This window comes from Triturus cristatus, chromosome 8, assembly GCF_964204655.1.
Source record: "Triturus cristatus chromosome 8, aTriCri1.1, whole genome shotgun sequence".
NCBI lineage: Eukaryota > Metazoa > Chordata > Amphibia > Caudata > Salamandridae > Triturus > Triturus cristatus.
The window spans coordinates 1111098129-1111242307 of NC_140591.1; positions in this window are offsets into that span (position 1 = coordinate 1111098129).

Consider the following 144179-nt stretch of genomic DNA (forward strand, 5'->3'; position numbering starts at 1 on the left):
GCGTTCAATGGCGTAGAGTGCAGTCTTGCAGAGTAGAGTGTTGTAGAGTGTAGTGTCGTAGACTGCAATGGCATAGTGCAGGGTTGTAGAGTGCTGTGATGTAGAGTAGAGTGGTGCAGAGAGGAGTAGCAGAGAGTACAGTGGTGAAGAGTAGAAAAGAGTGGCGTAGAATGCTGTGACAGAGCGCTATGGTGTACAGTGGTGTAGCATTTAGTGGGGTAGAGTGCAGTGGAATAGAGTGTTCCAGAGTAGAGTTTAGTGGCATAGAGTGCAGTCCTGCAGCGTAGTTGGCGCAGAGTGCAGTGCCGTACACTGCATTCGTTTTGATTAATGTGATGTTGAGTGCATTGGCGTAGAGTGCCGTGGTTTAGAGTACAGCGGCGTTGAGTAGAGTGGTGCAGAGTTGAGTAGAGTAGAGTGGCGCAGCATAGAGTGCAGTGGCATTGAGTGCAGTGGCGTAGAGTGGAGTGGCACAGAGTAGAGTGGAGTAGAGTACAATGGCATACAGTGCAGTGGCGTAGAGTAGAAGAATAGAGTGAAATGGTGTGGAGTGGTGCAGGGTAGAGTGCAGTAGAGTAGAGGCTTAGAGCAGAGTGGCATAAAGTAGAGTGGTGCAGAGTGGAGTAGAGTGGTGAAGCGTTGCAGTGGCATAGAGTAGATTGTTTCAGAGGAGTGAAGTGGCGTGGGGTATTGCAGCGTAGAGTAAAGTGGTATAGAGAGGAGTATCATAGAGTGGAGTGGTGCAGAGTAGAGTGGAGTATCCCATACTGGAGTGGTGTAGAGTGCAGATGTGCATAGTAGAGTGGGGTAGAGTGCACTGGCATAGAGTAGAGTGGTTCAGATTAGAGTAGAGAGACGTAGAGAAACATAGAGTGAAGTGGGGTAGAGTGCAGTGTCATAGAGTGCAGTGGGGCACAGTAGATTAGAGTGGCGTAGAGTGTAAAGGTATAGATTGCATTGGCGTAGATTGCATTAGTGTGGCGTAGAGTAGAGTGGTGAATAGAAGAGTGTAGTGGCATAGAGTGCAGTGGCACAGAGTAGACTGATCCAGAGTAGAGTGGTGGAGAATTTAGTGGAGGAGAGTGCAGTGATGTAGAGTAAACTGGCATAGAGTGCAATGGTGTAGAGTAGAGTGCCATAGAGTGCAGTGGCATAAAGTAAAGTGTTGCAGAGTAGAATATAGTGGAGTACAGTGCAGTGGTGCAGAGTAGATTGGCTTAGAATGCAGTGGTGTAGAGTGTATTGGTTTTGAGTAAAGTGGTGTACAGTGCACTGGCATTGAGTGTAGTGGTGTAGAGTGCAGTAGCATAGAGTGGAGTGGTGCAGGGTAGAATGTAGTGGCATAGTGTGGAGTGGCGTAGAGTGGAATCTTGCAGAGTGGAATAGAATGGCATAGAGCGTAGTGCCTTAGAGTAGATTGTTTCAGAGTAGAGTTCAGTTATGTAGAGTGCAGTGTCATAGAGTGCAGTGTTGTAGAAGTGCAGCAGTGCAGAGTAGATTAAGTGGTTTAGAGTGGATTGGGGCAGAGTGCAGTGGCGTAGGGTGGAGCGATGTAGAGTAGCGTGGCGTAGACTGTAGTGGTGTTCAGTGCAGTAGAGTGGCATAGAGTAGAGTGGTGCTGAGTGGAATACAGTGGCATAGAGTGCAGTGCTAGATTTCTGGGTGGTAGGGCAAAGTGGTAGATGGTGGGCCGCGCCACCGGGGGAGGGGCGACCCCCTCCATGTGGTTTGCAGGGGGGCCCCTCAAGTTTCGTTACGCCACTGCCCGATAGATACCCGTTTTGAGGCCCCCTTTAAATAAACTGCCTGTGCTCAGCACCGTGAGACCAGGCCCACTTAAAGCCCTGCCATCTACTTGGTTAGTGGCACGCAACAACAGGGCAAGAAGAATGACACTCATTTTTCCTGGCAAACCCATGGTAAACTTTTTATAAGTTTAACACATTTGAATTAATGTTGTTATATAACGTGTAAATTAGTGAACAAAAAGAAAACATTAACATTTTTGCCATTAAATACAAGTTATTGGTAAAGTTTGGGGAAATCACAAAAGAAGTCAAACAAATGTATAGAAGTTGTTCATAGCAACATTTTGAAGTAGAGGGAAGGAAAAGAGGAGGACGTAGATAGCAATGAATCATATTTGAATAATTCTAGATAAAAAGATGGACCAAAGAACTAGTTGCTTCACTTAGCTGGTGAGGAAAAATTGGGTTAGAAGCAGGGTACTGATGAAAATATGTGGTCTCCTGAAATATTAATTCAACAAAGACATGCACAGGAATGGAGTTTAGGGAGCAATGTTTATTGTCAGAGGAAGCAAAGCCTTGGGGATTCTGTTTTTTTTCTTGTCCAGTGAATGTCCAAGCTGGTTTATTTTGGAAACTATGTAAAAGGGAAGGGAAGGGATCCTTTTTGGAGAGAACTCGGTGTCCATCTTCTTTCCTGCTGTTAGCTCAAGTTGATGAGAAAGACACAGAACGTTCACCATTGATCAGTATACAATTCAGATTAGTGATCTTCTAGTCTTAACATTTTGTTTTAATTGACCTCTTCTGAGGTCTCTTCGGTCCATTATAACTGTGACCTTGGCAGCCAAGAGACCATAATGCATTTCATTCTGCTCCAAACCGATGAGACCAAGGAAGCAGTTTCTCCACCACATATTTTGGTCACACAACATAAGATCATGTAAGGCGGTCTTGGATCTATGCCTGAGGAGCAACTCGCAAAATGTATTCCTATCAGTTGCATCTTCCATCTTGTCTGTGTGGAAATTCACATAATAAAATTGTGGCGATTTTACTGACTTAAATAATGGAATTTGTTTTTAATAGTTGTTTAATTGAAATGGCTATTTTAATTTAAAAACTTATTTTATCTTTTGTATATATTGCTTAATGGCAAAACAATTACATTAGGATTTGATTTGATTGACCATACCTAGGGGATGCCTCTCTTTCCATGTGATCATAATTCGTTGGAGAACACTGGCTTCTTGGATTAGAGACTTGTTTGTTAAAGAAGAGAGTTGTACTTATTGTTTGACTATTGAGGGTATCCAGGACACGTTATTTTATTGATGGTGTCTTCGACATAGACCAATTGTTTGCTAAGGAGAGCCACTGGAAAAGCATCTATTCAAAGAATGTGTTTTAGATTTGCATTTCCAGCACTGATTTGCTTTTTAAAGCTGGCATTGTGAATGTTTGCTGGATGCTAAGAGCAGAGTGTGCAAAGAAGTACAGAGACTGAGTCAGGACAGCTGCTTTTTCTTATCCACGTTATTTAAATTTACTCCTCCTGAAGAACACTTTTCTTGCAGGCATTTCGTAGCAGGCTAATGCTTGGATCCTGAATCTCTCATCCTCTTTCCTAATATGTTTAGTGTCCTCCCCAACCCGGGACATAGAACTCAGTATAACACATCTTTATTCTTCTGTGTCTAACCAGGAACTCAACATTCTAAACCTGCATTCACTTCACTACGCTCTAGTGCTTACATCACAGTTCTGTGGAGTCCATCAGGAGCTGCAAGAGGTCTGTCATTACAAGCTCACCAAACACTACAATATGGAAGAGGAACAGAAGGATCTAAGAGCCTATTTATGAGAACGTCACACAGCGCAGCAAGTCACCTTGCTGCGCTGCACTTCGTTACAAGGAAAGGGCAGGAATGTGCTGTATTTAAGGCAATATGGTGCAATCCTGCCTTTTCCTCTGCGCTTGCTGTCTTTTGTCAGCTTAGCACCAACGCAGTCACCCTTGCCCCATGGTGCAATGGTGCCTGCGTTGCATTCAGGACTGGTTTTGTGCAGGAAGGTATCCTGAGAGGTATATTCCTCTATGTGTGCTAAAGAATGCTGCACACATAGAAAGAGGAAGTAACACGGATAAATATTTCTCATCATTACGCCTCTCCTTGGAAGGTGTATTTTTTTGGGCACATTCCGAGGTTTACCATTTCTGGGAATGCGTCAAAATCCATGGGGGTTGCGTGGGAACACGCTAAGACTTGAAGAAGTCCCATGTGGGACGAAACGTGCCGCGTCGGCTGTCAATTGTGTGCTGTGGTTTTATGAAAGAACATTTGAATGAAAGAATAAAGAATAAAAGGAGAATATTTTTCCAGTAATACGACTAGCAACGTGATTCATTTAGGAGACGCAATGTTATTTTCATCTGTGCTTAATTGTTGACATTTATTCTCAATGTTCTATATTCTGCCTATTTGTGATGGACATTGGACACTAATTTCCATTGTTTAATAACCTAATGTCACATATTACATCACTCATGACATGGTCAGTGACATCACTGATGACATCATTGATGACATCTCAAATGACTTCACTGATGACATCATCCACATAATCTCTGATGCACCTACTCACACCCCAATATAACCTTTCATACACCCACTCCAATTTTCAGACTATCATTTTCGAAACCATCGAAACACCAACACCATTTAGTACATCCCCCGGGTGAAGGAAGTGACACAATTAGGGCCACCCAGGTCACTCACGGCCACCTCTCAGCCTTCCAAACAAATGAAGAGTCTGTCAGACAGTAGAGAATACAAACCAAGTATATTTATTCAGATACACTAGAGCGGAGTCCAGTCTGACCAACCTCCTGGGATTGCTGCAGAGGGACTGACTTCAGCAAGCATGGCGATACATTATGTACAATTTAGAATCAATGGCGACACCCCCTAAACTGGAAATTTCCAGCTCAAACCAGCTACACAAAGAAGGTACAGAAGGATGAGTTTCGATCCTGAGACCGGGCACACACTATCTCTGCACCAAGGTCGTTCTACCTGCACCTATCGCTGGGCCAGCGGGGGCAGGCCTCTATCTAGTGGGAAAGGTATGCATAACAGGACAGTGTATACATTAGTACAGCGAGGCCCAACCTTGAAGAAAACAGAATTCACCTTGGCTGTTTCTGAGCAGAGACGAGAAAAGTTAGTTTCGATTATGGCTCAAAATGGCAGCTGAACATAAAATGGTGCAGCAGATGCTACCTTAGCAAAGCAACATGTAGCAACACAACAGAGGCATTTTTATTTTAGTCCAACAGACCCTCCTTTTAGCAGTTGCTAAACCACTTTCACAGTGGGTGAGGAGGACCTATTCTTTCATATAGGCAAGAGGACTTCAACACTCGAAGCAATTCACATACTCAGTATCCGGGATAGAAACTGCAAGGGAAAATGTTGACTCAAAGATACCCTTGTCAATCCCCATCATTTCTTGAACTACCTTCTGCAATATAATTACTGCACTGGCGTCCTGAACTGGTATCTTTGGCTTGGGGGTAAGAGCTTGTACACAATAGGAACAACACGTTGGGAGACAATGTAAACAGAGGCAACATGTAAAAATGATACCAGCAATTGCAACTAGGAAAATGAGCATCTTCCAACCCCACATCACCACTATATTCCAGAACCACCCAAGAGTGTCCAGGTGCCTGTCTCTTGGTGTATTTCAGCTTATAACTTATGCAATTTCCGTATGGTGGAATAAACATTGGGCGCGTAATCAGGTATGTACACACAACAGCTACTGCCAATGATGCAGCAGGCCCCTCCCCTATCTGCGAGGATGACGTCTAACACCATCCGGTTTTGCAAAGTGACTAATCTCATAGTTGGAGCGCAGCTGTAATGTTTGTGGTTATCCCAGCCATCGTATTGATAACTGCATCACAAACTCTGGTGAGCTGACGAATTTAGAGACTATTGACTATGGGGCCCCAAAAAGGAAAAAGGCCTTTTGCAACATCTTCAAATTGCTGTGCCGCTGTATCTGTCTGATCTACATCCTTTGGATCAATGACCCTTTTTACCCGGGCCAGGCACGTCCTCCAATGCAGCAACTGCTGATTTCTATGATAATTGGATGGAGCAACATACACATGGGGAAGGAGGAAAGAGAGATAACATCTACCTGACCATCCCTTTTGGAAGCCATACATAAGCGTGGGCTCCACAGACAAAATAAACATTAGGGGGCGGTACCGAGTGCGTACTATCGGTCATTCTCAATTCATATGTGGAATTGCATCCACTCTCCCCCACTTTTATCATCCCTGTCCCCTGAACACAGAAACTAGCTGTTTTGTTGACCACAGACACTGGTATTGGCTGGTCCTCTGTAACATTACGAGCCTGGAAAGATTGGAAATACTCAGACGTGTTAAACCCCTGGAAGTCAGCCATTTCCATTTGGAGCCATGTTTCATTTTTTACACTTTTGTATACGTTCATACAGGACCTTAAAAACAATTTACCGAGTATCTCTTGTCCCGCCTGTCCCACAGAAGGGACCCTGTGCTGGAAATGTACATTCTGTACCATAGTGCGAGAACCAGTGTGTGTCCTATCAAGAGTAGGGAACTGGGGATGATGAGGAGGAGTTACCATACTGAGCAATTCAAACCAACCCTCACAACTGCTGATATATGACAGTGGCATGGACAACAAATTATAAACTATATGAGCCACTGAGGGAAGCAAGGCACAAACCCAGCAATTAGTGGTGTTGAACACATTAGGAGCTTGGTGTAACATTTGTATGAAAGCATTCTAGGTGTAGGACAACCGATGCGTTGCCTTATGTGGAGCCAGAGTAACGAAAACATATTCAGGGGAAGGGGATGTTGTACAAACCAAAGAATGTACAGGATACTTCTCATCCAGAAACCAGGATATTCCCAATACAAATATTAGTGCAATTGCAACTATTGACACAAAACCTACTTTACTTTTTGTGAACCCCGCACTGGGCACAGAGGTGCAAATTTCTGTTCTTCCTCAGTAATGGGCCGACCAAACGGATACATTATGAAGCAACGAAAAGGGAATGCAATGAAACTGATGGCAAAAAGAGGAGCCAAATGTTCCCAGTGTCCGTCTGAGCCTCACTGGTAGACTCCTATTGTTCATCAACGTCAACTTGAGCACCGGTGGTGGAGCTGCTCAGTACTAGCTTGAGATGAATCTCACATCATCCAGGATAATGTACCCCGCTCCAGGGGAGCACGTTCAATCTATCCTGTCCAATGTCAGAACAATGCACCAATCTTGCCTCTCCCTAAACTAACAATGCTCGTATTATTGACAAAGCACACCCTGACTTGCGCTGTCCATCCCTAACTAATCTGACTTCTCCTTTGTTGCACTGTTCTTCCATCAGGGGCACAAATTGTACCTAGTGATTCCAGGCTCAGAGGGGTCAGTGGAAAGGGGCTCTAGCACAGAGGGGTCAGCGGCCGTGGAAAGTGAGAGGAGTGGATCCAGTTCTTTCGGCCAGAGACCTTCACTGCAGTATGAGTAGAGAGGAGGACCAGGCCTGGCCCCCTCCACAGAGGCTCCAGGCTCCTTTTCCGCTGACAATCCTTGATGAGGACCCGGTCCACAGGCCGAATATCATGTCCACGCACCTCAGGTACTGCGGGGAATGAGTCTCTGATCTGTTGCTGAATAGAACGCAGATCTTTAGTTAACTGATACAAGTAATCAAATAATAAAGGATACTCAATTTCAGAAAACCTACGAGGTTTCGGGACACCCCAAACATTCACCGGACGTCTGAACACAACCTCGTAGGGTGACAATCCTGCCCTAGAATGTGCTGTTGTTCTTGTGGACTAAAGAGCTAATGGTAAAACATCTGGCCACTGCAACCCATTGGCCTCCTGAATATTTGCCAATTTCAGTTTGAGAGTACCATTGTACTTCTCAACCAAACCAGCGGACTGGGGGTGATTTGCAGCATGAAACTTCTATCTGATGTATAGTCCCTCGCAAACTAGCTGGATAACCTTGGCATTGAAATGACTTATCACTCCAGATCAAGCAGGGCAAGCCGTAGCGAGGATAGAACTCCTTCAGGTGTATCTTCGAAGTCGCAATGGCTGTATTTTCCTTAGTGGGGTAAGCCTCAACCCATTTACTGAACACACAAACAACCACTAACACATACTTCAAATTATTGACCCTGTCCATTTCAATAAAATCCATCCGGAGGACCTCAAACAGGAAAGTGGAGGGTGCGAAATTACCGGGTAGTACGGGGTACCCTTGCCAGGATTGTGCATCATGCACACCATGTAATATTTTACTAAGTGTGTAGCTGTCTTGGGGATGTTGTTATTTTGCCATACAGGGTCTAACAGTTTGCAAATACCCTTAGCACTGATATGGCCCGGGCCGTGGGCAATTGTTACTACAGGAAGAACATATGTATCTGGCAACATCCCTCTTTGCTTCCCTGACTTATCAATTCAACTGCCCTCCTCATTTATGTCCACTGTACTTTCTTGCCACACTGTTAATTCCTCTACCGTGGCCTCACTCTGTATCTCCTTGACATTTTTTAGTGTATCCTCAAACATGGAGAATGCGGGCACCCACCTAGCTGGTCCTGCTACAAACATTCTTTTCATTTTAGTGTAGGCTGTCTCCTTAGCTGTTTGATCTGCAAAAGCGTTCCCCTCACCCAATTTGTCAGTTGTCAGGAATCACAGGAGGTTTCCTCCTCCTATTTCTTCCGTAGCTACTATTCTCTCTTCACAAACTCAAAGAGTAGCTAATCCTTTTAGGTGGAGCGCTAGTTGGCACCGTAGAAACTCCAACATGGCTGCCAACATCCTGACATTGCAACAGCATAACGCTGTTTAGCAGTCTAGTCTTTCTGCAAATGACAGTTGGTGAGGTGTGCTCCAACATTCTACTGTGCACTTCACTGACGATTCTTCTGGAGCAGCACCTGTTGTTCATGCGTCACGAAAGTTAGTCAGGGTAGTGGCGGAATATGCGGGGTTAGCTTCGTCGGTTACTACCAATATTCAAGATTAAAGGTTAGTGTCAACTTCAAAGTATTATTTCTGTTCCCATCCAAGTTTTCAGGCAATAAGCTGTTGAAACATAATTCTGACTGAAGCCTTGCTTGCGCTAACGATTGAAATAAATCTGTGCAGAAGATTAATTCAACTTTAACCAATTAAATATATTTAGTATTGTATTTCCTGAGAGAATGACGAGGAAGAGAATGTTGACAAGCTCAGTTAACTCTTCATGTCCTGTAAAATTGCACTAGGGAAAAACGCTAGCATTGTTTCTCTGAGCTGCGTTATTCTAGATCGAATTTCTCATTCTGGATTTGAAGTTTACTCGCGGGCACTGTTCCTTTTGTGCCTCGCGGTACCTAAAGGCTGCAGGAATTAAACTTGTGCGCACGTTTCAGTTCGTGTGCACTACCGGCAAGGTTACAGAAATTCCTCTGCAATATTTAAACGCGCCTCTCTTTTGAGCTGCGTAATTCAAAAAGCGAACAAGTGCGAACACTGAGAGATTTCCGTTCGCGCTTCATTACATTTTTTCCCTGAGAAGGAAAATATTAAATTGCACACGTCTTGGCAGCCGCCATAAGAGCTGTGATATATAGTCATACCAAACTGATGATAAGCACCTTCTCTAATTGGCTGGGAAGCATAAATCTGCAAATCTTCCATTTAGAAAAAATCTTAGACAGGTGCAATAGTCCTCATGTCTCTATTTAATTGAAGTTCTCATACTTCAGGCAACAAATTATAAACATCTCAATCACTTGTCCAGTAAGTTCATAGGTAGGAAGGGAACATCGAACTACATTACATACTTACAGAACAGAAAGATAACTTACCTTGTTTTTTCCTTTATCAAGACAGAGAACCTTAGAATAGAACGGCCTGAATGGAAAAGAACAAGTGATTAGAGAGAAGGCTTCTCTGGGTAAACACACACAACGCTCAAGAGAAGTAAGAAGAGTGGCAAGCCCAAAACTACTTACTGGTGAGATTAGTTATTAAATGTATATGTATCTATATTAAGGAAAGCAGTCTGTCAAGGTAACCGATATATCTGACTATTTAATGTTTCTAGCCTAACAACCTGAAGAAGAAGATTAAGCAGGACCAGCAGTGTTTTGGAGCTGTCTCTTCTCTGTCCAATCCCCTTTCCCCCCTCAGAACTTACCTGCGATGGATTAAAACAAACCTAGCAGGGGGGGTCCTGAGAAGGGCATTGGGAGTTAGCGTCATTCTGCTCCTGTGTGATTCTTTAAGTTCCCCTGACATCAGTAACCTTCTTATGAGCACTGCACTTCACAATCGCCAACTTCTTAGGGAGCGTCAGGGCAGACAAAAGCCTATGTATGAGAGGACCATGCTTAATGCGTGTCCCATGGGACAGAGCCGTCCAAAATTATGGGCGACCCCGAAGGCGTACTGGCTGTCAGTATAAATATTAACAACCAGTCCCTCACTCAACTCGCAAGCTTGAGTTAGGGCAACTAACTCAGCTGCTTGGGCGGACTGATAGGGAAATCATGAAGTTCTCAACTACTATGCGCAGATTAGTTATTGCATATGCTGCAGTGGTGGTGCCATCTGGTAATTTGAAACAAGAGCCATTGATGTATAGTTCCCCTTAGGGGTCAGATAAGGGAACATCAGTCAGGTCTACCCGTCCTTTTGTCTCCTCTTCCGTTCGGAAGATACAATCATGTACGTCTATCTCCTCATCCTCACAAGGGAGGGGAAGTAATGTGTCTGGATTCAGAGTGGCACAGCGTGTGATCGTAATGTGCTTTTGAAAGAGCGTTAGCTCACAACCGGTCAGACGTGCACTGGTGAGGTGCTGGTCTTCGTCTTATTCAAAAGTGTATCCACAGCAAGGGGTACCATAACTGTGAGGTCAGTATCAAGTGCGAGTCCTGCCGATTGTCGTATTGAGACAGCCACAGCTGCGACTGATCTTAGACAGCTCGGAAAGGCTTGCGTGACAGCGTCAAGCACAGCAGAGAAAGGAGCACACGGCCCTTATTTATCTCCAAATTTTTGGGTTAGAACAGAAAGCACACATCCAGCCGTTTCGTGTACATACAGCACGAACAGCTTGGTATAGTTAGGAGCACCAAGCACAGGAGCCGAGCAAAGCGCAACCTTTAATTGCTCAAAAGACTGCTGACATTCAGGCGTCCAAGGCAGAAGTTCATGCACATCTTTAGTGGTTAGTGCAAGCAGGGGTTTAGTTACTAAGGAATAGTTCGGGATCCATTGACGGCAATAAGAGGTAATGCCAATAAAAGCGCGCACATCTTTCTGAGTTCACGGAGTAGGCATTTTAACTATGGTACTGATGCGCTCAGGCGTCAATCTCCTACCCTCCTTCGATAGTAGGTGACCTAAATAGGTGACCTCCTGTCGACAATACTGACATTTGGAAAGGGATACCTTGTGACCATGGTCAGCTAAGTGGAGCAACAATTTAACCGTTCTGTCTCTGCAACCCTGTTCTGTGTCCGAGGTGATAAGCAAGTCATCAACATATTGGAGAAATACATTACCTGAGGGGAGTGACAAGGAATCCAGCTGACCTTTCAGTGCTTGACTATAAATACTCAGACTTTCTGTATAGCCTTGGGGAGCATGACAGAATCTAAAATTTCTGCCAGCTAGGGTGAACCCGAACAGATACCTGCTGTCAGGATGAATGGGGATACTGAAGAATGCATTTTTCAAGACCATGACTGAAAATAATTTAGCTGAAGAAGGAATCATTGTCAAAAGTGTTGTGATGTCAGGGACCACCGGAAATTGGGGAATCACTATCTTGTTAACTTCCCGCAGGTCAATCACAAAACGCTAAACATCCGGTTGGTCACCGAAGGAACCGGAAGGTGCCCTTTTGAGGATAGGAAGAATGGGGCTATTACAAATATTAGCAGTCATCTCCTCAACCACTCCCTTCTCAAACAGATCCTGCACAATTTGCATCAACACATGCTCACCTGTCTGTGGTATTTTATACTGGGGAATACGGGGTAGAATAGCACCTTCCTTGACACGTATCGAAACAGCCGATATCTGCAACAGACCCACATCCGTGTCTCCCGCTTCCCACAGTGTGTTTGGCAAATCCGTAAACTTCGCAGGAAGGGGCGCATCTTTAGACAGACACTGTGTAGCGCATGCAACATTAGGCCCCATTGTCATGTAGACACCCTCCAGGGAGCAGTATATTGTGGTGTGCAATGTCTTCAATAAATCCAAACCCATCATATTTTCTCTACAATTAGATGTCAACAAAAATGGCGAATCCATCATAAAACAACCAATCGTCAGCACAAGGGGTTTGGAAATGCGGCTTACAACCGGTACAACGGAAAAACCTACCGATACATTATTATGGCCAGACAGAGCTGCCCCAGGGGCCAAAGAACGAGAAATAAAACTATTAGTTGCACCTGTATCCATCAAAAACTCTTTAGCCAAATCATGCACGTCCGCACTAACATACGGGCCATGCTGATCTGCAGGTATGTGGACTGGTCTCTCACTCTGTCCCTGGCTGTCCTATCTGTAAGACATTCCTGTCATCTCATCCGTGTCATAGTCATCATTGTAATACTGCCCACCCGAGTGTGATCAAAATAGTTCTGATCAGAACGACCCTGCCACATCACAGCATTCTGAGCCCTGTCCTGGCCACCTGTCCCATGACCCCATGCATGAGAACCTCGTCCTCTAGGGGCCGCCAACTTTTGCAAAGGCACCAGACACTCGCTACGCCAGTGTCCCTCCTCTTTACAGTATGCACACTGATTCAGCACTAAAGGCATGGAGCTCATGGGCCTACTAGTGCGTGGAAGCTGTCATGTCGGGCCACCACACCCTCTACCATTCCCCATAGATGCCTACTGTAACAACACTTGTCTTCAAATCTTTATGCTTCTTTTTTGTCTTCTCTTTCTCTTCATTTTCCCTGTGCTCATAATACTGTGCCATATTCAAAATAACGCCTGGGGGAGAGGTGGACCAAGTGCTCTCAGAAGCCTGCAATGTAGTCGAAATCTCAGGAAGCAAATTGGAATCAAATCTGTTGACAAACAGTCGCACACCACCTTCAATCAACAAATTCTGTCCACTATAATCCAAGACCACACCTTTAAATCGAGTAAACAAATCCGACACACTTTCATCCTTCTTCTGGCGGCAAGCCCGACCGCTTGTCCCAATCAACCTTCCTCGGAGGGATAATAGAATGCATATACGTGATAATGTGGCCAGGCAAAGCGATTATCTCCACCCTAGGCGAGTTTCATTAAAAACAGTGCTTGAACTGATGTGGACTATAGTGTGACTATAGGAAGCTGTTCTCGCTCCCTCGCCAGTTCAAGCACTGTTTTTAATGAAACCCGGAATCTCACTGGGAGTAAGTTACTCTACCACTAGACCTGAGCATTCACTCAGATTGAGACTACGCTCTACTCCACAAGTAAGGAGGTAGGGTGAGTGTCTAAGGGATCTATTTTTCATAGTCCCGATGAAAGCCGTGGACTTTGCATAAGCCGTCTGAAACATGTCGACGGTTTGCAGATTGTAGAGGTAGGTGGTTCATTAAAGCCTACCATACCACCATCCACTGGTCGTTGAATGACTTTCTTAATCTGACCAGAAAGTCCATCATTAAAGGGGTAGCTCGGGGATCCCTCGGTCAGTTTTAATTATTTTCTCCGCACCCTTCTTTTTGATCCTGCACTGATTCTTTATTTGTTTGTTGTGTCTCCCCCTCCCTATTGCTCCACCTCCAGCGTTGGCTTGTGCGGAGGTGTGTTAGCAGCCCTATGATGGAGCATGCCACAGATTTCTGTGGGTGAGGGCAGTATGAAAAACGTGTGTGTTTTTCCTCCACATCATAGCAACATAGCTTGCGCAGTCCCAGTTCTATGCGTGTGTAAAGTAGACAATACAAACCAAGTATTTTTATTCAGATACACTCGAGCGGAGTCCAGTCTGACCAGCCTTCTGGGATTGCTGCAGTGGGACTGACTTCAGCAAGCATGGCAATACATTATGTACAGTTTAGAATCCATAGCGACAACCCCCAAACTGGAAATTTCCAGCTCGAACCAGCTACACAAAGAAGGTACAGAAGGATGAGTTTTGATCCTGAGACCGGCCACACACTATCTCTGCACCAAGGGTGTTCTGCCTGCACCCATCACTGGGCCAGTAGGGGCAGGCCTCTATTTAGTGGGAAAGGTATGCATAACAGGAAAGTGTATTCATTAGTACAGCAAGGTCCACCCTTGAAGAAAACAGAATTCACCATGGCTGTTTCTGAGCAGAGATGAGAAAAGGTAGTTTTGATTATGGCTCAAAACGGCGGCTGAACATAAAATGGTGCCCCAAATGCTAAATTAGCAAAGCAACACAACAGAGGCATTTTTGTTTTCGTACAACACGGGGACCGGCCATTTTCTTTTTTTAAATAAAAAAAGGGAGATGGCCCGAGCGCCCCCCCTCCAGTGCCATTTTTGACCCCGAGGACCCCATCCCCCGGGGCATGGCCAGCTGGTTGGGGACTGCGGGGCAAGCCTGAAGGCCCTCTGCCTCCTGCGGGAGCCAGCATTGCTTTTTAACCCCAGGGAGCTGCTAAGATACAGCTCCCTGGGGGAGAATCCGAAATGCATAAGGGATAAATGCATGGATTTCAACAAAATATACTTTGCTTTTATTTTAAAGGAAAACCTCATGAGTAGTATACAAATATATATAAAAGCATTTTAAGCAATTATATATGTGCCACAAGTTTTTATCTATGGTCCAAGGTGTTCCCCCTTAACTTCTAGAGAAGTCACTGCAATTAACTGCCCTTAGAAACATATTGGAAGCAAAAAAAGCACAATGGATTATGGGTAAATCACCAATGGCATTTTCAACAGAGGTCATACCAGTTGTCATCCAATGTGTGAAGAATGGTCTGTAGATCTGGTGGCTGCAGGTTTCATGTTAAGTTTCACATCAGCAAACGGGGATAGTGGGAACAGGTTTGCTAAAGCTGCTTTTACCAAGGCCTATTGTGGCATTTGAGATTAATCTTAATTTTGTGACCTGAGGGATACTTGTTGAATTGTGTTGGATTTGCAATATAATTGAAAGTTGGGGTGTTGATTCCCTCCATGCATGTCTTTTGCGCCATTTAATTTCAACAATGCAATATGTGGTTGTTGCAAATGGGTTCCACCCATTCAATATGCCTGAATCTTTTGCTTTTTGGATAAATCAATCAATCAATCAGGGGTTTATAAAGCGCGGCTACTCACCCCGGAAGTTCTCAAGGTGCTGATCACCCGGTTTTGGACTTTTTACTGTGGGTGAGTCTCACCACATGTCTCACTCACGGTAATCACATGGCAAATGGACTGCATGTGTTTACTGCCAGTGTACACCTATTAAGATAAGGCAACTGTGATGCAGGGTAAGGGACACATAGCTGGTTACACGGTAATGCATGTGCACACCGTGTACACGTTTGCGGGCTGTGCGTGGGAGACTACTGTCGAGCGCAGCCTGCTAACTGTGCACCGGTAGCCTGGTGCAGTGGGGACTCTGCATGATTAGATATTGACCCAGGGTAGGCCTTATATTGTGAGTGTACACTAATAGGTAAAGCCAGTGTGATATACTGTTTTGTCTGTAGTGACACTTTATTAAACACAATAGGTGAAAACTGCCTTAGAGTGCAGTTTCGCTTCCCCTTGGCGTACAGAGACCAGTAAAGTATTAAATTGGGGTGTAACCTGTGCGGTAAAATCAATTCTGCAAGTTCCACAAAGATATTTGTACAAATTATGGGTCATCCAGAATTGTCATATTTCTCTAATTCAACTCAGGATCAGAGCCCAGCCCTTTTGTCAGGAAACAGCGTTTACAACGCTGCTATTACCACGCAGGTAGGTAACAACGCGGTCGTTACAATGACCGCGTTGTTACCACATGTGGCTTTACATCGCAAGTCGTTTCTACGACTTGCGCTAGGTGGCGTGCAACACCAGGGAATGTGTTGGATTTTAAATCCAACACATTCCCTGCTGTTGCGCTAACTGGAGTAGGAATAGTAATTTATACTATTCCTAAATCCAGCGCGCCACCTAGCGCAAGTCGTAACGACTTGCGATGTAATGCCACGCGTGGTAACAACACGGTCGTCGTAACGACCACCTTGTAACCTACTGCGTGGTAATAGCACACGTAGTAACGTGCTACATTCCTTTTGTCACCCTGCTGTGCCTAATTAATTCATTTCTCTCCACCAGTCGGAACAAAGGCCTCCCCACACAAAGGAAGCAACTAACAGTGTTTTATTCAGCTCCTGAGAAGAAAGGGGTGGGTTGGAATGATCTGCATCAATCAATAAGCTGTCATATTGTACCCGGGATGGGCCTGCCCAAGCCCATTAAACAAAGGAGGGAGCCCAGACCAGTGATTCCAACACAGAAAGGGGCTAACCTTTGAAAATCTAATGAGAAAGGCTCTGGCAGTGATGTTAGGGAGAGGTAGAGCTGAGGTCCCCTGAGGAGATGTGACTAGTGACTCCCGGATGACACCATTTTGAACAGTTGACTGTGTAGAAGGGTTGCAACAGGGGTGGAGAGACGTGGCACCCTAGGAATGGCCATGGGTGCTTGGCTTCTGGAACCTCCCGCTCCCCTTTAAAAACTCTTGCACAAGGGGAAGGCTCTCTCTTGCCCGGTGATTTCTCTGCACTTCCCTGCTGGAACCTGGGACCACCATGGAGAACTTGAAGGAACGCCTTGATGCTCAGAAAGGACTAAGGACTCTGCCTAGTTGACCCCAGGACCTATAGGTGTCCCTTAGGAATAGTGAGGCCAGCCCCATACATTCCCTGAGGACCAGTGGGGGGAAATTCCAGGATTTCTGTGTCCTGTGACAGAGACCAGGAGGAAGGCGGGTGAAGGGAGCCAGGAGTACCAGCTTTCTGAGGACTACACCACTTTGGAGGTAATGAGGTCGGCTGCAACTGCCTCTGGTAGCTGGAGCTCACCACCAGGAGTAAAATGAGTCCAATATCATCAAATGTGGCCCAACAAGGCCCCAGTTTTGGCATTTAAAGTTTGGTAAGCTTTTAGCCGACGAAGCCCATGGCACTCCGTCACCGTTTCTTAATTTACCTCCGGGGTGGGCCAGGGCCTGGGAGTCAGCACAGGATTTATTTAATGTTTTCCTCAAGGAGGCACTCGCTACTGGCCCGGGGACCCGATCCCCTGGGCCGTTTCTACTGAAAGGGGGGATTGGGACCCCATCCCTGCACCCTGAAGCAAAGGGAGGCTAGGGAAGCGCTCTTGCGCTCCCCAATGGCAGTGGCCTTGTGCCCGCTCCCCATGCTCATGTCTGAGGGAGCAAGGTGGCCACTGCAGAAGGCTGAACCCTGCTCGTAGGAGCGGGCAGGGAGAGAAACACTGCCAGCGGGAAATCGAGGGCTGGGCTCCCTAATCCGCCGCTAACGAATGGAGGCATGGGGTGACCGGGTAGGGTCGGTCACCTCCCCCAAAAAAAGGCAATATGTAATAAAAATAAAGAGCACGTGGGCTCTCGGCACAGGGGGACACCCGCTGTTACAATATACACTGCTCCGGCAGGAGCACACCATAATGCCCTGCGGGGCTATTTAATGTTTGCATGTTTTTCCACTTGTGGTGGCCCCATTATGGGAAGGGGACACCGCCAAAGAAATAAAGGAAGCATGGGGGGGGGGGCTACAGGAGCTAGCAGCTCCTCCCTTATGAGTTTTTAAAAAGTACTGACCCTATGTTTACAGTGTCAAAAGATCCAGAACCCTTTCAAGATTTTCCAACATTTTCCAAGCACTTCCCAGGCTGGAGCTTGTGTTTTACAGCTGAGAGTGCTGTGCTCTCTCGGGGCTGACTTTATGGTTGCAATATTTGACTTTAGGATTGCAAAAATTGTGGCCTAAACATGTAAAAAAATATATTCATGTACTGAAGTGCTCTCTGGGGGCTAAGTCTATGGGTTCATGTTAAGGTAGTCAAAATGTGATGTTCTCTAGGGGCTGCTGTTATGATTGCATTTTCATGGTTGGAAAGTTTATAAAAAAAATACACAGATGCTTGTTTTGCTCATTTTAAATGCTTTATTGATTCTCATTTTAAATGCTTTATTGATTTAATAATGTTGACAATGATTATTGATCAGAGTGAATACTCTTTACCAACATTAACAAGTGCATTTACACCTGATGATTATTATTGATGATTGCATTTATCTACACAATATGTCTTTAATATGAGGTTTGTAGATCCTGAACCTCTGAACCAAGGCAGTAGACTTGCCTTATATGTTTGTATGACCCCTTTAGGGAGTCAAAGGTGATTATGGAATGTCATCTGTGATATTTTCCATCTACCAATGTATATACTTGTAAATTGCTTAGTAGTAGATGTGTAATAATTGATCCCGAGGGATCCAAGTAATCAGATCAAAGTGCCCTCACAAACGTGGTGGGGTGTCATGCTTCATCACCGGGCGCTCCACGTCAGGCCTGCACTGCAATGCCATGATGGGCCCCTCAAGGGGGCTCTTTAGCGGAGATCTTCTGATTGTTATGCCATATGATGAATGCAAGTGAGGGGGTGAAAAAGGGTGGTGGGAAAGTAGTTAAAAGAGTCTAAGGGAACCGGTAATTTTAATAAGGTAATGGTCCCTTGACGCAGTAAAAATCAAGGGGTTATTTAGGGTTATAATGGACTCTAATAGCTAGCTATCGAGGTCCATTATCACCCTAGATAGCCCTACTAACTATTAGGGTCCATTATCACCCTAGATAGTCCCTTTGTTTTTAGTGTGTCAAGGGACTATCGCCTTATTAAAATTCTCAGTTCCCTTAAACTCCTTTAACCACTCTCTTAGTTCCAAGCAGTGTCTGTGTCGTTCATTCATTAGCATGAAGGCCTAAGGCCGAGGACACAACATTGACGACGAGGGTGAGATGGTGGCCCCCAAGCTGTGCCTCCTTGCTGCTCACTACAATGCCTGGGGAGGTCTACATCAGTTCTGCCGCTATCGCCTACCCTGAGGAAGTAGGCAAGTAGCTCCAAGAAGAGGATGAACCCTTTCCTCGCTGTGAAGTTGGAGAGAACGGAGACTATTCATCTTCAACTGCTACCATCCGCCCACTGAGAGACTGTCAGGCGGGCAGCGCAGGGAAGTGAAAGCAGAGCTGTTGGCTGGTCACCGATGAAAAACACGCCTTGACCCCTCCAGATGGGATAGGGCTTGCGACATGTAATGTTCCAACCTGATGAGAGGCCCGTAACCTGCCCAAGCTGGCCGCCATCTGTCCTGGCAAGAGGTGAAAGGAGCAGCTCACTCCCAACAAAGCGGGTGCCATGGATGCCAAAACCCTAGCGATGCCCATCTACAAGCCCCCTAGCAGAGTGGCTGCCACCCCCCACCAACAAACCTCAGAACTCCCCTACCCTATGCCTCACCTACCTGCTGCATATGCACAGTGCGTGGAAGAGATGCGACGTCTGGTGAGTGGCGCTCTGCGACATTATCTGCTGACTGTCGTTTGCAGCACCCCACCAGCAGGGGAGAAGACCAAGGTTGCATCTCCACTGAGTGAACCCACACCTGTTTTTTCCAGCACCCGCATGGTCTGCAAGGCTAGAGGCTCAAGGCTCATGCCTCCGCCCGAACGGCTGGCACTGGAAGAGTGTCATTGCAAACATAAACAACACAAACTAGTTGTGCCGCCACATTCTCCCACACAGACTGTCTCCCATGCTGTAGAGGAGACTGTAGCTGAGATGGACAGGGCGAGTGTTGCATGCCCCCTAGTGGTGAATGACCACCACCACATGCTGCCTCTGCAAGAAAGGAGAAACTGACTGTCTCCCTCCAAAAAGGGGAAGGAGAGCAATGCGCACCCCTTGGTAGCAAACTACTGCAAGAGCGAAGACACACCAGTAACTAGCAGAGAGCACCCTTGAAGAGACTATGCATGTGTCAAGGAACGAGCTGAACTGCCTACCAGATACCCGCAGAAGAGCCTCTATGTTGATGCCTGGAGGAGGAAAACTGGTGCTACTCCCCACTAAGGAAAAGTCATGGGCTGTCTGCATCTACCCACCATTACACTATAGCAGCACCATCAGCACTCCTCATAGACAAAAGGGGAGGAAAGGCCCAATGTGGCTCGAATGCACGAATGCACCCCAACTGCAGGAGCACCAACTCGCAGAGGGCCAGAGACTTTTCAGGGAGTGCCGCCCCCCACTCGGCCTAAAGGTTGAGTCACTCATTGGCCCCTTACAAGCATAAGGAGAGTCGCACACCCCCTAGTGGCACGCTGCTACCTCCATAAACCAAATGGCCTCTGAGCTCTCCGCCTGCCTATCCGCGCTCCAAATTAAGCAGATAGGCTTTGCCCCTACCCACGATAAAGGTCATCTCCTTGACCCAGTCTTCAGTAACGATCAGAAGCTCGCGGTCGGGGCCCCCATCCCTCTTCCATGGACAGACCACTTGTTAGTCCCCCTCTTTTTGGAGACCTGGGATCCTAAACCCCTAACCAAGTCTTCCCTGACCCTAGAGAGGAAATGGTCAAACCTATCGGTCAGTCAATGGTCAGAAACTCTCAGCACAACCAGACCCCTGGTCGCTTCTAACCCAGAAGCGGCTAACAGCAATTTTAACTCTTGGATCACTAACTCCCTGGATGCGCTGCTTCCAATAACACCCTCACTAAAAAAAGCCAGGACAAAAACCTCCCCTTGGTTCACCCCTCAATTAAGGATTCTTAAACAGACCTGTCGTCAGCGGGAAAGGAGATGGAGACAAAACTATGACGTAGCTAGAAAAATTGAATATAGAGACTCAATGCGGACCTATAAGGCCAAGATCAAACTGGCACAATTAAAATTTTACGAGGGAAAAATCACAGCAGCCGCCAATGCCCCTAAAGAGATCTTCCGTATTGCCAAATCTCTAACTTCCTTACCACAGGAACTCCCCATAGAGGAGGAAGCCCCACAACGCTGCGACGACCTAGCAGAATATTTCTATAACAAAATTCGTCGGATCTGTTCGCCGTTCACTCCCTACAAATTTGACCCCACGGCTTCCCGTACACTGGCTAATATCAAGTACTCGCTTGAAGAATTCCCTCTACTCAATGCTAAATCTTTGGACACTCTTATGTCCACAGTAATCTCTGGCTCTCCCACTGACCCCACTCCCCCTCAACATCTCTCACATGTTTTCAACATAATTGGCCCAGTCATTCAAGACACACTGAACTCCTCTATCATGTCAGGCACTGTACCCATGGCATGGAAATGTGCCCAAGTCAGAGCCCTTTTGAAGAAACCCAATTTGGATTATTCTAACTTGGCTAACTACCGCCCCATCTCTCTTCTCCCTTGGTTGAGTAAGTTAATTGAAAAACATATCAACTCCACTTTTACTAACTATCTGGAAACCAACGGTCTGCTTCACGTGTCTCAAACTGGGTTTCGTCCCCAGCTGGGAACTGAGACGGCCATGCTTGCAGTGACCGAAGAAGCCAGAATACTTCTGGACCTGGGTGGCTCGGCAGCCATCATCCTATTAGACCTCAGTGCCACCTTCGACACTGTCAATCACAACATCCTGCTGGAGCGTTTGGCGAACCTGGGCGTAAGAAATGGGGCCCTCACCTGGTTCCAGTCTTTTCTCAAAGACCGTTCGTTCCAAGTATTCGAAGGGTCCACGTCATCCAACCGTTGGCCTCTCAGCTGTGGGGTCCCGCAGGGCTCCTCCTTAAGCCCTACACTTTTCAATGCGTATATGGCCCCGCTCGCTGAGATTGTCGTCCCTTATGGCATAAAAATCATTACCTATGCGGACGGCACCCAATTGGTGGTGGCACTAAATCACCCTGAAGGCTCCTCCAGCACGCTGGGTGTTTGTTTACAGGAGGTCGCCCACTGGATGAACCACTCCCATCTTAAACTAATCGGAGACAAGACGGAACTTATGTTCCTGGGCAAAAATTCTTCACCCCCCTCATCTTTCACTTGGCCACCTTGTCTTGGCCCCATGCCCACCCCCAAACCACAGATTAAAAGTCTCGGTATGTGACTGGACAACACTCTCTGCTTCAACCATCAAGCCACTAAGCTTTCTGCCACCTGCTTTGGACTAATGCGGATGCTTAGGAAGATTCTCCCCTTGCTGCCTTTCCCAGCCAGGAGAATCATGGTGCAGGCCTTGATTCTATCTCGCCTGGACTATGGGAATGCTCTTTATCTAGGTGCCCCCCAGTCCACTCTTCACAAACTCCAAGTGATCCAAAACTGTGCGGCGTGCCAACTGCTTCAGATTCCCCGTAGACACACAGCTAGACCCGCCCTGAGACTCCTCCACTGGCTGCCCATACAAGCCAGGATTCACTTTAAGGCCTTATGCCTGGCTCACAAAGCTCTGTGGAAATCAGGACCCCCCATTCTTCAAGCCTTGATTACCCCCTATCAACCCGCCAGAACTCTCCGCTCCAGTTCCGCCTTCCTTGCTACCTCCAGAAAGGTCCGAAGATCTATATGGGGCGGGCGTTCGTTCTCTCTAAATGCCTCCAACCTTTGGAACTCTCTACCTCCCATTCTTCGGGGAGAACCCGATCTGCTGACATTCCGGAAATTACTCAAAACCCATCTTTTCCTCTCAGCACACTAGTGTAAGCCCCTCGCTCATAGCTCTCGGATCTGCAAAGCACTAGGAGGCCTCAGGGTAGCTACGCGCTATACAAATCTAATTTCATTCATTCATAAACAAAAGGAGACCCTCATCCCCTACGGCGTTACCGTGTTGCACCCAGGATACTTTGGCCAGGTGAAGAAAAGTATGGAATAGGTTGCCGACCGGATCAAATCAAGCAAACCTATCTCCACCACCATCCAAAAATGACTGAGACACCTGTGAGAGGTGATGCAAGGAGCGAGTAGCCATTCGTCCTGAAAGACTTCCCAACAAGAAGAAGAAAAAGCACACACATGACACGTGGCCGGATGGCACATTCGCAAGGGAGAACCTGATCACCAATTACCCGGATCATCACGAAACCAGAGCACAACACCCGATACCAGTGGCCAGACTACGGAGACTGTGGACCACAGCAAGGCCCTTTTGGCTGGCCATGGAGAAGGTCAATGCTGCTGCACCCGAGAGGAAGGAATCAAATGTGAGAAGTCTCAGCTCCATGGTCCCAAGACCATTGACCACTTAGAGGCCTTGGTGGCCTGCCCAGAAGATGGTGCATGTCGCTGCACCTAGAAGAAGAGAAGAGTTAAGTCCCTCAGACAGGACCGAACCTGCGAGAGGTGCATGGCAGGAGAAGACACACGGTCCTACAAACAGGGCAGGACGTGAGAGAGGTCCATGACAGGAGAAGATGCACATCCCTATGAACAGGACAGGACCGGCAAGACGTCAATGAGAAGTGAACCGTGTGATATCCCCGCTAATAAATGAATTCTGCGGTGTGCAGTTGGGTCTAGGGTCCTCCAGTTGATTTACAAATGTTTGTGGTCGGGTTTCCATACGTCTCCGTGAAACTTTGCAGAGCATGCATACACCCACCCCCTCCTAGATGACTCTTATGTAGTGCAAAAAACCCTTTTAAATCTAAGACTATTGTCATCCACTTTGCCATTACAATGACAGTGATGGTTCGGAAATCTCTGTTCCACACCCTCCCCCCCCCCACCCCCCCTCCCCGCCCCCCCGAATTTCACTGACGAAGCTACGCCCGTAGTCACATCACAATTGAAGAAGAAAGGAACACATGCAATGTGTGGCCGGACACCACATCACAATGAGAGAACCGAGAAAGGAGAAGAGAGATGAGTGTGTGACCAGACCCGTCACATTCAAGAGCCTGACACTACCCAGCACCAGAAGAAGAGAGCGTGGCATGACACCACAGTGAAAATGAGAACTGAAAAAGAAGAGGAGAGAAAGGTGTGACCAGGCATGTCACACTGAAGAACCTGACGATCACAGATGTGCAGGACAAATTATCAAAGGTGACAAGACCGAGGGCTCGTGCTACTATTTACGAGTGTACCCACGAACACAAGCAAGCCACTGAGGGGCTGAGATATCACTGGTGACAGCCCAGCAGGAGAACTGAAAGTAAGCTGTCTGCAGACATGAACTGTGTATCTAATCATGCTTACCAGCCCAGCCATTGAGCTACCTTCACCTTCTCCTTGAAAACGGCATCCCTGCTAGTAACCGCACATGCCGATGGAGAAGAACAGCCCCAGCAAACACACCAAGCTACGTGGATGCGAGATCCTTCCTGTCACCCTCACTAGCTGCAAGCCCTAGCCACCTGTCGTAAAGGTTGTCTAATGGTAACAGCACCATCATACAATGTGCATCGCCCTAACCACCGAATGAGCATCTCACCACCAGGGTGCAGCCTTAAAAACATGAAACATCAAGAGACCAGAGAGGCCCTCCTAGCACTGTGAGTGAGCAATTGTCCAGAGACTATCTGCTAGTCGCACCTGGGTCCTGCAGGCCAGCACACCGACCATATGTTATCTACCCTTGTGGTTGCACAAACGACTTGGCCGTGGCTCTGTTGGAGAGGCTGCAGGGACCAGCACGGCCCACACAGAGCCCAGCCCAGTCCAAGAAGTCCCATGGCGACCCATGGGAAAGGGAATCCCCACACGAGCTGCTCCACACAAGCTGCTCCACTGAGAGGCATTGGAGCCTCATGGGAAGTCGTCAAAACATCTTCAGTGTTGTCCCAGTCCTAACAAGGTTGTCCTTCACGGAGTCAAGACACCACAAGAGAAAGCTCTGTAGCAGACCTCCACCGTTGCTCCAGATACACCTCAGTTTGGATTTTTGACACCAACCACACCACCGCAACAGGAAGCAGAACCGACCAACATTGCGTGGGTGGACTTTAACCAAACCAACATGCTGTTGAACGATCCGGACTCCATCTACACCCTTGTTCGTGTCCAGAGTTATCTGGTTAAACCATGGATTCGAGCAGTGACATCCAGGTGCTCCCAGCTGCACCTGCCTCCATTGCTGTCCTGCAGACTGCCACGCAAGGCTGAGAGACTCAGTGGTGTCTAATTTGTTTTATTCTCATAGTTTGGACTAATTTTGGTTTGCAGTAAAGTTTGGGAGGAATGTAGTTTTCTGCTGGACACATACTGGTGTTAACTTCTAGTCACTCCCAGAGGGCTGGCTTTACACCCCACCCACCCCACACCCATCCAACATAGGCATCACCGGTCAAGTGACCCTGTCAATAAAAAGGCAGTTCCAAGCAGTGGCTGTATCTTTCATTCATTAGCATGAGGAGCTAGGGCCCAGTGCACAACAGTACAGACAGTGTGTTGCTGCCTTTTAGCAAAATACATCTTGTGGACTGTACCAAAAGTTACAATGTGTTAATGGTTTGCCCATTGCTTGCCATAGGTTTGCTTTCTTGTCACTTCCATTTGCTGACTTCATATTCAAGGGCTTTCCTTCCTCTTATTGGGTTTGTATCTCTTCTGGAGCATAGGTTCTTTACCATGGTTCTCATTGAATGAAGTGTATCCTTCCACTTCATGTTCTATTAACTATTTTTTCTTTTTCTTGCAGCACTCCATAGTGTTTGTGTTTTCTTGATCTCTCCCTCTCTTGTGCAGCTTCCTCCACTCAAACACCCACTACCCTTGACTCCCACCCGCACTCGGCGGTGCTCCCAACTGCCCTTCCATAGCTGGTCCATTGCTTTCCTTAAAATTTCCAGGTTTTTAATATTTGTTTCTCCCCTTGAAGTTCATCTGTTTTTTTTACTGTTCTAAGATTGGTGTCTGCCATCTTGGAATGCTAAATCAAAAAACTAAAACAGAAGCCTGTCATCTTCAAACTAGAATACCCCAAAGCTGCCATGAGAAAGGCAACAATTGGCCCCTCTGTAAACAGGTTAATGAGGAAGCGATATGACCCAGCTGGGAAGAACGAGTTGTCACGGGTCGTTGCTTCGCCAGAACCACCCTTCTAAACGCATCTCTCCAAAATGTGACTTTGTTTTCACCCTGCCTGCAGATTTAATGTAAACTCCCGGAGACTGCGAACAACAGACTGGAGTGTATCAATATATACCTATCAGACCTGCACTAGATCTCCCCTCAAACAGTGGTGGTTTCTTCGTGAGCACGGGGGAGCGTTGCCCCAACCCCTGCTGAGTGCTGCACTAAAGCAATGTGAACAATAAAATGGCAATTACATGATTTAATTGCCATTTTATTATTCACAAAGCCCACCACAGCCGTCCACCTGCCCAGGAGCCGGGATGAAGGAGGGGCGTGTCCTCTGCTGCAGGGAGGACTGGTGATATGGCTGGCCTGACACTACAAAGTGCACAAGTCAGTTTGGCCGGCTGTCTTGATCAGGTCAAAGTGACAACTAGCACAGGCCTACAGGGCCTAAAGGAGACTCCAGCCAGGAAGCTCCATCCAATCCAGGAGCTGCTCTCATGCAGCATGAGAACAGCATCTGGATTGGTTAGGGAAGTTTCCACTTCCACTTTGAGCCTGTCGGACACATGGACTGCAAGGACACCGAAGACTCAGGTCAGGTGAGTGCATTTATTTTATTTTTTATGTAATTTTAATGCATACAAGTGTTTTTATTTTGTTTTCTTTTTCAATGTAAATGTGTTTTGGGATGTGGTGTGGCACTTCGCTCGCCCTACCACTTTTATGTTTACCAGCTGCTCCTGCCCTCACATTTCCTTGTGTTATTGGCCCTTATTCTGTGAAAGGTACAGAAGCAATGTCTGCATCCTCCCTGCAGCCCACACCAAAGTGACAAATCCAGAAACACAACAACACATTACTGCAACGTGGCCACAATAAATTGCAATTTGTGCTCATAATCAACTGCATTCTGTGCAAAAAAGCATGCACAACAGTGCTTAATCTGAGACCGCGGTTTCCAGTGGGGCCCACCGGCACACATTTTTGGATACTTATTTTTCCAACTCAGACATTTACTGAGAAAAAGAGAGGTGTGCAGTGTGGAAAATTCACTGCATGATATGATATACTAAGCGGTAGGACGAGGGGGCAATTGCACAAGTAACAACGAACATTGAGTCACTGAATGTCACAGCATCTTTAGTAAAGAGGCACGCCGAGAAGTGGCGTTAGACATTTTCAAAAGGAATTCAGGAGTGGAACAATCTCGCAGCGTAAATGATCCGAGAGCTGCTCACAGTTTAATTTCTAGATTCACAAAGTTGGCGAGACTGTATGAATTAGAAATGCGAAAATGGTGGGAAGCAACCTCCCTCCAAAATTACATTGATGTCAATCGGGTCCCGACAGGACTACGCATATACACCATACCAGCGTACAAAAATCTTGACCCGCTCTTATTGGAAGAATGAGCAGAACACACGGCGCAATCAAGCAAAGGAATGTTAATCATTATGGTCGAATTCGCCTGGAGTGATCGAGACAAGGCTCTCAAAGAAATACAAGAAGTGGAGGAGGAAATAGCAAAGGATGAGGATAAAAATAAAGAAGGACAGAAGGAACAAATGAAAAAACGGTTGATAAAATATGAGCTGAAGATTAAACAAAGAAAGCAAGAAAAGTTTGAAAGAGACGAAAGGGATTATGTGCAAGGTGTGGAAATATGGATTTTTCTGGTCAGTTATGTCCCCTATCTTGGACCCCAACGGTTCTATGTGCATGTCACAAGTACATGTATGTTCCCTCCAGTTCCAGTTATGAAGACGCAAATACATGTGCGTCCACCGTCAACATGTCCTCTGTCAGATCCGCCATGAATAGGCCGGATATTCCATTCCCAAATATGAAAGGCCACCGGCTTTGTATGGTTCACTTATGCCATTTTACAGTCCAGGCAAGTAGGCCCTGATTCTGTCATCAAACTCCTCTTGCCTTCTGCCTCTGAAAACTCGAGTCTGAGCCTGCATCTGTGACCATGAACTTTGTCTCATTCTCTGCGCGGCTCACGAAGCCTGACATCAGCCTATTCTCTGCCAAGAACTGTATTTCACCTTCGAATTATCTGCTTCACTCCTTAGCCGATGCATTCCTGTCTAGCAGTTTAAGTAAACATTCTTCCAGCTACTGAGCAAAGGCTCGGCTTCTCTGTCCTCATGCAAGTAATTCATAGCCCCGTTACCATGGAATATTCCTACCCCCTCGCATTCAGTGTAGACACTTAGACGCTTGTACACGCACGCACAGTCAGTATAGAATAGATTCTGTCCGAGAGTCCTTCTTTTGTGGATAACGTAGTTCTCTAAACATAGGATGTTAAATATGGTTTGGGATTAGATTGACTTGACCCCCCAGACTTTTTGTCTCCACATGTAGAGCTAAATGTCAAGTCCCCTTCACCCCCTAGTCGCACGTCAATTACACGTCATGCTGCTGCGCGCGCATCTATGCCAAGTATTATCTTATAGATCCACCTATATGTGACATCATAACCAATTATGTTCCTTTTTACTCCTTATTACACCCATTTTCGGTTACGCATGTAAATCGTCATTTTCCTTATCAATTGTTACGCCTACTGCATTTGCTTCATTGTAATGAATGTTCTATAAAAATCATTTCTTGTCAATAAAGTATGTACTTCACTTCCTGAACCCCCGTGGTGATGGAACTTGGAGCAACCGATTATAATCGATCATTGGAATAAAGCCCATTCCGAACCTCTAATACCACGGATTCTGCCTCTTATTTTACTGAGCTATTTTATTATGTTTCTGTATCAAATTAAGTCCCGGTAAAGGAATTTTATTTACCACATGAATGGCGCCCGAACAGGGACACTTTCTCATCTCACGCGCCGGCGGTGAGTTGCAGGCCCGGTCTCCTGCCACAGCTGGACGGACAATAACGCGTACCAGCAGGATTTCCTGTATCTCCCTCCGGTCAAGCGGGGGCGACTGAGGCTGCGATCAACACCCAGACGAGGCGGTGAGAAGTGCGAAGTATCCCGACCAAGAGCCTAGCTGAGAGAGCAAGATCCGAGGTATACAGAGACCCACCAGTTCGAAGTCGAGTCCAGTTTCCGACGAGTCGAGTCGAGTCCAGTCCGGTCCAAGTTCAGTTGCCGAGGCCTTCCGTTTCCGAAGCTACCCGGTGAGTACCATTACTGGGGAGGCATTTCTGACGTGCACATAGGTTGTGCCGGTCAAGACGGGTTTGGGTACACAAATCCGGTCTGCACTGTTTTAGCAGTGTATATGTACTGTTTAGCAGTATATCAAGTATTCCGAAGTATCTAGTTATTGTCAAGAATTATGCTTGGTGATTAGTTATGCAGACGATCATCATTGTTGTTTATTTTAAAGGTTAAAAAAAATGTTTAATGTTTAATGTTTAATGTGTTAAACGTCCTGCATATTGTGGTATGAATGGTTGTTCATTATTGTGCTTTTGTATTAAGTGTGTTCAAGATTAAGTATCGGATCAGTTGTCAATATGCCGCTCTTTTCGAAATTAAGACAGATCACTACTAGAAAAGGGGTACTCGAAGAAGCCGTCCCTATTCCTCCTAGGGATACTCCAGGGCACTTCATGTATCACAAACATGGCTTAGACGCTATATTATTTCTTGATTTATGGGTAGACTACACCAAGGAATTACCAGAAAGTCAGAGGTGGCCCGCAGCGGGGACCTGGGATGCAGAGTGCATCATGAAAGTCGAGGAAGAGTTATGGAAAAGGAAAGTCAGACAGTCACAGAAAGACGCCGTTGAGTTATGGCGTAAAGAATCTCATAGACGCACAGAAAAGGCACTCCGACAGGAAGAAAAGAATAAAGAGAGTTCAAATAAAGTTCGAGAAAATCTATTAATTGAGGAAGGTATCCGAGTGAAATCAGAACAAGTAGATAGACAAAGAAATGCCCTTATGAATGGTATGTATCCCCTTCTAGCCGAAGGATTACCTAAGGCTACTCCAGAGATACCGAAAGACTTGCCACCCCCATTATTCCCAATAAAGGTACATCCTAAGGGGCATCCTAGAACCGCAGAAGATGTTTTTCTTTCCTCATATTTAGATGACGCAGCTCCCGAGTATGCTAATTCCGCCCCACATAGACCGCATACCAGGGAGGTCCAACGCCAAGATCCAGCACCCGTATCCCTACAGCAACAGATCGAGTCACAAGTTCCGGCAAGCACATCTGTTTCTGCATCTGTCCCTACAGCTACTTCTATAGCTGTGTCCACACCTATAGTTGCTGTGTCACGTTCAACGAATCCTTTCACACCCGACACCCCAGATGGGGCTACGGGAGGTGCTACCAATATTTTTTCTACGCCACCCAGAATAAATAAACTTACTTTTCAAGAGTCAGCACATTCACGTACACCCAAACTCATAAGTGCCCGTACGCTTAAGGAACTTCTTATAGATTGTAGATATGATCCTGTGCCCGGTAAAGAGGACGAAATGACCCTGGCATCATTGCGTATCAGACGAGCCGCAGTGTATTTAGGGAAGTTACCAGGAATGACTGCGCATCTAGATAAAATATATCATTTTGTCCAAACAGGGCGAGATCCAGAATGTATTAACAGAGCTATGGAATACCAGAAAGTAGAGATACAGGGGGAACTGTTACGTTTCCTCATAAATTGTGTGATCAGAAATCAAGACCGACCGGGGGTAGACCCGGAAGCAATGCAAATTCTTACCAGATGGAGCCAGAATATATCAGAAGGGAGACATGACAAGCAAAATTGTATAATAGCCATGTGCCGAAAGATCCGTAAAGAAATAGAACGCCTACACGAAGAAAGATTAGAGGTAGACGAGTTCGAACAAAGCGAGGAAGAAGGGTCAGGACTGCCCGCGAGACAGTCGGACACCATAGCCTATGTAGGTAGAGGAAGATCCTGTAATAGTAATAGATGTCTTACTGACTCGATACGTTCGATATGTCCAGATAATAACAGGAATTTCCAAATACCTATAATTAATATAAGGTCTAACGAGCATTCGTTCCAAACCGCCGACAAACTACTACGAGAACGAAGGGGTTATCATTTTCTCGATTCTATGGATGAACAAGATTTAGCCAGGGCAGCTGTCCATTGGGTGGACAGTCCCGGAAAATATAGTGATGATACAGTAGCACGCACATTTTTGAATCTCACCCCAGATGAACAGAGGTTAGCTGGGATTTATATGATTCAACAACTCATTATACTATATCGGAGTCAGCATTCGGACCCTGGTCCCTTACCTGACATATTGACTGAATTGCTTATGAATAAATGGAGAGGTTCAGGTACTAAATTAATTAAAGAAATTCTAGAATCAAGAAAGCAGTATATTCTTTTTGTATGCTCAGAGCATGTCTCATTGCCCGTCAAGGAAAGAACCACGTATTACATGGATAGACAGAATCCCTTACGAGAAGTGCACCCAATAAAAGGCGAGGACAACGAGTTTAAGCGCGTATTTGTATATACGCCCATATCGAAAATAGAATTGTTACAAATGAAGAAAGTGGTACCCAGTCATGACAAAGATCCAGCGGGTTTTCACCGAGAAATTAAAGACATGTTACTCATGGGAGAGTATACCTATCCCGACATTATGACAATATTAAAGGTATTGATGCCTGCTGGTATTTATGAGAAACTCAAGGAAAAAGAGTGGGAGGTAGGAGACCAAAAGATAGAATGGTCAGTGTTAGAAGCGGAAGAAAAGGCCCGAACTGCAGGAGCAGGACTTGGGGATAAAACTAAAGCACTACCAGGTTTACTAGTACAGGTACTGCCACGTTTATTAACTACGAAAAAGGAAGATTGGGGTACAATTTCAGCCTGTAAGCAGAAGCAAGATGAAGACACTAGTGATTACTATGCCCGATTTGAAAAATGTTTTGGTATAAATAGTGGCATAAAAGCAAGTAGCGAATCATACCCGCATCTGTTTGTAACAAAATTAGTAGAAAATGCCCTGCCCCCAGTAAAGAATAGAGTATTAAAATTCGAGAGTACCTGGCAAGGTAACACTCCATCACAAATGTTACAAATGTTACAGTACCATCACAATAGAATTAGAGAGGAACAAGAACATGAACACAGACGCATGAAAGACACGAAAATGAAAATGCTAGTTTCCCAGACAGTTCCAGCTGAAGGACATAAAAAGGGTATGACACATTCCGATTCAGCAGGACCTGTAAAAGGGACATGCAATTATTGTAAAAAGCCAGGTCATTACGTACACGATTGTCCAGTTTTAAAACATAATATCGCCATAGGTAAAACACAAGAAAGATCATGGCCACTCAGACAAGATCAGAATGAACAAGGAGCTCCGCAGCATGCACAGGCCATGCCAGCCGCACAACAGCCAATACAGTTTGTGCCAGCTGCACCACCGTTGCCTGTTGCTGCCACACAGACAACAACACGACAAATGTATCAGACCGCACAGTATGAATATCCTGAGTATCAGCGTTACGCATGAACTAGCCTAGAGAGGGAAGTTGACTTACCCCTTATCGAGATTCCTGTAGATCAAGAAGGACCTTATGTACATAGTGAATTATTAGGCCAAGATAGAAAATTTTTACTCGATACAGGGGCAAGTCGAACAACTATAAAACGTAGTGAAGTTCCAGGGGCACCCCTCTCAGCCTCTCAGAATATTTGCCTTGGTTTTTCAGGAAAACCTATTGTTAATGAAGTATCACAGCCTCTTCCACTTACGATAGGACCTCTGACCCGAACTACAGATTTATTGCTTACTAAATCATGTCCAGAAAACTTGTTAGGAATAAAAACACTGAAAGCTCTAGGAGCCATAATATGTTGTTCTCCGGAAGGAGTAAGGTTGTTTTTACGTGATTTTAAAGGTCACTATGTGTCTAGAGACATGGATCCCCGACTGCAGACTTTACCTACACATCTATGGGCACAAGGCCCTACTGATGTTGGTTGCATGAATATTACACCATATCGAGTCACATTAAAGGCAGGAGTGGTGCTACCACGAATGCGACAATACAAGTTACCACCAGATGCTGTAGTGGCTTTACTACAAATCATTGACGAGCTCATTGCCCAAGGAGTAGTTGTGGAAACAGACTCCAATGTATGTAATTCACCGATAATTCCGATTCTTAAACGAACAGATCCAACGGCCCCGCCAGTATATCGATTGGTTATTGATCTGCGCGAGTTAAACAAATGCATTGTGCCACAATTTCCTGTGGTCCCAGATATCTCGTCATTACTGACAGCTATTGATTCCGAAGCAAAATTCTTTACTGTAATTGATCTCAAGAATGCCTTTTTCAGCGTCCCAATAGATCCGGAAAGCCAATATTTGTTCGGATTTAGTTTAAATGGGCGTAGCTTTAAATTCTCTCGCGCACCTCAAGGATTTACAGAAAGCCCCAGCATCTATAGCCAAGCACTGAAACGAGAACTAGACAGTATCCACATGCCAGTTAACACTGCTCTGCTTCAATATGTCGATGATCTGCTGATCACCGCGAGAAGCGAACCGGAATGTGAAAAAGCGTCACTGACAGTTTTACAATTTCTAGCCGAAAAGGGGCACAAGGTGTCCCCTTCTAAGCTGCAATTCTGTGTCCAGCGAGTTATTTATCTTGGACACTCGCTGTCCAAGGAGGGAAGGCAGCTTACACCCGACCGCATTCAGTTAATAGCTAACATGCCAATACCCAAGACACAAAAGGAGGTGCGGGCTTTCATAGGCCTCACGTCATATTGCAGGCAGTGGATCCCTCAGTACGCATTTCTAGCAAAACCACTCATTCAGTTAACAACACAGGAGGCAGCCACATCGACTGTTCTCCCTTGGACTCAGGAACATACACAAGCTTTTGAAAGCCTAAAGAAAGCTTTATGTCAAGCACCTGTTTTAGCAACGCCATGTTACAGAAAACAGTTTACACTCTTTGTTACAGAACGCGAAGGTACTGCCTTGTCAGTACTCACACAGGAACAAGCAGGAGCACACAAACCATGTGCTTATTTTTCTAGTACATTAGATCCCGTAGCCCAGGCTTTGCCTGCATGCCTAAAATCAGTAGCAGCGACAGCTTTAGCAATCAGACAAAGCGATGCCATAGTGTTAGGACATCCATTGACAGTTCAAGTACCCCACGCAGTAGAGGTTCTTGTAAATAGAACGCAAACACAACACTTGACTATAGCGCGACTTACAGGATACGAACTTACATTGTTTCAGCCACATATAGAAATCAGACGCTGTAACACATTGAATCCTGCCACACTGTTGCCAGTAACCGGAACAGACCCACTAGCTCATGACTGTATTGAAGTTATTACAATAACGACAAAACCCAGACAAGACTTAACCGATGTCCCATTGTCAGATCCAGACCTGACATTGTATGTAGATGGTTCATGTATGAGAACAAGTACAGGAGAGTTAGTGGCCGCTTACGCAGTCACAACAGATACTGAAGTCATTGAAACTAATCGTATAAATACTTTGTCAGCTCAAGCCGCAGAGCTTATCGCTCTGACACAAGCCTGTATTCAAGCCACGAATAAAAAAGTCAACATATACACTGATTCACGTTATGCATTCGGAGTTGTACATGACTTCGGCGTGCTGTGGCGAGAGAGAGGTTATTTAACTTCCCACGGTGCCCACATTCAGCACGGACCCCTCATTCATGCCTTATTAGATGCTATACATCTACCCACTGCAATATCAATTATGAAATGTAAGGCTCATACGAAGGTTACTGATATCATTTCCCAAGGCAATGATCTAGCCGACAGAACAGCTAAACAGACTGCTCAAACTCAAACCCCCGACATGACAAAGACAATAGTCCCGACACCGACACATTGTATGACAGTTAAAGATCCTACTCTTGACGTAATTGACATACAGACACATGCTACACCAGACGAAATAAAGAAATGGACTGAATTAGGAGGGATCCAAACGGACCAAGGATGGATGATGAAGGAAAAGTCTGTATGGTTCCTTCCTGATTCAATGGTCCAAGTTATAATTAACACTATACATAGTCCAGCACATCTAGGAGAAAAAGCTATGCTAGACAGCATCCAACACATTTGGTTCAATAAACATTTACGAGCAGCAGCCAAACAAAAGGTCCGTACCTGTATGATCTGTTGTCAGTTTAACCCAGGAAAAAGCGTTCCCGTAGAACAGGGTGGATTTCATCCTCCTAATCACCCTTTTGAAGCCCTCCAGATGGACTATATCCAGATGGAACGATGTCGAGGATTCAAATATGTTCTCGTAGTTGTCTGCGCTCTGTCCCGTTGGACAGAGGCATACCCGGTTTCAGATTACACTGCCCCGACTACTTCCAAACAGTTGGTTCGAGAATTCTTCCCACGGTACGGTTTACCACGTGTTGTTCACTCAGATAACGGCCAGCCGTTCTCATCCGAATTAATGAAACATGTTTCACTTCTGTTAGGATATCAGTGGAAATTCCACTGTGTCCGACACCCCGAGGCAGCAGGTCTCGTAGAAAGACATAACCAGATACTGAAAATCAGATTGTCCAAAATATGCAGAGAGAAAGGTGTCGACTGGGTAGTAGCGTTACCCGTTGCACTCTTTTACATGAGAATGGTAGCACACTCTCGAACAGGGCTATCCCCGTATGAGGTGATCTTCGGCAGACCACCAAATATGTGGGGGACGCCTATACCACGCAAAATAACTGATATTGACTGTAATATGCTGACAGATTACTTGGCTTCCTTGATGTCTGCACTACAATCTTGTCGTTCACAGGTAGCTGCAGCCTTTCCCGACAACACTGAGGTGAAACCCCATGACGTAGTTCCGGGGGACCTCGCACTTGTGAGGAATTTCGACCGAAAGACTCAGCTGGAGCCCAGGTGGAAGTCACCCAAGTTGGTCCTGCTGACCACAAGAACAGCCGTGAAGATTGAAGGCAGGAAATGCTGGATTCATTCAAGTCATATCAAGAAATTTCATGGACTTCCTGCAGATGTAAACAGCCCACCTCGTGTGTCTTCACCCATTGACTCAAAACTTCCTTTTGTTGAACAGAGTAACTCTGAACACTATAAACTAAAGCTTAGGCCCAACCAGTCGAGCAATTTGATTGTTTAAGTCCTCTCCAAGGTGAAGCGGTTGAATTGTCTCTGACATGTATCCCTTGGACCTGAGTAGAGAAAACACCCGGAAAATGTTGAAACGACAGGCGTATTGTAAATCACTGCGTAGCCACTGCATAGTGACATTATTAATCTTGTTTTTCTTGAGTCTTTTAATAATTACTGCAAGTATATTGTTGCACATATATTACCCTATTTCTAGACATGTTTATAATGTTACTGCTGAACATTCTTTTAGTGACTTACCTCCGCATGAATTGTCTTATAGACTTGCGCTGCGCAATAACACTTTCATTAGTATGTTACATCATTCCCATCAGACTAGTAATGCCACTAATTGTTGGGTGTGTGGCCGGCTCCCTCCCTATCAGAATTATGAAGGAGTCCTGCCTTTCTTTCCACATCCATTTACACATAATGGCTCCTGTGGAGCATGGTTTAGTTTAATCAATTCCATAGACTCAGACACAGCAGTTTACCAAGATCATTGGGTATGGGGAAACCTGAACCTAGTTTTACTCAAGGTCTGCTACCCTGACAAGGAGGGTCGCCCCAAAAGAACAGGAACTGATCTAGAAAATGAAGTATATGGATTAGGTAATTTTACACCTAATCTCATGATTCTAAATGTCGTATCCGAAGTTGAACTAGTCTTACCCACCATGTCAGTATTCCCAGCGAAGGGTGAATTGTGTGTAAGAAAGGTTGGTTCCATACATATGGGCCATAGTAAATGCACTACTATAGTAGAATTCAGTGATCAAGGCAAATCTTCATTTAGAGCTTATCGCCACTCCTACTTTATATGTGGTCAGACTGCATATATGCGTCTACCTCTAGATTGGGATGGTACCTGCTACATTGCATTCCTTTTGCCACCTGTTTTCCTAGCTCCTCCTGATTATTATAGAAATATTCATTTAGTACACAACAGAGAGCGGAGAGATCTCCCCATTGTCGATTACACTGAGACGGCATGGGACAAGTATGTAGATTTTAATAAAGGCATCTTTCCCTATATAGGTACTGTTACTAATAGTAAGCTGATACGTAGATTAACTAGAACCCTTGAAGCAGTAGTGAATGAGACTATTTCCGCCTTAGGCAATTTAACAGAAGAGCAGTCTGCTATGCGGATTGTTGTGCTTCAAAATCGTCTTGTCCTTGACGTCATCCTAGCTGATAGGGGCGGAGCTTGTAGGGTCATCGGATCAAGCTGCTGCGTATTCATACCAGAAAATTCGCCATCTGTATATAAAGCCATCACTCGCCTTCATAAGATTGTAAACCAGATACACCAGAACCCAGGCACTTGGACTTGGTCCAGTTGGTTTTGGAGTGTGATATCAGCCTGGGGATGGAGAGTTTTATCCTTCCTAGGTATTGGCCTTCTCATACTATTCAGTTGCTGTCTATGTCTACAATGTGGACCAGCGATTTGTGGTCTGTGTACCACATCGTGTATTCCACCACCAAGATTTCATTCGTCACGGAAGAAGAAAGAAGAACAAATGATGCTATATGAACAGATCAATGGATTGATGAAGATTGATATCTCTTAACGGGCAAGTAGGGGACAAGGAGGGAATGTGGAAATATGGATTTTTCTGGTCAGTTATGTCCCCTATCTTGGACCCCAACCGTTCTATGTGCATGTCACAAGTACATGTATGTTCCCTCCAGTTCCAGTTATGAAGACGCAAATACATGTGCGTCCACCGTCAACATGTCCTCTGTCAGATCCGCCATGAATAGGCCGGATATTCCATTCCCAAATATGAAAGGCCACCGGCTTTGTATGGTTCACTTATGCCATTTTACAGTCCAGGCAAGTAGGCCCTGATTCTGTCATCAAACTCCTCTTGCCTTCTGCCTCTGAAAACTCGAGTCTGAGCCTGCATCTGTGACCATGAACTTTGTCTCATTCTCTGCGCGGCTCACGAAGCCTGACATCAGCCTATTCTCTGCCAAGAACTGTATTTCACCTTCGAATTATCTGCTTCACTCCTTAGCCGATGCATTCCTGTCTAGCAGTTTAAGTAAACATTCTTCCAGCTACTGAGCAAAGGCTCGGCTTCTCTGTCCTCATGCAAGTAATTCATAGCCCCGTTACCATGGAATATTCCTACCCCCTCGCATTCAGTGTAGACACTTAGACGCTTGTACACGCACGCACAGTCAGTATAGAATAGATTCTGTCCGAGAGTCCTTCTTTTGTGGATAACGTAGTTCTCTAAACATAGGATGTTAGATATGGTTTGGGATTAGGTTGACTTGACCCCCCAGACTTTTTGTCTCCACATGTAGAGCTAAATGTCAAGTCCCCTTCACCCCCTAGTCGCACGTCAATTACACGTCATGCTGCTGCGCGCGCATCTATGCCAAGTATTATCTTATAGATCCACCTATATGTGACATCATAACCAATTATGTTCCTTTTTACTCCTTATTACACCCATTTTCGGTTACGCATGTAAATCGTCATTTTCCTTATCAATTGTTACGCCTACTGCATTTGCTTCATTGTAATGAATGTTCTATAAAAATCATTTCTTGTCAATAAAGTATGTACTTCACTTCCTGAACCCCCGTGGTGATGGAACTTGGAGCAACCGATTATAATCGATCATTGGAATAAAGCCCATTCCGAACCTCTAATACCACGGATTCTGCCTCTTATTTTACTGAGCTATTTTATTATGTTTCTGTATCAAATTAAGTCCCGGTAAAGGAATTTTATTTACCACAAAGGAAGAGTGCTAACTTTTGCCAAGAAATTTGATGGACCAAGAAAAGAACTATCCATCAAAAAAGGAGCACTGACATCTGAAAGAGTGGAAACATCAGAATCAGATGTGACGGAGAACAAATTGTCAGGAAATGACAATGCAAGTACTTCAGGCGACCAACATAGGAAAACCCCTTTTCACGAGGAATTTTGTCTGATACGCCAGTCCTGGTTGAGGGGGGGCAAAAGCAAGCCACCAGAATGCACCACCGCAAAACAAGAAGGGGGGGGCTAGTGCAGGAAGAGGCAATATGTCCCCACGAGTAACACACAGCAAGAGGGGGAGCAAATGGAAATAGACACAGAGCCTAACCATTGTTAATGTCACACCAAAAAACCTCACACCCATCAAGGAGTCGGTGTTAAGATTGGAATTAACACTTTGCCCACAAAACCAAATGGAGTATACCCAAACGAGAATCGATCTTTTCAAATATACCTGTAAGCTCAAATTACATAGGTATTTTAAATTGAAACCAACCATTAAAGAATCAAGGAGGATACAACAGAAATCTACAACAACCGATATTCTGACAGTGGATGATCTGGCAGCTCTGGAAACCTTAGAAGGACTGCGTATGGAAGAAGAGGGAGAGACAAATGACATTCCTGACATTGCCCATAGAACAATGAAGTTGGGCATTGAACAAGAGAATGCCACAAGTCCTTTCAAACCGACGTTGCAGTTCGTACCCCACATGCCGATTGACGCCATAGACATCTTTTCAGAAGCTATCAATAAAGACCTTCTCCGATTAAGAACAAAGAGGAACAATCGGAAAAGGGGGAACATAACGAAGGAACAATAACGAGCATTGGAAAACTTACTGAAGGACACATCCATAGTATGTAAAACCTCCAATAAGGGTGGAAATATTGTACTACAAACAAGGGAACAATATTGCGCTGAGGCACATAGACAGCTGTCGGATAAAAGATATTATGAGAAAACAACCAAGGAAGGCTACAATGATAGCATAAGAAAATATCACTCTTTGATAAGGAAATGGTATGAAAAATCAATGTTGGAAACGGATGAATACTTATTCCTTTGTAGCATGAATCCTATAACACCTACCTTCTACCACATACCGAAAATTCACAAAGACCGTGAACATCCTCCGGGCAGACCAATTGTCTCATCACAAGGCAGTTTGACTGAACACCTCTCAATATTCATTGATCATTTTTTTTTCCAATCTGTGATAGAGGTAACATCATATATAAAGGACACAAAGGACTTCATATCAATTGATTGTATCGGACATTACAAGTCAATATACATGTATAGCTCATAAAGTTGGACTCAATGCGGTGACATTTTTCTTAAACAAAAGACCATTGAAATTTGCAGAGCACAATTCTATGCTATTGGAATTTACTGAATTCTGTTTAACAAATAACAAATAACAACTTCTTGTTTCAGGAAGACTATTACAGGCAGATCTCTGGTACGGCCATGGGCACCTGCTTTGCCCGAGCTATGCAAATTTATTTGTGGGCTGGTGGGAGGAGCAGGTGGCATGGTCATCCGAGAACACTGCATGGATGGGAAATGTGGTATCTTGGTATAGATACATAGATTACTTGTTTTTGGTTTGGAAGGGGACCTCTGACTCAGCATGGGATTTAATTAAACACCTAATTAAAAACAAAGTGAACTTACAGTTCACGGGTGAAGTAAGTTCACTGGCAGTGAACTTCTTGGATTTAAGGGTTTCCATATTTGAAGGTAAACTCAGTACATCATTATACAGAAAGCCAATGGCAGGAAATTCTACACTTCATGCCACAAGCAGTCATCCACCCAGATTAATCCAAAGCATACCCTATGGCGAATTCTTGAGACTGAAGAAAAATAGCACAAGGGATTGTGATTTTCAGGTAGCAGCCAAAGAAAGCATCACTAAATTGATTGATAGAGGGTTCAATACACAACTGCTGGACATGACTTGTAGCCACTATTCCTATTGAAAGAAAAAAGCAACACTAAAAACAAGTAAGAAGGCAAATTCAGGATGGTCACGACCGATTCAGAAGATGCCAATTGTCTAAAAAGTATATTACGGAAGAATTGGCATGTCCTGTAAACAGATATGATCATTGGCACAGACATACCATTAGTCCCTTTAGTGACTTTTAAAAAAGCAAGGTCATTGAGAGACATGTTACTTAATAGCCACTTGGGAAAAAGAACACAGAAGACGGGTACCCTTAAAGAAATTAAGTTTTTTTTTCCCCTGTGGAAAATGTAAAGCCTGTGTGAATAGTAGAAAGATACTAACATACCAAATTCCAGGGGTAAAGAGAAGTAGAGCTATAACTAAATTCATAACCTGTAACACTGCCTACTCAGTATATTGCCTAATCTGCCCTTGTGGATTAAAATATATAGGAAGTACGATTCATCCTATAAAGATTCGCATATTAGAGCATATGAGGGCCATTGTTAAAAAAAATACCTCATATCCAGTGGCCAGGCGTTTTGCAAATAAGCATCAGAGTAACAGGTACCTGTTACAATATTTAGGTATTGACCAATGTACCCAATAACATCAGGGAAGGAGACCGAATTTTGAAACTTCGCAGACTCTAATCTCGCTATATTATTGATTTACAAACGAGAGCACCAAAAGGAGTCTGCCCCCACGAGTGCTTTTTCTTTGCAATTGGAGGAACGGAGCTTTAATTGATATCGCGGGCACACCCCCACGACACAAGCACCCGTACGTGAGTGCTCCGTTCAAGGTGTTTTGGATATATATATATATATATATATATATATATATATATATATATCCACCTCTCTTCTTTCGCTGCAAAGACCTGAGCCACTTGTAATGGCGGGCCACGGCGGGACAGCGACTCCCAAAATTCCAACAATATCGTTACGGCGTTTTTCACAAGAACGATGCCATGGCCACACAATTCATCTCAGCGTGTTTTTATTTTCACGATCTATGTCACTCTACGCGTTTCGGAGACCACCTCCTTGTTCACGAGTCTCGTGAACAAGGAGGTGGTCTCCGAAACGCGTAGAGTGACATAGATCGAATTGTGTGGCCATGGCATCGTTCTTGTGAAAAACGCCCGAACGGCTGAACAGAATTACGTGAAATGTGGCAGAGAGGTAGCCATAAGGTCAAGGAAGTGCCTTTTGCAGGTCTGGTGTAAATCTGTTCAGTATTTCCTGAGAAAATAGCATTTAAATGCATATCAATATCTATATGCGCGCAACGTGCGCGCACTGTGCGCGCACCCTGCCGTGCGCAAGCGCAATTCTAATTGGTTGTTAGATGTCGGTAAACATTCGAATCGGTCGAAACCAGGAAGTGTCGACCGCCATTTTGTCTCTCGCAGTCTGAGGAGGTGAAAAAAAAAGGTGGAGAACGTAAAAAGGGAGCAGAGTGGACAGTTCCTGACCCCCTAGCATTGGTCAGGGGGTCACAGAAGGACCCCCAAGGGAGAAAAAAACATTTTTTTTTTTTTTTTTAAATCGCGAGGTGCGCGCACCGTGCGCGCACGGCACGCACTGCGAACCGTGGGTGTTCGGTGCACGAAGCGCACCGAGTGCCCACAGCGCGCGCATGGTGCGCGCACGGTGAAAAATCTGATTTTTTTTTTTATAAATACATAACTTAGCATTTAAAAAAACGTACAAATTCACTGAAAAACCATAGGTTTCACACACGTTATAGTTACGAATTAGCATTTAAAAAACCATGCAAATTCACTTAAAAAACCATAGGTTTCACACATGTTATAGTTAGCTGGACATTTCACTCGTAAAAAACCAATGAAATTCCCCCGTTATAGTCCACTTGCAGGGTCCATACAGGACAAGATTTGTGTGCTATCCAAACCACATTTCCCACAATGCACAGTCTCATTTGAGCTCCCTATTGGTGGGTATGTAATATAAAAATGGCGAAGTGGGTTCAGCGTTTGCACACACCATCTCCGTTCAAGCCTCTGAAGAGAAGCATATGGAGCTTCGAAACGCGTCAGGCAATTCCATTACGGAGCGGCTTCTACAAGCGGATCCTCGTCCCTGCCTATCAGAAAGAAAGCTGCTGATTGAGTGCTACTCACCTGGTGGACAACCTTTGAAGTAGAGAATATATATATGCACATTGTCCTGCCCTTGATAGTTTTGCACTTGTTTGCTTATAGTTGTCCTTTTTTTTTTTTATCGATTATGATTTAATATTCGATTTCTTATTGCATTCGTGTATTTTATTTATTTACAGTGCTTTATCTTGTTGGCTGAATATGTTTGACCTTCATTTATTTTCAGGTCTACATTGGAATATCCTTTATTATTCACTATCGGCAGTCTATGGGCACTTGCCCATCATCTTCTTCTTATTATTATATATTTTTCTACTTCCTTGAAAATGTTTCAGAATTAGCGTGATATATTTATATATTTATACGCTGATATTTTTTATAGTAGTTACAATCTTAACAACTTTCAATCCTGTTGTGTAATATAAGATTGCCTTTTTTATGATATTCGGACTTGCATTGTAGGCTCTAGCTATTTGCGCTAGTATTTTCTCTATTTCCACTATTGAGTGGGAGGTGTTTTGGTGACCAACTGCACTGTATTTAAACTCTATGGTCTTTGCTCATGTCATGTGATCAAGACCGGGTTTCCCGGTTGAAACGCGTCATGCTGCTGTCTCTTCGAGGAATAAAAGCACCTATTTATTCGTCAGGAGTGGTCTGTTCTTGTTCTATTCATTCCTTGCATATTTCTTAGGCTGTGGAAATTATATATATATATATATATATATATATATATATATATATATATATATATATATTCACAGAAAAAACCATAGGTTTCAGGCACGTTATAGTTAGGAATTAGCATTTAAAAAACCTCAGAAATTCACTGAAAAAACCATAGGTTTCAGGGGTGTTATAGTTAGCTGGACTTTTCACTTGTACAAAACCATTGAAATTCCCCCGTTATAGTTAGTTCAGCTAACTATAACTCGCGCGCCCGCAATGCACTGCTGATGACGTCACATATTACATCACTCATGACATGGTCAGTGACATCACTCATGACATCACTGATGACATCTCAAATGACATCACTGATGACATCATCCAGTGAATGTGTGTTTTTCTGAAAATTAAATATGTTTTATATATGTATATCTCAAGGTCGATGGAAGAATAAATGGGTATATAAGTGTCTAAATGGATGATTTGTTTTTGAAAAATTGATTGTGTAACTGACTGATTAAGTGTATCATAGTGAATACATGGCTTAGTGAGTAATGTTTAAATATGTAAATATCTGTATCAGTCTCTCACTTTGTGTATAAGTGGCTGCATGGGTTGGTGAGTAGCTACATGGGTGTCTATATAGGTTATTAGTTGGTTTTTTGAGTATCAGTCTGAGTGTCTGCATGGTTCGGTGGGGGGTATTACGTAGTGCATAGGTGCATGAATGAGTGACTCACTGTTTGTATGTGTTGAACACAGCATGTGTGCAGGACTGTATGGGTGGATGAGTGTGTGTATGGGTGTGTTAGTGAGTGAATGACTGTCTCAATAGTGTCTTTATGAGTAACTACATATGTTTTAAACTAGTATATGTGACTATTGGTGTATATATGTGAGTATATGTGAGAGTGAGAGATTGAAAGAGTTCCTGTATGAATAAGTATGTGTTTCTATAAGTGATTGTTTAAAAGACTAAGTATGTGTAAGTTTCCGTAGAAGTAAGTATGGTGGTGTGTGTATAACTGTATATGCAAGTAAATGTATGTTTGATTCTTTATTAGCATGAGTGACTATGTGTGTGAGTAACTCTATGGATGAGTGGCATTGTGTAACAGGATGTATAGGTGTATGAGTACATATGATGAGTGAGTACATGTATGAGTGACTGTATAGGACTGTTGGTGAATGAGTGGATGTGTATGTGGATCTTAGAATTACTGAAGAGGTTGTTGTAACTGGTATTGGTATGTCCATTGTTTTGAAAATGTTAGTCTCTATTTTTGAATGTGTGTATCAAAGGTTATATTAGGGTGAGAGGAGGTCTGCCACTCTATCACAAGGATGATGTCATCAGTGATGTCATCAGTGATGTCATTTGAGATGTCATCAGTGATGTCATGAGTGATGTCACTGACTATGTCATGAGTGATGTAATATGTGACGTCATCAGCAGTGCATTGCGGGCGCGCGAGTTATAGTTAGCTGAACTAACTATAACGGGGGAATTTCAATGGTTTTGTACAAGTGAAAAGTCCAGCTAACTATAACACCCCTGAAACCTATGGTTTTTTCAGTGAATTTCTGAGGTTTTTTAAATGCTAATTCCTAACTATAACGTGCCTGAAACCTATGGTTTTTTCTGTGAATTTCAAAGGTTTTTTAAATGCTAATTTCTAACTATGCCTACAGAGATAGGACATGTGAAGAAAGAAGAAAAAATGCACAGAAAGAAACAAAAGAAGTGCAGAAAGAAGCAACAGAAGTCCTCAAATACGAAGATAAGTGCAGGAAGAAGGATAACGTGCAGAAAGAACAAAAAGAAGAGCAGAAAGAAGCCTTGTTGCAAAATCATCCTGTACCCTCAACTTTTTCAGACGGATACTGGTGGTAACTGAGTCTGACTAACCAGTCCTAGAGCCAGTGCTGTGTTAAAAGACACTTAGAATACAGTGAAAACACCTACATACACTAGGGAACATTATGCGTTGGGGTCCCCCTGTGATTAGCATGACCTCCTCTGTAAGCCCCTAGTGTATAATAGGGCAGGGGGATTAAAACTACCTCTTAAAACAGGCCACAGGGCGTTTTTGCACACGTTAACTCAGGCCCCGTCCCCTCCCTTCACCACTGTGTAAACACGCCCTGTGTCCATTTTTAGTTGGGAGATTAAGTTCATTTGAATCCTGAGGGTCCCTAGGGTCCAACTAGCCCACTAGGTACCTCCAGTAAGTGCCACAGAGCTGCGTTGCAGAGAGGTGTAAAAAGGGGCATGGCCTGGACCACCTCTCTGCAATGCAGCTCAGTGGCGCTTACTGGAAGCACTTGGTGGGCTAGTTAGCCCCCAGGGGCCCTCAGTATTGAAGGGAAATTATATCCCCAATTTAAAACGTGCCATAGTGCGTGTTTGCACACGTCACCTCAGGCCCCGTCCCCTCCCTTCACCACTGTGTAAACGCGCCCTGTGGCTGTTCTAAGTTGAGAGATTAAGTCCCCTTGAATCCTAAGGGTCCCTAGGGTCAAACTAGACCACTAGGTACCTCCAGTAAGCGCCACAGAGCTGCGTTGCAGAGAGGTGTAAAAAGGGGCTTGGCCTCAGAACACCTGGCTGCAGCGCAGCTCCCTGGCGCATACTGGAGATGCCTGTTGGGGGCGCGTTTGCAGAGTGCTGCATGGAGGGGGCATGGCCTCCGGCACGATGCCAGTCTTTTATTTATTTTAGTTTTTTAAGAAGGGGGGCTGTTTGGTTCCCCTTCTTATTCTAATTTATTGGCCCTCATGACCCCATCCCCCAGGGCCAGTCTCCTAATTATATTTTTTTGACCCCAATCCCCAGGGCCGGCCACTGTTTTTTATTATTTTTAAAAAATATATATTTATAGACACACCTAGGACATGCTGGACAAACCGTACGTACCTATCACCATGACGATTTGCGTGATATTCATTAAAAGGCGACTATGCATGCAATGAATCCACGTGGAATGTATTTACACCACTAGTGAAGCTCTGACATGTCTGATGCCCTACCGTGCCTAATCCTGGTAGACACCCTTGTCGTTTATTTATACAAACATGGGTAGCTATTGACGGGCACATTTAATACACATGCACACCAAGCCATGTGGAGAGGTGTGGCTCACTGGTTAGAGGCGGCAGATCCGTAAGCAGAGAATCGGCCAGGGACCAGGGTTCAATTCCCGACGCGGCAGGGTTGTGGACCAGGGTCAAAACGGACTCGATAATTCTCGCCTCGGTACCTACTCTAACCAGGAACACACTCGGCAACTCTGGGCATTAGCTTGCCTCATCTCCACAACGGCCCCCCACATTCGCTGGGGATGCCTGGTTTCACCTTGGAGATACCCTGGAGGGACCATCTCACAGGGATAGCCAGGACAGGTTCCCCAGCGGTCTACAGCGCCAGGACGCCTCAGGGCAGCAGTGTGCTTTACAAGACACATTTACATTACATTCAAAGGGGATTCGACAAAAATTCGACCAAAACTATGCAAGAAACCCCCCTCACGGTTAATAAAACACACATCCACTGCCGGATGTGTAATACTTTTTATTTTACTCTCTGGAAAGGGGACGAACATCACTTGAGAGTCACAGCGTGCTCCTGACAGAGCCCAATGCTGTGTTACACCCACCATTGCCTGCCGAGTGCCACACACCTCTGTGTTGTATTCCACTAGTTAGTGCATATGCTATGACACTCTCTAGCCCATGTGCACTGTAACACCACCCCGTGAATATGTCATGCCACACTTGTCTTCGCACGGGTTATATTGCCCCATCTAACGTGCCTTTCTCAATGCCTATGTTATAACGCACAGTGCTATGCCATACATATTACAATCTGGGATCCATATCTTTGTCACAGTGCATATGCAACGTTACACTCCCCAGCATATATGTCACTACATTCTCCAGAATCCTATGGGGCTATTTGCTAGTATGACGAGCGGTGTGCGACCCACTTCGCATTTTGTATTTAAAGCTCCCTGAGCTATGGGTTGACGAGCCCGGATCCCGCACCCGCGCGCCGTGAGAGGTACTATACCTGATAATTTTTGGCAGTCTACAGCACCCCGCATACGTACCTGCTCCCTGCTGACGAGAGGCAATTACCTCGAAACACGTGTCCAGGGATGGCATTTTAAACGTTTTACTCGTGGCATAGGTGTACCCGCCGCTGTCACTACATTCTCCAGAATCCTATGGGGCTATTTGCTAGTATGACGAGCAGTGTGCGACCCACTTCGCATTTTGTATTTAAAGCTCCCTGAGCTATGGGTTGACGAGCCCGGATCCCGCACCCGCGCGCCGTGAGAGGTACTATACCTGATAATTTTTGGCAGTCTACAGCACCCCGCATACGTACCTGCTCCCTGCTGACGAGAGGCAATTACCTCGAAACACGTGTCCAGGGATGGCATTTTAAACGTTTTACTCGTGGCATAGGTGTACCCGCCGCTGTCACTACATTCTCCAGAATCCTATGGGGCTATTTGCTAGTATGACGAGCGGTGTGCGACCCACTTCGCATTTTGTATTTAAAGCTCCCTGAGCTATGGGTTGACGAGCCCGGATCCCGCACCCGCGCGCCGTGAGAGGTACTATACCTGATAATTTTTGGCAGTCTACAGCACCCCGCATACGTACCTGCTCCCTGCTGACGAGAGGCAATTACCTCGAAACACGTGTCCAGGGATGGCATTTTAAACGTTTTACTCGTGGCATAGGTGTACCCGCCGCTGTCACTACATTCTCCAGAATCCTATGGGGCTATTTGCTAGTATGACGAGCGGTGTGCGACCCACTTCGCATTTTGTATTTAAAGCTCCCTGAGCTATGGGTTGACGAGCCCGGATCCCGCACCCGCGCGCCGTGAGAGGTACTATACCTGATAATTTTTGGCAGTCTACAGCACCCCGCATACGTACCTGCTCCCTGCTGACGAGAGGCAATTACCTCGAAACACGTGTCCAGGGATGGCATTTTAAACGTTTTACTCGTGGCATAGGTGTACCCGCCGCTGTCACTACATTCTCCAGAATCCTATGGGGCTATTTGCTAGTATGACGAGCGGTGTGCGACCCACTTCGCATTTTGTATTTAAAGCTCCCTGAGCTATGGGTTGACGAGCCCGGATCCCGCACCCGCGCGCCGTGAGAGGTACTATACCTGATAATTTTTGGCAGTCTACAGCACCCCGCATACGTACCTGCTCCCTGCTGACGAGAGGCAATTACCTCGAAACACGTGTCCAGGGATGGCATTTTAAACGTTTTACTCGTGGCATAGGTGTACCCGCCGCTGTCACTACATTCTCCAGAATCCTATGGGGCTATTTGCTAGTATGACGAGCGGTGTGCGACCCACTTCGCATTTTGTATTTAAAGCTCCCTGAGCTATGGGTTGACGAGCCCGGATCCCGCACCCGCGCGCCGTGAGAGGTACTATACCTGATAATTTTTGGCAGTCTACAGCACCCCGCATACGTACCTGCTCCCTGCTGACGAGAGGCAATTACCTCGAAACACGTGTCCAGGGATGGCATTTTAAACGTTTTACTCGTGGCATAGGTGTACCCGCCGCTGTCACTACATTCTCCAGAATCCTATGGGGCTATTTGCTAGTATGACGAGCGGTGTGCGACCCACTTCGCATTTTGTATTTAAAGCTCCCTGAGCTATGGGTTGACGAGCCCGGATCCCGCACCCGCGCGCCGTGAGAGGTACTATACCTGATAATTTTTGGCAGTCTACAGCACCCCGCATACGTACCTGCTCCCTGCTGACGAGAGGCAATTACCTCGAAACACGTGTCCAGGGATGGCATTTTAAACGTTTTACTCGTGGCATAGGTGTACCCGCCGCTGTCACTACATTCTCCAGAATCCTATGGGGCTATTTGCTAGTATGACGAGCGGTGTGCGACCCACTTCGCATTTTGTATTTAAAGCTCCCTGAGCTATGGGTTGACGAGCCCGGATCCCGCACCCGCGCGCCGTGAGAGGTACTATACCTGATAATTTTTGGCAGTCTACAGCACCCCGCATACGTACCTGCTCCCTGCTGACGAGAGGCAATTACCTCGAAACACGTGTCCAGGGATGGCATTTTAAACGTTTTACTCGTGGCATAGGTGTACCCGCCGCTGTCACTACATTCTCCAGAATCCTATGGGGCTATTTGCTAGTATGACGAGCGGTGTGCGACCCACTTCGCATTTTGTATTTAAAGCTCCCTGAGCTATGGGTTGACGAGCCCGGATCCCGCACCCGCGCGCCGTGAGAGGTACTATACCTGATAATTTTTGGCAGTCTACAGCACCCCGCATACGTACCTGCTCCCTGCTGACGAGAGGCAATTACCTCGAAACACGTGTCCAGGGATGGCATTTTAAACGTTTTACTCGTGGCATAGGTGTACCCGCCGCTGTCACTACATTCTCCAGAATCCTATGGGGCTATTTGCTAGTATGACGAGCGGTGTGCGACCCACTTCGCATTTTGTATTTAAAGCTCCCTGAGCTATGGGTTGACGAGCCCGGATCCCGCACCCGCGCGCCGTGAGAGGTACTATACCTGATAATTTTTGGCAGTCTACAGCACCCCGCATACGTACCTGCTCCCTGCTGACGAGAGGCAATTACCTCGAAACACGTGTCCAGGGATGGCATTTTAAACGTTTTACTCGTGGCATAGGTGTACCCGCCGCTGTCACTACATTCTCCAGAATCCTATGGGGCTATTTGCTAGTATGACGAGCGGTGTGCGACCCACTTCGCATTTTGTATTTAAAGCTCCCTGAGCTATGGGTTGACGAGCCCGGATCCCGCACCCGCGCGCCGTGAGAGGTACTATACCTGATAATTTTTGGCAGTCTACAGCACCCCGCATACGTACCTGCTCCCTGCTGACGAGAGGCAATTACCTCGAAACACGTGTCCAGGGATGGCATTTTAAACGTTTTACTCGTGGCATAGGTGTACCCGCCGCTGTCACTACATTCTCCAGAATCCTATGGGGCTATTTGCTAGTATGACGAGCGGTGTACGACCCACTTCGCATTTTGTATTTAAAGCTCCCTGAGCTATGGGTTGACGAGCCCGGATCCCGCACCCGCGCGCCGTGAGAGGTACTATACCTGATAATTTTTGGCAGTCTACAGCACCCCGCATACGTACCTGCTCCCTGCTGACGAGAGGCAATTACCTCGAAACACGTGTCCAGGGATGGCATTTTAAACGTTTTACTCGTGGCATAGGTGTACCCGCCGCTGTCACTACATTCTCCAGAATCCTATGGGGCTATTTGCTAGTATGACGAGCGGTGTGCGACCCACTTCGCATTTTGTATTTAAAGCTCCCTGAGCTATGGGTTGACGAGCCCGGATCCCGCACCCGCGCGCCGTGAGAGGTACTATACCTGATAATTTTTGGCAGTCTACAGCACCCCGCATACGTACCTGCTCCCTGCTGACGAGAGGCAATTACCTCGAAACACGTGTCCAGGGATGGCATTTTAAACGTTTTACTCGTGGCATAGGTGTACCCGCCGCTGTCACTACATTCTCCAGAATCCTATGGGGCTATTTGCTAGTATGACGAGCGGTGTGCGACCCACTTCGCATTTTATATATTTTATATTACAACTTTAGAGACTAGTTAGGTTACACAACACTGCCCTGTGCATATTACACTCCAAGGCGCATATCGCATAGCACGCGCTAGTGCCTGTGCTATCTCGCGCTCTCCAATGAATCTGTCATTGCGCACAATGTATTGCATATTATATTTCACGCCCGGTTCATCTTATATCACACTTTTTGGTGCATAGTTTATACCATACACTATATCTAGTTTTCATTTTCAATCGTGCTCTCAGGACTATGTTCTATATAACACTGTGTTCACCTACCCTTTTCACGGGCATTACATTTTGCGATAGGGGGTGGAGGGTCAGGGGGTGTTTCTGCCAAGTGAGCCCGGAGTCACAGTCACAAACGTCCTCTTCTTCCTTAATAAAAGTGAGATTATGCTGCATACTTGTTCATATTTTAAGTAGTTCGCACAGACACAATGTTTTAAAAACAATAAAGTTCCTAATACCCGCCTTCTCTGAACAGTTAGCTTGCTGCCCCATCCCCTTCCTCCCTATCCTCTGTTGTGTGAATCCATGGACTAGCCTCCTCCCTCCTGCCATGCATGGTCTGATGTGCTGCCACTGCCCTCAATTTAGTATGATGTACCAGTCCACTCCTCCTGCCCTCCATTGCTCAATTCTATGCCCCATCATTGACCTCCTGCTTAAACTCTGTGCTTAGCTTGCTGCCCCTATTCTCCTTCCCCCTGCCCTCCGATGTCTTTGTGCATGCCCCTGCTCCATCCTTTTTGCCCACCATGTCCCATGGACCTGCCACTCCTATCTACTCTGAGTGTTCTGTTGAGCTGCCACTCCCCTCCCACCTGCCTAGCATTGTCAGATGACTGTAACCTGTCCCTGCCACCTCCACCCTGCCTGTCCACATGCCATGCCCCTATCCTCTTCCTCCTGTCCTACATGGTCCATTGTACTGCCACACCCTTCTGCCCTCTCTGGTCTGTTGTGCTGCAACTGCTCCTCCTGCCTGCCCCGTGTGGTCTGTTGTGAGGTCCCTTCCCCTGAACTTTCTTGTCTGTGCACAGGTCCTGACCCTCCCTTCTATCCTCCATCGTCCTTTGTGCATGCCCCTCCACCCTCCTTCTTGCCCATCATAGCCATTGTGCTGCCACTAACCCTCCCACTTGCCATGCATGGTCTTCTGTGCTGCCATGGCCCCTCCCACCTTCCCTGTGTGGTCAGTTAGCTGCCCCTGACCCCCTCCCACCTTCCCTCCATGGTCTGTGTGTATGCCATCACAGTCTCACTGTTGCTCTTCATGGTGTGTCTTGCTTCTAGTGCCCATCCTGCCTGACCTCCATGGCTATCTTGCTGCTCCTGCCCTGCCCCCTTGCCCCCAGCCCTACTCCCTCCCTCCTGGCTTGTCTGTTCCATTGTAATGCCCCTGATCCGTCCCTCCTGCCCTTTATGGTCTGTTATGCTGCAGCTTTCTCTCCTGTCTGTCCATTATGGTCAGCTAGCTACCATTGCCTCTTGCCCCTCTGTTCTCTGTTGTCCATGTGCATGGTCCTGTCCCCTCCCTCTTGCTTTCTATGGATTGTTGTGCTGCACTCCCGTCCTGCATGCCCTGTGTGGTGTATTGTGCTGCTGCAAACCCTGATGCCTGCCCTGCAGGGTCAGTTTGGTGCACCTCTCCATGTCCCTCCTGTCCTCTGTTATCCAAGTCCATGTCCCTATCCCATTTCCTTCCATGATCCAATGTACCATACTTGCGAACATTTTGAACTTGGTAAGAGGGAGATTTTGAAAAAAAACTGGGGTATTGATTTTCCCCTTTGAGTTACATTGAAAAAGAGGATATTGTAGACAGGAGACAGATCAAATAAAGCCCATTTGAGCTTAAAAACATTGGACGTTTCCTGGCTGAATCGGGTCTGTTGGCATGTATGGTTGTACTACCATTGCCTCTTCCTTCTGCCCACAATGGTCTATTACATTGCCACAGCCTTGAAGGAGGGTAGATTTTGTATCACAGGGGGCCCCTGGCCCGTTCTGTCCACACCTGAAGTATGAGACCCTTGTCCTTGCCCTGCCAGCTGCATTTGTAGGCCGTATTAAATTGACCAGCGGGTCCTGTGTTGCTATATAATTATCCTGAGACATCCTTACCACTCAGCCAGCATAAAACCCCTGTGTAGGCCCTTCTGTTCAATATGTAGGCCTCTTTGTTAAATTGACCATAGCTCTGCAATTTTAGTGTATAGCAGTCTGAAGGCAGGTCTGCGAGGCCTTCTGATCCAAACTAGTAGCCCCCACCCTACCCGAGTGCTCCGTGCTCGGTATCAAAGTTCAACATCCCCCTGAAGCTGTCGACATACAGTAGGCTGCATCCTGGACTGGTACTTGCTTCCTGGGCAGGTTTCCCGCTTTTAAGGAAGTGGCAACCGCAGAGCGTCAAGTTAGGAGAACTGAGGAGATTTTATACATGAATATATTGAATTCCCGTACAATACCCATTATTTTCTGCCTGCTCTATGGAACTTACGATAAGCGATTGGCCTGAGAGACTGACCTTTTCACCCAGTCCATTGTCAGCATTAAGTGGGTAAATGACGAAATGTCTGGTAAAATCTGCAGACGAAGCTTTTGGGTAGCATACGTAGGTAGATGTAGCGTGCAAAGGAGCCCACAAAATGATATAAAAAGGGAGCACCCACAGATATCGACGGACTACCTCGCCGTCTGTATGTAGGTTAACAGGCAGTGCAGGTTTTCCCCAAGAGCTGGGAGCTCTTGTCTTCCTTTGCTTAAAATGTCTTGCTCTGCTTTGCTTGAAGTATCTTATTCTATTTTACCTATATGAAATGTCATGTTATGTTTAACCATTGTTCTCTTTACTTTTGCATTTAAAAGATTTTTTATTGTAATTGCAGGAATGCTTGCTCTAAGAGTAAACGTGAGTGTTCCTAGGTAACATTTTCCTTGGTGTAACTTGTTTCTCATGATGCATTTATAGATGTGTTTTCTCTCTCTCTCTGTCAGTACATTAATTGAGATACAGAGAATATTATGACAGCTGTATGATTATCTGGATTCTGTATTTTGTACTTTATGTCTCTATTCTGCGGTTTCTTTGAAGTTGCATCTTCTCATTAAACTGCCATTGTATTCTGCCTCCAATTCCATGTCTCATATGTCTGTTTTCTTCATTTTTGGAGCAAGCGTTCCTAGGCACCCCGGCTCAAATTAAGGTGCCCCTTTTGTCCCTGACTCACTCTCCTGCTCAGTTCTGTGGTGGCTCCCGGGGATCTGGGGACCGCCCCTAGCTTCCTTGACCCGTAATAGATCTTCCCTCCAACAGCCTCTCTTGCAAGTCCTGTATTGTTGGTTTGTTGCCCCTGCCCCCCTTTCCACTGCCCTCCATAGTCTGTTGTGCTTCCACGGCCCTTCCTGCCTGCTCAGTGTGGTTAAATTGTTGCCTTTGCACCCTCCTACCTGCCTTCAATTTTCAGAGTCCGTGCCCCTGGCCTCTGCCTCTCAACAGTATCCTAATGAACAACTAGATTGCTAACATTCTATATTTATTACAAAAGTGTGGCACGCCTGACATCATCTTGATGTAATCAAAACTGTAATACCTAGAGCATTTCCTTTAGAAATTACATATATGAGAGGGTCTTATTGGCATCAAAATTATGGTTAGTGCTCTAAAAGACTAAAATAAGGACATATTTTCTGAGTTTTCAAATAGCGACAAAGCACTTTTAAATTATTTGTTATCTTTATGTTTTTTTATCCAGTTGACCACTTGATTAAATGTTGCACTTAGGGGAGAGGATGTGGTGTTACTTCCAGAACTGCAGACTTTGCAACTGGGGAACCAGGTTGAAGTTTCTGCTTCAGCTCGACATTCTGTGATTCTGGTCAAATCACTTAGTCTCCCCATGTCTACAACCAAAATGAATTTGTTCTTGTGTGATGTAACCAATGCTCATGTAAAGCACTCCAATACCTGACAAGTCTGCACTATATAACACTGCAAAAACACAAAATAATAAGTGTTTTGCACACTTCTGTCATTGGGCTATATTTGGGCTACATCTGGGTGATTTTGGGCTACATTTGGGCTCTTTTGTCTCCGGTGGCCATCTTGGGAGATTTATTTGTTATGAAGTTTCCTAATTTCCTCATGTACTGCATTCTCCTCAGTAGGAAATGCTTTCAGTTTTTTACTTTGATTCCATCATGAAGGTATTCAGATATGTCACACATTTGCCATAAATTCTGAATGTTAGCACTCTAGTTGCTCATTAGATCACTGTAGTAAAACTACTGCACCATGGAAGTCTGCTCCTGGTATTAAAAGTGCATGTTTCAGTCTGCATGTCAGAATTTTTTAATGAAATAGAAGAGGATTTGAGAAGTCACTCAAAATGTGCCCTCATTTTCTTTCTTCCGCATTAATCATAATCTCTATGGCAAAATGAACCTCCTCATTGTGTTCCTTTTTAAATTAAATGTTTTAAGTGTTACCAGTTTATTCCAATCAAGATGGCTTCAGGTGTGCCATACTTTTGTCATAATGAAGACAGTAAGCGCTCTAGTTGTTTTTAAGAACATTCTGGGACATTCTGTCATTGGGCTATACTTGGGCTACATCTGGGTGACATTTGGGCTACATTTGGGCTCTTTTGTCTCTGGTGGCCATCTTGGGAGACTTATTTGTTATGAAGTTCCCTAATTTCCTCATTTACTGCAGTCTCCTCAGTAGGAAATACTTTCAGTTTTTTACTTTGATTCCATCAAGAAGGCATTCAGATGTGTCACACATTTGCCATAAATTCAGAATGTTAGCACTCTTTTTGCTCATTAGATCACTGTAGTAAAGCTACTGCTCACCAGGGAAAACTGCTGCTGGTATTGAAAGTGCATGTTTCAGTCTGCATGTCAGAATTTTTTAATGAAATAGAAGAGGATTTGAGAAGTCACTCAAAATGTGCCCTAATTTTTCTTTCTGCAGCACTAATCATACTTTTTATGGAAAAATGAACCCCCTCATTTTGTTCCTTTTTAAATTAAATGTTTTAAGAGTTACCACTTTAATCCAAGCAAGATGGCTTCAGGTGTGCCATACGTTTATCATAAGTAGGACTGTTAGCGCTCTAGTAGTTCTTTGGAACACTCTGGGAAGCTGCAGTAGAACACAAAGGAATCAACTGACAGTCGCTGCCCTTGTTGGATGTACATGTTTTACTGAGAATGTCAGACTTCATTCTCACATGACTGAGAAAGATAATGTAAATTTACAGAAAATAAGCTCTCAGTTTAGCCTATAGATCACCTTCCAAACCTCTGTGGTAAAAGCATGAGAAAATATTTTTCTCTCAATCATGATATCCCAGCAGAAGGCTTTTTCCAATGGTGAAATCACCTTAGAACATACCACAATTCCTAAAATGAGTATGGTACCATCAACAAATGATTTATAATGTAACTAAAGTCTTAAAACCTTCTATTAACTGCAATGCTTTTTAATGAGGTGCTATCATGTATATTGGTCCCAAGATGGCTGCCAACACTTCTTGGATGAAGTGCTGACAGCCAATCAGATCTCAGGATGAGATGTGTGGTTAGGCTCCGCCCACATATATATATGCTTTTAAATGCTATTTTCTCAGGAAATACTGAACAGATTTACACCAGACCTGCAAAAGGCACTTCCTCGACCTTATGGCTACCTCTCTGCCAAATTTCAAGTAATTCTGTTCAGCCGTTCGGGCTGTAGCTGTGTCTAAAGGTCCTATGGAAAAATGCATGGGGAAAACGTGTTTTGGGACCCCCCTTTTTTCTCGGCCCCTGCTTGACGAATCCCCCCGAGACTTTCAGGGTAGGAGCGGAGCGTAGCGCCCCACCTATTTTAAAAATTTTGCGAGGATTCGTCGACCGGCGCCAAAGTTATTCCAAATAGAATGTTGCGGATTTCCTATGGAAACAGGGTCCTAACTATAACTACCTACTGGCGACCGCCAGTAGGTAATATATATATATATATATATATATACACTGAAAAAACCATAGGTTTCACACATGTTATAGTTAGCGGAAATTTTACTGATAAAAAACCAATGAAATTGCCCCGTTATAGTTAGTGCTGGCAACTATAACTCACGCGACCGCAATCCTCTGCTGATGCTAATACTGTATTTAGACACTTATTTGCCCATGTCTTCTTCCATACATTTTTAGCTATACATATATTACAAATATTTTTTTTATAAAGACACATATGTCATCAGCAGAAGATTGCGGTCGCGTGAGTTATAGTTGCCAGCACTAACTATAACGGGGCAATTTCATTGGTTTTTTATCAGTAAAATTTCCGCTAACTATAACATGTGTGAAACCTATGGTTTTTTCAGTGAATTTGCAAGGTTTTTTAAATGCTAATTCCTAACTATAACGTGTGTGAAACCTATGGTTTTTTCAGTGAATTTGTACGTTTTTTTAAATGCTAAGTTACTTTACGCCATTCGAGGCGTGCGCGCCCACTTAACGCAGTGCGTTCCGTGCACGGTTTTTATCAACTTTAATAAGCCCTGTACATTTGGTGGCCTTCGGCCACCAAAAGCACAGGGGGTGGGGTCAATGTGGATAGTGTTTTTTTTATTTCGATTTTATAATTTCATGTTGCCAAAATATAGTTTTTTTACTGATGGAATAAGCCCTGTACATTTGGTGGCCTACGGCCACCAAAAGCACAAGGGGGGGGTAAGTGTGGATAGTGTTTTTTTTATTTCTATTTTTTACCGTACGCTTACGGTAAGCGTACAGTAAGCGTACTCGGCGAAATTGCCGAAAAAAAAATAAAACCGTTTTTGCTCTTGGGGGATGTTTGGGGACTCCCTCAACATGACTATGTGGGAGGGAGTTGTCAAAACAGCCCCGTAACATGTTTTTGGGCATCATGTTTGATAAATAACACTCAGTGCGAGAGACAAAATGGCGGACGCCGCTTCCTGGTTTCGGCCGATTCGAATGTTTACTAAGATCTAAGAGCCAATCAGAATCGCGCTCGCGCACGCCACCGTACGGTAAGCGTACGGTAAGCGTACCGTAAGCAGGCTCAGATATATATATTGATTTAAAGGCTATTTTCTCAGAATCTACTGAACAGATTTACACCAAACCTACAAAAGGCACTTCCTTGACATAGGGACTACCTCTCTGCCAAATTTCTAGTAATTCTGTTCAGCCGTTCGGGCTGTAGCTCTGTCTAAAGGTCCTATGGAAAAATGCATGGGAAAAACGCGTTTTGGGACCCCCCTTTTATCTCAGCCCCCGCTTGACGAATCCCCCCGAGACTTTCAGGGTTGGAGCGGAGCGTAGCGCCCCACCTATTTTGAGAAATTCGCGAGGATTCATCGACCGGCGCCAAAGTTATTCAAAATAGAATGTTGCGGATTTCCTATGGAAAAGGGGTCCTAACTATAACTACCTACTGGCGACCGCCAGTAGGTAATATATATATATATATTCACTGAAAAAACCATGGGTTTCACACACGTTATAGTTAGGAATTAGCATTTAAAAAACCTTGCAAATTCAGTGAAAAAACCATAGGTTTCACAGACGTTATAGTTAGGTGGACATTTCACTCATAAAAAACCATTGAAATTCCCCCGTTATAGTTAGTTCAGCTAACTATAACTCGCGCGCCCGCAATCCACTGCTGATGACGTCACATATAACATCACTCATGACATGGTCACTGACATCACTCATGACATCACTGATGACATCTCAAATGACATCACTGATGACATCACTGATGACATCATCCTTGTGAAAAAGTGGCAGACCTCCTCTTACCCTAATATAACCTTTGATACACACATTAAAAAATAGAGACTAAAAAATAAAAAATTAATGGAAATTCCAATACTAGTTTCAACAAACTCTTCTGTAATTCTAAGAACCACATACACATCTACTCATTTACCAACAGTCCTATACAGTCACTCATACATGTACTCACTCATATGTACTTATACACCTGTACATCCTATTACACAATGCCACTCATCCATAGAGTTATTCACACACATAGTCACTCATGCTAATAAAGAATCAAACATCCATTTACCTTCATATACAGTTATACACACACCACCACACTTACTTCTACGGAAACTTACACATACTTGGTCTTTTAAACAATCACTTATAGAAACACATACTTATTGATACAGGAACTCTTCCAATTTCTCACTCTCACACATACTCACTTATATACACCAATAGTCACATATATTAGTTTTAAACATATGTAGTTACTCATAAAGACACTATTGAGACAGTCATTCACTCACTAACACACTCATACACACACTCATCCACCCATACAGTCCTGCACACATGCTGTCTTCAACACATACAGTGAGTCACTCATTCATGCACCTATGCACTACGTAATTTCTTCCTCCAAACCATGCAGACACTCAGACTGATACTCAAAAAACCAACTAATAACCTATATAGACACCCATGTAGCTACTCACCAACCCATGCAGCCACTTATACACAAAGTGAGAGACTGATACAGATATTTACATATTAAAACATTACTCACTAAGCCATGTATTCACTTTCATACACTTTATCAGTCAGTTACAAAATATATTTTTCAAAAAAAATCATCCATTTAGACACTTATATACCCATTTATTCTTCCATCGACCTTGAGATATACATATATAAAACATATTTATAATTTTCAAAAAAACACACATTCACTGGATGATGTCATCAGTGATGTCATCAGTGATGTCATTTGAGATGTCATCAGTGATGTCATGAGTGATGTCAGTGACCATGTCATGAGTGATGTTATATGTGACGTCATCAGCAGTGGATTGCGGGCGCGCGAGTTATAGTTAGCTGAACTAACTATAACGGGGGAATTTCAATGGTTTTTTACGAGTGAAATGTCCACCTAACTATAACGTCTGTGAAACCTATGGTTTTTTCACTGAATTTGCAAGGTTTTTTAAATGCTAATTCCTAACTATAACGTGTGTGAAACCCATGGTTTTTTCAGTGAATTTGTATGGTTTTTTAAATGCTAATTCCTAACTATAACGTGTGTGAAACCCATGGTTTTTTCAGTGAATTTGTATGGTTTGTTAAATGCTAATTCTTATATTTAACGTGTTTTTTTTTTTTTGCAAGGTTTTTTACATCTTTTTATTTTTACTTTATATTCTCTTTAAACACTATGGTAAAATTTTAAAAATTCTGCAATATATATTTTTTTCACCTTTTTTTTAACCAAACAAGTAAGATATATTAGTATAACATAGTGATTTTTTTTTTCCAATTTTTTATTTTTTTTTCCCGTGCGCGTACGGTAAGCTTCCCGTAAGCGCACGTTTTGCTTTATGTACGTAATATTTCTACGCTTTTTGCGTATGGTTACGCAATTTACGTAGACGTGTGTACTGCGTACGCGGCGCGTACGTTACGCGGAAGTGTTGGGGCGTGCCTGTTATGCGCATGCGCGCGTGCGCGTGTCTTTTATACGCGCATGCGTACTTTTACCGTAAGCGCTCCGTAAGCGCTCCGTAAGCGCTCCGTAAGCGTAACGTAAGCGTAACGTACGCGCACGGTGGGTCATGTGATCAAGAAACAACACTTTTGATTGGTTTAAACTACTTTCAGTTCTAGAACTCTCCTACACCACACCCATTCCCCTCATTTCTGCTTGTGATCCCTTAGGAGAAGGAGCTGAGTTGTCTTTGGGATACAATGGCAGACCAGCAGTCCTCTTCTTCGAGTGAGGCTAGCAGCACCACCATCAGGCAGAGAAGGAGGAAACAAAAGAGCTCTTTTATATGGGAGTATTTTACGTTTCCAGAGGGCAAGAAAAAGGTAAATGCTCCTTTAGTGACTTGCAAGCTTTGCCAGCGTGTACTTTCTAGAGGTAATCCTAACAAGAAGTATTCCTTCGGGAATCACACTATGTTAAGACACCTTCAGGATGTACACCCTAGGACAAATGCTCGACATACTGGAGCAAACCCTTCAGTAAGTCGACCGAGCACATCCACAGCAGCTCAGCCGAGTCCATCTTCGGCAGCTCAGCTGAGCCCTTCATCTGTGGGAGGAGAATCACCTTTTTCTGGTCCTCTGGAAACTAACCATCGATTTGCGAGGGTTACAATGCGGTGCTCAAATTGTCATGGTCTAACTGTTCGTGGGGAGACCAGTGTTCCCCTAATTAACAACAGAATAGACCAGCACATTTGTCCTACCAGCTAATACTCCCATTCTTTCTTTCCTCTGTCCCTGTATGAACACAACGGCTCTTTTAAGAGCCAACCTTACCTTTCAACTTTTTTTAATTTTTTTGTAAAAACTTTATTTTATTTTTTTACCGTACGCGTACGGTAAGCGTATTTTTTTTTTTTTTTAAAACACTAAAAAACAATTACCACATTACAAAGTCCTTGAGGGATTAATAACGAAAAAGTGAAAATCTGATTGAGAAGAAGTGGAAAAAAAGGACCATAAAATTTCTGACTTACCTGACCCACCCAAAAAATTAAATATCAATTTAAATTGTATTTAAATTGCTAGAAAAATGGTTTTATTTTTCGAAAATTTTCTTTGTCAATCTGGAAAAAAAAGAAAAAAGTATTAATATTTAATAAAACATTTTATAATACAGTACACGTATTTACATATTTTCCAAAAACAATTTTTTGCCATTTTTTTGCTGTTTTCAGAATATATTGCATTTCACTATTAATCGTGAAGGCAATTGCATTCATCACTTAACAGCGGGCAAAAAAAAAATAACAATCTCAAAGATTGTTTTAAAAAAGCCCAGAATCTCTTCTCACTTAAACATAACATTATAGAAATGCAAAATATTCAAAAAAAAATTCATCTAATAACAATAACTATTTCTAAAAAATACCGTCTGACAATTTTGTTACAGAAGCATAATCACAAAAATAATATATCTCAAATAACTCCACAAAACATCTGGTTACCTTTCCTTTAGGCCAAATGGTAATTTTTACAAACTTTTTTTATGATTAAATTTCCAATGGTAATCCAATAAAATTCCAAAATTTGATTTGTACAGATGTTACCAATTCTCTCTAAAATTTTGGTTTCCGAAAGATTAATTAGGAATTAAATAAGTCCACAATACAATTGGTTACCTTTCCTTTAGGCCAAATGGTAATTTTAAAAATCTTTTTATTAGAAAATTCCAATGGTAATCCAATAAAATGGTTAAATTGATTTGTACAGATGTTGCCAATTCTCTCTAAAATTTTGGTTTCAGGAAGATTAGATAGGAATTTGCTAAATCAAAAGGCAAACATTGCTTAAAAACCAATTGACAATCATTACACATTGTCCAGCCTTTTTTACATTTTAGATAAACTGTGTAATGACCAGAAGTTACAGTAGGTCCATCATGGAAAATTATTGCAACTGTTACAAAAGTTTTTCCTGAAATTGATAATTGCTGTCCTGTAAACTTCTTTATTAAAGTATCCAATTTTGAACCATCAGCTCTACATCGTTGCATCATTAAAATTACATACTGTCCGTATTCCTTTAAAATTAACGTTGAAAACATGTCAGATTTACACTCACCGCATTCCATGCTATGATTAGCATCTTTAACTAATTTAGCAAAAGTGACTGATTTACTCTCTGGCAATGTTAAATAAATAAACCTTTCAGAATCAACATTAGAGCCACATGTATTGAAACAGTTTTCACAACTATGTTCCCATTTATAAGAGAGACCAAACATATTTTCTATTTGTACCCCTTCTTCTTCCAGTACCTGAAGAAAATACATCAAGAATTCCTGTGCATCTTGCTGTACATTTTGAGAAAACTGTGTACATCCTGAACATACATCTAACAGTTTTCTAATTTCAGTAGCACTTTCTATTTTAGTTTTATCAATACTCAGCTTTTCAAAAAGGAGACTCAGCACAGAACAGAATCTTTTTCCCTGATTTACTATTATCTGCTCTTGCAAACTTTCAAGATAAAATACAACATTCAGCACTACATTAGCGTAGCAGTTGACACCAGAGCTATTTTCAAAATGACAACTAACAACCTCTTCACCATTGTCCTTTTTCTTTTTGCTTGCAATTACATCACTCTTCTTTTGTTTTCTCTTCTCTACATCCTCATTACAGATATTCTCAATTCTCCTTTTCCGTGAAACACGTTTTTCCAACACAGGATACTGACCTAAATGAGGAGCATAGGTTCTTCTTAATCTATTATACTCCTTTACACAATTTGCATCAGCACTAACTTTTGAGTCATCAAAGTCTATCATGAATAAACCAGATAATGTTTTCACTCGTGACAAAGCAACATAAGCCCTACCTTCTTTGAACACAGTTGAACCAATGTTCACAAAAGCACAATCTACAGTTAATCCTTGAGACTTGTGAATAGTTACAGCATATGCTAGAGAAAACGGAAACTGCTTCCTACGTACATATAAGTCTTACACAAGCAAAAAACGGACTGAACAACGACAAATGTCTTTAACCTCTTCAATCTGATCAAACTTTATTTTTAAAAATTCATTCCCATCTTTTTTCTGGTAGTTCACAAAACCCACAACTTTACCCATAGCTCCATTCACTAAGCCTTTTTCAACATCCAAATTTCTCCTTAAAAATACTCTACAGTTCATGCAAACATATAGATTTTTTTCTAATCCAGCTGTTTTCGAAATTTTCTTCTCTAGAGAATCCAATTTTTTTCTCAGTTCGCCTGTTAATGTAATTGTAATTCTTTCATGCTGAATTTTGTCCACTGCTTCCAATTTCTTAATCTCTTCCTTTTCCAATTTCAAAAGTTCCTCATTGAATACTGAGCACTCACGTAGTGTTGGCATTAAGCAGATCACAGTATTTTTTTCTGCAATGTTCTGGTATATTTTCTCTGCAACTATTTCTTCACTTGGGAATAAATTATGTAGCAACCGACTCTGTAATGCTTTCCTGCCAACTTCAGTGAGTAGTCCAATTCTGATATCTTTCAGAATACTTGCATAATCTTCATCGTTTGCTTGCCTCATATTAGTAGTAAGTTCCTTGTACTCAAAGAAGGACCAAATATTTGCATTACCAATGCTTCCCAATGACTTCTTTGTGTCTTCATGTGTCACAGTATTAAACACTGGTTGTCCTTTAACTGGAGTAAGCTGTAGAAGATCCCCAAAAACTATGACATGTTTTCCACCAAATAACACGTCATAGTCTCTCCTTAGAATTTGCTGCATTCTTAAATGCACAAAGGCAAGCATTAAGTTTGATACCATGCTCACCTCATCAATAATGAGAACTTGCATCTTCTTCAACACTCTTGACACTTCAAAGCATGCTTCTCCTGTTAGCTTGTGGTATTCTATTTTGTTCTCATGCTCCACTGGTAACATTAGCAAACGATGTAGGGTAATTCCTTTTATGTTATATGCTGCTAACCCAGTTGGAGCAGTTACCACACAAGACAAAGTTGAATCCGTTTTTTGCTGTAGGTAGCTTCTGATGAATTTTATTAAGAAACTTTTTCCAGTTCCAGCTTGTCCGCTCACATACATCCTGATTGGTTCAAATGATGTGCATGAGCACTCTTTTTTTTCATGTAGTAATCCGTGATCAATTTTGTTTCTGATCTCTTCATAAATTTGTTGCTGTTCTTCATTCAGTTGTTCTTCCAAATTTGGTAAGTCTATTAATTCTTCTTGAGCTTGATTCATAGCCGTTTCCACTTCAGTCATGGCTATTGCAGCTTCATTTTCTACGATTGGTTGTCCAAGGGGATCTTGACTGAGCGTTCCTGAACTTTGGCTGTCTTGAGAACTGTCTCTAGCTACTTCAGCTGCAACTGTAGCTTCCTGTTCAATTTCTTCATTTAACATTTGGACATAATTTATGAAAGTACTGCATTCAATCGTATCTTTACATGCATTAAATGAGTCCTCATAGCTCTGGAATTCTCCAAGTAGTTCATCCTCTGAACGCCATGGTTTGAACAACTGTAAAAGTGCCAAGTAGTAAAATTCCTTTTTGTCAGTAGTGTCGCAAGTCAGCTTTCTGTGATTTATCAAACTTCCTTTTGTTTGCTTCACCAAACATCCTTCCTCACCACTGACTTTATATTTTCCATTGTTGATGTCTTCTTTGGCATTCCGTTTAAAAATGAAGTTCTGCAGCACTTCATAGAGACACATGCTTTCAAGGTGATGACTTCTTTTTGGGTAATATGTGTCCAACATGTTTGTTTTTAAAATGTCTGTACTTTCAGGTTCGAACTGTGCTAAATATTCAATTTCTCCAACAGATTTCAGTACCCGATTTCTCATTGCTGCAAGGCCTAAACTTGCCCAAATTATTCTTCTTGATTTCGAGTAGAGACTTGCAGAAGATAACCTATCTGAACATTCGTAGGATCCATTTTCTCGATGCGATAACATCTTTAAACTGAAACTGTATAGCTTCTTACTGACAGTCTTCTCGTGAGAAATCTCTTCCCACATTTCTTTCAATTCAGTCTTTTCTGATTTAGTAATGTAAGACGTTACATATCGAGCAACAGCAATGGAATTGTCAGCTACATACTGTATATCCATGTTAGCATTCCACATGGATAAAATGACTGGGTTGTAGTCATTTATATATTTTGATTCTTCTTTTCTTTTTAGGTTGTAGGTATTCTTAGGTGATTTTCTTGTAATAGTATGTCTCACAGCTGACATAAAACTGTTTACTCTTCCTTTTGAAAGAACAGGTCTAGGAAATCCAAATCGACATTTAGTGTAGAATTTATCTTTGCTCTTGTACTTCCGTCGACAGTATTTTCCACACCGATGACTTTGGAAACGTAAAACTTGGTCCTTTAACTTTTTCTCTTCTGTGCTTTTTGGTATAGCACATGTTGCATATTCTTCAATGAAAGATAACACTGCTTCATCAGCATCTGTTCCAAATTTTGGGGCATCCTTGATCCACAACAGCATATGAATATGAGGAGCACCTCTTGCTTGGTACTCTTTTCTCCCAAAAAAATCCACAACTTCTCCAAGAGGTGGATTTTTTTTTATTGCAGATGAAGCACATCATAGCCTCAAATCTATGATTGAAATATCTGCAAACATTAACCGGATCCAATGAGCACAGTTCTCCAGCTGTCTTGTATTCAATGTTTTTAATGTTTGAATTTGCCTCTCGTAGAAAATCCAGTAAATCATCCCAAGCGTACTCAGCACAGCTTAGGGTAAGGAACCATGTTGGAGTTCCTAAATTCCGTAACATGCATTTTAATTCACCATGGCGTCGGTACCAATATTCATTCGTCCCACGCTGACAAGCCATCAGATTGATCAGTTGTGTTTCCAAATGATCATCTCGGTGCTGCACTTTCTCCATAAAATCCTTAGCAGACACATTTTGTAAATGTACTCCACTTTTTAAAATGTGATTTACTGCATAAGATAATGCAGAAAAGTCGCTTTCAAATAAAAGATGGAACAAATAAGGAATACTTTGACGAAATCTTGGATCTTCTGCATATAGTCTTGTAGTCCGATACTCAGAAGCTGGAATCTGTTCTGGACGTTCATCGTATCGTCCTCCTTTTCCTGTAGGAAACAGCTGGGGAAAACATCGAGCTTCCAAGCTCTCCTCCCATACACTCACGGGAGTTCCTTTTGCTTTCTTCATCTGAAACAGATCAAAAGTGTCTCCCATAACTTCTTTTGAATGAAGAGGATGTATGCTAAAATGTTCATAAATTTCTTCTTCCTTTGACTTGTCCACTTTTTCAATTTGACCAGTTGGTGTTTCTGTGTCTTCTTGTAAATCTTCTTCTTCTTCTTCTATATAAATTGATTCATACCATTTATTATTTTTTTTCAAATACAAATTTGCTCTTTGTACTTTTCGTACATCCACCAGCTCTTGCCAAATCTTCTTATTCTTTGTAGGTACACCATTAACCAGAATTACTAATGGTTCAGTTTCCAAAGTATCTGCATCAATAGTTTCCATATTTTTTTTCAAATCCAAGGGCAAATACACCACTCTTCCTTTTAAACCTCTCAGTAAATCAGAAGGAGGTAATTTACCAGTTTTGGGCTCCATACGTACTATGGTCTGGAACGGATGAACACATTGAATGAGTATAGACTCATATGTATTTAAATCAGAAAGTTCGGCAGGAATAGCATCCAATTCTAAATTATTATGTACAGCTCTGGTCGGCATTCTATTTTCTTCTAACTTGTTATAACAGTATTTACAAATACGCTGATCTTCACCCAATTCAAAACAATTTTCCAGAAATATATATGTTGCAAAATCCTTCCACTTATAATTATCTTCATTTTCACTTTTTTTATACAGATCAACATTCCTGGTTTGATTTTTATAATGAGTTCTGCGGCAACAAATACAAGTAATATTTGGTCTTTCATTAGAGATTATTGCAAATTTTGTGATTTGATCATCAAATTTCTTACTTACAGAGGGTTCTACATTCTCTTCCACATCTTCTGTTCTGGACCAAAGTAACTAAACTGAATTTCATCAGTAACCTTCTCTACATCTGATACCGATCCACGGAACAGAGCCCTATTCAATTCATCTAACTTTATTGCTGGACTTTTAGCAAAATACAATCATCTCACAAACTTTCTCATTTCAGTATGATGAACTGCCAGCATCCTAAAATGATGAAAAACACTTTGACACACTTTCCTAGATAGACAAGCCAGAGAGTGTCCTTGCAAACCAGTATTCTCTCTCACTCTGCATGGATCTAGACTTTGAAGTACCTTCATCTTCTGTTTAACACTTTTTTAACTATATTCTCTTAGAAACTCACGAAATTTATCAATAGATTCCTGACGCACAGTGCAAATACTACTACAATTCCAAGTCTACACTGGGGCTTTAGGACGTCTCCCCATAACCTCATCCGCCATCACTTGTTCCTCATCTCTTGGAACCATTTTCTCCTTCTCCATTATACAACCATTTTTCACTTCATAAGCACGACCTCTGGTGTCAACTGCATGCAGAAAACTATTACTTTGAAGATAACTCTCTTCATTAAAAAAAGGTTCACTACTTGAACTATGCATCCATTCTCCTAAAAACACTTTACAAAAGTTTGTTCTTTTCACTAGTCTTTTCCTTTTGCTTTGTGATTTCAGTACATTGACCATTTTATCTAATGTACGCATCCTGTTCAAAATTAAAATGAATAGTTTCCTTTTTAATTCTAAAGCCTTTGCTACAATGGCTTCAATTTCTTTTTTTCTCTTATAAAATTTTGCTTTTTTCTTATATTTCTTCACATCCTTTATCAAATTGGACATAACTCTTCTCTGAAACATTTTTCTACGAATCTCTTTAAACGCTGTTTTTCTTTTTAAGTTAATCTTTATTGTTTCTGAAGGTATATTTGCATTAACTAAATGCTTAATTTTCTCCTGTTGTTTTCTATTTAAAACATTATTTCCAGTACAGACATTTTGTACATTTTTCCTTTTTTTGAAAATATTTTTAAAAAAAATCTTTTGTCTGCTTACCAGAAGACTTTCTCTTTTTCCCAACATGTGCATCTCCAACTAACTTAGGTCCTCCAGTTGTCTTCAAATATAAAAAAAAATTCTGGTTTTTCCTTAGTCTGGATTTTGTAGGCATCTTAAATTTTGTTCACTGCTCTTCAGCAATACCTGAAAGAAACTAAAAAAAAATTCATTTATTTTATTTAAATATATTACTATATTTTTTATGATCTTTTCAAATCTTAAAATACTATGTACCCCTTTCCTACAAGTGAAAATCACAATAAAACCATCACAAATTAAATATCTAAAAACAATTCCTGTGTGCACACAGACTCATGGTTTGATATTAGGCAGAAAACGAAATTTCTTTGCCAATTTGAAAGCACACTTACTACTCTTTTTTTGGCAAGTGATAAGTACTTTTACAGTCTGACACATTTTCAATCCACTTTTCAGAATCTGAAAACAGCACATGTCCAAACAGCTTTTTGAGACCAGGAACATGTATAACCTGGGTGAATGACTACACTCCAGCAAAGGCAACCAGCCTTAGTGTTGTTGAATGTATTTGCATTACTCACTGCAACCTCAAACACCACTCGGTTGTGAATACTATGCATGATTATACAGGATAAGCAGCTGGGTGTGTACTAAGAGTCTGCTTCTGCAGAAAAATAGCTGCCCCTTTCCTACTAATGCCAATCTAAAATTACCAGAGTAGTACGCAATAAATCTCTGTCAACAATTCCCCTTTGCACACAGAGTCATGGTTTGATATTAGGCAGAAAACGAAATTTCTTTGCCATTTTGAAAGCACACTTACTACTCTTATTTTGGCAAGTGATAAGTACTTTTACTGCCTGACACATTTTCAATCCACTTTTCAGAATCTGAAAACAGCACATGTCCAAACAGCTTTTTGAGACCAGGAACATGTGTAACCTGGGTGAATGACTACACTCCAGCAAAGGCAACCAGCCTTAGTGTTGTTGAATGTATTTGCATTACTCACTGCAATCTCAAACACCACTCGGTTGTGAATACTATGCATGATTCTACAGGATAAGCAGCTGGGTGTGTGCTAAGAGTCTGCTTCTACCGAAAAATAGCTGCCCCTTTCCTACTAATGCCAATCTAAAATGACCAGAGTAGTACGCAATAAATCTCTGTCATCAATTCCTCTTTCCACACAGAGACATGGTTTGATATTAGGCACAAAACGAAATTTCTTTGCCAATTTGAAAGCACACTTACTACTCATTTTTTAGCAAGTGATAAGTACTTTTACTGTCTGACACATTTTCAATCCACTTTTCAGAATCTGAAAACAGCACATGTCCAAACAGCTTTTTGAGACCAGGAACATGTGTAACCTGGGTGAATGACTACACTCCAGCAAAGGCAACCAGCCTTAGTGTTGTTGAATGTATTTGCATTACTCACTGCAACCTCAAACACCACTTGGTTGTGAATACTATGCATGATTCTACAGGATAAGCAGCTGGGTGTGTGCTAAGAGTCTGCTTCTGCAGAAAAATAGCTGCCCCTTTCCTACTAATGCCAATCTAAAATTACCAGAGTAATACGCAATAAATCTCTGTCAACAATTCCTCTTTGCACACAGAGTCATGGTTTAATATTAGGCAGAAAACGAAATTTCTTTGCCATTTTGAAAGCACACTTACTACTCATTTTTTGGCAAGTGATAAGTACTTTTACTGTCTGACACATTTTCAATCCACTTTTCAGAATCTGAAAACAGCACATGTCCAAACAGCTTTTTGAGACCAGGAACATGTGTAACCTGGGTGAATGACTACACTCCAGCAAAGGCAACCAGCCTTAGTGTTGTTGAATGTATTTGCATTACTCACTGCAACCTCAAACACCACTCGGTTGTGAATACTATGCATGATTCTACAGGATAAGCAGCTGGGTGTGTGCTAAGAGTCTGCTTCTGCAGAAAAATAGCTGCCCCTTTCCTACTAATGCCAATCTAAAATTACCAGAGTAATACGCAATAAATCTCTGTCAACAATTCCTCTTTGCACACAGAGTCATGGTTTAATATTAGGCAGAAAACGAAATTTCTTTGCCATTTTGAAAGCACACTTACTACTCATTTTTTGGCAAGTGATAAGTACTTTTACTGTCTGACACATTTTCAATCCACTTTTCAGAATCTGAAAACAGCACATGTCCAAACAGCTTTTTGAGACCAGGAACATGTGTAACCTGGGTGAATGACTACACTCCAGCAAAGGCAACCAGCCTTAGTGTTGTTGAATGTATTTGCATTACTCACTGCAACCTCAAACACCACTCGGTTGTGAATACTATGCATGATTCTACAGGATAAGCAGCTGGGTGTGTGCTAAGAGTCTGCTTCTGCCGAAAAATAGCTGCCCCTTTCCTACTAATGCCAATCTAAAATTACCAGAGTAATACGCAATAAATCTCTGTCAACAATTCCTCTTTGCGCACAGAGTCATGGTTTAATATTAGGCAGAAAACGAAATTTCTTTGCCATTTTGAAAGCACACTTACTACTCTTTTTTTTGGCAAGTGATAAGTACTTTTACTGTCTGACACATTTTCAATCCACTTTTCAGAATCTGAAAACAGCACATGTCCAAACAGCTTTTTGAGACCAGGAACATGTGTAACCTGGGTGAATGACTACACTCCAGCAAAGGCAACCAGCCTTAGTGTTGTTGAATGTATTTGCATTACTCACTGCAACCTCAAACACCACTCGGTTGTGAATACTATGCATGATTCTACAGGATAAGCAGCTGGGTGTGTGCTAAGAGTCTGCTTCTGCCGAAAAATAGCTGCCCCTTTCCTACTAATGCCAATCTAAAATTACCAGAGTAATACGCAATAAATCTCTTTCAACAATTCCTCTTTGCACACAGAGTCATCTTCTGATTCTATGCAGAAAACAGTATTCCTCATTCATACCAGTACACCTTAATTTATGGTGAAAACATAGTCCATAATATTTTACATGTTCCTTACATTTAAATTTCTCCCAAAACACAAATTGAAAAACACAACTTCAACAAAAGGAATTACAATTCTATTATTCATTTCTAAATTTACCACATACATCCCCTCTCAAACTCTTAACTCACCTTTAAAATTAGTTAGTTGTGAAAGAAATGTGGCACTCAAACAGCAGATTATCAGAGCCAGGATCTCTGTTCTGCACACCTCTCTCCTCTCAGCAGAACCAGATAATGGCAATGTTTCCCTCTCTTTTTCCACACATATACATGTTAATTACAAATCTCATTGCTTCCCCCTTTTTTTCAAATGAAATCACACATTTCTATTGGTTGAAATCCAACCCTTTTCCAAAAGTACCCTTCCCCCAACTTGACTTCTGCCTGCTACCATAGCAACAGCTCATGGAACATTGCTGTGTGGAGTCAGGTCAGAAGTTCACCACACAATGTTTCATTTTCAAAGAGCAAGAGTGCTTGACTTTTCAAACCTAACAGCAAATCAATAGTAATGTTCTTTGGTAACACATTTTTCTGTACCAATACAAAACATGCTTCTATAAATTTACACATACAGCCTAGTTTTTAGTGTAGAATGATGTGAAACAGCCAATGAGTTCTTTTTATTTTAAAAAAATATGTATGCCTCCATTTCCAAACTGTCTCATTTTTTTCCCATTCTACTGAAATACACCTCCTGAGTGCATCCAGATCTCCTTTGAAGATGTTCACAGTGTGGATTGTAGGGCACAGCTATGTCTTCTGGAGTGAAAAGTATGCAGAGAAAACAGGTATGGTGAGAGACCTTGCTTTGCCAAATGTAGACATTAAATGGATTGGTCAGAGAGGGTTAAAGTGGCACCAATTGATGCCATTGGTGAAATCCTTCATGCAAATCCAACACCCTGACATCATAATAGTGCACTGTGGTGGCAATGACCTAGGCACTTTGACTGGGGTAGGTCTGGAAATGCTTATGAAGGAGACCTTTGCACAACTGTTTTCACTTTTCCCTAAAACTGCCTTTGTGTATTCTAACATATGCCAAAGGCAAAAATGGAACTGGTCCAATCAATTTTGTCCACAGATTGACAAAGCAAGAAAGCACGTCAACAAATCTGTTTCTGCTTTCCTCCGAGACTATGGTATGGGTTCCATTTACCACAACAACTTGCGTTACAACATGCAAGACATTTATAGAGGAGATGGTGTACACTTCACTGATGAAGGGAACAGAGTCTTCCTCTTGAACCTTAGACTCTGCATCGGTACTTACTTGTAGGTACCACTAAAAAATCACTTCATAAACACAACGGCTCTTTTAGAGCCCCCTAATATCTAAACACTTAAATCTGAATTTTATTTCTTTTTTCATTTTTTTTTTCTGCCGTACGCGTACGGTAAGCTTACCGTACGCACACTCTGCGATTTTTTTTAAAAATTAATAAATGTATTTTTCGTACTTTTGTGTCCTTCTTTGACCCCCTTTCAAATGTTAGGGGGTCTGTAACTCTCTTCCTTGCCCCCTTTTCATGTTATCCACCTTTTTTTTCTGTGTGAAACACACGAAATGGCGGCCGACACTTCCTGATTTCATCTGATTCGACTGTTTACAGTCATGTGACAACCAATCAGATTTGAGCTCGCGCACGGCACCGTACGCGTACGGTAAGCTTACCGTAAGCGCACGGAGCGCGCTTACAGATATATATATTGATTTAAATGCTATTTTCTCAGGAACTACTGAACAGATTTACACCAGACCTACAAAAGGCACATCCTTGACCTACGGACTACCTCTCTGCCAAATTACAAGTAATTCTGTTCAGCCGTTCGGGCTGTAGCTCGGACTAAAGGTCCTATGGAAAAATGCATGGGGAAAACGCTTTTTGGGACCCCCCTTTTTTCTCGGCCCCCGCTTGACGAATCACCCCAAAACTTTCAGGGTAGGAGCGGAGCGGAGCGCCCCATTAGTTTTGAAAATTTCGCGAGGATTCGTCAACCGGCGCCAAAGTTATTCAAAATAGAATTTTGAGATTTCCTATGGAAACACGGTCCTAACTATAACTACCTACTGGCGACCGCCAGTAGGTAATATATATCAATAAAACAAACGAAGCACCCAATTTGGAGGCCACACACGCAGCGTGTTCTGCATACTTTATTTTCACAGGCGACAAAGTTTTTTCACCTTCCTCGACATACACCAATACGCCAATAAAGTTCCAACGCGTTTCGGGCATCCATCCGCCCTTCTTCTCGGGAAATGGCACACTTGGAGAGGCAGCTCCGCAAGTAAGTTAAGTATAACGTCTTAGGGCGTGACAGCGCAATGCAACATGGTATATGTAGTCTTAGTCTCAAATGTCTCTTTAGTAGAAGCTGCTGCCGTTTCTCCTTTACAGAAATGAAAAAGCCACAGTGGGCTGTTATGTCAGTCCGTATGAATTGCCTTGCCTTTTTATCCTGAGAAAACAACACGTTGCTCCTTTGGTGCAATTCAAAGTAATAGCACCGGATCCGGTCTTCTGCGGCGGGGGCTCTCCGCGACCTGGGCAGGCCGCTCTATTTTTCAATAAAACAAACGAAGCACCCAATTTGGAGGCCACACACGCAGCGTGTTCTGCATACTTTATTTTCACAGGCGACAAAGTTTTTTTCACCTTCCTCGACATACACCAATACGCCAATAAAGTTCCAACGCGTTTCGGGCATCCATCCGCCCTTCGTCTCGGGAAATGGCATACTTGGAGAGGCAGCTCCGCAAGTAAGTTAAATATAACGTCTTAGGGCGTGACAGCGCAATGCAACATGGTATATGTAGTCTTAGTCTCAAATGTCTCTTTAGTAGAAGCTGCTGCCGTTTCTCCTTTACAGAAATTAAAAAGCCACAGTGGGCTGTTATGTCAGTCCGTATGAATTGCCTTGCCTTTTTATCCTGGGAAAACAACATGTTGCTCCTTTGGTGCAATTCAAAGTAATAGCACCTGATCCGCTCTTCTGCGGCGGGGGCTCTCCGCGACCTGGGCAGGCCGCTCTATTTTTCAATAAAACAAACGAAGCACCCAATTTGGAGGCCACACACGCAGCATGTTCTGCATACTTTATTTCACAGGCGACAAAGTTTTTTCACCTTCCTCGACATACACCAATACGCCAATAAAGTTCCAACGCGTTTCGGGCATCCATCCGCCCTTCTTCTCGGGAACTGGCACACTTAGAGAGGCAGCTCCGCAAGTAAGTTAAATATAACGTCTTAGGGCGTGACAGTGCAATGCAACATGGTATATGTAGTCTTAGTCTCAAATGTCTCTTTAGTATATATATATATATATATATATATATACATACATATATATATATATACATACATATATATATATTTTCACTGAATAAAAACATAGGTTTCAGGGAGGTTATAGTTAATTGGACATTTCACTAATACAAAACCAGAGAAATTCCCCTGTTATAGTTAGTTCAGCTAACTATAACTCGCGCCCCTGAAATGCACTGTTGATGATGTCACATATTACATCTTTCATGACATGGTCAGTGACATCACTGATGACATCACTGATGACATCTCAAATGACATCACTGATGACATCACTGATGACATCATCCAGTGACTGTGTTTTTTTAAAAAGTTTAAATATGTTTTATATATATGCCAAAGTGTATTGAAGAATGAGTGGATGTATAAGTGTCTGGATGGATGATTTAGTAGGAGCGTGACTGACTGTTTAAGTGAGTGATTAAACGTGTCTTACGAAATGCATGGGTTTGTGACTAAACTCTGTGAATGTCTGTATCAGTCTGTTTGTTGTTTTATAAGCTGCTGCAGGGGTTGGTCAGTAGCTACATGAGTGTCTATATGGGTTATCGATTGGTTGCCTGAGTATTTGTATGAGTGCCTGTGTGTGTGTGTGGGTGGGTGGGTGGTGTGTAAGTCTGTGCATATATGTTTGAGGGGTTGATTCACTGTGTGTATGGGGTCAAGAGTGCATGTGGAAACAGCTGTATGGGTGGGTAAGCATGTGTATGGGTGTGTTGTGAGTGAATAGATGTCTCAATGGTACATGTCCAAGTAACTATACATGTAAAAGGCATAATATGTGAAAGTTGAAGTATATAAATGACTATACGTGAGAGTCAGTGATTGTGAGAGTGGCTGTATGGATGAGTGTGTACTTGTATCAGTGATTGTAGAAGAGAGGAAATATGCATTTGTTTCTGTTTGAATAAGTGATGTGGTGTGTGTATAACTGTACAGGTCAGTAAATGGAAGTGTGATTGATTCTGTGCATGACTGACTAGGTGTGAGAGTAACTCTGGATGAGTGGCGGTGTGTCAGTGTCTATATAGATTTATGAGTGCATATGATAGTGTTATATTGATGAGTCACTGCATGTATGAATGATTGTATGGGTGAATGAGTGGATATGTTTGGAAACCTAGGAATCAGTGAGTGCGTATGTAGTAACTAGTATTGGTGTGTCGATGGTTTCAAAAATGGTAGTCTGTATTTTACAGTGTGTGTATCAAAGGTAATATTAGAGTGCGAGAAGGTGCTTCAGATTTTCACGTGGATGATGTCATCAGCGATGTCATCAGTGATGTCATGAATGATGTAATATGTGACGTCATCAGCAGTGCATTGCAGGGGCGCGAGTTATAGTTAGCTGAACTAACTATAACAGGGGAATTTCTCTGGTTTTTTACAAGTGAAATGCCCAACTAACTATAACGTCCCTGAAACCTATGGTTTTTTTCAGTTAATTTCTAAGGTTTTTTAAATGCTAATTTCTAACTATAACGTGCCTGAAACCTATGGTTGTTTCAGTGAATTTCAAAGGTTTTTAATTGGTAATTTGTAAGTTTAATATTTATAAAACCTTTCTTTTTTTCTGTAAATTATTTTATTTTTTTAGTGATATTTTGGAATTGTAATGTTGTTTAATTATTTATTTTTCAAAATTATGTAATGTCTTTTGTGTTCGAAAATATATTTTGTTTTTGGAGGAAAAAGTGAAGTTGCGCACCCATCGTGTACCCATCTCGGTGGGTGCGCGGATTCAAGCCGCCATATTGCTAAAGTCGAAAAGGATGCCCGTTTGGTGTGCGTCGGGTGCGCAGTGTCCGGCCCCGTGTAACATCATATGCGTATCAGATCACGTCATGTGTGCATATGGAGTGCGAAGGGTGCGTGGTGCTTGGCCCCACGCAACTTCATATACGTGCGGGATCGCGCCGGGTGCGTGACCCCTGCACATTTTTTTGATGATTTCAAACTATATGTATTTAACTTTAATGTATACATGAGGGCAAGAGATTATCTAAACTATTTATAAAAATAATATATTTGTACTTGTACTAAACTTATATTATTGTTAAATATGTTTTCGCAAATTCACGTCGGGTGCGCTGGTTGCGCACCGGGTGCGCGACAGCCAACTGAGTTTAAAAGACAGTAGTTCATTGGTTCATATGGCTTCCCATTCTAAAAGTTGAAGGATCCCACCCATTTTAGTCATTCTCTCTGCAGCTTCACAGGAGAGACACCTGTTGTGTTTTTGCAGCTAGCCTGTAAATTTTTGGGGTTTTTTTGGAAAGAGTTGGAAATGGCTTCCTCCAATCCTCAACAAGAACATACTTCTGATGAAGAAGGGATAGAAGAACCACCTCCGAAAAAGAGACCACAATCCATCGTCTGGAAATTTTTCACCATCCCAGATGGTGAAATGAAAGTCAACTCAAGGAAGGTCAGTTGTACTCTCTGTCCACGGATTTTGTCTAGAGGTAGTGACAAAAAGTACTCCTGTGGCACGTCGAGCATGTACATGCACCTCCAGACAATCCACCTCAGACATTTTGCACAGGAGCAGAAGTGATGTACACAACAAAATATGCAACAAGGTGACCAGGCAGCTGGTCCCAGCACTTCAGGAACGTCAAGTACATCATCTCGAGGGCCGGACATACGCTCAGAGTTTGGAAACTCAAACAGCTATGCAAAAAATGCAGCGCCATCCTATGTTGTCGTGAACAATCTGTGGATGCTGTTTGTTCTGCAACAAGGAACGATCGCTGCTAATTTTTTATTTTTTTTTGGAATGACTTTAGAATTCCAAAAGTTAAGACTTTAACCTGTTGCTTTTTTCGGTTTTCCAAAAACACCAACAAAATTTGCAAAATAGTTTTAAAAAACACAAAAAAAATTAAAAAAAAAAAAGAAGGAAAAAAAGAGTTCTTTTCAGAACTACATTATCTGGTTTAAAAAGAGAAATAACTGCATGCTTATGTCTGCATGATTGCTGGAGTATATGTGTTGAGCATGATTGATTCAAAGACTGCATGGGTAGCGCATGGTAATTGTATGAGTGCATGAGTACTGCCTACATGATTGACCAGTGTATCTGTAATCTGTGAGTTATTGCACGAGTGGATGGATAATAAGTGGGTGATTGCATTAGTATATAAGTGGTGGTTGAGTGATTGAAAGATTGTGAATGAGCAGTTTCTATGTGGTTACAGGACTGCATGGATAGTGCACATGTGATTGTAGCTGTGAAGTGAAACTGCCTGGGTCATTGCATGAGAACATGGGTAGTGACTGGTTGATTAGAGTACTGCAAAGAGGATGCATAGTGAATTTAAAAGTGTGTGGGTATTGATGGACTGGATTAGTACATGGTACTAGATGGGTGATTGGAGAAGTGCACGGGGAGTGACAAGGGGCTTGCTGGAGTGAATGGGTGCTACCGGAGTAATTGGAGGAGGGCATCAGCAGTATCTAGATAGGTTAGAGGACTGCATGGGTAGTACACAGTTGATTGTATTAGTGCATGTGTTAGTGCCTGGGTCATTGCATGAATACATAGGTAGTGACTGGAGGATTACAGTGCTGCAAGGAGAGTGCATATTAAATTTATAAGTGCTTGACTATTGGCGTAATGATTGGATAAGTATATGGTGCTGCATGGGTGATTGGAGGACTGCATGGGAAGTGACAGGGAGAATTCCTGGACTGCGTGGGTAGAACTTGGTTAATTGGAGTAGTGAATCAGTAGTATGTAAGTGGTTAGATGTCTGTATGGGTAGTGCTTGGAGTATTATACCTGTGCATGAGTTGGTGGCTAGGTTATTGCATGGGTACATGGGTACTAACTGCATGATTACAGTGCTGCAAGAAGAGTACATGGTGATTTTATAAGTGCTTGTATTTTGGCGGAGTGATTGGGTAAATACATGGTGCTGGATGGGTGATTAGAATAGAACATAGGTACTGACAGGCGGTTTGCTGGAGTGCATGCGTACTACTTGAGTAATTGAAGGTGTGAATAAGTAGTGAGTACATGGGTAGTGACTGGATGATTACAGTACTGCAAAGAGAGTGAATGGAGAATTTATAATTGCTTCAGTATTGGTGGAGTGATTGCATAAGTACATGGTGCTCAATGGGTGATTGGAGGAGTACATGGGTAGTGACGGGGATTTTTTGACTGCAAGGATAGTACTTGGGTAATTGGAGGAGTGAATCAGTAGTGTGTAGGTGCTTAGACATCTGCATGGGTAGTGCATGGAGGATTGTAGCAGTGCAAGAGTTAGTGCCTGGGTCATTGCATGACTACATGGGTACTGACTGGATGATTAGACCACTGTAAAGAGAGTGCATAATGATTTTATAAGTGCTTGGGTTTTTGCGGAGTGATTGGATAAGTACATGCTGCTGGATGGGTGATTGGAGGAGTGCGTGGGTAAGTGATAAGATCATGGCTGGATTGGAAGGGTAGTGCTCAAGTGATTGTAGTAGTGCATGAGTTACTGCATGGGTCATTGCATGAGTACATTGGCACTGACTGGATGATGAGAGTACTGCAAAGAGAGTGCATAGTGAATTCATAACTGCTGGGTATTGGCGGAGTGATTGGATAAGTACTTGGTACTAGCTAGGTGATTGGAGGAGTGCACGGGGACTAACAGGGGGATTAGTGGAGTGCATGGGTATTACCTGAGTAATTGGAGGAGTGCATGAGCAGTGTTTAGGTGGATAGAGGACTGCATGGGTAGTACACAGTTGATTGTAACAGTGCATGTGTTAGTGCTTGGGTCATTACATGAGTACATATATAGTGACTGGATGATTTGAGTACTGCAAAGAGAGTGCGTGGTCAATTTATAAGTACTTGAGTATTGGTGGAGTGATTGAATAAGTACATGGTGCTAGATGGGTGATTGGAGGAGTGCATGGGTAGTGACAGGGGGATTGCTGGAGGCATGGGTAGTACCTGGGTAATTGGAGGAGTGAATCAGTAGTGAGTAGGTGGTTAGAGAACTGTATGGGTAGTACACAGTTGATTGTAGCAGTGCATGGGTAGTGCTTGGGTGACTTAATCTTACCTGTTTTGAAGTAGATATAAAACTGATTTAAATATTTTTTCACTTTTTTTTGTAATGTAAATTTAAAATATTTTAAACTTTTGTAGTAGAACCTGTAAAAGAGAAGAAAAAATTCTGTTATTACATATAATGTTATAGTTTTAAGAACACAACATTATTTTACAATTACGTAACATATTCAGTTTGCCTTTTTTGCTGTCTTCAGATTCTATTGAATTTTACCATACACAGTGATTTCAATTTTGATCATCAGTTGACAGCGGGCAAAAAAATACAATCAATAAGATTGTTAAAAAAAACAAATCTGTGTTCAAAATATCTACAACAAATTCAACTATCTATTTACATTTTCACAAATGAACCTCCTCATTAACATTGTTTATAATACAAAGATCAAATATATCAGCATCTTCTTTTGAACACAATTTTCCAAATGCAATATCAAAGAACAGAATCAATAATTCAAACCGTAATTCTCGACATCTTCCCAATAGGCCGAATGATGTTTCTAAAAACATTTCCATTAAGGCTATCTAAGATAAACTTCCGAATTCATATTGATATCTTCCTCATAGGCTGAATGATGTGTCTGAAATTATTTATAGTGAAAATATCCAAAATATACTTAGTAATTTATGCTGACATCTTCTCAGAATTTTGTCTTAAAAAATATTAGATATGAATTTGGTAAATCATTAGGCAAGCGACATTTGAACTCTAAATGTGCATCGTTGCAAAGTGTCCATCCTTTATTGCATTTTAAATACCCAGTATAGTGTCCAGATGTTGAAGTAGGTCCATCGTGGAAAACAATAGCCACTGTTTTAAAAGTTCTTCCTGAAATTGACACTTGACCTGCCACAAAAATTTTATTTTGGTTTCCAATTTTGTTCCACATGCTCTACAACGTTGTAGCATTAAAATGATATATTTTCCAAACTTTTCTATAAATAATGTTGACAACATTTCCGATTTCCACTGAGTACATTCCATATCTTGATTAGCTGATTTCACTAATTTGTTGAAAGACACTGTTTTGCAATCAGGTATTGTCAAATATATGAATCGTTCAGTGTCTATTTTAGTGGTAGATGAAAATGAACAGCTGTCACATGTATGATCCTATCTGTAACGTAGTCCAAACAGATTTTCAATTTGTATTCCTTCATCTTCCAATACTGCAAGCATAAACATAAGAAATTCCTGAGCGTCTTGCTGTACATTCTGTGTAAATTGTGAAGTACCAGCACATATATCCAGAAGATTACGCACGCCAGAAGCAGTATGGATTTTCGTTTTATCACTTTTCAACTTTTCAAAAACATAATGTAACAAAGAACAGAATCTTTTTCCTCGATTTTCCATAATTGCATGCTGTAGATTTTCTAAAAAAACCACAACGTTCACGATTACATTAGCATGGCAGTTGATACCTGAACTATTTTCTAACTGATATCCTACAATATTAGCAAGCATGTCCACTTTCATTTTCTTTCCAGCCTCATCATTCTTTTCAGTTATTTTCGTCTTTGTAACCTCACTAGAATGTTTCTCATATTTTTGTTTTGGATGTATCCAACATTTTTCATAAATAGGATATTCACCTAAGTTAGGGGCATAGAGTCTTCTTAACCTATTGTATTCTTTTACACAATTTACATCTGCACTAACTTTTTCCTCATCAAAATCAATCAAATACAATCCAGATAATGTTCTTACTCAAGACAATCCAACACATGCCATACCCTCTTTAAACACAAAACGTCCATTGTTTACCAAAGCACTGTCAACACTTAAACCTTGAGATTTATGAATAGTCACTGCATATGCTAAACAAACAGGAAACTGTTTTCTACGAACATACAAATCTTTTACAAGCAAGAAACGAACACCACAACGTGCAATCTGTTTCACCTCTTCAATCGGAACAAATGTAATCTTCAAAAATTAAATTCCATCTCTCTTTGGACAACTAACAAAGTCAACAACTTTCCCCATTGCTCCATTTACTAAACATTTCTCAACATCTAAATTACGCCTTAATATTACCCGACAGTTTACAGATACATACAAGGTCTTTTCCAAACCACCAGTCTTAGATATTGATTTTTCCAAAGAGTCTAATTTTAACTGTAATTTCTCTGACAAAAGAATAATTACTCCTTCATGTTCTATTTTATCAGTGGCTACCATTTTCATTATCGGTTGTTTCTCCAGTTTCAACAAGTTCTTCATTGAATGTAGAGCATTCATTAGTGTTGACATAAGACAAATTATAGACTTATTTTCTGCAATTTTTTGGTAGCTAGTTTCAGGTGCAATATTTTCTTTTGGAAACAAGTTTGTTAGTAGCCGACTTTCTAAAGCTTCTTTGCCATCCTTTGTTAAGACACCAATTCTAATATTTTGGAGAAACTTTCCATAATCTTCGTCATTTGCTTGTCGCATGTTCTTAATAAGTTCTTTATATTCAAAATAAGTCCAAATGTTCACATTTCCAATACTTCCCAATGATTTTTTAGTGTCTTCATGAAGAAGGGTGTTAAAAACTGGTTGGCCTTTCACAGGTGTGAGTTTTAGTAGATCACCGAATACAATTACATGTTTTCCTCCAAATTAAACATCGTAATTTGTTTAAAAAATCTGCTGCATTCTCAAATGTACAAACGCAAGCATTAAGTTTGAAACCATGCTTACCTCATCAATTATCAGAAGTTTCATTTTCTTTAGTACTCTTGAAACTTCGAAACAAGCTTCGCCAGATAGCTTGTGATATTCCAACTTATTTTCATGTTCTACTGGTAACATAAGTAAACGATGTAATGTAATCCCTTTGATATTGTGTGTTGCTAATCCAGTTGGAGCAGTTACAACACACCATAAATGTGAATCCGTTGTTTTCTGTAGGTAACTTTGACAAACATTTAATCAAGAAACTTTTTCCTGTTCCAGCTTGCCCACTGATGTACATAAGAATAGGTTTCAAATAATGTACATTGGCAAACACTCTTTTCATGCAGTAGTCCGTGTTCTATTTGTTGTGTAGCTTGGTGATATATTTCTTTCTGTTCAGTATTCAGTTGTTCTAAGTTTTTCAAATCAATATTGTCCTGTTGTGGTTATTGCATCACCGTTTCCATTTCACTCATTGCTATTGCCACTTCATTTTCAAGTATGGCTTCTCCTAATGGATCTTCACTTTGTGCAGCAGAACTCTGACTATCTTGAGAACTATCTCTAGCTATTTCAGCTGCAATAGTACTTTCTTGATTAATCTCTTCATTCAACATTTGGAGATAATTTGGAAAAATTGTACATTCAATGCTATCTTTATATGCATTGAAATAATCTTCATAGCAGTAAAAATCTCCAAGTAATTCCATTTCACTCCGACAAGGTTTGAAGAGTTGCAGAAGAGCTAAATAGAAAAGCTCCCTTTTATATGGAGTATCACAACTTAGTTTCCTGTGATTAATCAGATTTCCTTTGGCATGCTTTACCAAATATCCTTCAGATCCAATTACAGCATATTTTCCTTCATTTATATTTTCTGTAACATTTTTTTTAAAGCTGTAATGTTGCAGTACTTCAAATAGACATATCTTTTCCAGGTGTGGACTTCTATTTGGATAGTACGTATCCAACATATTTGTTTTAAGAATATCTGTACATTCTGGATCATTCAATGCTAAGTATTCAATTTCTTGTACAGATTTCAAAACTCGATTTGGTGTCGCAGCAAGACCTAGACTTATCCAGATGTTTCCTCTTCACTTTGAATATAAACTTGCAGATGTCAATCGATCCGAACATTCGTAGGATCCAATTTCTCGATGTGAAAGCATCTTCAAGCTGAAGCTGTACAAATTTTTGCTAAGTGTCTTCTCTTGTGAAATGTCTTTCCACATTTCTTTCAATTCTGTCTGCTCAGATTTCGTAATATATGATGTGACATACCGAGCAACAGCAATTGACTTATCTGCAACATATTGTATGTCCATATTTGCATTCCACATCATCAAAAATCACTGGATTGTAATCATTAATGTACTTTGATTCTTCTGTTCTTTTTATATTATAAGTATTTTTTGGTGATTTTCGAGTGATAGTATGCTTCACTGCTGACATAAAACTTTTCACTCGTCCTTTGGAAATTACTGGACGTGGAAAACCAAATCGACATTTTGGGTAAAAGTTTCCCTTTGACTTGTATTTCCGTCGACAGTATTTTCCACAACGATGATTTTGAAACCGTAAAACTTGTTGTTGCCTGCTTTTTCTTTTGGTATGGTACAGGTAACATATTGTTCAATAAAAGACAAAACAGTCTCATCACTGTCAGTTCCAAATTTTGTTGCATTCTTGATCCATAACAGCATATGAATATGAGGTGCACCTCTAGCTTGATATTCCTTTCTCCAAAAGAAATCAATAACTTCGCCAATAGGTGGATTCTTTTTATTACAGATGAAAGACATCATAGCTTCAAATATTTGATTAAAATATTTGCACACATTTATGTGATCCAGGGAACACAGTTCTCCAGCAGTCTTCAATTCAATATTCTCTATATTTGAATTTGCTTGTCGTAGAAAATCTAGTAGATCATCCCATGCATACTCAGCACAACTAAGTGTAACAAACCACGTAGGCATTCCTAAATTCCTTAACATACATTTCAGTTCCCCATGACGTCAATACCAATATTCATTAGTGCCTCGTTGACATGCCATCAAATTAATTAACTGTGTTTCTAATTGTTCGTCTCTTTCTTCAACTTTGTCCATGAATTGCTTTGCTTAGCAGAAACATCCGAAAAACGAATCCCTGATTTTAATATGTGAATCACTGCATATGAAAGTGCAGAAAGGTCACTTTCAAATAAAAGATGAAACAAATATAGTATACATTGTCTAAATCTTGCATCTTCACAGTAATGTACGATATTCTGATGCTGGAATCTGAACAGGTTGTTCATCATATCGTCCACCTTTTCCAGTAGGGAACAGCTGTGGAAAACAACTAGCTTCCAAACTTTTTTCCCATACACTCATGGCAGTTCCTTTTGCTTTTTTCATCTGGAACAATTCAATACTGTCTCCCATCACTTCTTTTGAGTGTAGAGGGTGTATAGTGTAATGCTCATACATATCTTCTTTTCTGGACTTCTCCACTTTTTCTATTTGTCCACTTACAATGTCTGTTTCATCTTCTAAACATATTTCTTGTTCTTCTACATTTACAATTTTATAGTAAATATTGTTTTGCACCAGATATGATGTAGCCTTTTGGACTTTGGTGTCATCTACTAACTATTGCCATATTTTCCTACTCTTTGTAGGTACACCATTAACAAGAATGACTACAGGTTCACTTTCCACTCTTTCTACACCAACAGTTTCGAATATTCCAGATGGAGCGTTCTCACGCTCCTTATCGGACGCACAGCTACGCTCCTTCGCACAAAGGTAACTTCATTTATCCATTTTTCTCTTAATTTATAGCAATTTTAATCCACTACTACTGCAATTCAAGTCTATGTTGACAATCATATGTGCAACGCTAAATGTATTCCAAATGTTGCAGTTTGCATATAAGCCTTTCTTCCTGCAGCACGACAGGTACATTTAAAACATCCTTAATCCAGTGCATTTCGAGCACGTCTTAGCCCTTCCTCAGGGATTCACTGCAAAAAGTTTAAAAAACACAACGTTACATCGCGAAGGCCACTGCCTCAATTCAAACATCCATACAAACAGTTTCACTTGTGTTCCTTCTAGCCCCTATTTAACGTTATCCCTCTAATTACATGTCACTACATCAAAAACAGAAAACTTTTCCCGCCCAGCGGCCCACCGCTACTAGATAATTACCAGAATTCAACAAATACATCAAAAACAGAAATCTTTTCCCACCCAGCGGCCCACAGCTACTAGATAATTACCATTATTCAACAAATACTCATTCAAATTCTTTTTCAATACTTACATTAACCAATTTTTATAACACATTTCCTTCATTCCTTACACCAGAACGAAAACCTCCTCCTCTCTGCTTCTCATTCTTTTCAATACAACAATCTTTACTCCATCCCTTCTTCCTCCAATCATTTGGTGTCTTCATTCTTTCGGACTACACATCCCAGAATACCTTGTTAGTGAATTTGTTATGCATGTGCTCAAACCAGCTTCTAAGCATGAACATTAGCGTATCTAATACCCCGCCCTCCCTCAGTTGTTGCATTTACATTAAAATGTGACCTGCAACACATAGTGTGGTAACAAAACTGCATCATGAAAAATACATTATGAAGTTTTCAAACGTCCGTGTCCTTTCAACAAAATGCCGATCTTCAAAACAGATGTCCTTGTGTCACACATATGATTATTAAGAAGCTTGTAATGTGTCAGGGTGGGTGCAACATGTCCGGTAGGCAAATATAAACAATTACATACACAAATTGACGAAATGCACACCATTATGTCAATTTTTATTCAAAAGATTCTTGCTGATTTAGTCTATTTGCGTGCAGTCCAGATAATTGTGGTTTTGCCCTACAACCACTGAAGTAACGAATATTCCAGATGGAGCATTCTCACGCTCCTTATCGGACACACAGCTACGCTCCTTCGCACAAAGGTAACTTCATTTATCCATTTTTCTCTTAATTTATTGCAATTTTAATCCAGTACTACTGCAATTCAAGTCTATGTTGACAATCATATGTGCAACGCTAAACGTATTCCAAACTTTTCAAATGTTGCAGTTTGCATATAAGCCTTTCTTCCTGCAGCACGACAGGTACATTTAAAACATCCTTAATCCAATGCATTTCGGGCGTGTCTTAGCTCTTCCTCAGGGATTCACTGCAAACAATTTAAAAAACACAACGTTACATCACGAAGGCCACTGCCTCAATTCAAACATCCATACAAACAGTTTCACTTGTGTTCCTTCTAGCCCCTATTTAACGTTATCCCTCTAATTATGTGTCACTACATCAGAAACAGAAAACTTTTCCCGCCCAGCGGCCCACCGCTACTAGATAATTACCATCATTCAACAAATACTCATTCAAATTATTTTTCAATACTTACATTAACCAATTTTTATAACACATTTCCTTCATTCCTTACACCAGAACAAAAACCTTATACTCTCTGCATCTCATTCTTTTCACTACAACAATCTTTACTCCACCCCCTTCTTCCTCCAATCATTTGGTGTCTTGTTTCTTTCGGACTACACATCCTAGAATACCTTGTTAGTGACTTCGTTATGCATGTGCTCAAACCAGCTTCTTCCTCCGACCAGTGAAACTGTTTGTATGGATGTTTGAATTGAGGCAGTGGCCTTCGCGATGTAACATTGTGTTTTTAAAAAATTTTGCAGTGAATCCCTGAGGAAGGGCTAAGACACGCCCGAAATGCATTGGATTATAGATGTTTTAAATGTACCTGTCGTGCTGCAGGAAGAAAGGCTTATATGCAAACTGCAACATTTGAAAAGTTTGGAATACATTTAGCGCTGCACATATGATTGTCAACGTAGACTTGAATTGCAGTAGTACTGGATTAAAAGTGCAATAAATTAAGAGAAAAATGGATACATGAAGTTACCTTTGTGCGAAGGAGCGTAGCTGTGCGTCCGATAAGGAGCGTGAGAACACTCCATCTGGAATATTAGTTACTTAAGTGGTTGTAGGGCAAAAACACAATTATCTGAATTGCACGCAAATGGACTAAATCAGCAAGAATCTTTTGAACAAAAATGGACATAATGGTGTGGATTTCGTCAATTCGTGTACACCAACAGTTTCAACATTTTTCTTAAAATCTAAAGGTAAATATACAACTCTTCCTTTTAAACCTCTTTGTAGATCTGTTGGGGGCAGCTTACCTGTTTTAGGCTCCAAACGAATCATAGCCTGAAACGGGTGCACAGATTGAATGAGGATGGACTTATATGTATTTAAATCTTTAAGTTCTGGAGGTATAGCTACTATTTGTAGGTCATTATGAACAGCTCTAGCTGGAATTTTGTTCTCTTCTAATTTATTGTAACAATATTTACAAATACATTGTTGACTACCCAACTCAAAACGACCTTCCACAAACAAATAAACAGCAAATTCTCTCCATTTATCATTGTTTTCCTTTTCACTTTTTAAAAACACATCTATGTTCCTAGTTTGAATTTTATAATGAGTACGTCGGCAACAAATACAAACATAGTTGGGAATTTCACCAGAAACTACTTTAAACTTTGTTATTTCTTTTTCAAACTTCACATCAGTATTATCTTCCATCTCTTCTTCAACACCTACACTTATCAAACTCTCACTTTCTCTACACTCCACTTGACCAGCAAAGAAACATAACTCTATATCATCACAAACTTTATTTACATCCAACACTGAACCATGCAAAGAGCAGTATTTATTTCATTTAGACATAATAAAGGACTTTTCACGATGTATAATCTTCTAACTAACTTCCGAATTTCTGAATGATGTACTGCTAACATTCTTAAATGATGAAAACGACTTTGACACACTTTCCTAGAAAGACAAGCCACAGAAAGACCTTGCAACCCTGTATTTTTTCTCACTTTGCAAGGATCCAGTCCTTGTAATATCTTAATCTTCTGTTTCACAGTCTTTTTCACATATTGTCTGAAGAAATTGAGTAATATATCAATAGATTCCTGTAGTATACTACAAATACTACTACAATGCCATGTAAACACTGGAGCCTGGGTACGTCTTCCTTGCACTTCCTCAGCTATTACTTCTTCCACATTTCTAGGAACCATCTTTTCTTTTCAATTGGAGAACCATTTTTAAGTTCGTAACAACGACCACAGGTATCAACTGCGTGAACTAATGTATTTTGTTGAAAATAGCTTTCTTCATTAAAAAAAGGTTCCGTACTAGAAGTATGCTTCCATTCCCCAGAAAATATTTTACAAAAGTTAGTTCTATTTACAATTCTTTTTCTTTTACATTTGTCCTTCATAGACTTCATTATTGTATTTAAAGTTTTCAATCTGTTTAAAACTAAGATAAAACATTTCTTTTCAATTCAAATGCTTTTTCAATCATGCTTAGAATCTCCTTTATTTATTTGTAAAATGCTGATCTCTTTTTTGATTTTTTAATTTTTTTTAACAAATGTTCTAATATTCTATTTTTATATAATCTTTTTCGAATCTCTAAAAATTGTTCCTTCTTCCGTTCAACTTTTTTTTTCTGAAAATCCAATTTTGCACTTTTATGTGCATTTTTCTTTTGTTTCACTGTACATCTTTTGTGTCTCTCTTCTTCATTTTCAGAATTTGTTAGACTCTTTAAAACTTTTTTTTACAAATTCTTTACTTCTCTTACCGGAAGGCTTTTTCTTTAAGGATCCATGTTGTACTTGATCTAATTTCTCCTTTGTTGTTTTCTTTACATAGGCCTCTTTTCTTTGTTGTATTTTTGTTTGCTCTTTTCTTGTCATTGTAACTCTGTCTTAATAATTATGCAAAATATCTGTAAAAAAAAGAAAAGTTTTAAAAACAATTTAGTGTAATTAAAATAATTATATTGAAATATTCACATATTTAAATATAAAAATATATATAATGATACTACCTGGGTTATTGGAAGAGTACATGAGTAGTGTGTAGGAGATTAGAGTACAGCATGGATAGTACACAGGTGATTGTAGAAGTGCATTGTTAGTACCTGGGTCATTGCATGAGTACATGGGTACTGCCTGGATGATTAGAGTACTGCAAGGAGAGTGCATGGTGAATTTACAAGTGCTTGGGTATTGTAAGAGTGACTGGATAACTACATGATACTGGCTGAGTGATTGGAGGAAGGCATGGATAGTGACAGATCGATGGCTGAAGTGTATAGATAGTGGTCAGGGGATTGTAACAGTGCATGTATTAGTCCCTGGACCATTGCATGAGTACATGGGTACTGACTGGATGATTAGAGTACTGCATGATGAGTGCATTTGGAATTTATAACTCCTTGGGTATTAGCGGAGTGATTAGAAAACTACATGGTGCTGAATGGGTGATTTGAGGAGTGCATGGGTAGTGACAGGGTGATGACTGCACTGCAAGGCTAGTGCTTAGGGGATTATAGCAGTCTATGATTTAGTGCCTGGATCTTTGCATGAGTACATGCATACTGACTGGATGAATAGAGTACTGCAAAGAGACTGCATGGTGAATTTATAACTGCTTCGGTATTGGCAGAATGTTTGGATAAGTACATGCTGCTGGATGGCTGATTGCAGGAGTGCATGGGGAGTGACAGGGGGTTTGCTGGACTGCATGAGTACTACCTGGTTAATTAGAGAAGTGAATCAGTAGTGTGTACCTGGTTAGAGGCCTGCATGGATAGTGCACATAGGATTGTAGCACTGCATATGTCAGTGCCTGGGTCATTGCATGAGTACATAAGTAGTGACTGGATGATTACATTGCTGCAAAGAGAGTACATGCTGAATTTATAAGTGCTTGGGTATTGGAGGAGTGATTGTAAAACTACATGCTGCTCGATGGGTAATTGGAGGAGTGCATGCAGAGTGACAGGGGGATTGCTGTACTGCATGGTTACTACCTGAGTAATTAGAGGAGTGAATCAGTAGTGTGTAGGAAGTTACAGGTCTGCATGGATAGTGCACAGGAGATTGTAATAGTGCATGAGTTAGTGACTGGGTTATTGCATGAGAACATAGCTACTGACTGGATGATTACAGTAGTGTAAAGAGAGTGCATGGTGAATTTATAAGTGCTTGGGTATTGCCAGACTGATTGTATAGGTACATGGTTTGAATGGGTGATTGCAGGAGTGCATTGGGACTGCCAGGGGATTTCGGACTGCACGGGTACTACCTGGATAATTGAAGGAGTGAAACAGTAGTATGTAGCTGGTTAGAGGTCTACATGGATGGTGCACAGAGGTTTGTCGCAGTGCATATGTTAGTGCCTGCGTCATTTGCTGAACGGCATGAGTACTACCTGGGTAATTAGAGGAGTTAATCAGTAGTGTGTAGGTGGTTAGAGGTCTGCATGGATGGTGCACAGGGGATTGTAATAGTGTTTGTGTTACTGACTGGGTTATTGCATGAGTACATAGATAATGACTGGAAGGTCACAGTAGTGCAAAGAGAGTGCATGGTGAATTTATAAGTGTTTGGGTATTGTCGGAGTGATTGGAAAACATCATGGTGCTGAATGGGTGATTGAAGGAGTGCATGGGGAGTGACAGGGGGATTGCTGGAGTGCATGGGTACTACCTGAGTAATTGGAGGAGTGAATCAGTAGTATGTAGCTGGTTAGAGGTCTGCATGGATAGTGCACAGAGGATTGTAGCAGTGCATATGTTAGTGCCTACGTCATTGCATGAGTACGTAAGTAGTGACTGGATGATTACAGTGCTGCAAAGAGAATGCATGGTAAATTTATAACTGCTTGGGTATTGGCCGAGTGATTGAATAAGTACATGGTGCTGGATGGGTGATTGGAGGAGTGCAAGGAAACTGACGGGACGATGGCTACACTGCAAGAGTAGTGCTTAGGGTATTGTAGCAGTGCATAAGTTTGTGCTAATGCTTTACTATTTTACAACTACTTTTAATGTTACACCTAGCCAAATACAAAGCAGGAACCATTCACATTTCTCTGCTATAAGTTTCACCATATTCCTAAAACAAGCATGGATATCTCTGTACCACAACAGTATGTACACCTCAAAGAATTCACAGAACAAACTTCAAATTAGAACCAAACACCAAAAATGATGTGGCATATTTCAACTGTACCTCTCGAGAGACTTATAAAACCTAGTCTAATCAGAAATACCTTAACTCAACATATGCAAGTAGACACATACTTCACATACAACTCCATGTACACCTTTAAACTTGACAAACTGCACTTCCAATTTGAAAGCGACACCTAAAACGATGCGGTATACTACACATATACATGTGATTGCAGAAGTCTGAAGGTAGTGCATGTGCACTGCCTAAGTGATCGAAGGAGTGCATAGATCCTGACAGGGTGATTGCACAAGTGCAACGGTAGTGTCTGGGTGATTACATGACTGCATAGGTAGGGCCTACATGATTTTGAAAGTGCATCAGCACTGCCTAAATGATTGGAAGAGTGCATAGATCCTGACAGTGTGATTTCAGCAGTACAACGATACTGCCTAAGTGATTGAACCAGTGTATAACTAATGCATTGATTAATCTATGACTGCAGAAGTATGTCTGAGGGATAACACAAGTACATACGTAATGCCTAGTGATTCCATGAGTGCTAGGGTAACGTCTGGGAGATTTCAACAGTACATGCAAAGTGCCTGAGTGATAATATCTCTACAAACATATCTAACACCTAACTTTTGTGCTGCTGCTTTACCATTTTACAACTACTTATAATGTTACACCTAGCCAAATAGAAAGCAGGAACCGTTCACATGTCTCTGCTATAGGTCTCACCATATTCCTGAAAACATGCATGGATATATCTATACCTTAACAATATGTACACCTCATAAATTCACAGAACAAACTTTAAATTTAAATCAAACACTAAAAATGATGTGGTATATTTCAACTATACCTCTCTAAACACTTATAAAAACTAGTCTAATTACTAATACTTTAACTGAACATATACACTTCCAACTTGAAAGCAACATCTAAAATTATGCAGTATACTTCAAATGTACATATCCACACACTGAAACAAACTACCATAATCAGTAATCCTCCATATTCCAAAATACACATAATGCTATACAGAATCTATAGCTAACAACATTTAAATGCATTACAACATGTCAAAGTTCATGATTTATGGAGGGGTACGGACGTGTGCGACCTTGGGGGGGGTAGGGGGGCAAGGCAAGATCGTTAAATATTATGGTGTTGTACTTGGTTGTTTTTGAGGGAGGGGGGAAAAGTCGGTTGCTGTAAGATATGCCTTATGTTTGATTTGGCAGGTGTCTCTGGAGTGCAGAGCGCTGCAACCTATGTGCAATTTGTTCAATAAAATCTGTTTTAAAAAAAAAAAAGTTCATGATTTATATTTTACCTTTAAAAACAAAGTCAACACATAATACACTTCACACATTTATAACTCACCTTTCAAATTGATTTGTAGATTATTAAGTATCAGAAACTCAGAAAAGATTTTCTTATGCACACAATCAATATGTATAGCACTTCTCTCAGCAAAGCAAAACCAACAAGCATTTGCAATGCAACAGGTCTCGCATTTACGTGAGTTTGAGCTGTTGGCATTGTAAATGACAATGCCTTTTATTTATGTTTTGGTTTTGAAACATAAATAAAACACATTGTCATTTATAATGCCAATAGCTCAAACTGCTTTGCGAGACCTATTGCATTGCAAATTCCTGTTTGCGTTTGCAAACAGGAGATGGGTACGTTTGCAACCACAAAAAATCCAAACGTCTTGGAACAGCCATGGACTTTAGCAGCAAATGCGTGATTCCTGTGGGATGTCTGGTAAATGTGGAGAGCAAAGCGCAATATGGCAGATACAAAGGCGCCCATCAGCATGGAGAAGAACCATACTATAACGTTTATTTGTAAAGCGCACGCTCACTAAAGGATATTTTGGCACTGGATAACCGATGTTTATCGTTACCTTGCTCAATGTCACTCATTTTATCGACCTCAGAAAGATGAAAGGCTAAGTGAACCCCCTGTGATTTGAACCAGTGACCAAGAAGTCGAACACAGGCCCCCTACCATGGATGCATTTGTCCACCTAGCCACCAGACCCGGTGTGAAGGAGCCATTCACATGTTCGTACAGGCATGAAGTTACAAATTGCACATCAAAGGATCTCTAAATAATGGGTACAAAAGTCAGGATGGACTTCCGTTTACTGAGTATTAACTAGCAAGAGTTTAGTTAGCTTCAAAGGAATAGTAAGTCTGGCAAATAGTGAAAGCAAAAGTAATTTAAAGAAACAGAATATTAAACAACGTGATTATAATAATGTGGTTAATATCTTTCGGTTTAATAGATGTAAAGCCAATAGATTTGACTATGTTCACTTGAGAGCTAAGGTATTGTTAGGGCTTCTAGAATTATGTGGCTAAGGAGGGCAAAAATATGTGGCAGGGTTGAGGAAAATATGCAGCGGGAAAAGGCAAATTATGCGGCATAATGCACCACATTTTGTAATAGTATTACTTCATGATTTTGTCATTTTTATTAAACTTGGTAATTCTGTTTGGGCATTAGTTGCACTTCATTAGTAACAGTTTAATACTTAAATATAGCAATAAGCAACAGAAAGGTGACCAGTTCAACTTTGCAAAGGGCCGTCCAATGCGCGGCAACATGCATCACTGCATTTTTAGTAACTTGTGAACTGTTTGGGCTAGAAACAAATTTAGTTTTTCTTAAAATCAGCATATTATGTTGCAAATTATGGATTATGTGGCACATCTATAGTAATGCGGAAAATCTATTGACTTTGTTAATGTTCATATGCTAAATATACAATTCAGCAGGCGGCTTCTACTCATAAACCGTTTATTGTGTTATTATTGAGGTTGCTGTGTGGCATGTAGGAGAGAGTCGGTTTCCCAGACAATAAATTATTTCTTTTCAGCTGGTTGGCTGTTTTACACAACTCGGGTGACTGCTGCGGGCCTTGCTAGATAAAATGTTTATTTTTACTACAGCGCTGAGTGCATTGTGTTATCTCTGTCCCGGGCCATAAAAGCTTCCTGTGCTCACGCTCCGCTTTCCTAGTTTTCCGAAGCTCTGCTCAGGAGCCGGCGGCCAGAGCAATAAATGCAACAGCATTGACATAGACACTAGGTCTCACCTTTGGGAATTTATAAGTATTTAGTCATGCATCACACTATACTGGGTGCTACAACAGCTACTACAGATGCAGTATTTTTCCATTCCCGGTTGATGTAGTCCCATTAATAGTGGATCTGGTAGAGGATGGTAGTTGGTGACTGCGCTTAAAACAATGTTTAAACAAATGTGCTCCTGGACAGACACAGAGACAGATGCAAGTGTGCACACGGACAGACATAGCGACAGAAGAAAGCGTGCGCAGACACTGCGATAGCCGCAAATGTGCACACTGACACAGACAGGGCGACAGCTGCAAGCACGCAACCCTACAGATTCAAGTGTGCGCACACACTGACACGGTGACAGTCTTAAATGTACACAAAATACAAACCGCCCCACTAATTCAAAGCAAAGGACTGTAAAGAGCATCACACATATGGAGACATGCAAACTGCAGATAGTCACAGAGTAAGACGGACAAACCAATACGGACAGATTGATAGTCACAGAGGATCATTAACCATCACACAGACAAGTAAAGGTTAATACATCTAGAGAGGCACACATAGCACGCCGGGTTGTATGCAAACAAAGGAAGTTAGAAACACATACTGTTTGCGAACAGACGTACACAGAGACATACATGCGCGAAGACATGCCGAGGCAAACATACACGCCCTGCAGACTGCTACGAGGATAAGGGGATATGCACACAAAACATAATGATAATGCAGAGCACATGAGACATACCGACAACTACGCACACATGCAAAGAGGCACATCCGCAGATAAACAATGGGGGAAAAGGTCAGCATGCGGACACATAGAAGCAGGGTGTGCGTTAAACAAAACCTATACAAAAAGAGAGCCATGGAGATTCCTACTTTAATACGTGTGCACAAGCACAACACAGTCGAGTTAGTATGTTCAGCACTGCTCGGTGGTTTTTGGTGTCACTGATGCTACCTTGCGGGGGCTGCAGGCAGAAGAAACACATGGAAAACAACCAACAGATGAGCATGCATATCAATTTGTAAGAAAAGGTAGGGGTGAATAAGAAAGACTGCAGAGACATGCAGTAAAAAAGAGTGCATGTAAAAAATTAAACATGCAGAAGCTCCATTTCTCCTTTCTTCAAAAAACATGCCTTGAACAATATGGGGGTGGCAAAGATATCGGAGGGCGGTGGGGTTAATCACAGGGAGTGGGAGGAGGGTGCAGGGATGCTAAACGCAGCTTGTTCTGAAACTTCTGAACAGAATATAAACACGAACAGAGGCAGATTAGTGAGGCCACGAGTGCAATAGAGCCTCTGCATGTGCACGTAAAAGCGGCAAATAATCCATTTGACAATAAAGACTCAAGTAAGTTGCCGTGGACCTTAGCAAATTGGTGTTAGATTTTCTGGCATTCATGGAGGGAGGAAGGGAGGCGGCCGTGCGGCCGCGAATGTGAAAGTTATCGCGATCGCGATCGCGATCAAACATCAAAGCGGCCGTGCGGCCGCGAAAGTGAAAGAAAACGAATGCTTTCAGGCTGCCAAATGGTGCGCGCGCCCGGAGCACATGCACTGTAGTTGGCGGCCTGAAATGCACTCGTTTCCACTTCCAAAAGTCGCTTACTATAAGTCTCGCCATAGCAGCGCTAAAGCGCTGTCTCAGGCGAGACCTAAAAATGGCAAAGTTTCCCTCTCTATCTCCACACATATACATATAAATAACAAATCACATTGCTTCCCAGATTATTTCAAATTCTAAAACACATTTCTATTGGTTACACATATCAACCCTTGCCAACTGACTTCTAACTGAACCCAAACTGCTGCTGGAATTTTATGAAGTCGCGACTCCACTGTGCTCCGAAAGCGATGGCACCGCGAATCCATAGGGGAGTTCCAAAATATATTACAAATAATTTTACCACTTTTTTTTTATAACACACCAGTTCTAAGCATACAACTGAATTGGAAAATCTCACTGCAATAACATATTACTTTAATATTTATTAAAAAATCACATTTTAAGGCCACAGTTAACGTGGAACACTCAACTGAACTCACAGGTCACACGTTCAGCACATTTTAAAGTTCACCACCGAATGTTGCAAATACAAACAGCAGGTGTGGTTAGCTTTACAAAATATGAGCTTATTCTATCTACTGTACCTTTCAAACATTTTTTACTAACCGATAAGAAACATTTTATTTAAAGACAGAAACATGCACCCTATTTTTCACTGTACAATGTTCTTACACAACCAATCACTCCTCTTCTTTTTCAAAAACTGCATCTTATCCACCATTTTAGATACCTCTCATTCTAACAACTGCCTACTTCAGCTACAGACATCTTTTCAGTGAATCCAGACTTCCCTTCAAGATGCTTAGAGTGTGGATTGGTGGACACAGCTATGTTTTCTGGTACAAAAGTTATGCTGAACACAGAGGTATTGACAAAGACCTAGCTTTACCAAATGTAAACATTAAATGGATTGGACAAAGAGGATTAAAGTGGCACCAATTAATGCCTTTGGTTAAAACCTTTTTACACCTACAACCCCCTAACCTCATGATTGTGCACTGTGGTGGCAAGGACCTAGGCACATTGACTGGGGTAGGACTGGAAATGCTAATGAAGGACACCTTTGCAGAATATATGTTGCTTTTTCCCCAAACTGTCTTTGTATACTCTAACATATGCCAAAGACAGAAATGGAAGTGGTCCAATCAATTATGTCCACAAATTGTGAAAGCTATTTCTGCTTATCTCAGAGACCATAGCATGGGCTCCATATACAACAACAATCTGCTTTCGATATGGATGGCATCTACAGGAGTGATGGTGTACACTTCACAGATAAGGGAGTCCTTCTAAACAACCTAAGGCTCTGCATCGGGACTTACATGTAGCTACAAAAATCTCCCAATAAAAACAAGGGCTCTTTTTAGAGCCACCCAATAACCCAACATATAACCTAGCTTTACAATTTTTTAAAAATTATTTATGCTTGGAGTCGCGCACCCATCTTGTTCACACTAGGGGGCCGCGCACCCACCACGTTCACACTAGGGGACGCTTTGAGAGTCACACACTCATCGCGCTCACACTACAGAACCGCGCACCCATCGTGCTCACACTAGGGGCCGCGCTGAGAGCCGCGCACCCTTCGTGTTCACACTAGGAACCGCACACCCTTCGTGTTCACACTAGGGGGCAGCGCTGAAAGCCGAGCTAAGGTCACCACTCCCAATTTGTTGGGGGGAAAAAACGTTCACTTTCATTAATTTACATTCGCCTCAGGGACCACCTCCCCCGACGCATGCCCACATCTCTATATTTAATTATTTAATTTTTTTAATGGAAGGGGTACCCCATCCCCCGGGGCCTGGCCTCTCTGTTGGCGACCCCCAATGCCCCCACAGTCCCAGGCAGGTCCGCGCCTCCTGCGGGAGCCGGCATTGCTTTTGGGCAACTGGAGATGCTAACATACAGCTCCCCTTGACCAAAAGCAATCCTGCTTTGCTTCATTGATGCGAGAGCAGGTTTTCCTCCTCTCGCTTCAACGAAGCAACCAGGGTTTGCTATGACAGTGTGCGAGACATGCTTCCACCCTCTCATAGCAAACAACAATGTCCCGGGGTGAGCTCCCCGGGACATTGCTATTTTCAAAGCCCGGAGAGGTGATGTTCCCGGGGCTTCGGGGAGCCCGCAAAGCCCCCCTGCATATTTAATTAAAGCCCCGGGGGTGGCGAACCCCAGGGCTTGGGGTGGCCTCGGAGGCCCCCCAATAATTACAAAACAAGCCCTGGGGAGGTAGAGGTCCTGCGGGAGGGCCGTGTGCCCTCCCACACCTAATTTGCATAGCCCCAGGGAGGTGGCGGTCCCCGGGGCTCCAGAGGCCCCGCAGGCCCCCGCAATATAATTATAGGATTGCCCCCGGAACCTGGCCCACTCGGGGGCTCATTTAAATGAAGTGGGGGAGCTCCCACTTAATTTTTTTTTTTATTTTTAGTTCGGATTTGCGCACCCAGCGCACATTCGGACGTTTGTTCGAATGAAAAAATATATTGTCTTTTTTTTCTCTCTACATGTTATGTGATATACTGTTTTAATTGTATTAAATGTATTAGGCTTTTTTAAGTATTTTTACAATTTTATATAAAAATGAAGATAGATAGTATTTGTGATTGGTCTTACAAATTGCTTGCGATAAAATAAGGTTTTCTATAAATAAAAAAGACATTTTCTGATAATCTTTGGGCTTCATGATATAATGTTTGTGTTTATTACATGGGCTGTAATATTGTATTCATTTGAACTTGTGACTCTAATGTGAGTAGAGCACTTTTGTACTGTTTGTGGAACAACCAAGGGATATTTTGCTTTTACTTGTCAGTAGTACCCTACTCCATTGGTGAGGTATTAGGGGTCCCTCTCTTTCTCTCGCGCACTGCTGCCTCAACCAGGAAATTTCGACAGCGGTGGGATAGGCAAACGTGTCTGTCGGAGGGCGGACCGCCAGTGCTACTGCTGGCCCAATGACGATGTGCCTGCCCGCCTACGTGACCATGGCAGTCAAACCTCCTTATCTGAACTGGTGGAAAGGGAGGGATATAAGGCTGGAACTCACCTGTACTCAGCTTCATACATCCTGTGCAGCCATGGAGCCAATCCTACACATCCTGCTGCTGCTGTTCCTGCTTGATGTCCAAAACCGACACCGTCGTGGAGGCAACCGACGGTAAGCCACACTTTTACCCGTTTCCATCGACTCCTCAGTAAATAGATACCGCAATGGACATGTCAAGGAGTTTGGGTTCCCTGGGCCAAACATGTTTTGTGGGCTCCTGTTCGGAATAGTTCTGAATGTATGATCCTATTACAGTTTTATGATGCCCTCTTGGCCAGGTCACTGACACTGCACAGGCACACTCTACAAAAGTTGACATGTGTTCACATCTTATAATCAGGGATGGTGATGTGTGCATTAAATTGTGTTACACAACAGCACCTCCTCATCAATATCACACCTATTAATCTCTGTGACACCATCACATTGCTCACATGCTAGGTCCTGTTGTGATATCAAAGATACATCTGCATGGGTGTGTCAGGAAACTGAAACACACCTTCTCTGCTAAATCTCTGTAATGGGCTCCCACACATCACCCACATTAAAAGGTAATGTCAGGTACATGGGATTCCAAATAATCAGTGTGAGAAGCATTCAAAGATCACAATGTAAAGACTCTCTGCAGAATAGGTATGCCTTTACCAGGGGACCCCAGAAAGGATGTTTCCCTGGGCCACAAAGCATATTAGGGACAACCAATAGCATAAGCAAGTACTATGCATATGTGGGAAATGTGTAAGTGCAAGTCATTAAAGCAAACACAGCAGTAACAACATGTGTCACACATTTCAATAAAGTAGGTATAAGTTATACATGAAAATGAACATGTCCATTAAAATGTCTACAAAGGTATGACAATGTAATACCCTCCAAGTGTGGATAAACAAATATCTAACTGGTACACATCAAATACATAGCTAACCTATATCACAGGTTGAAGGGCAAGCTAAATGATGTTGACACTGACCAAGTCAAGTTGAACTACTTACCATATGAAATACCACTCAATAAAAGGTCAGCCCCAATTGAAATTCATCCCACACATCCATTCGATAAGCATTTCCGCTTGTCCTGTGTGACTCCAGCACTGGTTCCAAGGTCAGATCATACTAACCACTTCAAATGAATCATCAATCAGGGTGAAACAAACACAACTGTAGTCACACATCTAAAAGTATCCAATAACATCAAATAGTTAGAAAAGAAATGGCAGGACTAATGTGTTCTAAATGAAGCAAAGTTTTTTATCTTTACAAAATGAAAACATGAAGTACACCAAAGCCAATGTCCTGTCCATGGACACATTGTGTGGTCCAGGAGACTGCTGTGCCACTAAACTTGCCTTTCATGACTGTGCCAGGGGTCCATCCCCAGGACAGGGTATTTAGTGGGCAGTCCAGGCACCTCAATGATGTCACTTGGGGGGGAGGGGGGGGGGGGGTTGTATTGGGAGGGGTAGATTTGGTTATGGGAGGGGTGGTCCTGACTTTTGGAGAGGTGTCATCGGTTTTTGGAGGGGTTTTGGTCTTCTTCTCAGGGATACGCCTGGGTTTAGTGGTGGGGTGGATCAGTTTGCTCAGGGGTGGATTGGGATGTGGAAGGGATGGGTTGGGGTGTGGAACAGATACTTTTGTCTTTGGGGGACAGCTTTGGCAGGGGTAAGTGCATGGTCAGGTAACAGGCTTTCACTGGGAAAATTGGCAGGATGTTCAGGAGGGAGTAGGGGTTGGGGGAACAGGGAAGAGGGAAGATGGAGTGGAAGTGTTAGGTATGGGTGTTGTTGGTGCAGATGTCATTGTGTCTAATGTATCTTGTTTGTGTGTTGTAGGTGTCTGTTGTGTGGGTGAGTCTGGGCATTTGAGCTTTTTGCTGGTGTGTGATGTGGACGTGCTGGGTATGCTATGTGTTGTGGATGGGTCTGGTGGTGCGGGTGTGGTGTCCGGGGGAATGCTGGGGGTGGTTATTGGGTTTGTGGGTGTGGTGTCTGGGGGAGAGCTGGGGATAGTGGATGGTTCTGATGGTGCAGGTGTGGTGTCTGGGGGAATGCTGGGGGAGCGGGATGGCTCTGTGGGTGAGGGTGTGGTATCTGGGGGAATGCTGGGGGGATGGGTGGGGGTGTGATGTCTGGGTGTTGGGAATGGGTCTGTGGGTACAGGTGTAGTGTCAAGGGGTACGCTGGGGTGGTAGTGGTGAGGGGGTAAGTGTCAGGTGAGTGGTTGCGTGCTTCTGGGATTTGTGGTGTTTCTGTTTGGTTGTGCTGCTTGGGGCTGTTGAAGTGTGTGCATGCATATGTGTGAGTGTGCTTGGGACAGGTATGTAAATAGGGAACTTAGATGGGGAAGAGGAAGGAGGTGGGGGGATGTTTGGGATTAGTGGAAGGCTGTTGTGAGGGAGGTGGCCAGAGCCTGAAAAGATCTCTGTAGGCCACACATAGCATGCCCCGGGTAACATTCTGTACTGCCATATGCCCTACAGAGATGTTTCTCAAGAGATCTATACCTTCCTCACTCAGAGCAGAAGGGGTTACAGGTGCAGGGGCTGAGGTGCCTGGTGCGAAGGAGACGGCTCCTCTCTTAGGGCAGCGGGCCTGGCCAACTCTGTGGTGAGCAACAGGGAGCATGGAAGGAGGGTTGGCGGACAAGGATGCTATAGGTACTGGTCCTGTGTGTTCTGCCACCAGATGATGACTTTGAAGATTATGATGTTGAGTCTGTGTCCTCCATAACACTCCCCTCAACTTCTGGGCCACTGGCTCCATCGGTGCCTGTAATGTCACAACCGAAGCCACTGTGGCCAGCTGGTTACCCAGTGATGATCTAGAACACACTTGACCAACAGCTTTGGCCACAGAACATTACTAAAGTGCACTGAATACTCCAGATATAAGGGCTACTATAGTGACTTCAACATTAGAATGAGCACATGCATGCGTGCCACATGACCTGTAAACAGTTGCTCAAAGTGAAGTCATAACCACAGACAGCTCCAATTGCATGAGTGAAGTTGTCTGAGCTCCATCCTTATGTATCTAGTACAATACGTGGTCACTTTGTATAGTTTGGCTCTTGTAGTATACCTCAGTGACCTGATGTAATCAAATAGGATGGCAATGACAAATTCATTCCTACAGATTCCACACAAGGCCCTGCAATCAGCAAATGGTCATATACCCAATACCACATCATGTTGAAATGATGGTCAACTAACACAACTATGTTGCAGCAATATGGACAGTAGCAGGGAAAAGGTCACATGGAAATGCTCATTTCACACAGTCGACACTTCCTAATAGAAACATACTTATATGTCCACTGTCAGTAAATGTATCACATGTAGCACGGAAAAGTAGACTGGAGACAATCTGTCCCAAATATCTGGAAGATTTATCTACAAATATCCATATAATAATAAATGAGCTAGGCCTAAGGACTTCCCCATCCAGCTTGTTACTGGTGAGAACACCATTTGTACAGTGCATACCTAAAAGGCCATTGAAGGTTGTTGAGGCTCAGAGAATCTCCATCACATGAAGAGGTGGTTTAACTTGTGTCGTAAAGGGAAGGCACATCACAATACCTTTTTGTCTCACAAACTCAAATTCCATTGTATTACTGAGTGTAGACACTCACATATGATCCATACATTGCTGCATGTCAGTCCGTGCTGCATGTCACCAGTCAGTGGATGAACCTTGGCAAATCAACATGTGCAGTTCACATAACTGAATACTCCCGCTTCATCGGCATGGAAATTCGCATTATGAGAAATTACTGTAAGTCTACCTGTCATGTCCTTCATTGCTTTCTCAATTTGACCTGATGAATGGCACTGAGTGATGGTTTAGAGTATATGTGGCCTGCCCACCAATGTCTACACACTCCTGACTGTGGTAACACATGAACTGTATACCCGTCAAAAATAAATATTTTCAAATACAGATTGGCCTACACACACATTTATGATGGAATCAAACATTAACCTATGAAGACATGTAGATCATATATGAAACAGTAGTGCAGATGATACTACAACAAGGAAAGGTACACATGCCAACATGTAGGCACTAATACTGATGGCACCAGTGATGTTTGCTAATTCATGTTACTGTTGATTTCCCACTTACCATGGGGAAATATTGCTCAGTGACTGCATCTAAAGTGCACTGTATGCTATGTTACATGTAAGAGGGCCATAATCACATGAGACACAGTAGTGATGGAGCATCACTTCTGACACAGTGAAGTCAAGTGACCTGTTTGGTACAATTGTCACCCAGAACATCAAACAACATGAGCTGATTAATTACTTTATACAGCCATGTGTCTGCTCAAGACAGTAAACTGGTAGCGGACTAGACACTGCTGTGTTCTAGGTCATAAAGACAATAGGCAAAGCAACAATAGACAAAGCACATCAGCGTGCACCTACTACCAGACCTACACAAACAATAACTCTTCTTGTGTGTCACACATGGGCCACCCCCAATATTGATGGGGAATTGCCTACCTATAACACACAACGTTGGCAATGTAACATGTATGACTCTGGCCAGGACTCTTGTAGCTGTTGTTGGGCCCTCAACTGTCCAACATGCTCTGGGTAGCCCACCACCAGTATGTGGGCCATTAGGGAGGGGTCAGGGTCCAAGGCAAGCCTCGTCCATGTTGGGAGTACATCCCCAGCTGGACCTCTGTGACCTTCCGGGTCCAGCGCCTCAAGTCCTCCCAGCTTTTCCTGCAATGGACACTGCGCCGGTGATAGACCCCCCAGGGTCCGCACCTTCAGGGCGATGGCTTTTCAAATGGCTTGCTTTTGATGAGCGTTAGCCTGTATGGATGTAATAGGTGAATACACAGATTATAACTGCAAGTTTTTGGATATCCGATTGGTTGACAAACATTTTGTATACACCTAGCACAAGCATTAATCAATAGTTAACACACTACATGTGTAATTCTCAATTGCTGAGCACTACAAAGACATAAATACACACTTTTATAGTCATCTGCTGACTATCCTCAACCCTGGTCATACCCTACACTGACTAAGCCAGCCCACTAACATCATGCAGCCCAGGGCCATCCTACATGTACTATGATGTGAGCTACAATGAAACATAACACACCATTGTGGCCTTCCGAAGGGTAAACTACTTGTGCATGTCTATATAGAGGCCCATTGACGTGATGCATACGGTCCGTATAGGCTGGTACCATAGCATAGACTACATCCTAAAACTTAGGTCACAATGAAAGGGCTGGCATGTGTGTCACTGAGAGCTTCCTCTCTGGAGATGTGTGGACATGTGGACTACTTAATGGGATATCATACGACTTGTGTGGTATAAACTGCCATCACAGGACACACCTTTTGCCATACGTGGCACTGTTATAGGGATGACATCAACATACCATTGTATTTCTTGTTTGATTGGTTGAATGTAACAAAGCTGGTGATTCACAAATCAAAATCTCTTCAGAAGTAACCAACTATCTGCACTGTTGAGGTGTCACATTAGCAATAGGCCTGTACAGTGCAAGCATGACTAATGAAAAAGTGACAATAGACCTGTGGGAGTAAGGGACCTGTCATTAGCAAGTATCACACATTGACAATGTGGGGCAATGGAAGGGATATAAGGTCCGAGGGTTACCTCAGTCACCATTCCAAATGTAGTCCATGTAAAAGCAATCAGAGCTACTATTGGTTAAGGAAACTCATTTTGGGAACATCCAAGGATCTGCAGGTCTTCAGGGAGATCACTCTGTGCATCATTTGTATCGTCACAGTAACTCTGCCCCAACCTGGGCCATTGCCAGACTGGGCACAACTCATTGTCAGGCCTTGCTCTCTGCAAGCTGAGCATACTGATCCCACATGGACATCACATTTCCACCACTTCCATACATAAAACTACATCTTGTGGCTATCCAATATGTGACCTCAAGTTTGTGTGGCACTTAGAATGAAGGGGTCTGTAAGGTATAGCTAGCTCCGAGACAACAGTTTGGCGTGCCCTGATCTGGGCTGAGTGATACGTGCAACTGTACACATGGCTAACATCATCCTCAACTGCTTCTTACAGTATACATACACAGCTCATGCTGTAAAGCCTATACATTTCTTTGCACATTTACCATGATCTGATTCACAAATATATCACAGGTACCATTAAATGTATATATGCATAGATATGTGCATGCAACACAAGTAGGATCTAGGGCTTATCACACATCACAATGGTGATGTTAAGTACACAAAGTACAGTGCTACACAATCCATTAATTGATTGTCCTATGTAGGGACCACAAAAGTGTTACATCAGTAATCTGATTTCACTCTGGGACTCACAGGCACTTTGTAGTCTGTGGGAATGGAAAGAATGGATTTGAACAGAGTAAAATATATATGTGAGATAATGACCTGTTCCTCTGGTGAGCCATAGACCTTTTCAATCAGTTTCTCCTGCTCCTCTGGAAAGAAGGCACAGGCCTTCTCACCTGCTTGGCCTAGCATGATTACTCCAAGAGGTAGCAAACAGCAGCTAAAGTTGAGGAGGTGTTGATAGCAGCAGTGTCAGTTGGCAAGTGAGCTATTTTTCAAACCACGGCACGGGGTCACCAGCATAGACGGACACAGCCATTGGGCCGCGACCATCACAATCACCAACGTTAGCCTATGGCTGTGTCTGCCATGGATGAAACCGCCCACCGCGTGGGCAACTTCCGCCTGCAGCAGTAGGTTCTGAATATCCAATATGCGAGGTCAGGCATCCGCTATTTTAGCGTTTGGAAGCACAGTATCTGTGACTGTTACGTGCATTCCCACCACTACAAATGTGTTGTAACATGTTTACATATGTACTACTCCATTGTCCTGCAATTTCCTTTACACCAACATCAGTGTAGTGCGTTACTGTGCATAAACGCTATATTACCGCGGTGCACTGTACTCCGCCGGTGACGGTATTTCAAAACAATTCAAAATTTACAATATTAATGTGCTCATGATACATTTTTGGATGTATAATGCGCACATTTCTGTTACAGACACACGAGTAGACCACAATGGAAATTATAGGTGGATGCTGGACAGGAAACAATTATTATGTGAATCATGTGTAATGCTTTCTGAACCAGTTATGTTTTGTCACATGACTTGTGGCTTACCCTTTATATGTGTTACTCTGGACACTGTGACCAATGTTAAAAATAGTTTTCACATATAGATACCCTGGGAGAGGGAGGAAATAACAGTCTCCAGTGTTCCGGCCATATCTAGACCTTCAGACCATGGAAGAAAGGGATGTCATGAAGAAGTTTTGTTTGAATAGGCAAACAATACAGGATTTTTGTCATCAACTGGAGCCTGATCTCCTTCCTCAAAACACTAATCCCACATGTATCCCACCTATTGTGAAACTTTTGACAGTATTGCATTTCCTGGCCACAGGTTCCTTTCAATACACTGTGGCTATATCTGGTGGTATGTCACAACCAGTGTTCAGTGGTGTACTACAAGACATGCTTTCAGCAATGATGAGACACATTAACAGATACATCCAGTCCCCCAGACGTGAGGATTTAGCCAATGTGAAGGTAGACTTCTATGCATTTGGTCACCTGCCACATATGGTTGGAGCCATTGATGGCACTCATATTGCCTTAGTACCATCGCAGGCAGCCAGGGAACAAGTTTACCTTTACAAGAAGCACTTCCATTCTATCTGAGTGCAAGTTGTCTGCTTACTAGATTTGTACATCTCAAACCTCTGTGCCTGGTTCACAGGACCAGCCCATGATTCCTGCATACTGAGGAACAGCATCGTACCCTAGCTGATGTCACAACTACTGCCGGAGAGGGCCTGGCTTGTTGGTAAGTTTGATATGTCCTAACTTTGTGTGGGTGATATCAGGTAGTATGATCGGAAAGTGTGGAACTTATTGTTGAACATATGTCTGTCTTCCATCTATGAGACCCTATGTATCCCAACCCGCTATGGAATCCAACAACGCCTGGGGAAGTCCACTTCAATGAGGCCCATGAAGGGACACAGCGGCCAGTGGATCAGCTTTTGGGCTCCTGAAGGCCAGATTCAAATGTCTGGCAAGACTGGGGGATCCCTCCTATACTCTCTCTGGAAGGTGTGTCAAATCACCATGGCCTGCTACATATTCCAGAACATCGCCCTGTGATGGAACATCCCTTATAATGCAGAGGATGGAGACCATGAAGTGCCACCGTGTGAGGATCCTGAAATGCCAAATGATGATGCTAAAGGTAAAGAGGAAGGAGCAGACTTGCATCAAGATCTTATCAAAAACTTCTTCTCATGAGTGTAAATATGTTGTGAAATGTCATGACTTGGAGGAGCCTAGCGCGCAACCAAGATGGCCGCGTAGGTGCGAGGCTCCCGAGGACCTCCGCGACCTCCTGAATTAATCCTGGCGATATCCTGTCCTGGTTGAGGGGACTGTGTTGGGGAACCGGAGCTGAGGCGCCACCCGTTTTTTGGGCTCGAATCGGACCCCGAACGCCGGTGGGAGCATCGATCGAAGGTTGCGGCCTTCTCCTCGCCGGCCCCCCGGATTGGAGTAGTGGGGCGATCCGGGGACAAAGTGAATAACAGCGGCGAGCGGGGCTGGGCGACTCGCGTACCCCGCACTTTCACTTTCGCTTTTGCGCCCTCCTAGCTCTCAAGCGGGGTCGGGCTGCGGAGCGGGGTGCGGTGGTGTGGCCTTGTCCAGGAGCCCGGCTGACCCGCCGGCGGTGGGTTGACCCGCGGTTCGGTGGTCGCCCCCGCCCCCCCCCTGGCACCCGTGACTTGGTATAGCGGCCCGTTTGGGGAGCTTGGCACGACGGTGGAAGAGCCAGCATGTCCACCAAGCAAGATGGCGACCGGGCGAAGGTGAAGACGACCCGCCGTGGCACGGCGCACCAGGCTAACAGTATGGACCACTACACGCTCCAGAAGGGTTCTCCGGAGACATCGCGTGCATCCCCGGTGGGCCCGACGGAGGCATCTGCTCATCCGGTGGATCTGACCCTCCGGGACGTCATGGGCGCCATCGCAGAGATGAAGGCCTCGGTGGACCAGCGTTTCGACACCTTAGCGCAAAAAATAGACTCGGTCCTGGTGGATGTGAGCCTTGTGAGGGCAGACTTGTCCAAAACAAACGACCGAGTCGACTCCCTGGCCCACACCACAACGAGCCTCACGACAGACGTGGTGGCCCTCCAGAAGGAGGTGCGCCGGCTTGGCCAGGCGAGCGCCCTGATGGACCGGCGACTGGAGGACTCCGAGGGTCGGGCCCGGAGGAATAATGTCCGTATTGTGGGGGTGCCGGAGGGACGAGAGGCGGAGGCGGCGGATCTTTTCGTGGAAGAGTTGATCCTGTCCCATCTCCAGCCCCGGGGGCTGAGTAAGCTTTTTGCGGTGGAGCGTGCTCACCGGGTCCCCGGGGGCAGACCTAAGACTGGTGCCCCGCCGCGGCCTCTCATTGCCCGGATTTTTAATTTTCGGGACAGAGATGCTATCCTCCAGACCTCCAGACAACAGGGACCGGTCAAGCTTGACAACATGGAGATACATTTCTACCCAGACTTTACTCCGGCGGTCCAGAAGCAGCGACAGAGCTTTCTTGGTGTTAAACGTCGCCTAAGGGACCTGAACCTTAAGTACTCTATGCTCTTTCCAGCTAAGCTGAGGGTAGAGGTGGATGGTCGCACGCACTTCTTCGACCGGCCCGAGGCGGCTGGGGACTGGCTGGACACCCTGCCTGGAGATCGGGGCCGGGGGGGCGGGGGGGGCGCGGCTGGCGAGGAGGGCCCGCCGGATCAAAATTGAGGGGTGACTGAATAGGCCTTGCTCTGGACGTTGTTCCTTCACCATTTATTGATTGCGTATGTTCCCCTCCTATGGAGGTCGTGCGGGGTCTGTTGGGGGCTTCCCTCCTCCTCTGGGGGACTAGTTAGTATTTAGCTATGGGGCGACAGGCACACTGCACTTTGGGGGGGCTGTCTGGGCTCATGCAGGGGTGCAGGGAGGGGGGAGTTCTGTTGGGACCGGGGGGTGGGGGGGGTGTGTTGTTTGTTGGCACCGCAGGGCAAACCCGCTACTATGTTGTTGTTTTTAGGATGCTCGATGGGGGACGACCGATTGTTTCAACGTATGATGGGGGGTAGGGATTTGACTGTGTTGTCATGGAATGTTAACGGCCTGGGGGATAGGATTAAGCGTGGTGTGGTCCTGCAGTACTTAAAACGTATTTCACCAGATGTTGTCTTCCTGCAGGAGACGCACCTTATAGGTAACTCCTTTCATGCAATGAATCGGCGGGGATATCGTTTGGCGGCCCATTCCGGCTTCACTTCGGGCTCGCGGGGGGTGGGTATTATGATCAAGAACTCGCTCCCGTTGGAGATTGATGAGGTGCGCCATGATGAGAGGGGACGCTACACGGTTCTGGTGGGAAGAATGGAGGGTAGAGTGTTTATCTTTATATCAGTGTACGTCCCGCCTGGGTTACAAGCCACCACATTCGCGGACCTGGGGCGCCTCCTTCTGGACCTTCCGAGTGGCCTGCTGGTGGTTGGAGGGGACTTTAATGCGGTAGCTTCTGGGTCTATGGATCGCCATCCCCCTAGGGACCTCCCCCGGGCACAGGCGTGGCTGCCCGGCCTTCTGGACACGCTGGGCCTGGTGGATTGCTGGCGATTAAAGCATCCCGCATTGCGACAGTACACCTTCCACTCGGGTGCCCATGGTAGCCTCTCGCGGCTTGATTACCTCCTTGTCCCGGCGGCCCATGCAGGGAGGGTGGGGGAGGTGCGCCATCTGGCGCGGGGTATCTCAGACCACTCCCCATTGTTGTTGCATTTCGATGTCTTCCCGAGGGGGGATGGCAGGGTGGCCCCAATCAATGCATGGTATTTGCGCGACCCCACCATTCGTGCCGATTTGATCAAATCCTTACAGCGATATTTCGACGAGAATGTGGGGTCGGTCTCTTCGGCCATCTCCCTGTGGGAGGCTTTCAAGGTAGTCCTTAGAGGGGAGGCCCTCTCCTTTATCTCCCATGCCCGGCGGCGCGAGCGGGAGGAGGTGACCCGGGTAGAGGCCGAGATTGCAGAACTGGAGGGTGACCTGGGGAGCGGGGTAACAGACGCCAAGTTGCATGTTCTACACCTAAAGCAGGCGGCCTATCGGGCCCTCGTCACGGAGGCGGCCAGGGGCCTCAGTAGAGAGCAGCAGGGGCGATTGTATGATGTGGGTGATAAGGCTGGCAAATTGATTGCGTGGTTGGATAAGAGGGAGAGAGCGAGCCGCGTGGTGCCTTTGATTGAGAGTGTTGATGGTGCGTGTGTCACTGAGCCGGAAGCCATTGTCTCCTGCTTCGCGGATTATTTCCGCGAAGTCTACTCCCCGGTTTCCCCCTGCTCGGAGGAAGATTCCCATGTCCTGCTTCGGGACATCGCACTGCCCTCCCTTACGGTGGAGGACAGGGATTCGCTGGACGCCCCTCCCACCTCGGACGAAATTGCCTTGGCTATTCGCTCGGCTGCATCCGGCAAGGCCATGGGCCCCAATGGTATTCCCATCGAGCTATACAAGCTACGCCCGGATGTGTTGGCGCCCCACCTGCGCGCGATGTTCCTGGCGGCCCACTCGCAGGGTTCCCTCCCGCCGGACCAGCGTCTGGCCACAATTGTGGTGATCCACAAGGAGGGGAAGCCCCGTGAACGGGTCACATCCTATAGGCCGATTTCGCTCTTGAACGCGGAGCCCAAAATCCTCGCCAAGGTGTTGGCCAACCGGTTGGTTGGCGTGGTGGGCGATTTGGTCCACCAAGACCAATCTGGCTTTATACCGCACCGCAACACGGCGCTCAATCTGCGGCGCTTACACGGGGTGCTCGCGCGTGTCCCATTTGTGCGGGAGCCGGCCATCTTGGCGTCCTTGGACGCCACCATGGCGTTTGATACGCTTGAATGGCCATACATCTGGGCGATGCTGGCGAAATTCGGGTTTGGCCCGGGTTTCATTAGCTGGGTCAAATTGCTATTTTCGGGCCCATTGGCGCAGGTGGTAGTGAATGGGCGAGTCTCGGCCCCATTCGCGCTGGGGCGGGGTACGCGACAGGGTTGCCCCCTGTCGCCTCTCCTGTTTGCCCTGGCCCTGGAGCCCCTGGCGGAGTGGCTGCGGTGGCACCCTTCTATCCGTGGTCTCCGCTGGACCCCCGAGCATGAGGACCGTGTGTCCCTCTATGCTGACGATATCCTTTTGTATCTCGCCTCCCCGCGTAAATCACTGATCGTCCTGGTTGATGTTTTGCGCTCATTCGGTCGCAACTCAGGCCTGGTTATCAACTGGGCGAAATCCTGTGTCTATGTGCTTTCCGGGGAGGCTCCGGTCCTACCACGGGACTGTCCGATCCAGATTGCCTCCCAAGGTTTTCGGTACCTGGGTATCTATATCACTCTTGACCCGGAGGCCCGCTATGAGCGGAATTTGCTACCCCCCCTCCAGCGCTTGAAGGAGGACGTGGTGCGCTGGCGGCGTCTGCCGCTCTCGCCGCTCGGCCGAGCGGCCTTGTTTAAAATGATGTCCCTGCCGCGCTTCCTCTACGCCCTCCAGAATACTATGGACTTGGTCCCGGCACGCTATTTCCGTGAGGTGGAGGGCCTCCAGCGGCGCCTGTTCTGGGACGGGAGGCCGCGCATTGCTCTGGCTAAATTGACGCTCCCGTGGTACGATGGGGGGGTCGCCCTCCCGGACATTAAACGGTATTACTGGGCCTCCCAACTAGCTGCAATTAATCATGGCCTTTACGGGCCCGCCTTAAACCCGGCATTTGAGATGGATAAGATGCTCCTGCCCGGTGGCGATTACAATCGAGCGCTCTACGCTGGCGCGCCCGACTCCCGTTTGACGGGACCGACGCGTGTCATGGTGCGTGTCTGGCACGCGGCTAATGCAGCTATGGGGTGGAAGGACCGTTTGACCCGGGCGTCACCGCTGTATGCGTCTGAGAGGTTGGGCTCCCTGTGGACGTCGAAGGGCTTCGAGAAGTGGGACACGATCGGAATCAGCACGGTGGGAGATCTCTGGACGAGGGGGGGATTCAAAACTTTTGAGACGCTGCAGGCGGAGTTTCAGCTGCAGGGCAGTGAGTACTTTCGGTACCTACAAGTCCGCCATGCGCTGGGCTCCGTCTTCCCGGATGTCGCATCCATTCCGGAGTCTTCCCCCCTGGAGGACAGAGTGCTAGATGGCCATGTCCCGGACAGCACGATCTCCCTCATATACAAAAAACTGATCAACGATAGATCGTGCCTGCTGACTAGTCTCCGCGAGGCTTGGGTTGCCGACGGGCTGGAGCTGGACGACGAGGATTGGATTTCTGCGGTGGCCTCTCCGAAAGAGGTGGCCATCCCGGCTCGCCTTCGTTTCGTCCAGCTCAAGATCCTTCACCGGGTTTACGTGACGGGGCCAAGGCTTCTGCGTATGGGTTTTGCTGGTGACGGAATGTGTAAGCGTGGCTGTGGTGCGTTGGCGACTTTCATGCATATACTGTGGGAGTGCCCGAAGGTGGAGCGATTCTGGCGTGGTGTGCATGAGGTCCTGCGTGTGGTTACGCGTGTCGCGCTGCTGCCTGAAGCGAGGAGATGCTTGCTGAATGTATGGGAACCGAATGACTATTCGGTCCCGCAGACGCGGTGGGTGACTCTGGGATACATGATAGCCAAGCGTGACATTGCTCAATTGTGGGGATCCCAGAGGCCCCCTGCGGTGTCGGCCTGGAAAGAGCATATGGATTGGTGTATGTTTCGTGAAAAGGTGGTGTATGTGGCGAGGGGTAAGCCTGGGGCGTGGGTGAAACTCTGGGGCCCCTGGAACGCCTACCGCGGGGGTATTTGTGAGCCACCACTGCTACCGGCTGCCTTGCCTGCTCCGTCTCCCTAGACGGCCCCCCTCCCTCGGCCGCGGGCGCGCGGTCCCCCAGTCCCTGATCTACTCCCATTCCCCTCCTCAGAGTTCTGTTGCTGGTTTGGATCCCCCACTTATGGAGCACGTGCTGTCACTTTGGATCGCGGGTTGCCTTGCGGGTGTGGTTTTTTGGTGTTGTTTTGTTTCAAGAAAAGGGAACCGTACTGTGGGCTTGGAGCTGTGTGGCCTGCACCATTGATTACTCCTGTTTCACTGCTCTGCACTGCCGAGAGACTTTTACTGTATCTATGTAATATGCTTTTGTCATTCTAGCGGCCGGCCGGGTGGTTGTAGGCCCATACCTGTAACTTTTACAAACTGCAATAAACGGTTTCAAAAAAAAAAAAAAACAAAAAAAAAAAAATGAAATGTCATGACTTTGACAGTTACAGCAACTTTTGTTATGATGATGTGACAAGTATGTTAATGGGAAATATTAGGTGGGTAAAGATCTGGAAAATCATGGTGAAAGGCGTTTGTGGAGGACGGTTTTCACACGTGGTCATTTTGTTAGCGTTGCTTTGTTTAGCTTTGATATTTAGTCATGGATTGGGTTCTCCAGAAGTTGACTATGTGAATTGTGTTATGTGCATGGTTTCATAGCTAATCCCTTTGTTTTGGTCTGTTTTAGGTACCTTCATCATCTCATCCTCATTTAGACATTTCAGAGTTGTGACATTAGCGGATTTATGATGCTGTTTAGAAGTACGAAGGGGACATGAGTTGTTCCTGGGAATGTCTGTCACAGACTTTGGGTGTACAAATCCTGTATCAAGACAGCTTGCACAGCGATAGGATGGAAGTTATGAGGAATCCACTGGACTTGTTCCATGTCGTGCGGTGGTCCTAATGCAATATGTGTGCCATCATGTGCTCCAACAAAATATTGTTGTAAGGCCAAATCATGCTAGTCACCCTTCACATTGGCTAAATCCTCATTGTGTGTAAAGTGTATGTAGCTGTTGATGTGTTTCCTCGTTGTAGGGCAAAGTGATTGTGACACACAACTGACATTTGTTTGTGACATTCCACCACATGTGGCTACAGTGGATTGGAATGATCCTGTGATCAGAAAATGTTGTACTACCATGTGTTTGTTTATTGGTGTTAGTGATGTGGGATTCCATTTGTGAAGTAGGCAATATGGCTGCAGCTGATGGCATAGGCCAATGTTATTTTACTACTCAATAGGAAATTCTCTGATGTTTCCCTTTCCTTCCATGTTGTGAAGGTCTGCACCTGAAAATGTGATCACTGACACCGAATTCTGGGATCATGTATGAATTGCTATGTTTCTGGCATAATGCCTGCCTATTGGGACAATGGAATAAAGATGTTATGAGACAATACACTTGTATGTATGTGTTGGTGTAACATGATTGTGATCCTGAGTTAACCATTGTGTACATGCAGCATATCCATGGTTACACATGTCGCTTTTTTCCACATTGTAAATTTCAGATGGGAGTACATAAATACATTGCTAGATGTGAGATTTACTACAGTAGACAACGAGTTTCTGACTTGTGTATTTATTGAAGTGGTAAAGGTAAAGAGATACATTGTGCAAACAAAACCCAGTGAAGTAGTCAGACATGGTGAATTAAATCATAGTTGTAGAAGCAAGTTCAAAGTCGAAAATACTACTCCCATCAGAAAGGTAAATGTGTCCAGAAATAGTCCACAGACTGATTGTGTTACATACACTAGAGGAAATTAAGGTAGAGGGCTCTTGCTGGTAGTGGTGGGTGTCTTGCCATCCGCATCCCCTGGATTTTTGCATGGACGGCCCCACTTGCGAACACGGGGACCTGCTACAGCAGGGACAGGGGTGTCTGTAGGCGTGTCTTCCTCTGGCAGGGCCTCCCTTCCTGTGACTTCTGCAGATGTAGATGGGCCAGACGTAGTTGGACCACAGGACTAGGTAGATGGTGGTGGAAAAGCCCTACACAGGGTTAGGTTGATGTCCTGCAGCACCCCAATTATAATACTAAAATGAAACAGCGAGACCATACATACACACTACTGTGTGTATGTGACGCTCCTCCCCCTGACGGAAGAGACAGAACTTCCCCACAAGAATACCCCACAAGAAGTCCAAATGCTTGGAGTATTATGCTCCAATGATGTGCAACACCACCACTCCTGCTGTCTCTACAGAGCAGTCTTCACGACCAGGGTTACATTTTTTCACAACTGTGGGTTGCACCATCAAACTCAAATTCCACAAATGATTGGGTCCATCCAATGTTGTTGATGTTAACTATCTTTATTCTTGTTTAATGATAAAAAAACAGCCAAGCAGCCAACGCGTTTCGTCCTGCTTCAGTGGACTTCATCAGGGCTGTAAGAGCATATAAACTGTATAGTATATAATACAATATAGTGTACATATACAAGACACAACATTGAAACCTATAACTATTTTTCAAAATTCTAATACAAGGAAACCAATTACGGATTTCACATATAACATTTACATATAAAAGTTTACATACAACACTATCACAATACTAATACTCACATTAAAGGGAAGAGGTGTGGCACCGCCGCCAGGGCGACTGACTCCGGAATCTGGGGATCACGGTTCGATCCCCGGCGCCGGCGACAGATTAGCCCAGCACCATGTGACTCTGGGAAATAGCTTGCTTAATCTTCCCGACGGCTCCCAGCTAGGGGTGGGCGGAATTTGCGGAATTAACCTCCGCAAATTATCGCGAGAATGCAGAAAATCTCTGCAAACACGCCGGAAATATCGCGAAGATGCGGAAGTTTTTTTGCCGCCTGTTCGCGGTATTTTTTGCGTGTTCGCGGGTCGCCAACTTACCCATGCGGTCGCTCACGGGCGCGGCCATCTTGTTTTCACTTGTCCCGCCCTCTGGCGTTGTTTACTTCCTGTTCCGGGTCGCGCAATGCATGTTCGCGGTCGATATTTCCTGTTCGCGATCGCTTTTACTTGATCGCGTTGCTTTTTGCTTGCTCAGGGAGAAAATATCGCGCGAACTTGCGCACGTGGTCGCAACGGGCGCGGCCATCTTGTTTTCCACTCTATTGCATGGTTCTGGGGCCTGATTTTCAATCCTCCCTAAATCTTTTCAATCCTTTGTTTATAGCCACTTTTTTTGGATCTTTATTACTTATTATTTCTCTAACTATTTTCCTGCCTCTATATTTTTGGTTTTTGTGTACTTTTTTTTTGTTTTTTAGCTACTTTTTCTCTTTGTATTGCCCGCTATTTATTTCCTTTACTCCTTTATTTATTTTACCTTTTCTTTCCCGCCCCGTCCCCAGAACCATGTCCAAGGGCAGGGCTGTTCGCCGGCGCAGCCAGAGCCGCGACCGCCTTCCTTGCGGAAGGCGGCGCCCACAAGGGGTGCATGCACAGGCCTTATTTGGGGAGGCGGAGTTGGCTGCACTAATTTTCTTTGTGCAGCGCCACCTCCCCTCAACCCTGGCAGCAGGTGGCAGGCCTGGGTCTGGGTACGGCCTCCGGGAGCGTCGGCAGCGGTGGGGGAAGGTGCGCCGGGCAGTGTCACGCATCTCTGGGGTCCGGCGCACCCAGGCACAGCTGACGCACCGGTGGTCTGACATCCTGGACCGTGAGCAGGACCTGCTGGACCTGCTAGGAGTGGAGGTCCCGGGGCTTGGTGAGTACCTATTTAATTATTACAACTTTGTGTCTGTTCTTCTGCTCTATGTTATATATTGCGAATATCTTTTTTTCCTTCCAACCAGCTAGAATGTTGCTGCTTGCAATACATTCCAGGTTAATAACGTTTAAAAGTCTTCTGTGATTATGACACAGGTGCTCTTCTGCGCTACTACTAATCTTACTTGTTTGCAGCTTTCCGTTTGCGCTTGCTTAGCGTGATTCTTTACGAGTTTATTTTAGAGAAATTAAGTTACGTAATGCTACAGTGACTCACGTCCACTCCTTACTTTGTCCTGTCACTAATAGATAGGGGCGGATTGATACATAGGTTTAGGTACTTTGTATGAGCTTCTAATTGGTTAGTGGTATGCGTGATGCCCCCCTCACTCAGTTACGTGACGTGCTGCTAGTACGCCAGTCTTTAGAACCTTTCTAGTTTGTTCAATGAGTGGAGGTAGGCTTTGCAGTTACTTAGCAGTAGCAGATCAGCATCAATCAAACCAAAATTTGGTGTATACAAAAAATGTAGTCATGTTCATGTGTCCTCCATGATTGGATCATACACATTGTTGAGGAATACAGTCGAAATGCATACTTAATGTACAATTGGCATGCCTGGAATAGGTGGGCTAGGTTGGGTGGTACGTTGTACTAATTCTTAGGCTTACTTGTAACTTAGTTTTCTGGAATCAGAATGGAAGAATGGATTACTGTTGATAAATAGTAACTTAAGTAGTCGAACTGCGAATCCCCCGATATTACATGTTGACCAGATGAGATCGGTCAATGTAGTTATTGCAATTGTTTACATAAGTGTTTTTTGACCGTTGTTGAAAAATATTGTATTTGCTTAAGTTGACACCATCCATCAATGTTTGTCTCTTTCTTATATCTTTCCTGTTCATCAGCACCCAGGGGCAGACGGGCAGGGACTGGGCAGTCGGCGGGACAGGAACACCACGAGGAGGACACCGCTGAGGGCTCCTCTGCTGGCCCCAGTAAGTCTTCTTGTTTTTAATAATATTTCTTATTCCATAACTTTTACTGCCCCATTTCTCCCGAACTATAGTGTGTTTCCAAATGCTATTCTTTTACCACCAATTATCCTTCGATCTGTACGGTTTCAAAAAGCTTATCCCTGCCTCCGCTATGATGACTGAGTACCACTACATACTATCAGTCTGTCTGTCTGTACTGTAGTAGCTAGTCTTGCCCAGTTGGCCAGTGCCACTCTTTGTGAAAGGTTGTAATATAAAACTCATATTCACCAGTAGCTCATACAATCCGTTGGGTTGTTGTCTTGTACTACTTTTTACTCTTGTTGATGTTTAGGCTTTGAAAATTCACAGCAACAGCCCTACCAGATTTCTTAATATTTTGATATGATACCCTATAGGACATACAACTGTTGTAGGGATCTTGCACATACATTTGCACCAGAAAATAGGATGTTGGTGATGGTAGGTTGGACCTTCCTTGCACACCTCAATCAGAAATTCCGCACCCACCACAATTCCACTGCTTGACTATAGTACTGTCTTGTCATACCTATTAGGTCTCGGAACCCTCCCCCCAAGATAACCAACAAGTAGACAACCCAGAACATTAACACACGCAACCTCTGTCGTGGAAGCTATTCACATGCACACCCTTACTTTAATTTGCTCAATCGTGTAAGTTAGTCCACTCCACACCAAATACCACAAAGTCTATGTAAGTTTCAAATTTTTATTTCGATTTGAGAAGGTCTGTACACTGTTTTCTTAGCAGCACCAACCGGCAAATCAATAACATTAAAACAATATACATTGTTACACTTATACAGTTGGGAATTAAATCATGATAACTGAAGTGGTGGAAGGCAGCACCACCATCCCATAGCAATTTAGTTTATATACATTTATAAATGAAGATGTGAGTGAAGGGACCCCTCACCTCAGAAGAACCTAGTACTGGTAGTTGGTGCATCGTTCAGAAGCTCTGGTTCGTAGAAGCGAATCTTGCGTCTGTAATGCGAAAAAAGAAATGGTGTGCGTTAGTATATTGCAACTTGCAAGCATTTCTCAGCCGTGCCAAAAAGTGTAGCATCTATGGATAAGCAATATGGACTAACAGTAACAGTAGTACACCAGTTCTTCCTAAAAAAGTGGCTTGTTAATGTTTGTTGACCGCCTGTACGCAGCGCGTAGACTAGACAGTAGCAGTGTGAGGCAGGTCATGTGGGCTCAAAGGTGTCTTAAGAAGCTGCAAGGTAAAGGTAACGTCACATGTGCATGGCTAGGGCTAATCAAGCAAATGCTACAATGATCATATAACTTAGTGTCTACTCTACTACTACCTGATTTGTACTAGTGATTTATGTTAGTATTAACTCATTTTTCAACCTTGCTACTGATCAATAGGGGGGAGGTGTATATGTTGCCTAATAAATGTGTAATGTTTTCTAGGCGCACTACCGACCACCATTGCTGGGGCCAGCGAAGGCGACGCAGAGGGCGAGGATGCGGCAGTTGCAGATAGCAACGGAGGGGGAGTGGCAGCACCAGTGGCAGGCGGTGGTAAGTTAGATTCATAATCTTTAACTATTGTTGAACTTGACAGCACACTCACTGCAAAGGTGTACTGTATGTATATGTATACTGTAAAGTTGTGAATTAGGGCCCCATTAGGATGGTGGGCGTATTGCCCCCGCCGGGCTGGCTGGAATTCACTGCCGTCACAGCAGGGGCAAACCTCCCGCCATCCCTGTAGAAAATATTCAGACATGTCTAGGCGGAAAAGGGTTCAATATGGCGGTGGTGTCTCTCTCACCACACCGGCAGCCATATAATCTGCATTTTGGAATGCCTTTGCGTGGCGGCATTACCGTCCGCCACGGAAAGGCATGCACACATTGCAGAGTATGCTTGGGGGCCCCCATGGAGGGTACCTACCGATGCTATGGTACCCCCCCGACTTTCAAAGCAAAACGTGACAGGCTCCGTGCGAGGCCCGTCATGTTGTGCTTGGAAAAGCAGCACAACATTTTAGCATTGCTTTCAGCAAAGCCAACCAGAATTTAAATTTAAAATAACAGGGTGCGCCCGCCACTGCGCCGGGCGCATCATCCTAATTAATTGTCCCCACGGGACCCCCACCCTTTTTTAGCAGTCGGATGGCGGGCGGACAAAGTCCGCCCGCTATCCGATGTCGTAAGTAAGTATTTGTTCTTGGGGACGTTTGAAGAGTGAACTAGAAGACTAGAATTCCCTTTAATTGGTATAGGACTAGGAGCCAGAGTATTGAGTAACCAATGGCCTCATCTATCTGATTTCAACTCCGCTTTGAAAGTTTTATGGAGAAGAGCACCTGGTGCACTGTTCAACTAAAAAGTGTAAGACAGGTGGAAGGAAGAAGGACGGGCGACATTTAAAATGTTATGTACTACTGTGCTTTATTTTATAGTGCTACTCTACCATGCCACTATGTGTGTAAATAATTACCTTGTCCTACTGTTTTATTAAGACTATATTTTACAATTGTCTTGCTTTTTCTTTTTGATACACAGCTACTCCAAAAATCAACCGGAAGGAGTTGGCCGCCAAGGCACGGCGCCGGAAGCTGGAGGCAATCCAGCATGAATACCGGCGGCTGGTGGTCCTAGCCGAGGAGGAGGAGGAGACTGCAGCAGCAATTCAAGCCTCCTCCAGTGCCCCGGGCCCCAGCCACCGCCCTCCAGCGGTACGGCACCACCGTCTGGCGGCTGCCCGCCGCCACCGTGCCATCTCCGGTGCCCCCCCCCCCACTGTGGCTGCAACTGCCGCGGCCTTAGACGCCGCGTCGCCCATTTAGAGGACCAGATTCGTGTCTTCCTCCAGTCCCGCCCCACCAGTTAGTCCCTGTCACTGCCCCTTTTTTAATTCCTGTTCGTTCTTCACTCGTTTGGGCGTTCTCTATTTCTATGGACAGTCGTTGGGGTTAGGGAGGTGGGTGGGTTAGCTTTTGTGGGTTTAGTTTATTTGTTAGGGTCAATTAAATATATTTTTCTATGTTACATGCAATGTTGTTAATGTTTTGTAGGTGGGGTAACTGTTTTACATCACACTGTTTCTTTGCTGGTGCATGGCCGCCCATAGCGTGTGTTTGATTTCAATAATTTGCTGACTGTATAAGACACAAACAGATAGATGCGACACACCTCACTCATTGACTGGTCCTACTATGCATTCTTTGGAGTGGTGTTTGAAACTGACATCATTGACAACATGTCCATTATTGATTCTGCCTCCCCCAAACTTCTCTCTTACCGGTGCTTGATGTTTATGTCCAACTGTGGCACAGCACTGGCTGCATGGTGAAGATGGTTTCCTTTTTCATACATGCCATGATTGGGGTGGTGGTGGTAGTATAGTAGTAGTAGTATACACTGGCAGGGTGGCAGCATTTCCAAAAAAAGAAAAGGAGATAGTCAATCGCCTTTGAGAGACTGTTAGAGGAGTAGTTGAATGAAGTACATCACAGAATTTACCGAGCAACAATTATATGCTCAAATATTTGACAAAAAAACTGAATGCTGGTTATTATGAGGATAGCCTACTAGACAGAGTTACAAACTATAGTTTTGTCGACTTGGCTATGCCTACAGTCTAACAGTTAGTGCTGTATATGAGGAATGACAACAAACAAATCCAATCAATGCCGGCAATTCATGCTGAGGTATATGTTCCTTTGTTAAATAAAATAACCTGTGAAATATCCTACTCATGGGTGGGCAAGCAGAAGAAGTTCATCGCTCTGCATTGAAATTGAAGTAGTGTTGCTTTCACCACATCCGCCCCAGCAAGTGTGTGATTAAGTATTGGTGTACATTTAATTTAGTTACACCTCGACAATAAGTCACACAGCCCGGGGGAAGAGGGTTAGGGTCCGTTGATTGGATGGGAAGGGGGATTTTGGGAAAGGTTTGACATAGAAAAACAGTATGCATACATAGACAAACAAACGACAATCATTGAAGACTACCATACCATATCCATTCCATATGTTAAGGTATAAAAAAGGAAATGCATGCATGATGAGACCCGGATTACATACACTTCTATTTCTTGTTCTGTTCCGGCCTTAATACTTTAACAGATAGCAAATAGAAATTCAAAATATTGGTAGTGAAGAATCGTAAACACAGAGCAAACGTAATGATGATTGATAACAACAACTCCAAGAACACACTGTTGTAAAGAATGTATACAAGATATTAATCAAATTATTTAAAAGAAGTGAAAAGTGGATACTGTTACTGTCTTATCCTGGTCAAAAATGTGGACTGGTTTTTTGCATCTCGGCATTCCTCTTGCTCCTCTCGTCCATCAATCTTGGGTGTGTCGCCTCACCACTCGCCACTGCCCGGCTGGAATAAAAAGGTGATTGATTGGTAAGGTAATTAATATGCATTGTAATGTTTTACAAAGTTTTGGACAAGGCCCGGCCTGTAATTTTAGATTGAAAACCAAAGGGGATATTCAGAAAGAAAGTGAAAACAAATGCACAAGTGATGGTGTAGTGCAACAAGAACACTTTCCGAGGTGGCATGTATGCATATGCATCATCTCTACTGTAGTCTGTTTCCAGCATAGACCTTCAACAGTAACAGGAGAGATCAGGCCCACAGTGCTTACCATTAGCACATCCTACGTTAACACTTTAGAGTCCTTTTTTTTTTCTCTCAAAGAGTTGGACAAACGCAAAGCACATTATCCATTCCAGACATAGCATTTTACAGTTAAAGTTAGTAAAATCAATGCACTGCAGTCATCCCACCGCTACACTCTATTCAACTTCTACACAGACATTTGGGTGTGCTGTGGTTGTGGTTCACGTGTTTACCTTTAGGCTTTTCCGTTTTATGCCACTCATGAAACATCCTCCTGACTTCATCATCAGCTCTGATACTTCTACTGACTGAAGATCGGCCTGCAGTACAAGTGTAATTTTTATAACACAACAAGAGTAGAAATATAAATATTACTGACTTGAGTCATTCTTTATTGTGTACAGAAAGATAGATTAACACTAGTACACTTTGACATCACTTTGTGCACAACAAACAACGCAAACACAAAGACCAATAGCTCAGAGTCAGGTGTCCAATGCATGCCATTAATTATCATCATTTATTACCTGTTACTTCTCATCTTAAGTTAACGGGCCGTCTCTTTCGCCATCATCATGACGGACGGTGCTGTTAAGTCACAGTCATTTGCATTGCGCAGATTGAGTGAGTCCCCTTCCTGTATTGAATTAAAAGCAATGTATCACCAAGATGCAGGAGAAGTACACATTTCTTGTTTGCCAGAAGAGGAAAATTAGTAATTACTAGTGTGTTCTGTAGAAAGTTGATTAGTGGCAGTGCACAATTACATCAATTCATGCGCGACACCACAAAATCTACATCATTCAGTCTGCTATTCTGCGGCCAATGCATGGCATCAATCATTACCTGTTGCATCTCATCTCGTTAACGCTGCAGGCCGTCTCTTTCGCCATCATCATGATGGACGGTGCTGTTAAGTCACAGTCATTTGCATTGCGCAGATTGAGTGAGTCCCCTTCCTGTATTGAATTAAAAGCAATGTATCACCAAGATGCAGGAGAGAAGTACACATTTCTTGTTTGCCAGAAGGGGAAAATTAGTAATTACTAGTAGAAAGTTGATTAGTGGCAGTGCACAATTACATCAATTCATGCGCAACACACCACAAAATCTACATCATTCAGTCTGCTATTCTGCGGCCAATGCATGGCATCAATCATTACCTGTTGCATCTCATCTCGTTAACGCTGCAGGCCGTCTCTTTCGCCATCATCATGATGGACGGTGCTGTTAAGTCACAGTCATTTGCATTGCGCAGATTGAGTGAGTCCCCTTCCTGTATTGAATTAAAAGCAATGTATCACCAAGATGCAGGAGAGAAGTACACATTTCTTGTTTGCCAGAAGGGGAAAATTAGTAATTACTAGTGTGTTCTGTTGAAAGTTGATTAGTGGCAGTGCACAATTACATCAATTCATGCGCAACACACCACAAAATCTACATCATTCAGTCTGCTATTCTGCGGCCAATGCATGGCATCAATCATTACCTGTTGCATCTCATCTCGTTAACGCTGCAGGCCGTCTCTTTCGCCATCATCATGATGGACGGTGCTGTTAAGTCACAGTCATTTGCATTGCGCAGATGTAGTGAGTCCCCTTCCTGTATTGAATTAAAAGCAATGTATCACCAAGATGCAGGAGAAGTACACATTTCTTGTTTGCCAGAAGAGGAAAATTAGTGTGTTCTGTAGAATGTTGATTAGTGGCAGTGCACAATTACATCAATTCATTCATGCGCAACACACACAACAAAATCTACATCACTCAGTCTGCTTTTCTGCGGACAATGCATGGCATCAATCATTACCTGTTGCATCTTATTTTCAGTTAATGGCCAGTCTCTCTCGGCTCTGAAGGAGGATAGCTATAGAAGTCATCAGATTCATGGTCCACTTGTTTTGGAAGGACGAGGAAAGTTTGAATTTGTTGTTACCATCATCCAATCATCATTCATGAGGGAAATGGAATTGACCAGGAGATGCAGTATGATCGAGCGGAGGAGCTGGATTCTGAGGACTGTAGTGTCAAATGGCAGACACCTGAAACTTGTATCTTAAATTAGAAGATTAGAAGACGGTGATAATGCATTGGTTGCGATTCACAAGTTTATAACCGGAACAACAGACACAAACAAAGGGGGAAAAAAGGGAGGAAGACAGTAAGTGCGAGCCTAATTGTCAGGGAAGTATAGCTCGTCCTCAAACTCTGGGGGATCTTCCAGTAGTAGGTAATCATCTGACACAATACTTCCGTCACCTGAGCCGCTGTCCTCATCTTCCTCTGTTGATTCATGCATTGTGTAATTCGGTGGTATGAAGTGCTGATTCATTTTGATCATTGTTAACCTCTCCACGTTTTTGGGAGATAGACTGGTCCTTCTCAAGGTTACAATGGAACCTGCAGCACTGAAAACACGTTCGGAAGAGACACTTGCGACAGGGCAAGCCAGATAGCTTATCGCCAGCCTGCTGAGATGTGGCCATTCAGACCTTTTCCTATGCCAATACTGCACTGGGTTTTGATCAACGTACACCTCTGTTGGGTCGTCCAGATAGGCCTGGACCATCCGCTCAATGTTCAGGGTTGCTGCTGGTAAGCTTTTGTGCTGTTTTTTCTGTGCATCAGCACTGTGCTTAAGGCCCATCTTTACATACCAATCTGATAATGATTGTACTCGGCAGAATGATCCAGTTATTGTTTTTGTAGTCAATGGTGATGGTGAGTGTTGCGATTGTGAGCCAACCGCACTGCCCTCAGCCGACGAAGTTGCACTTGATTCTGCATGGCCTGCTTCAGTATCAGTACTTGTTGTGGGTTGATGTGGTGGGCTTTTAATTAGCAGCCCTTCATTTTCAAACTTGATGGCTGCTTCAGCTATACAACTTTTGTAGCGGGCAACATCAGTGTCGGAAAAAGAACGGAATAGTCCTAATTTTGCACGTGGATCCAGAATTGTGGCACAAATGTAATGTTCTTGTGACAAAATTTTATTTTGTATCCTTACATTTTCTGATAAGCGCCTGGATAAGCTCTCCACCAAGTCATGGGCTTGCCTTCTGTCCTCTACACCTTTGTAGGATTCAGACACATTATTCAGCTCATGCTCTAGCATTTGCAACAATGGGATAGCTTGGCCCATTGTACAGTCCTCCTTGCTGACTTCACGTGTGAAGACCTCAAAAGGAGACAGCATCTCAGTGAGGCATTGAATTAGGGTCCATTGCTCCCTCTGAAGGGTCATGCCTTTAACACTAGCATCACTGCTTCTGTACCAGACATAATCATTGAGTGACCTGTGCCGTTCGTACAGACGATCAAGCATGTAATACGTTGAGTTCCAACGTGTTGCCACCTCCTGGATGAGTGCCTTGACTGGCACCCTACGCTCACGTTGGAGGATCCTCAGCTGCTTCCGAGCTTTAAAAGAATGGCTGAAATGAGTGCATATTCTTCGGCAGATGGACAGTAAATTGCTTACTATGGGTTCTTTTTTCAGAAAGTCTTGCACTATAATGTTTATGCAGTGTGCCAAACACGGAACCCTGAAATAGGAACCAAGTTCCATGGCCTTAAGTACATTACTGCCATTGTCTGTGGCAACAAAACCAATACCAAGCCCTCTGGGCTGCAGCCATTCCAAAACCTTGGTGCGAAACTCTTCTAAAATGTTTTCAGCCGTATGAGATTTCTCCATGGCGAACATGGCTACAGTTGCATGTTTCCGAGTACCTTCAAAAATCGCAGCTGTGTCAACAACACCTCGTGCAGATAGTTGATCTTTAACCCCCACAAAAGAGATCCAGTGTGCAGTGATACACATGTAATCTGTGGCTTGGCAACTGGTCCACATGTCTGTTGTCAGGTGGATATTGTGCACAGCACTCTTCTGCAAAGCTTGTCCAACCAATTCCAGCACATCATGATGTAGTGCCGGAACAGCAATTCTTGCGAAATAGGACCGGCTTGGAACTTTCCATTTCGGGCAGATGGCAGACACAAATTCAAGGAAACCCACCCCTTCCACAAATGAAAAAGGAAGAAGGTCCAGCGCTAACATTTTAGCCAGCTTCGCATTGTACAATCGTGCCGTTGGGTGGTTGCGTTGTAACTGCCCCTCCAACCTAAACATGCTGTCAATGGTAGGCTGGCTTACTTTCCTTAGTGGTGCCATTAACCCACTAAGGCTCAACGACACAGATTGTCTCATTGAGGTACTCGCCGGTCGCCTTGGTGTCTCACCCACACTCTGAGTATGGCTCTTACTGCGGTGCCACTCTGATGTTACTGAGGAGGATGTGGGCGTTACCACTGCAGTGACTGCACTACTGGAGACAAGGCTAGAAATGCCTCCCTGTTCTTCACCTGCCACCACAATAATATCGCTCCCTGATTCCTGACCAACTTCAAAGGGTTTAGTTTTCCTACTTTCTTTTAACTTAAGTAGGTGATCCTCCCACACAATAGTGTGGTGTATTCTGAGATGACTTGCTTGTCCTCCGGTACCATAGTTTGTACCAAGCTTACCACGCCGAACACCTTGCCGACAAATTGCACATATAGCAACGTTATCCTCCTTGGCGCTAACAGAAAAGAAGTCCCAAACTGGGGAGGAGAACTTTCTGGCACTGCTGGATGTGCCACTTTCAACACCAGATGAACTTGAGGGGGTGCTTGAAAATATGTGACCCTGTCCACCTACACTGTGACTTTTACTACCACTTCCTACTGAGGTGGTTGAGCTGGATGTAGGTCCCTGCCGGGCCTTGGAAAATATGGCAGCTGGAGGTAGTGGTGGTGTAACCTGTGTTGGTGAGATCCGTGCTACATCCCGCTCAGTAGCAGCCTTTCTGGATAGGGTTAGAATGTCGGTCTCCAATCCCTTTGGGGCGGGAGTAATGTGCGTGATGACTGGCTCGTCTTCATCAACATCATCACCCCCCTCTTCTACATCTACCTCCATAACTCTAAGTTTTTCTGGGACCTTCCTTTTCAGAAGCAATGTCTTGTGGCGTACTTCACTCTCAGACTGAGCTGGTGGGACCCAAGTGTCATCACGATCATCAGAAGCGGGGCTTGAAGAAGAAGATGATGGACTAAGCCTCCTTTTCCTTGCTGGTGGTCTGGAAGACAATAGATGTTCTGAAACAGTGGTTTGACTTCGCTCCGCTTTGTCTGCAGGAAGCTCGATTTCCTGAAATGCCCCTACGTCAGGAGCAACAACTACTATGGTGGGCTGTTGTGGCGGCTGCTGCTGTTCTGGTTGCGGCGGCTGCTGCTGCTGTTCTGGTTGCGGCGGCTGCTGCTGCTGTTCTGGTTGCGGCGGCTGCTGCTGCTGTTCTGGTTGCGGCGGCTGCTGTTCTGGTTGCGGCAGCTGCTGTTCTGGTTGCGGCAGCTGCTGTTCTGGTTGCGGCGGCTGCTGCTGCTGTTCTGGTTGCGGCGGCTGCTGCTGCTGTTCTGGTTGCGGCGGCTGCTGCTGCTGTTCTGGTTGCGGCGGCTGCTGCTGCTGTTCTGGTTGCGGCGGCTGCTGCTGCTGTTCTGGTTGCGGCGGCTGCTGCTGCTGTTCTTGTTGCGGCGGCTGCTGCTGCTGTTCTTGTTGCGGCGGCTGCACACTGATCTGCTGAGTTTGCGCCTGCGTTGAACTTGATTGTGTACTACTTTGCGGTAATGACATTTCTTCAACATCGCTGCCCGTTAGTAGACTGGCTACCTCTGCGACAGTAAAGCCCTTGGGCCTAGGTTGGTGGGGTTGCTGGACCGCTGTGCTGCTCCCAGCTTGGTTCCCGGACAACGCTTTGGTGCCAAAAAAAACCTTGGCCGGCACACCACCAGTCGTGGTTAATGGCACTTCCTTTTTCTGTTCCTTCTTCTCACCAGCAACTTTCTTGGTACTGGACCTGGTACCTTTCTTTGGGGCCATCTTATTCCGACGTCTGGCAGGAGGCAGATGCACAACAAGTTCTGGTCACACGTGGGCGTGATGCGCAGCAGGACTTCTGTCTGGCTGGCAGTACAACGGGTAGCCAGGTGATGCCGATGACACCTCCTACTCTGTCTTTTGTGCACCTAAAAGCAAAGAAGACAGGAGAAGAACATCAGTGAAATGTTGCATTTGTTTTTGTGGTTCAGTTACTTAGTACTGTACTAGTGCAAACAAAAGATAGTCTAGCCATTTATGAATTTTTTTTAACTAGAGCTATGTTATACTACTAGTACTGTGTACAGCCACACTACACTCTCAGGAAGGTGATGTCTAAAAATTCAACTGATCACATAGAAAACACTTGATCAATAAAGCTGTGGCTACCTGCTCTGGTAGCAGTGGATGAAAGCAGGCCTGTTGGCAGACAAGGCCAGGCAAGCTTGCAGGCCTAGGCCTCAAAATGGCCACCAGCCACATGGCGAGCCCCAACAACATCAGCAAGGCCACCCCAAAAAACACACTTCCCCAACTCAATCCAATGCCATCCATGCCCTAAATGATGTCTAAATTCAACAGAGCACACAGAAAACAGTAGATTACTAAAGCTGTGGCTACCTGCTCTGGTAGCAGTGGATGAAAGCAGGCCTGCTGGCAGACAAGGCCAGGCAAGCTTGCAGGCCTAGGCGTCAAAATGGCCACCAGCCACATGGCGAGCCCCAACATCAGCAAGGCCACCCCAAAATACACTCTTCCCCAACTCAATCCAATGCCATCCATGCCCTAAATGATGTCTAAATTCAACAGAGCACACAGAAAACAGTAGATTACTAAAGCTGTGGCTACCTGCTCTGGTAGCAGTGAATGAAAGCAGGCCTGCTGGCAGACAAGGCCAGGCAAGCTTGCAGGCCTAGGCCTCAAAATGGCCACCAGCCACATGGCCAGGCCCAACAACATCAGCAAGGCCACCCCAAAAAACACACTTCCCCAACTCAATCCAATGCCATCCATGCCCTAAATGATGTCTAAATTCAACAGAGCACACAGAAAACAGTAGATTACTAAAGCTGTGGCTACCTGCTCTGGTAGCAGTGGATGAAAGCAGGCCTGCTGGCAGACAAGGCCAGGCAAGCTTGCAGGCCTAGGCCTCAAAATGGCCACCAGCCACATGGCGAGCCCCAACAACATCAGCAAGGCCACCCCAAAATACACTCTTCCCCAACTCAATCCAATGCCATCCATGCCCTAAATGATGTCTAAATTCAACAGAGCACACAGAAAACAGTAGATTACTAAAGCTGTGGCTACCTGCTCTGGTAGCAGTGGATGAAAGCAGGCCTGTTGGCAGACAAGGCCAGGCAAGCTTGCAGGCCTAGGCCTCAAAATGGCCACCAGCCACATGGCGAGCCCCAACAACATCAGCAAGGCCACCCCAAAATACACTCTTCCCCAACTCAATCCAATGCCATCCATGCCCTAAATGATGTCTAAATTCAACAGAGCACACAGAAAACAGTAGATTACTAAAGCTGTGGCTACCTGCTCTGGTAGCAGTGGATGAAAGCAGGCCTGCTGGCAGACAAGGCCAGGCAAGCTTGCAGGCCTAGGCCTCAAAATGGCCACCAGCCACATGGCGAGCCCCAACATCAGCAAGGCCACCCCAAAATACACTCTTCCCCAACTCAATCCAATGCCATCCATGCCCTAAATGATGTCTAAATTCAACAGAGCACACAGAAAACAGTAGATTACTAAAGCTGTGGCTACCTGCTCTGGTAGCAGTGGATGAAAGCAGGCCTGCTGGCAGACAAGGCCAGGCAAGCTTGCAGGCCTAGGCCTCAAAATGGCCACCAGCCACATGGCCAGGCCCAACAACATCAGCAAGGCCACCCCAAAAAACACACTTCCCCAACTCAATCCAATGCCATCCATGCCCTAAATGATGTCTAAATTCAACAGAGCACACAGAAAACAGTAGATTACTAAAGCTGTGGCTACCTGCTCTGGTAGCAGTGGATGAAAGCAGGCCTGCTGGCAGACAAGGCCAGGCAAGCTTGCAGGCCTAGGCCTCAAAATGGCCACCAGCCACATGGCGAGCCCCAACATCAGCAAGGCCACCCCAAAATACACTCTTCCCCAACTCAATCCAATGCCATCCATGCCCTAAATGATGTCTAAATTCAACAGAGCACACAGAAAACAGTAGATTACTAAAGCTGTGGCTACCTGCTCTGGTAGCAGTGGATGAAAGCAGGCCTGCTGGCAGACAAGGCCAGGCAAGCTTGCAGGCCTAGGCCTCAAAATGGCCACCAGCCACATGGCCAGGCCCAACAACATCAGCAAGGCCACCCCAAAAAACACACTTCCCCAACTCAATCCAATGCCATCCATGCCCTAAATGATGTCTAAATTCAACAGAGCACACAGAAAACAGTAGATTACTAAAGCTGTGGCTACCTGCTCTGGTAGCAGTGGATGAAAGCAGGCCTGTTGGCAGACAAGGCCAGGCAAGCTTGCAGGCCTAGGCCTCAAAATGGCCACCAGCCACATGGCCAGGCCCAACAACATCAGCAAGGCCACCCCAAACAACACACTTCCCCAACTCAATCCAATGCCATCCATGCCCTAAATGATGTCTAAATTCAACAGAGCACACAGAAAACAGTAGATTACTAAAGCTGTGGCTACCTGCTCTGGTAGCAGTGGATGAAAGCAGGCCTGCTGGCAGACAAGGCCAGGCAAGCTTGCAGGCCTAGGCCTCAAAATGGCCACCAGCCACATGGCGAGCCCCAACAACATCAGCAAGGCCACCCCAAAAAACACACTTCCCCAACTCAATCCAATGCCATCCATGCCCTAAATGTGATTGAAAATGAAATATATTCAAAAAACAAAAGGAACAGTTGCTTCATCATGCACACAGTCACACACACCCATGAGGCCATGCCCATGGCTAGCTCGGGCCTACTACTACAACCCACAAAATTAAAATAAATTTAAAAAAAAAAAAGGAATGATGATAATTAATTATCAAAAATAAATTGTAGTTACACAACAACTGCAATGCCCACAATCAAACACAACAACCACTTACTTGTAAAATATCCTATTCCAAAAATCCTGAAATCCAATTGCAATGATGCAGCAGACAAAAAGAGTGATCTTTCCAGCTCCAAATCCAAAGGCAGAATGAGCAGGAGATGGACAAAGCACTGGGAGGAGCCTGCTGGACAGGAACAGGAAGTTGGAGAATCTGTGTCACTTCCTCCCTCTCTCCACCTTGTAAAAAAAAAATGACTCCTTGCACAAAAAAGGAAAGCCAAATGTGAATGTAAGGAGTTCTTTTCATCCAAAATCAGTATTTGCAGATGGTTTCATGCTGCTAGAGCCGATATTCCTCTCCAAATTGTAAATTTTACGTTGTTGAGTTCTCCAGCTTCACATTACTTCCGCCGGCGTGTCGAAAACGATATGATCACGTTCTCTTCTTTGTCCCTGTCGCGTTGGATATGACGTGTTCGCGGTCTCTTTCTCCTGTTCGCGTTCGATTTCATGTGCCCGCGTCCTCATTCTCTGGCTCGCGATGTAGAATGACATGTTCGAGATCTCAATCTTCTCATACTCGCGCGGTGCATGATCGCGAGAAGAAAGACGTGATCGCGCGACAAATGACGTGATCGCGTGAAAAATGACTTGAATGCGGGACAGCGCAAAATGGCTACCAAAATCCAACATCTCGTGGAGAACGCGACCGGGTCAAGAAAACTTGTCGGAGAACGCAGGGATTCAGGTAAGGCGATCGCGCGCGCGCGAGAATGTATTGTTTTACAGCGCGAGCAAGAAAAAAATTATCGCTAAGCTGCGGAATGAGGAAATTTTGACATTTTCGCGCTTTCCGCGGAACGCGAGAATGCCAAAATATCGCAATTTCCGCGAACGGAACGGAATTTTGGCCCAGGCCTACTCCCAGCGCCTAGTGACCCTTACGGGTGAGTGTTCGCGCTTTACAAATGTGGATATTATTATTATTATTATTATTATTAAAGAACAACATTTAAACATATAAAACATGTAAAACAGACACAGGGAAAGCCTCCTATATATATAGGTGCCAAAAAGTGTTGGCATCTAACTGAATATTGTGGTAACGTGATTCAGAAGATACTTACAAAAAAGTCAAACAACTGGTGTAAAAAGAAAGTCATAGTGTACAAAACTGTAAAATACAGTGTCATTTCGTGCAAAGAAAATGGCAGAGAAGCAAAGAAGAAATAGAATAGAAAAAGAGAGAGTTATTCAAGATATGTAGTGAGAGAATGTAAAAAAGTCTCAACTTACAGCCAAGAGAGTAATGCCCAATATGACTTAATAGCATAACAGTGATGGGTGTGGTGTTCCTCCAGTGTAAGTAGAACAACAAACTTCATTTTTAGATTTAGGTTTCAAGTTTTTGGCTCTGTAAAGAGTTGCAAGTGCGCTGCGAAATTCGCCTATACATATAAGAGGCTTTCCCTGTGTCTGTTTTACATGTTTTATATATTTAAATGTTGTTCTTTAATGTGAGTATTAGTATGTGGAGTGTTGTGTGTAAACTTTTATATGTAAATGTTATATGTGAAATCCGTAATTGGGTTCCTTGTATTAGAATTTTCACAAATAGTTACATGTTTCAATGTTGTGTCTTGTATATGTACACTGTATTGTATTATACACTATACATTTTATATGCTCTTACAGCCCTGATGAGGTCCACTGAAGTTGGACGAAAAGCGTTGGCTGCTTGGCTGTTTTTTATCATAAAAGAAGAATAAAGATATCATAAAAGAAGTAAACTATTTTTAAATACAGCCAAAGGGCATAGAGCAGCCTTAGATACCACTCAAAGTACGCCACCCCGCGGTACACCAGCCTGGTATGGGGCACGTAAAAAGGGATATGCTACGGCTGTTCATCTGGATCAATGGACTCATTATACCAGGAAAAATTCTGATTTGCAATGGCCAGAGTATAGCACTTTCGATAGAGCAAAGTTGTTTTATTTAGAAGATTGTTTAAAGGGACGTGAAAAGAAAGGGAAGAAAGTACGTTTATTACAATGGGATGCATTTCATGCATGACGATCACATGCAGCTGCAAGATGGTCAGGAGAACCTAGGACAGTAAAGGGAAAAGCCATAAAATATGATATCAAGAAAGCACAAGAAGAATGTACAGCCGATTGCAGGGCCACAGAAATGGACATAGACAAATGTTTCACAGTTCACAAACCTATACTAGATATTTATCCAAAATTGCCCAATGCTCCCTTAGCCCAAGAGGACACAGAGGATCCTGTAATAGAAACACTATTAACAACTCCACCACCATACAGTCTGCAAACACCACAAGTCGATTCATCAGTACACACGCCACAAGATAGTAAGACAACATCTGTACTACAACAAGTTTTATTCTCTACACCTGGTTCTCACACAGTTAAAAGTGAGCTGCGAACAAAATTATCACAAAAAGACAAGCAAGGGTAGCAGATGTTATGAAAAATGGTACCTCTCTATGGCATAATGCAAAATGCCGCTTCCCCACTGAATTCACGCCTGCGCTCCAACGCAGCGCTTTGGAAACTTTAGATAACAAGGTTTTTCTCTGGTTTAAAAATTGGGGGAAATATTGGCCTGCTGAAGACGGGTACCCACAAGCAGACAATTTGCCCCGTGACCACACTAACACAGTATTAACAGTATTAGACGATGTAGGGGCATTGGACAGAGAAAGATTAGATACACTCCAGATATTAGCAGAATGGATAGATACGCTAATATCAGTAGAAAGCAAATGTGAACGTTTGAAAATAAATAAAGAGGTGGGAGACAAAGAACAGACATCTATGTCTTGTGTTCATTCACCTAATCTCACCATGACGTTGAGAGAAGTACCAGGAAGTCAGCCAGAGAAACCCACTATTAAAGTTCACACGTCAAGGTCTAACGTTGAGTTACACAGATTTGCCCTTCAGTATCCAGATATTAGACAAGACAGAGAAGAATGGTATAGACAGACAGAAGTAACGTAAAGAGTTGGCTAAATATCAGCATGATCATGTACATCATGCATAAAGTAATGTAAACGTGGACATATTTGTGAAATGCTCACACCATGGTCTTGGTATTAATGATTAACATGTCTGAAGGTTCTGAAAATTGTATATAAGGACTGGTTTTCCTTTCTGTAATCAAATCTCTTTGCAGTCTCAACGGCAGTTCATTGGCAATAAAGCCACAATTGAAGCCTTTGTGTGTGCTCTTCTTGTCCCTACTTACAAATTTTGTGCTTTTACAGAATGTAAAAAAGTTTCAACTTACAGCCAAGAGAGTAATGCCCAATATGACTTAATAGCATAACAGTGATGGGTGTGGTGTTCCTCCAGTGTAAGTAGAACAACATACTTCATTTTTAGATTTCAAGTTTTTGGCTCTGTAAAGAGTTGCAAGTGCACTGCGAAATTTGCCTATACATATAAGAGGCTTTCCCTGTGTCTGTTTTACATGTTTAATATATTTAAATGCTGTTCTTTAATGTGAGTATTAGTATGTGGAGGGTTGTATGTAAAATTTTATATGTAAATGTTATATGTGAAATCCGTAATTGGTTTCCTTGTATTAGAATTTTGACAAATAGTTACATGTTTCAATGTTGTGTCTTGTATATGTACACTGTATAGTATTATACACTATACATTTTATATGCTCTTACAGCCCTGATGAGGTCCACTGAAGCCGGACGAAATGCGTTGGCTGCTTGGCTGTTTTTTATCATAAAAGAAGAATAAAGATAGTTAACATCAACAACATTGGATGGACCCAATCATTTGTGGAATTTGAGTTTGATGGTGCAACCCACAGTTGTGAAAAAGCACCTCAATTATATATCCCATGTTGGTGTTGTAGGTGGTCAGCTCCTAATGTATGTCCCTCTGCAACTGCTTCATCTCCCGGATTTCCGTCAATACCTGTCCCCTCATGTCTTGGGACTCAAGATAAACTCCCAAGACTTGGTCGATGGTGGGTTGGGTGTGAGTGGTCCCAATGGCCTCACTCTGCAGGCCCACAGAACCCTTCCCATGAACCCTACCCTCCCTTGACCCAGGGTGCCCACCTCCACTGGGTCCTGGATCCCCTTTAACTGTGCTGGTAATTGTAACCTCAGGTTTCAGGACTGGGGCACATGATGGTAGTAAATGAGTTAGGTACACAGGTTGGGGGGACAGGGATTGGCTGAGGTGTTGCAGTAGGGGTGGGAAGTGTTGGTGTGGGCACAGTGAGACTCACTGTTGCCATCTGCTCAGGTTAACCAGATGGACCAGCAACGTTCTTCACATCCACATCTCCAGGAGTGTTGTCATCACTGAGGGCTTCATATGCTTGTGGAGTGTGAGTGTTTTTGCTGGCCAAACTCTGCCAGGATGCGGTGCCAGATCGACCTGTTGTGAACTAGAGAAGATTGTTATTGGTGGAAGTGTGGTATCTACATCCAAATGTTTGGTGACACTGTGTGTATAGACCTAGGAAAAACAAAATAGGTAAAGGTTACTATTGTGATATATTTCAGTGGTATTGAACATGTTAACAAGACATTTGAAGACATTAAATACATGTGGTAGAATTAGGAGGTCATTAGAAATCCTATGATCTTTCTTTTTGGATCAAGGAATAAACATTAGATTTCACAAACATTGAAGCCAACAAAGTGGAGAGGTAACGTGCGTATTGCGCCATTCCAAGGCCTATTTCTATACAATATAGGCCTTCACACAACTTGGTTGTATATTTAGCATTAGTCATCATGTGGGCAATGCAGAGTCAATGGGTCGCCTGCACCTCTACTCAGCTGCCTTACAAATATTTGAGCTACACACTTGGTATGGTTTTATTAATACCATCAAAAAGTAAAGTTGAGGAGGACAGGACATCATAAAACTAAGTAGACAGACATGTCTCTGAGTAGGGCACTGTATGATGATAGCTCAGTCCAAGAGAATTTAACATCACTTGTAATGTGTCAGACAAGTGTGACCGGACAAAATCACAATTGCATCTTGTTTAGGGTTGCAGAAACAGGGCCTCATGGTAATTGTAGTCAGTTCAAACACTACTTGTCAACACTTGCAGAATGGTTAACTCCATGGGAAATGAACATCAGAATTATTCTGTCAGACAAGTGTGAATCGGCAAAATCACAATTGCATCTTGTTTAGGATTATAGAAACATGGCATGTGGTAGTTGTAGTCATTTAAATCTGTACTTGCCTACACTTTCAAAATGGTTTGTGTAACATACCTGTTGTCAAAATGCAAGTGGTATGGACCATACAGTTATAAATACACACATATAATAGGCCCTAGAATGTTATTTTCATAGCAATACACTTACAGACACCATTGCAACATGTGGCATGTGATGGATATTGATACATGTAATCTTTATTTCAACAATGCACATTAACACGGACAATCAAACACCTCTGATACTTTCAGCATTGCATGTTAGGACAGTAGATAGACAACACAATAGCAAACGCTGAGATGAGAGCAAACAGGACATTGAAGTGTTGTAACTGTTAGTGAGGTGTAACTTACAAGACTCCACTCCATCAGCTATTCCTGTCAAACCCTCAGAATGCAGGATAGCCAAGACCTTCTCCTCCCAGGGAAACAGTTGTAATAGGGGTCTGGAAGGACCACCACCAGTCTTCTGAGCCTCCAGTTGTTGCTTGGATGCCAAGGAATGCACCTTCCCCCTCAGGTCGTACTACCTCTTCCTAATTTCCTCCTTTGTGTGCAGGGTGGTACCTACAGCATGCACTCTGTCGACTATCCTGGACCACCATTCCCTTTTCCGACTGAGAGGAGTATGTTCGACTTGGGCTCCAAACAACTGTGGCTCTACTCTTATGATTTCATCCACCATGACTGACCACTCAGTCGCTGACAAAACGTGGATTTTTTTGGTATAACATGATTATAAATTAAAGTGAGTGACAATATAAAAAAAATAAAACCAAGGCATGTGAGAACAATTTGCAAAAAAAGTGATTGGAGAGCGCTAAAAGGGATGGGGACAAAATAGAGCTGCCTTATCTCACCAAAAGAGGTTTGGGCTCTGTCTTACTATGCTGATTTGGAGAAGCAAAGGACCATGGTCTGGAATGGGGTGTGTTTTATAGTGTGATTTGGAGGTATGTCCACTTGGCCAGTGGACACCAGCTGAGCTGTTTTTGTATCCCTCCAATGGCCATTGTTCTGGTGCTTTGCTGAGCGCAAACTGCGACTGCCTACTGCCTTTGGGGAACCACCGCCAGTACAACAGTGTTTTCGTAATAGGCTCGGCCGGAAGCCACAGCCCTGACTGCGGCGGAGTACACAACGCCAACATTGCAGACCGCCACGCCATTGACGGGGACCATTCTGTCGATGTGGTCGGCGGTTCAGGCTGCATACATCATAATACGGGAGGCAGAAGACTGCCGACCCAGTGGTCTTGTTGGGACCGCTGCGGCGGTACGGCAGTGAGACTGCCAAACTCGTAATTGGGACCTTAGTCTGAAGTGCAGAGATACATGTTGTGTTCTGCTAAACGCTGTCTGAGAAATGGCACTGAGCCAATATTAGTGTGCTCTGGTAATAAAAAGAACCAGTATCATGCACATAACAATTGAAACACATAACACACATGTTGTTAAGTCAAATGAACAGAAAAGCAATTGAATACTTGTTGGTCGTGAATAATGCACACAACATTTATGTAAAACACAAATGTTGTCAGATCAAGTGGGGAGCGTAGATCCCTGGCTAGAACCAAACAGACAAGTAATTTAATGCATGTTGGTCATGAAAAATCAATAAGAATTGGAAAAAGGACTGCAAGTTCCATAATGCATTTGTAATGCAATATAAATTGAGAGTATAAAATATGACAGCAAGAAAGGACTCACTGACCGTGACAAATACCTGTGTGTCAAAACACGTTGGTTATTGTGAAACGCGATTGCTGGATTTATTAAAAGAAGCTGTTGAGATGAACTCCCTGGAGTGCAGCGTTCTTTCCTCTTTGTATGTACAATATATGTTTGTTTGTGTGTGTGTGTGTGTATGTGTTTATATATATAAACCATCGAACTACATATCAAGAATTATAATTAAAACCTAAATTAGTGTTTAGCATAGAAGGACATAACTGGGAAAACAATTCTAACTAAAACTGAGATAAACAGTAAACTCAAACTATCAACAAACTTAACCAATAAAACCACACAAACAATTAAATCAACTATATAAAAAGGCACACAAATGTTATCAACTTAACAATGGAAAAACAACAAAAGCTGTAAGACAAGGAAACTCTGCCTGAATTCTCTGACCAGCCCTTGAAAAAAGAAATATATACATCTTGACAACAAATTTGCAGAATAAGTAAAACTCAGTGGTGGCTCGCATAGGGCGTGCTGCGGAGCGGTGGAGGGGCATGGTTGGAGGGTAGTAAACTCGGACATACAACGGAACGGAGGAAAGTAATAATTACTTTCCTCCATTCCGTCGTATGTCCGAGTTTACTACCCCGCCCATTACTTTCCTCCGTTCTGTCGTTTGTCTGAGTTTACTAGCCCCCACCCTGCCCCTCCCTGCCCCACCCCACCACTCCACAGCACGCCCTATGCGAGCTGCCACTGGTAAAACTTATATTTAAATGAAAACATACTTGTGACTAAAATAGCAAACAATTAAAAACACATTCTCCAACTTCAATCTCTTTACATGCACCTGCTAAAAGAAAATACTTCGAAAAGTGCTAACCTCTAAAAAAACACACCAATCACAAACCAGAAAAAAACATAAAAAAGTAAGTATATGTAAAATATTATAAAAGAGATACTCACCCTAAAACTGATTAAAATTAAACCTAACTACCGCAATCTCAACAAACTACCAAAAAAAAACACTTGTACAATGAAACTTCCAAAAGAAAAAAAGCACCTGCTCCACAGTACAACACCCACTAACAGAAAAGCTGCAAAAATGTATGAAACATTTAAGAAGAACATACATGGAAGCATAAATAATAAAAGTAGTTGAATAATTTTATATGTAAAAAATAACCATATAAACGTATTAAAATTATAATTATTTATACTACTTTCAGACACAATTACAGAAAAGCAATATGCATAACATCCTAGAAAGGAAAGCAATTACTAAGTCACATGAGCAAAACCTACAACAAAGAAAGCACATCAATGGAAAATATGAATTGGAAATGTCCCAAATAATAATCTAATGCATGCTATGGGAGGGTCACTACAAAATATGCTGTTGTAATCAATGTACAGGAACACAACCACCCCCCCAAATGTAATAGAAATAGAAGTATGGGGAGTATTACAGGATATAAGAGAGACAGGTACTAGCATCCAGGTGCCCACAGCCAAGATCCTAAAAGATATAGGGCCCGAGTCACAAAAGTAATCTGAGACAAAATCCTAACTTTACGACTTTCAGTATTCACAGAAGGCATTTAGGAGTACTAAAGTTGGGATTTTGTCTCAGTTGATCTTAAATTTTGGTCTTAAGTTAAATTTAAGACAAACTTAAGTTTAACTGAGACAAAATAGTTAAGATTTTGTCTCAGATTACTTTTGTGAATCAGGCCCATACTCCATAAAGTCACTGAACACATCACAGGCCAACTACTAACTATGCCCACTTTAAAACATTTTTAATTGCATAAAGTACAAAATCTACCATCAATACTCCTCCTGCCCCTAGAGGATACCAAGATATAAAAGTACCTGAACACTTACAAATTACACATAATGAGGTACCCTTCCTGTTATATGACAACCTAAACAATGATAGATGAATCCTTATACTTTCTACAGCATATAACTTACTACAACTAAGCCATTGTCAATCCTGGATGATGGATGGGACTTTCAAACCATTCACTCAGATATACACTATACATGGTGAATATCAAAACACAAATATGCCTTTCATATATGCCCTACTACACACAGTAGAATTTACTACGAACTCTTAAACCAAATTAAACATTAAACAAATAACTACTACCCACAAAAATAATATTAAACTTTGAACAAGCCATGATTCAAATAATTTAACAAATGTACTCCCACACAGCTATCCAAGGTTTTTACTACCATTTCAATCAAAGCATATGGAGACACCTACAACATTCTGCACTAAGTATAGATTAAACTTACCAAACAAACCAAAAAAATGTACGACATGCTACAATTTAATGTCAAGATCTTCATAAGCAACAAACAAGTAGATTACCTTAAAATAATAGCCAAATGCATATTATAAAATAAATACTAATCTACAAAACTCACATTAACTATAACATAATGTTAACCAACATGACTAATTTTTTATATAAATAATAAATATAATATTTTATTACATCAGTCAAAACATTAAATATCACTCCAATATTAAATAAGACTGATATAATAAAATATATAAATTATTTATATTAAAAATCCAAACCTCACCAACCTAAAAGCTCAAAGATCTCAATCTGTTACATAAAATAATTACAACACATAAAATACACATTTTCAAATAACAATCACACACATAATAAAATATATAATTACCCACCCAAAGCAAATAGATTAAATATGACTTAGTGTTCTGGAGCTGTAGATCATCCTCTTTATCCACGTAGTCAAAAAGTATAATCCACCAACAACTGGAAAAATATAGTCCAAACAGCCCAAAAAAACTGAAAAATAAAACCATTCCGATAGAGATCCATCAAGGCAATTCAAAGTACTTAAAAACCTCGAAAACCCGTAAAAGTGTTTAAAAAAGGAATGCTCCCAAAAACCCAAAAAATAGAAAATCAAAGTAAACAATATTGGTTAATTATAAACCAAAAGAGATTTACTTTAGTATTAGTAATAATTTTCCTTTAAAAAACCAGTGACTCCAAATGCCCATAGGACACGTTTGTAGAGAAAGACCTGCAAAGTAATACAGAAAAAACACCGTAAAATAAATTACATTCCCAAGACTACATATACATTACACTTAATCATTGTAAAACAAGTAACATAACAGAACATAACAAAACATATTGATACATTACTAAAACAGTGTACGAAAACCCAAATCAGCTCACTAGTGAAAATTACTATAATTAATGCTAATAAATGTACCAAAAACCCACAAACAACACTATAACTGAAATCTAGACCTACATTCTATAACCATGGTAACCTAGTATTCCATCCATGGTTAAGTCCCAACAACTAGCTGCAGGGACTAGCTATCCAATGGCTACAAGCTCCCATACCCCTAACTGCCCTAAATCTAAGATTTAAGGGACCTTCTGACACCAGAACCTCAGACCTGAAATATTTACTTCAAAGAAGACCAAAGGGAGACATGTGTCGCCGACTTCAGGTCTTTGCCCACCAGCACAAAGCAAAAGAGGGATACTTTGTTCCTGAGGCAACAGACTTGGAACTAAGTGAATGACCCTCGTCCTTGGCTAAAACTCGACTCTCCTGAAGAGAGGGACCCTTGTGGAAGCCACAAGCACCCTCAGTCTCCCCTGGACTAGTGTCACTAGTCCACTGCAAACTGCAGGTAAAAACACTCACCAGATCCAAAGAATCGTTGGCCATTGGGCCCTCCAAGGGATCACTCAAATCCAAGTGGTCCAGTGCATTGTGGGTGTTGTAGTCTCACCTGCCCTGAAGATTCAGGCCGCTAAGTTACTCCCACCGACCCTATGAAGTTCCACAAGCTTTTTGCTGTGCTTACCACTGACAAGGCTTGTAGGTCATCAGTCCGGTAACCGACCCCCACAGCCAATGCCAATGCTACATCTACAGGGAACACCGTGCAACCATCATTCAACCTCAGCAGCTGTATACCTGCTGTATTTTTGCATCTTGTTTTGTGCAGCACTGTGTAAGGGGTAACATACCACTACCTGCAGCTCCCGTTCAGCACCAAGGACAGCCAGAACAACTCAGCACCCAGACTCCACGGGCTAGGTAAAATTGATCTGACTGTTGTGGCCTGGTCCTGGGGCCCGCCTGACTTTACCTCTATAAGGGTATAAGGGTTCCAAGTAACTCAACCTGCAAGTGACCGATTGTCACTAGTGGATTTTGCCATTGATCGCAAAGTTATTTTGTCTATGTATTTTTCTGCACTAATTTAATATTGCATCAAAAACCTATAACTCCGGTTATATGTGTTGCGGGAATAATATAATAAAAAAGAGAAGACTCCTCTTGGCATGGCAAGATCAGGTTTACTGTCGCGGCAGGAAAAGTAGCTATTCCCACACAGGTAAACAGCTGGTCTTAGATTGCTGCTCGCAGGCGACCACTTAAATAGGCAAACAAACAATGTATCCTAAAAAAGGTCAAATAATAGGATACTCAATAATTACATATTTGTTATAAAAACTTCACATCACTTGCGTCTTCAAACTCCTGACCTTTTCTCTACACGTTCTTTATTGCAATTCTAACAATGCTTAACAAAGCATTTATTCACTTTTTTATTATGCATGTGTTTTATTGCTCTGTTCCCAAGACTTCTTATCAGATTATGTGTACCCGTGGCTAACTCTATTTCTTGCCCATATTCTTCAAGTCATGTTTTCAATCATTGAGAAAACAGAATACATGCTTATGTGCTGTGAACATAAATTCCTTTAGGCTTGAAAACACAGGTATTCCTTTAACTAAGGCCTTGTTGATCATGCACTCTAATTCCTAGTGAACTCTTCACACTATCTTGCATCATTGTGGACTTAGGCCCCCAATGCTCTTTTACCACATGTAACTCTGTAATGCTCTCTACTGAGGTCTGCGGTGGTGCAACTTTTTAACATTTAGTGTCCTTTCTAACATCCTCCCCCTCAAGTTAATATTTCAAATACTGGATCTAAGCCTGTGTCTGTACTTGGCACTAGATGATATGTATTGCCCTGAGCATCTACTACTCGTGTAGGTGGACTAACTGTAAATATCCCTTCGGCCTTTGTACTGATCCTTCTACAACATGCTAAAAGTAATTGAAAATCACAACATTTCAACAACAATGTCACAAGGGCTGGCAAAAAAGCTTTCAACAGTCCCGACATCCAGGATGGTAATAAAGCAAACCACCCACTAAGCCA